The 144,179-nt window shown below is 34.7% G+C and overlaps 10 protein-coding genes and 1 long non-coding RNA gene across 22 annotated transcripts in view; 3 read left to right on the top strand and 8 right to left on the bottom strand.

The window, feature by feature from the left end:
* Window positions 1-18,071: 18,071 nt before the first annotated feature.
* Window positions 18,072-20,661, bottom strand: LOC111887350 (homeobox-leucine zipper protein HAT5). The gene is made up of 3 exons (XM_023883519.3): window positions 20,021-20,661; window positions 19,075-19,463; window positions 18,072-18,729 (listed from the first exon to the last, which is right to left on the bottom strand). The coding sequence occupies exons 1-3, from the start codon at window positions 20,169-20,171 to the stop codon at window positions 18,355-18,357; spliced, it is 915 nt and encodes a 304-aa protein (XP_023739287.1). The 5' UTR covers window positions 20,172-20,661; the 3' UTR covers window positions 18,072-18,354.
* Window positions 20,662-32,349: 11,688 nt separating this feature from the next.
* Window positions 32,350-34,058, top strand: LOC111887351 (uncharacterized). Its single transcript, XR_002848736.3, has 2 exons — window positions 32,350-32,650; window positions 33,190-34,058. It is a non-coding gene; the product is annotated as an uncharacterized LOC111887351 (long non-coding RNA).
* Window positions 34,059-37,533: 3,475 nt separating this feature from the next.
* Window positions 37,534-40,076, top strand: LOC111887341 (hypersensitive-induced reaction 1 protein). Of its 4 annotated transcripts, none has more exons than XM_023883502.3 (6): window positions 37,534-37,691; window positions 38,284-38,523; window positions 38,803-38,923; window positions 39,005-39,096; window positions 39,177-39,273; window positions 39,512-40,076. In XM_023883502.3, the coding sequence occupies exons 2-6, from the start codon at window positions 38,335-38,337 to the stop codon at window positions 39,868-39,870; spliced, it is 858 nt and encodes a 285-aa protein (XP_023739270.1). In that variant the 5' UTR covers window positions 37,534-37,691; window positions 38,284-38,334; the 3' UTR covers window positions 39,871-40,076. The 4 variants fall into 4 exon arrangements, with proteins under 4 accessions (XP_023739270.1, XP_023739272.1, XP_023739271.1 ...); XM_023883504.2 differs by having other exon boundaries at window positions 37,535-37,691; window positions 38,331-38,523; XM_023883503.3 differs by having other exon boundaries at window positions 37,540-37,691; window positions 38,255-38,523.
* A 12,937-nt stretch (window positions 40,077-53,013) lies between these two features.
* Window positions 53,014-53,649, bottom strand: LOC128132236 (secreted RxLR effector protein 161-like). Its single transcript, XM_052768645.1, has one exon. The coding sequence runs from the start codon at window positions 53,647-53,649 to the stop codon at window positions 53,014-53,016; it is 636 nt and encodes a 211-aa protein (XP_052624605.1).
* A 3,405-nt stretch (window positions 53,650-57,054) lies between these two features.
* LOC111887346 (uncharacterized) lies at window positions 57,055-60,859 on the bottom strand. Of its 3 annotated transcripts, none has more exons than XM_023883512.2 (3): window positions 59,520-60,859; window positions 58,889-59,276; window positions 57,055-58,799 (listed from the first exon to the last, which is right to left on the bottom strand). In XM_023883512.2, exons 1-3 carry the CDS (start codon window positions 60,342-60,344, stop codon window positions 58,729-58,731), a joined length of 1,284 nt encoding a protein of 427 aa, XP_023739280.1. In that variant the 5' UTR covers window positions 60,345-60,859; the 3' UTR covers window positions 57,055-58,728. The 3 variants fall into 3 exon arrangements, with proteins under 3 accessions (XP_023739280.1, XP_023739281.1, XP_023739279.1); XM_023883513.3 differs by having other exon boundaries at window positions 58,889-60,091; window positions 60,174-60,306; XM_023883511.2 differs by having other exon boundaries at window positions 58,889-60,859.
* A 135-nt stretch (window positions 60,860-60,994) lies between these two features.
* LOC111887344 (uncharacterized) lies at window positions 60,995-67,674 on the bottom strand. Of its 3 annotated transcripts, none has more exons than XM_023883509.2 (13): window positions 66,221-67,674; window positions 65,942-66,116; window positions 65,330-65,442; window positions 65,105-65,206; window positions 64,925-64,994; window positions 64,470-64,525; window positions 62,499-62,549; window positions 62,279-62,383; window positions 62,152-62,196; window positions 61,951-62,053; window positions 61,676-61,872; window positions 61,424-61,516; window positions 60,995-61,277 (listed from the first exon to the last, which is right to left on the bottom strand). In XM_023883509.2, the coding sequence occupies exons 1-13, from the start codon at window positions 67,466-67,468 to the stop codon at window positions 61,110-61,112; spliced, it is 2,526 nt and encodes an 841-aa protein (XP_023739277.1). In that variant the 5' UTR covers window positions 67,469-67,674; the 3' UTR covers window positions 60,995-61,109. The 3 variants fall into 3 exon arrangements, with proteins under 3 accessions (XP_023739277.1, XP_023739278.1, XP_052624602.1); XM_023883510.2 differs by having other exon boundaries at window positions 61,702-61,872; XM_052768642.1 differs by having other exon boundaries at window positions 65,942-66,050.
* Window positions 67,675-76,155: 8,481 nt separating this feature from the next.
* LOC111887347 (uncharacterized) lies at window positions 76,156-77,889 on the bottom strand. 2 transcript variants are annotated; one of them, XM_023883516.2, is made up of 2 exons: window positions 76,523-77,889; window positions 76,156-76,389 (listed from the first exon to the last, which is right to left on the bottom strand). In XM_023883516.2, the coding sequence occupies exons 1-2, from the start codon at window positions 77,747-77,749 to the stop codon at window positions 76,384-76,386; spliced, it is 1,233 nt and encodes a 410-aa protein (XP_023739284.1). In that variant the 5' UTR covers window positions 77,750-77,889; the 3' UTR covers window positions 76,156-76,383. The 2 variants fall into 2 exon arrangements, with proteins under 2 accessions (XP_023739284.1, XP_023739283.1); XM_023883515.2 differs by having other exon boundaries at window positions 76,156-76,375.
* Window positions 77,890-78,864: 975 nt separating this feature from the next.
* Window positions 78,865-84,062, bottom strand: LOC111887348 (delta-1-pyrroline-5-carboxylate dehydrogenase 12A1, mitochondrial). Its single transcript, XM_023883517.3, has 16 exons — window positions 83,779-84,062; window positions 83,059-83,138; window positions 82,662-82,765; window positions 82,489-82,556; window positions 82,365-82,422; window positions 82,121-82,234; window positions 81,866-81,949; window positions 81,659-81,763; window positions 81,288-81,401; window positions 81,042-81,173; window positions 80,785-80,874; window positions 80,255-80,344; window positions 79,845-80,054; window positions 79,635-79,745; window positions 79,441-79,520; window positions 78,865-79,353 (listed from the first exon to the last, which is right to left on the bottom strand). The coding sequence occupies exons 1-16, from the start codon at window positions 83,865-83,867 to the stop codon at window positions 79,215-79,217; spliced, it is 1,668 nt and encodes a 555-aa protein (XP_023739285.1). The 5' UTR covers window positions 83,868-84,062; the 3' UTR covers window positions 78,865-79,214.
* Window positions 84,063-86,431: 2,369 nt separating this feature from the next.
* On the bottom strand, window positions 86,432-88,948 carry LOC111887349 (ribosomal RNA-processing protein 8). The gene is made up of 9 exons (XM_023883518.3): window positions 88,667-88,948; window positions 88,532-88,593; window positions 88,276-88,327; window positions 88,003-88,117; window positions 87,563-87,657; window positions 87,350-87,456; window positions 86,934-87,048; window positions 86,806-86,850; window positions 86,432-86,626 (listed from the first exon to the last, which is right to left on the bottom strand). The coding sequence occupies exons 1-9, from the start codon at window positions 88,850-88,852 to the stop codon at window positions 86,558-86,560; spliced, it is 846 nt and encodes a 281-aa protein (XP_023739286.1). The 5' UTR covers window positions 88,853-88,948; the 3' UTR covers window positions 86,432-86,557.
* A 5,940-nt stretch (window positions 88,949-94,888) lies between these two features.
* On the bottom strand, window positions 94,889-100,361 carry LOC111887337 (ABC transporter A family member 2). 3 transcript variants are annotated; one of them, XM_023883497.3, is made up of 16 exons: window positions 99,816-100,360; window positions 99,379-99,610; window positions 99,105-99,274; window positions 98,835-99,020; window positions 98,653-98,748; window positions 98,367-98,567; window positions 98,010-98,169; window positions 97,691-97,917; window positions 97,307-97,424; window positions 97,140-97,216; window positions 96,935-97,024; window positions 96,659-96,802; window positions 96,296-96,571; window positions 95,676-95,756; window positions 95,399-95,575; window positions 94,889-95,309 (listed from the first exon to the last, which is right to left on the bottom strand). In XM_023883497.3, exons 1-16 carry the CDS (start codon window positions 100,182-100,184, stop codon window positions 95,037-95,039), a joined length of 2,877 nt encoding a protein of 958 aa, XP_023739265.1. In that variant the 5' UTR covers window positions 100,185-100,360; the 3' UTR covers window positions 94,889-95,036. The 3 variants fall into 3 exon arrangements, with proteins under 3 accessions (XP_023739265.1, XP_023739264.1, XP_042754951.1); XM_023883496.3 differs by having other exon boundaries at window positions 96,296-96,802; window positions 99,816-100,361; XM_042899017.2 differs by having other exon boundaries at window positions 98,835-99,274.
* A 37,591-nt stretch (window positions 100,362-137,952) lies between these two features.
* The window catches only part of LOC111887339 (ABC transporter A family member 7), a 7,119-nt gene continuing 892 nt past the window's right edge, over window positions 137,953-144,179 (top strand). The window contains exons 1-15 of one of the 2 annotated variants that reach the window (XM_023883500.3): window positions 137,953-138,190; window positions 138,283-138,664; window positions 138,771-138,841; window positions 138,956-139,100; window positions 140,318-140,437; window positions 140,523-140,647; window positions 140,833-140,991; window positions 141,335-141,497; window positions 141,586-141,711; window positions 142,052-142,135; window positions 142,236-142,603; window positions 142,749-142,949; window positions 143,238-143,347; window positions 143,566-143,650; window positions 143,900-144,134. In XM_023883500.3, the coding sequence (XP_023739268.1) occupies window positions 138,113-138,190; window positions 138,283-138,664; window positions 138,771-138,841; window positions 138,956-139,100; window positions 140,318-140,437; window positions 140,523-140,647; window positions 140,833-140,991; window positions 141,335-141,497; window positions 141,586-141,711; window positions 142,052-142,135; window positions 142,236-142,603; window positions 142,749-142,949; window positions 143,238-143,347; window positions 143,566-143,650; window positions 143,900-144,134 (2,452 nt within the window). In that variant the 5' untranslated portion in view covers window positions 137,953-138,112. The remainder of the gene's footprint in view (window positions 138,191-138,282; window positions 138,665-138,770; window positions 138,842-138,955; window positions 139,101-140,317; window positions 140,438-140,522; window positions 140,648-140,832; window positions 140,992-141,334; window positions 141,498-141,585; window positions 141,712-142,051; window positions 142,136-142,235; window positions 142,604-142,748; window positions 142,950-143,237; window positions 143,348-143,565; window positions 143,651-143,899; window positions 144,135-144,179) is intronic. The other variant, XM_023883499.3, reaches the window with a different exon arrangement.

The raw sequence follows: 144,179 nt of genomic DNA, 5'->3' as shown, positions 1-144,179 counted from the left end.
TTGGGAAGTGTTTCGCTATGAAGGACCTCGGAGAAGCTGCCTATATTCTCGGGATAAGGATATTGAGAGACAGGAGTAAGAGACTAATTGGACTTAGTCAAAGTACCTACTTGGATAAGGTGTTGAAAAGATTCAGCATGCAGGATTCCAAGAAATGTGACTTACCGATGCAGAGCAATGTCAAACTGAGTAAAGCTCAGAGTCCGAGTATAGAGGTTGAGATAGTTGAGATGAGTCGAATACAATATGCTTCCGCTGTTGGCATGATCATGTGTTTTATGACTTGTACTCGCCTTGATGTGGCCTTTTCTTTGAGCATGGTCGACATATATCAAGGGAATCCTAGCAAGGTTCACTGAACTACGGTAAAGAACATTCTCAAGTATCTGCGGAGGACTAAGGACTGGGTCCTTACCCTCGGTGGGAGTGATGACTTGAGAGTGGTGGGGTATACTGACGCCAGCTTTCAGACCGACAAAGATAATTTCCGCTCTCATTCGGGTTGGGTCTTTACCCTGAATGGAGGAGCAATAACTTGGAAAAGTTCCAAGCAGGAGAAAGTAGCAGATTCAAGTCTCGAATCAGAGTACATAGCAATAAGCGAGGCGGCGAAGGAGGCAATATGGCTGAAGAACTTCATTGGAGACCTTGGAGTTATACCAGCTATAAAGGAGCTGATGGAGATTTTCTGTGACAGCAAGAGTGCAGTTTCCTTAGCCAAGGAACCAAGGGATCATGGCAGATCCAGGCACATCGACAGAAAATACCACTTCATTAGACAATGAATAAAATAAGGACTCCTCGTGGCAAAGAGGGTATCGTCTGATGAGAATCCAGCAGATCCCCTCACGAAAGGACTGAGTAGGGTTAAGCATCTACAATATGCGAGGCACATCGGACTGAAGGACGATATTAGTTTTAATGATTAGATAGCTTTCGAAACTTGTAATAGTTGAAATGTAATTGACATTTGATGCTTAAATAAAAGGTGCTTATTATTTACTAGCATGGTATTATATTGTGTCAATCATTTACTATTGTTTCACTTTGTATGTTTTGACTTCCAGAATAATTCTATTATTCAAACTCCACAGTCGATCATACGTTGAAAGTAGGTATTGAATCAAAACTTTCATGAATTTGGCTTGTTTTTGTTTGTATTGTGTTAGACACAACAAAGTTTGCTGCAACATTCATGAGTGCTTATAAGATTTGAGTATTGGATTCATCCCGCTCTCACTTGTATCACTTCATGGAATTTATCTCGAGTGATTGTGAGACGGTAATATCTTATAAGTCTTCAAACCAAGAGATATGAGTTGTTGACTATGCGTTGGTTGTGCCTTGATAGTACGAAAACGCTTCAATAACTTGATGCTATAAAACATATTGTTGTGTACAATTTGATGAGTAGTTAGTACAAGTATATGAGTCGAAGCTTATCTATTCTTTTTAGTCCTTAGAGGATTAAAAGTGATATCTTGGGCCCCTCGATGATTTTGTTTTGACTTATGTGTCGGGCCTGGTCAGAACTAAATTGATGTGTTCGATTAAGTTCTATGTCAAACAAATCGGAGATCGAGAAACAAACTGCTGGACAATAAGTATGACGTTGCTCCATGTATTTGTCCGACTGATATCTTGCAAACAGATGATTATATAATCACTTATCTAAAATGGAGTGTCTCAGTTCGACAGAGGCTTTTAAGAGCTACGATTGCTAGTTAGTGTTTTAAGTCGTACTTGTAGTTATAGTTTTTAGACTTATCCAAGTGGGAGACTGTTGGATTTAGTGTCTAAGCACATAACTATAATTTCTATGATCTTGACCTGAGAGTAACATGGTTCATTTGGGTTGCATGGCACCGGAACAATTTGTAAGGATGGACTTTTGAGAAGAGGATATTTATGATTTATTAATATATCATAAGTTCTAATATATTAATATGAAATCATATTATTTAATTAGTATTGATCAAGAATTAATTTGGAATTAATTTTGTGATCAAAAGAGACTAATTAAATATATGGGGATTGATTGTATAAATCCTTCATTCTTATAAAGTGGGCTTATGATCCATAGTTCTTTATGTTGGGCTAAACCCATGTAGTGACCCATGGATACTCCATGGAGGTTAAACCCCATGGAGCCTAAGGAATGTGGAAAGTCATGCACATTAGGGTTTGCATGGTGTAACCCTAGTTGTGTCACACTATATAAGAAACCTCATGGCAACCAAAATCGGCACTTAAGTGAGATACAAGAGGGATATATGCAAGACAATCTCTTCTCAAGTACTCCATTGTTGGTAGTGTTGTATGAATCATTTGAGGCATCACACTTGGGGTGTTAGGCTCTTAAAGGCTTAAGGTTTCAAAGCTACAACAAAGGTAAGTCATCTAACTAGATTTTTTTGTAGTGTATATACTCCATAGTATGCTAGTTAGGATGATGCCTTGGAAAATTCAAAGTTTGCATGTATAATAGAGAAAAAATAAATCCAAAGCATCTAGGGTTGCATGTATATCATATGAATGTTAGAATGCTCAAAACCCTTCAATTACTTACTGAGCTCATAAAGCTTACCTGTTATTTGTTGAATTGATTTTCAGGATCAAGTAACATTGATAGGGGTAAGAGAGTTGTTGAGTGATGGAAGGACTAGATATGTTTTTGTAGTTTTTCTTTTTGAAGTAAACACTTTTAATTTCCTAGCTTAGTTCCTAGATATTTTATTTATATTTAGGTAACAACTTGTGAGCAATGTTTTAATATTAAGGTATGCCCGGTGTTTGAATTTTAAACAAATTGAGGTATAACTTATGTAACACACACTCTTATATATATATATATATATATATATATATATATATATATATGTGTGTGTGTGTGTGTGTGTGTGTGTGTGTGTGTGTGAATAATATATAGAATAATGATGCATTATTTCAATGAAAATATTTTGGAGGACAAAGTTTCTGAAGTGGGGCGTATTAAATGTTTTCTCGGTATTTTTAAGACTTTTATGAGTTCTTTCAAAATCATGTGCATCCATGCATTGGGTAGGTTTTAAAACTGGTGTGGTATGGACACTTATGACGATTTATATATTTACTATGATGAAACAATGATGTGAACAACTTTCTTGAAGGCTTTCACTAAAAGGTTAGGTCATGCAAACCCTTTATATGGAAAATAGATGAAGGTTCACATGTCTAGGTAACTATCTTGATGCTATTTTCTTATAATATGCTATATTTAACCAACAATGCTTTGTGTTTATGAATGAGTCCCTTTGTTTCTTTAATGTTGTATGTGAATACAATATATGATATGGAAAAAAATTAATATATGTAAATACAATATATGATATGGAAAAATGCCCAAAACCCTAAGTTTATAAAAATATTTAAAGAACATTTAATACTTTCATTAGTTATCCTCAATACTAGGCATCACAAGTCATGGGCTTGTGGTTTGTTTTTCATTAAGGATTTATCTTAGGGTTTGGATGGTCAAATATCAAACCTTAATATGACCATTAAATTTAAGTAATTCCTAAATAGGGTTAGTTTCGCATATACTATAATTTAGGGGACCATTTAGGTTTATATGTGAATGTGGTGAGAATCTTAAATCATACGGTTTGGTCTCTCCTTCATTGGAGATGTATTAGACATGAAGAGTGAAATAAAAATTCAATTCTTAGGGAAAACTTGAATTTGTGTTGATTTTTTGGTTATTGTTTTGATCCTCCAATTTCACTCAAAGAAAACGTATCCCCATCTCATGTGTTTATACATTGATTACATACACCTTCATGGATGTTATTGATAGTTGATAGGGAGATGTTCTGGAAGGATTTTGGAAACCTCTTGATAGCTAATAAGGATATGGAATTGAATAGATAAATTTTGAATTTTTTTATTATTCAATTAAAGGTTTATAGTGGAGATCCACCAACTATAAATAGGGACCCTAACCCTTAGAATTTTTGTGTAACAACGTAAATTTTCAAAACAATTTTTCACTTTTAAAACATACATTTACTCATAAAATATTGTCAAAAACATATTGTATCAAATGTTATCATCACAAAACATCTCCTCAGAATCTCAAACATAAACTCCATAAGTGTGTGTACGAATCATGCCGACGCCTTCCCGCGCTCATCACTGGTACCTAAAATACATATCACAACAACTGTAATCATAAATGCTTAGTGAGTTCCCCAAATTACCACATACAACAAACACGCCACTCGAGGCTATAGTACGACCTTCCGGTCGATGTGTCTTAGTGGGACCCTCCAGTCCTGTAGCTTGTTGGACCCTCTGGTCCGGTCATAGCTCGTTGGGCCCTCCGACCCGGTCTGTATCGTTGGACCCTTCGGTCCGGTCTATAACATCATTCAACATACATATAACACATAGCACATAATCTCATACATAACACATAAGACCCTCTGATCTACACAGTATACCACTCTAGGTAACGTATAGTGAGAAGACCCACCTCGGTGTCTCGGTAAGTGTCTGACTCGGTAGAAATGTGATCTAGCCTCCGCCTAATCACATAAAGTAAATACTCTCATAAATACCAGTGTACTCAACCCTAAAAGTCAACAAGGTCAACGGTCAAACTTTGACCCGACTCGTCGAGTGCACTAGGGCGACTCGACGAGTCTACACGTGTCCACTGACTCTCTTAGTCCCTCTCTTGGCATGTCGAGTACTTCCCCTGACTCGACGAGTTCCACCTGGAATGAATCACGGGGCCACCCCGACTCAACTCGTCGAGTCTCAAGAACAACTCGGCGAGTTCCGCCTAGAACTCTAGTCCCCTGACTCACCGAGTTATTCCCCAACTCGGCAAGTCCACTCACTGAGTGATTTACGGGAAACCTTCATACTACTCGCCGAGTCTGTTCTTCGGACTCGGCGAGTTCATGCCATGCACAAACTCCATATAACTCCTGAGGTCAGATCTGTTCCATATATTCATAGATCTGGCCTCCCCAAACATGATAATCACGTAAAGTTTGGACCTTGGCACCCATATAACATATAAATGGTCCAAAATGGTGATTTAGCCCCAAAAATGACATCCCAAACTCATGGCTCCCAAAATGACTCATAAAGCTCCAAGGGTTAAGGCCTCTGGACCTCTTTGGGTCCAGATCCAGAATAAAAACTCGCGAAGGGACCCAATGCTCCACTTAATCACCCTAAAAAAGGGTTAGAAAACCCTAACACTAAGAATCAACACCAAAACTGAAGAAGGTCCGAGAAAAATACCTCAATACAAACTCTATGAACTCAAAAACCACCAAATCGCACAGCCTTCAGCCTCCTCTTGCCTTGGTCACTTCCCTCTTGCAAAAACACCCACAAAAAGGATCAAGAATGGCCTCTCCTTCCTCACAAACGCTCTAGATCTCTTAGGGTTTCTCACTGGGGGTTGGTGGCCGCAAACGACGGCCCTAAGACCCTTTAAATAGATCTCAAACCATGAAAATTAGGGTTTCATTAAACAGCGTGGAATCGCCGAGTCCACTCATGAACTCGCCGAGTCCAGCTGTGAACTCGCATACGAAACCGCGACCATACTCGACGAGTTTATACGCCAACTCGCCGAGTCTCCCCACAACACCCAAAAAGATAAAAGAACAAAATATAATACCTGGGAACCCGGATGTTACAATTCTCCCCACTAGACTCAGACTTCGCCCTCAAAGTCTCACTCTACAAACAACTCTGGATGTTGCTCCCGCATCTCACGCTCCGATTCCCAAGTTAACTCTGACCCTTTCCGATGCTGCCACTGGACCTGTACCAGAGGCACCTCCTTGTTCCTCAAAACCTTGATCTTTCGATCTCTAATTGCCAATGGTCTCTCAACATAATTCAGGATTGCATCCACCTGAATATCTTCTAATGGCACCATTGCCGACTCGTCGGCTATACACTTTCGCAGCTGCGACACGTGGAAAGTGTCATGAATCTGACCCAACTCTACCGGCAACTCCAAACAATTGGCTACTCTTCCTACCCTCGCGATCACCCTGAAAGGACCAATATATCGGGTCCCTAACTTGCCCCTCTTCCTGAATCGGATCACTCATTTCCAAGGAGAGACCTTCAAGAGCACGAAGTCGCCAACCTGAAACTCGAGCTCGGACCGACGTTTGTCCGCATAACTCTTCTGAAGACTATAAGCGGTCAACAATATCTGTCTGACCTGCTGGATCTGCTCTGTCGTTTGAAGCACAATCTCGGTATTACCCATCACACGCTGCCCTACCTCTCCCCAGCAAATAGGGGTCCGACACCTCCTCCCATCCAACAGCTCAAAGGGCGGCATGCCAATGCTCGAATGATGGCTGTTGTTGTAAGAAAACTCTGCCAAGGGCAAATACGTGTCCTAACTCCCACCGAAATCCAACACACATGCTCGGAGCATGTCCTCGAGCGTCTGGATCGTCCGCTTACTCTGCCCGTCAGTCTGCTGGTGGTATGTGGTACTAAAATGCAGTTTTGTACCCAATTCCTCATGAAACTTCTTCCAAAATCTGGAAGTGAAACGTACATCTCGATCTGAGACAATCGAGATCGGCACTCCGTGCCGCGATACCACCTCTCTCACGTATATCTCTGCCAACCTCTCCGCGGAAGAGCTCTCACTGATGGCCAGAAAGTGAGCACTCTTCGTCAATCTGTCCACAATCACCCAAATTGCATCAACACCCCTCGCAGTCCTCGGCAATTTGGTGATAAAGTCCATGGTAATCCGTTCCCATTTCCACTCGGGAATCTCTAATGGCTGCAGCTTGCCATGCAGACGCTGGTGCTCGGCCTTCACTCTGCGACAGGTCAAGCACCTCTCTACAAACCATGCAACATGCCTCTTCATACAGGGACACCAATATTCCTTTTTCAAATCCAAATACATCTTAGTGGCCCCGGGATGGATCGAGAATTTCGATTGATGAGCCTCTTCCATCAAAATGGTACGCGTTCCGCCCACGGACGGTACCTATATCCGACCCTGAAATGTCATATACCCCCGGCTATCGGCAACGAATTCCGATACCAGCCCGACAACTCGCTCTCTCTTCTGGCTTTCTGACTTCACAACCTCAGCCTGGGCCCCACGAATAGCATCAAACACCAGGGTCATCACTGTCAATCTCAAACAAACATCTCGCATTGGGGCACCCTCCGCCCTACGGCTCAGTGTATCGGCTACAACATTAGCCTTGCCCGGGTGGTACAGGATCTCACAATCATAATCCTTGACCACGTCCAACCACCTCCTCTGGCGCATATTCAGGTTGGGCTGATCCATCAAATACTTCAAGCTCTTATGGTCCGTGTATATCGTACATCGAACCCCATACAGATAATGTCGCCAGATCTTAAGAGCGAACACTACCGCTCCCAGTTCCAGATCATGAGTAAGATATCTCGACTCATGAGGCTTAAGCTGCCTCGATGCATATGCTATCACATGTCCCCTCTGCATAAGTACCGCTCCCAATCCAGATATCGATGCATCAAAATATACCATAAAATCCTCCATCCCTTTCGGAAGGGCTAACACTGGGGCTTCGCATAATTTCTGGCGAAGTGTCTAGAACGAGGTCTGCTGCTCCGGACCCCAAGAAAACGCAACACGCTTTCGGGTCAACTTGGTGAGTGGCACGGTGATCTTGGAGAAATCCTTAATAAATCTCCGATAATAACCGTCCAAACCCAGAAAACTCCTGATCTCGGTGGGTGATCTCGGCACCTCCCACCTCATGATCACCTCAATCTTGGCCGGATCGACCAATATCCCATTCTGGTTAACGAGATGCTCCAAAAACTGAACCCCTCATAGCCAGAACTCACATTTGGAGAACTTGGCATAAATCCTCTCCGATCTCAGAACTCCGAGGATCTCCCTCAAGTGCTCCTTATGCTGCTCTCTGGATCTCGAATACACTAATATGTTGTCGATGAACACGATCACTGAGCGATCCAACATTGGTCTGCACACCCTATTCATGAGATCCATGAACACCGCCGGTGCGTTGGTGAGTCCGAAAGGCATCACCACGAACTCGTAATGCCCATAACGACTCCAGAATGTTGTCTTCTGGACGTCCTCCTCCCGCACCCTCACCTGATGATACCCATACCTCAAATCGATCTTGGAGAACCAAGATGCTCCCTACAACTGATCGAACAAATTATCGATCCTCGGCAATGGGTAACGGTTCTTAAGCGTTAGCTTATTCAACTCACGATAATCAATGCACATCCGGTGCGAACCATCCTTCTTCTTGACAAAAAGAATAGGCGCCCCCCATGGAGAACTACTTGACCTGATAAAACCCTTCCCCAGCAGCTCCTGAAGCTGCGAGGATAACTCCTGCATCTCCAGAGGTGCAAGGGGATAAGGCGCCTTGGCGATAGGCGCAGCTCCCGGAACCAATTCAATACCGAACTTTACCTGCCTCTCTGGAGGCACACCCGACAACTCCTCTGGAAACACATCCGGAAACTCACGCACTATCGGAACCTCATCAACCGACATCCGTTCTCGCCTAACTTTTCATTGTTTCGCTACTAACAACAAGATCTTCGATTCTTGTTTAGATTATTTCGGCTAAAAACCGCTCGATCTCAAATCGAGTATTCGGGCTGCATACTGCCCAGTCGAAACTTCAAAAAATCATAACTTCCTCATACGAAGTCAGATTTGGGCGTTCTATATATATTCGGAAACCCCGTTTCAACTACTACAACATTATCCAATGATATCAAGTTTATTTTACACTTAAATTTTGACGCTCATTTTATTCTTAATTCATTAAATTATAATAATTAAGAAAACACACATAAATCACATAATTCACATAATTCACAAATAATCAAGGTTCTAAATGGCGTGAAGCGTGGCGTGGCGGCAAGGCAAAGCCTCAAGCTTAACGAGCCATGGCGAGCCACGGCGTTTTTCAAGGCGTGATGTAAGGCGGCGATTTTGTATTAATTTAAAATTATATTACCACATAAATATAAATTTATATTAAATATAACTACTTATTAGAAGTGTTAGATCAATAACTAATAACAAAAAGTTAACAAAAACCACAATACTTGTATCTCCGATTTGAAAAGACATAACGAAGCGAAAAAACTGTGTCTCAAACGAAAAAACACACGCCATAACACGCCATATCACGCCTTGCCACGCGTTACGCCTAACAACAACGTTATGAAGCTTTTCGTAACGGCGAAGCCACGCCTCACGCCATGGCGCGCCTTTTAGAACACTACAAATAATACATTTTTATTATTTCAAATTGGGGTTACAAAGGTTAACCTAGACTATTACATTGCTAAAAATGGCAAGCCCAGAAACACGGGCGTTACAGTCCGATAGTCAAGCAAGCAACCACTCTGAAAGCCGCCATCTGGGCAGCCAAGAATGTTGAGACCCAAATAAAAGAAAAGGGTCTGGAGAGAGCTGAATTTGGAGAGAAAAGGAAACATGAAGGATCTTCAATAATCAACAACGAAAGCAAATTCTCGAAATCTGGGGCAAAAGATGAAGCTAAGTGGTGTGAGAAGTGTAAAAAGAAACACTTCGGGAAATGTAGCGAGGAGATGACTTGCTACAAATGTGGGAAGACGGGGCATTACGCCAACAAGTGTGCACCTATCAAGAAGGTGTGCTACAAATGTAACGAAGAAAGTCATACCTCTAAAGATTGCCCAAAGAAAAACACACCTCCACAACCAAGGGCATTCCACATGCTCCTCGACGAAGCAGAAAACGATGGGAGGATTAAAAGATGAAGACTTCATATCAATATATAAAGTCTGTATCAGGAAGTGTAGCCTATTAGTGGCATAGTATAGGGTGAACTTGAACCTTTGTGTAATCGTTTCAATAAATAATATAAACCCTAGTTTTGTTATCTGATGTGTTGAATGATTATATGATTTATGTATGGTGACTTGGTTGACTGCGAGACAATACTTGGGACGAGTATGAATAGGTGTGAATGGTAGTAGAGATCTATACTACCGGAAGCACAGGACTCGCACTTGGATCAGGGAAAGTCACAAGGTTACCAAGAAGCTGGTAATTGATTCCGTTTTATTCAAGTATGTCATTACCCTTGTTTCGGTAATGGCTAGTAGGATGATGGTTATTCCGACCCTAGTGGTCATATTAAATTGAGTCCGACTTCGATGAGTTGGTTACATGGTCCAGAGGACCAAGTTCGATGTAACATCTGACTTAAGTCAGAAGATTGGAATCATTTTACAAGCCCTATTTCGTTGATGATTCTGGGACGTAATCATCCTAAGGGGTAATAATTGTAACGCCCGTGGATCAGGGCTAGTCAATTTAGAGACGATAAGCATCAAAAATGACTTTTTGATGGAAGATTATTTATAAGGAGTAATCTTAACTAAGTTGTAGTATATGTTACAAGGATTCCGTACATATGAAGAATGCTGAAATCCGAGTTATAACGAAGAAGTTATGACCTGTCGGAGTTTCGCGACAGAACCGACACGACACAACGCGACGTAAATAGTGAATTTACGTTAGAGTGATATTTGGCCTTAGCGATCTAAATGAAAGTCGTAGAGTTTGTTAAACCAAGAGTGTGCATAAAAAGAACGTCCAAATCTGAATTCGTATGAAGAAGTTATGATTTTTCTAAATTCCGACTTAGCATTATGCAGCCTGAAACTCGAATTCGAGATCGAGTGATTTCTAGCCGAAACAATCTAAACGAGAATCGAAGATCTCGTTGATAGTAGTTCAACGGTAAAAAGACAGACGAAAACGGACGTCGGATGAAGAAGTTATGAATTTTTAACGGACATTTCCTGTCCCGGCCTGTTAAAAATATAATAATAAAAATAAAGTCAAAATTAGCCGACGGAGTCTAAATGAAAGTTGTAGAGATTAGTCACACCTACGTGTGGATATAAAGAACGTCAAAAATGGAGCTCGTATGCGAAAGTTACACAATTTTGAAGTTTGGTATGTCGGTGTACGCTAAGCATAATGGAGTACGCCCATCATACCCATATGCATGAACCGAAATGGGCCACGTCGACTTGACCCAAAACTCGAGTACCTGGGATCGTAAGCAATGACGTCTTCGGCCTGATCTGAAGTGTACGCCAAGCGTAATGCTTAGTACGCCCAGCGTAATCCCAGTTTTAGCACCCTATAAATAGATTTTGAGGGCTACCGAGTTTTGGTGCTCCATTCTTCCCTTTCTCTCTCGTTTTGCATCGTTTGCGTACAAGAAATATCCCGAAGCCCCGATATGATTCCCGAGACCCGAAGCAAGTCTCGAAGCCCCGAAGATCCCGAGAAGTGAAATTCCGGAGCCAAAGCTCTACCCGCAAGAATCCGGTTTTTGTAAAGATCTCCCGGTTTCACCGAAGAATACTACTTCTACAAGCCGTAGTGTTGTCCGATCATCTTATGATCATGTGAGTGTATAGTCACTTTCTTCTTACACATAAATACGAAGTATTTGCTATGAAGTACGTGCTATGTGTTTATATATTGTTTGTCTATTTGAGATGGGCATATAATTGATGTTTTATACAGGTGTTAAATGATTTAAACTGTGTAAGTATTTGTATCTAAGAAAATGTTGGGTAGAACATTGGTAGATGGGATAGTTGGTGACTATAGGGTTAGCGCCTATTTTATAAACCTTGGCGACGATGTGACTGCGCGCCTATTTGATGAACCTTGGCGACTATGGAGTTAGCACACGTTGAGTAAACCTTGGCGACTATGGAGTTAGCGCACGTTGAGTAAACCTTGGCGACTATGGAGTTAGCGCTTTTTAAGTGAACCTTGGTGACTATGGAGTTAGCGCCTGATAGCTATGGATTTAGTACCTGATAGATAAACTTTGACAGCAATGGACTTCGTGCCAATCCTTAGGAATGAATGAATGAAGGATAGTTGGTTCTTAGGGTAAAACCTTAAGAAATAAAGAAGATAATGGGGATGGGTAATTGGGTTGATTATTTGATGATTAAATATAATAATTATATTATTGTGGGTTGAAAACCCTATATGCTCACATGGCTCCCAAGCCTGACCCACTCAGTTTTCTTTGCATTACAGGTAAGGGAACAAGGGTATAAGTTGGGGGACTTGACGAGAGATTTTGAATTATAGATCGGTAGTTATAAATAATTGTTGTAAGGTCTATTTTATATTGTTTATGCTTTTGGTCCGTATCGGAACATAACATCCCGAGATTTTGTTATTTAATGAAAATACCTTACTTTAAGAAATGTTTTGATAAATTTTATTTTATCATATTTTATTTTAGGAACAAATTCCGCAACAGTTTTCTTTAAATGATTACTCTGATTTTAAAAACAAAGCATAAACAAATCGGTCTTTTCTGGCCGTGAAATTGTGGATGTCACATCGACCCAACTCGTCGAGTTCCTCTATGAACTCATCGAGTTCTTCAGTCAGTTAGCCATTCTTAATACATTAAGTCACCATTCTTCAAACCAGGGACCTATCTTCTGGATCTAAGCTGGAAATATGTCTAGAAGCGTAAAGTTTCCAACTTTACCCGTTAATAACCTCTTCCCAAGGCAAAAACTCATACCCTAACCCAAAATGATTTAGATCCGAATTCAAAAGCCATCAAAACTTCAAGATAGACCATGAGGTCATAGATCTGGACTCTAGGGATAGTTTGGTCACGTAAAGCTCTCATCTATACTCACATGCATGACCTAATGGGGGTTAAAAGACCAAAAAGATGGTCTAGAAGTTGCATGGGACTTCCATGGCCATAAAGTTGGCACCTTTATGCCATGAAGTCTCCTCAAGACCCTAGATCTAAAGGGTTTGCCAAAATGGCATGTCCAAATCCCGACCATCAACATACTTGGACCAAAACATGAAGCAAAACATCCTAAGACTAGATCTAAGCATATCACGGACAAGGTTGAAGCTTTATACCTCAAATGAATCAGAAATGAAGCCCAACTTTTGGATCTAGTCTCCTCCTACACATTCTTGCTCTTCCTTCAAGCTTTATCTTCTTCAAATTCACCAAGAATGAACAAGATTAGCTTACAATCACCAAAAATGGCTTAGGGTTTCGAGATTACGGTATTGGTCAGTGGAGGCTAGAGATAAGGCCAACACCTTGGGTTAAGGTGTTTAAATAGAGTGCAAACCCCATAAATTAGGGTTTCACCTCTGCCAGCCTACTCGTCGAGTTGAGGCCTTCCAATTCGTCGAGTAGGTCACTTAAACTAGGCGGCCCTTATCATCTCTACTCGACGAGTTTGGGGTTTCCAACTCGTCAAGTTGCTCTTATAAATTGAATAATTAATAAATTAAATACATACCAGGAACCAGGCATTACACCTTGCCCCTGTCCTCTGAAGTACCTGAAACTAAAACAATTATATTGTAAGCAAAAGTTTAGTGAGTTTCCCCAAAGTACCACATACAACCACACAACTAACATCATCTGTATATGAGCCTTTAGCCTGACTGGATCACTCATAGCGCCCATAGCCTATCTGGACCGCTCTCCATGCCTTCGGCCTGACTGGACCGCCTCTCGGGCCTTCAGTCAACCCAGACAACCCCGTGTGTCTTGCCCTTCTGCACAAAGTAGGATTGCCTCAACCCAACCAACCATGACATTTCAACAGATACAATAACAATCAATAACAAACAAGTACAGGTTATCATACAGATCTACTAATCTAACACATACTCAATGAACAGAGGTAATCATACAGATCTACCAATCTAGCACATACTCAGTGAACACAGGTAATCATATAGAGCTACCAATCTAACATATAAACAACATAACATCAATCCAATATACCATGATACATAATCCTATGGCCCAACATTGGTGCCTTCGACCCACAAGTACAATGAGGAAAACTCACCTCACAGTCTGAAAGATAGCAGAAATGAATGCTACTCCAAATGCCAACTCTACATGTCACATATACAAAAAAATAGTGACCTAATCTCAAACTACTGCTCAAAATACTGAAAATTCGCTTAAATCAAACTTGGTCAAATTCCTAGTTAAAGTTAAGGTCAAAAAGTCAAAAGATGTCAACACAGACTGAGTACACTAACGTACTCAGTCACTACACTTAATGTAGTATATCCTTTCCTAGTTACCAGGATCCAGCATGGTACATTCAATGTACTACCACGTACACCCAACATACCCAACCAGTTCCATTTTCCTTCATTAAGTGCTTATTCCATTAATATCTCACGTCTAAAGCTCAATTCTAGTCCCAATAATATTCTAAGTCATAAAGTTTCCAAATTTATGACTTTCCATGGGTTGAAGGGGTCCACATACCAAAACCCTAACTTAATACACAAACCAAAGCATCATAACTCTTGCATGGAGGGAAGAAAGGGACCAAGATCACATTCTTATGACTTAAAGCACCCAAAAACGTTTGAAAGGAAAACTCATTTGGATTAGAGTAAGCCATACTCATGAATATGAATATTACGAGACTAAAATGCTCATAAAACCCAAAACTATGTAGATCTAACAAATGCATCATTAAGGTTCAAGTTTTCTACCTTGTGGAGTTGAGAAAAGCAATGTAGGCTCTGGATCCACAAGTTGGAGCTTCAACAATCAACAAGCTTGGACTTATCTTTCATCCAAAATGCACCCAAAATACATAAAAAGGCTCAAGATTTGTTCTAAGGGGCTAGGGTTTCAATTTAGAGGCTCAAGATTTGTTCTAAGGGGCTAGGGTTTCAATTTAGAGGCTCAAGAGGGTGGTGGCTGATGTTAGGAAGGACCCTAAGGGGTTAGAGTTTTTAAATAGGGATCAAAACCACGAAATTAGGGTTTTAACACTGTGGTGGTACGCTTAGTGTACAATAAATTACGTGTAGCATAACACCTTAAAAACGCGTCCCCTTCAACCTAGTACCCCCAACGTACAAGCTAGTGTACGTGTTACGTACTGCTTGACTCCCGTTTTTTAGCATAACTTCAAAAAACCATAACTTTTTCGTTTCAACTCCGTTTTTGATGATCTTTATATCCACGGAAAGGTATAGAAGAGATTTATAGTTATATCTTTATGCTTATGACTAAAAAATCTTGAACTAAAATCCTTAATTTATGTAGGAATCCCGAAACATAACCTTACCTACTTTACCCCTTGGCTTCCATCGAACAATCCAAGGTTTAAATCACTTGTCCAACATCATACACCTCCAATAGAGTCTAAACTCCATTACATTGAAGCCAAAGGCCTCCATTTGATCAATTTATTGTCCACAATCCTGAAATAAGAACTTCACAAAATAGGATGTTATACTGCCAATGAAGTCGTGTACCATAGAAAATTCTTCTTTCCTACACTTCAACATATGTTTAAAGTACTTAAATTTGTTAACTTATTGATAACACACAATAAAGATAGTGATTCACATATCTACATGTTATGTTGGGCCAGTGTAAGGGTCCTTCCCTTGAACCTGCAAGTAGAATGTCCCCTTGTCCATGATCATTCATTGTGTTCAACATCAACCATGCATTACATCACTTTATTGCTTTTATACTACATAAATGTCAATTACACACAAATAAATGGTGAAAATAAAATCACCAACATTTAGCTGGAAAAGATAAGTTTTTTTTATTATTATTCCAATATGTATCAATAAGGAGGCCAGAGTACATAAGTTGATTTTTTTTTGTAGATGTTATGTTGCTGAGTTGCTCATATTAAAGTTTCTGGTAAGAAAAATTGAATTTTGGCATCAGAAAAAAGTATAACTTAGTTAACAAGTAAAATCCCATACAGACTCGCTAATCTTTCTTTTTGTACTCGTAGACTTTCAAATCTAAAAAATAGGAATACCCATAAGGGTAAAATTTGAATCTTCATTCTACTATCAGCAAGAACCCCAGAAAGGTTGGGAAATTAAGACCCTATTACCTTTGCTTAATAATTGTTGTATTGATGAATTGTTATGACTAAAATGAAATTATATGAATAATTATTGATGTATTGATCAATACTTGTTATCATTGATTCTTTATATGTGCTGCTAATATCAAATTATATGTGTTAATGTTGATTACACATATAAATGCTTGGGAAATTAAGAAAATAACGCATATATGTCTTTCCCTTATAAGTATACTTGACAATATTCATAGGATCGTACTTCCTGTCAACCATGTTCTTCCTAGAAATAACAATGTACTTCACCCTTTTTATCATTAAATCCAATAATTTTCCCTCCATTTTCAAAAAACAAATTTACTTTTCAAAGAATGATAAATATTGATTAAAGCAGAAAAAACAATTACATGTATATGTGTGTGAAATATAGAGAGTACAAGTTTGTAAAGAATTATACTTAACATTGCTATTCTTAAATTGGCCTCTTAACTTAATGTTGTATGGCCTGAGTGACCATTACCTGTAACAATCATACAAAAAAGCATTTAAAAACATATGTTATGTTCAGATCTATAAACTACAAAAACATGACCATAGAAAACACAACAGAACATACACACATAGTAACATGCACATGTGGCTACCAACAGGCATTATCACCCCCTTTTGCTACAGAAGCAGACAATCCAAACTAAAATATCACAACAACATGAAGTAGTCCAGATGAAATTTATTTATGATATCAACATCATCTTTTTCTAAAGGTAAAAAATGATGAAAATAAACTTATGTATGTGTGTCAAAAGTATGTCTTTCATTTTATGAATCAGAACAATACGACATATAAATTAGTTTGAAATAGCTAAACATCTTTAGAGTAGCGGGATTGAAACATAGCTATACATCACTTGTGAAAATCCGATAACACTGATATTTCATTAAAACATAATTGTACAAAATTTGTGAAGATCATATTACACATATGTTGAATATGTTACTGGATTCGTTCAAGTACTTAAAAATAAAAAAATAAAAACTCACAACATATCACCAGAAAAAGAACTCTAAATTGAATTGTTGAAATTTCAAATATATAAGTGAGAAGTGAAGGGGATCATAACCATATATGAGTAATCTACCAGATGAAAGAAAAGGATTTGATTGGTTGATAAAGGAAACAACCAATTAAACTTCCTGTTGCATATTGTCTTCGTCACAACGAGATAGGCCATAACACTCTCTTAACAAGAAGGGGGATGGTGTCCATCTTGTTATGACTAGGTTATGAGGTGTCACATCAGCAATAATACCACTTCTCGTTGCCCATACCGGATGCTCTTAGGGTTAAAGCTACATTCCAGCCTCAGGCTACTTCATGAATCCCGGTGCTCATCATCCATTTTCGATCGATTACCCACTGATAGGCAACTCAAATGTAGGGAAATTTAGGGTTTGTAGTGGAGATCTAGATACCAACTTGGATCGTGATATCACTTTCCGAACTGATATTTCTACCCTATGTCTGGGTTACAATAAATTCAGTCTAGGATAATCCAAGTGGACACTTACGATTCTAGGCACAGAAATCGCAAGCCAATATGCTAGAGGAATCTGTGAAAGTATGATGAAAAACGAGAGCTTAAGTTCGTAATCCACTTCTAAAGAGGAAGAGTTGTTTATATATTAAACGAGATTAGGGTTTCATTAAGGTTGGGCCGTCTTTAGTTGCTTTGGAAGCAAGTCATGATAATCCGGATTTAATGAGGATTTAAGGTTACCAAAACTAACGAGTTTCGTTAATTTTACCATAATCACCCTCAAGAAATTGAATTTTCCACTATGTTCCCATAATCACCCTAGCCAGGGGCTCTGCCCCTTGGACCCCGCTAGGGGCGCTGCCCCTTTGGAAACCCCGGACCCAGGGGCACTGCCCCCAGACCCTCGACTAGTCGTCGAACCGCGCATGTACAACCCCGTACATATATTAGAGTACAAATTATGAAGGCCTTTAGCTCATATTTTAGTTTCATACTTAAAATGATATGGTGACACTAAAATCACCAACATCAAATAAATAAGAAAATATAGATTCTTCATATACCGTTTTCCAAAAAAGTTGACTATAGTAACATCTTTTTACAAATAATATTAGTACGAAGCAATTTACTTACAATGAAAATGCAAAAACATCTGGCACTTATTTATAAAAGGTAAAACCAGACAACACAAACTTTAAAAATATAGAAGACAACAGACAAAAACAAACCAACACCAATTCTCCTCGATTCGGGCGATTATTTCCCTTCCAGAGTTACTGGAACCTCAATAACAACCGAATTATGCCCCCACTGAGTTGATTCAGTAAGACCAAAAACCAAATGCTTGATCATCTCCGGCAAGCCCAAGATAATAAGAGTTCACCGCATGTGGGTCCACATTCTCGATCTTTGGCGATGTGTAACCGTCCATTGATGGTAGAAACATCTTCCCAAAGTTATCATTTTCTTCATCCAACGACCCGTCACTTTGTTCTTGTTCAAATACATAAGATGAATCGCCTCTTTCAAACACCACGTTTAAATCTCCTTCGGGCCCGCACGTCAGGTTCAGGTTCTTCGATAAATCTTCCTCAAGTACCAGTTCACACAGTTGTGGCTCACACGGGCTTTTAGTACTCGATGCATCCGAGGTTCCTTTCTCTTGAATCATCAGCTTATCACTTAATTCACCGACCTATAAACAAAATTCGACTCGGGTTGTGAGCATTGCATTCTTTTGCCAACTATTTGTGTATCTCATTTACATCTCACATGATCATGTTTTTACGATATGACAATGTGGGTCAGCTTAGGGTTGCTAGAAAAATAATGTTTTTGCATGAACTCAGAAATCATGAAAATGATGTTTCTGAAGAAAAAAAAAGTGTTTTTCTACCGGCAACCCTGATGAATATCATGTGAGATGTAAATCTTAAACACAGCCGTGATAATCCAGGTTGAAATTGAAACTTCTGCAGAACCATTTGTACTACATACGCCTTGTGGCTAAAATTATGTAATTGATGTTTTAGTTTATTACCTTGGATTTTAGTTTTTCCTTCTCTTTAAGAAGATTCTCATAGTTGGCTTTGAGTTTATTGTAGCTTTCCTGCAAATCATCGTAGTCTTTCTCTAGTTGTTTAGTCTTCCAACGTGCACGTCGGTTTTGAAACCAGATGGCAACCTGCCTGGGCTGCAAACCGAGTTCTTTGGCTAGCTGAATCTTTCGGTCTGGCTCCAGTTTGTTATCTAATTCAAAACTTTTCTCCAAGAACCGTACTTGGTCAACCGTGAGCCGTCTTTTCTTCTCAGGCTGCTGAAAGTATTCATCGTATTCATCATCTCCATTGTCTTCATGATCAAATGACTGAAAAAATTGCCCACCGGATCCATTCCCTCTATCTTCAAAGCTAACCATTGATCGAGAACCTGAAAGGAAACATCGAAAATATGATCGATAGAAACCTTCCAAGATTTTTATATCGTCGGATACTTTCAAATCTAGAAATCCAATTTATCTAAATCATGATTTTTTTTCTATATGAAGATCAGGAAAAATCGACAAAGCTAACGGTCAAATTAAATATTCATCACAAAAGTCAACCATCAAGATTCAAGATTTTTGCTTCTTGCAAGTCAAACCACATTTAATTCATCTTGGGACACGAAAATTTTGTCGATTTTTGTCAATAGAGAGCAAACAAACATTAATCTTCTGAAAAACAGGGTACATAGAGCATCTGATCAGGTTATAGACAGATTAATTGTACGAAAAGGTCAAATAGAAATGATTAATCAACAGGGAATTCAATTGTGGCGTGGAAATATCATGAAGATAAGAACTTTGAGAAGTGGGACACAAGAAATCATTATGAAACAATCAAACACCTTTTCAATTATATTTTCCAACACACAATTGGATCTGCAAGTAGGCAACATGAATGAAGTGAATATAAAAAAAGTCAACATGGATACAATTATCTTACCCTGGAAAGGAGACGATCGGGAGGCGAAGAAGGAATCAACAGGGTTAAGAGAAGAAGAACAATGAACCCTTTTGTTTGTCAGCAGAACAGAGCCACCACTTTCAGCTTCACCACCGGAAGCACCACCGTAGAGATAGCTTCGAGCGGCCATGGCTTCAACACCAAAAGAACACCCACTAGAACTTAGGAATTACCACTCAATCAACCATAAATTTTTGTGGGATTTCAAAATCAGATAGCAGGTCCGATTTTCTTTTAATCTTGGGTTAATAAAAAACTTGATATTATCGAATTCTGTAGAAGGGTTTTGTTTAAATCTTGTGGCGGAAAAAGCTGGTGATGATGATCTCGGTGATATGGGAGGTATGGGAACACCTGGTGCTCACACCCATCACAGCCAAAACTCGCCGACGTGAAGCCAGAAACCGATTATAAAAAGATGAACAGAAAGATTATAAAAAAAAATTAGTGAGAAAGGAAGCAGATTTTGAAAGAGGATTCGTTTTCCTATGGTATAAAGATTGAGATTGTGGTAATGGAAGGAGTTGAAAATATAGAGGAAGAAGGGGAAGAACAGTTGAGCCTGAGGTGGGATTCCTTTTGGTTGGATGAGACTATGGGAGTGTGGAAGGGCAGTGAATGTCGTTTTTTATAGCATACTCCCCCACCCTGCGGATCTTATAATGTATTAAATATTATTAAATGAAAATTTTAAAGTAAACCATGTCGGTTTTATATCTCATCTATAGGATTATCAAGTTAGGAGTAAATCATCAAACATCAATGATAAGAAGGTTTACAAAATATCATGATTGATTTTCGTGGTTCAAATATATCATTGAGGATAACTATAAAATTATTGTATAGTTGTTTTTGTTGTTTTAATTTTTTATGTGGTTATTCATTCGGTGTCGAAAGCTTACTAGAAAAGAATATGAAATGGTTTGAGACGGTGGGTTTGACCGACATGGATTTGATTGAGAACCACTTGATGACGGGTTTGGCCGGAAGCCTTGCCATCTTCACCGTAACCCTTTCTGGTATCAGAAGTCGATTTTTAAAATCATGTATTTCTCGCTCAAATCAATTTAAGATTATCATATGAAGTTGATTTCAGACGATTGAAGGATTAAACATGCAAACAATCTCATAATGTTGGGGGATATATGAGTATCGTGATAGTGGATAACCGGATTTCTTATGGATCGTGTATGTTTACTTTTCGAACCGATATTATTTTCACTTATGGATCGTGTAGGTTTACAAATAGTCAAAGAATTCTGAGTTCATTTAAAAAGAAAAAAAGTTAAAGAAAAGGTTCTGTCTACGACTCAAAAGATGAGTCGTATATATACATAACAAATTATGGTTTAATCTTCTAAATTAGTTAGACAAATCTCAAAATTAATGATATAATTAATGGTTTCCAAAACTAACAAGATTTGACAATCTTACTATAATCACCCACTAGATTAGGGACCATCGTCAGGGGCTCTGCCTCTACGACCCTACAAGGGGCTGTCGTACCGGCTTATAATTCGATTTTATATATGTATGTACTTCGTATTCACCAAACATATAATATAAAATACAAACAATAAGCCCATTGGCTTACATGATAGTTTCAATCACATAAAATCAGATAACACTAAAATCATCAACACAGATTATTCATGTATTAACTACAAAGAATGAGAAAATATAATTGTATCTTTAGATTTAAATATTAACATTACATTTTCAAATAAAAAATGATAATATACTTTTCCAAAAAATAGTAACGCTAAAATTGATTAGTAGACACTAAAAAACATTAAGGAGGACATATTTTGTGAATAACTTTTAGAATGTTTTAGTTATTATTATTTCTTAAATTGAGTTAAATAACAAAATTTTGAGATACAAATTTCAAAATTTTATTTTAAAACAAAATACTTGTAATTCAAAAGTTATTTAAAACTTTTAAAAGCATTTTAAGTCTTTTTATGTTTCATTTTAAGCATTGATTTGGATATCATTTTATATAATTTTATATTTTTGAAATTTACATGATTTTATAAAAACACTTCTATATAAATAAAACTTACATGATGTGTTTTAGGTTTATTCGGTTCTTGAATAGTTCGTTTTGGGTTACCTGAATAACTGCTTAATTGGTTCTAAAGGAACTAAACCCGAATAAGCTATACATTGTTTTTTTTAATTACTTTCAGCATGTTTGCAAAATTTTATGACAACTTTGAATTGTCATGGTGTCTTCATTATATTTCTAATTTGCTTGATTTTTTTCCAATATGTAGTTCACAAATTAAAACTGTTTATATGTTATTTTTGGTTATATATATTCAATGAGATACAAACTCCTAAACACGGGATATTGAAGCTGAGTTTTTTTGTTTGAACATGTTTGCAAAATTTTAGGCCAAATTTGAATTGTCTTAACGTTTTCGTTATTTATCCGATTTGACCGACTTTTTTTCGGATTGTAGTGCACAATTTAAAATATTGTTTACATAGTTTACATGCATTGTTGATTGTATATTCAATGAGATACATGCTCCTAAAAAGAGGGTATTAAAGTTGTTTTTTAAACTAATATTTACTTTATCCGACTCTTTTCGGTTTTATTTGGTTCTTTTTTGTTTTATTTGGTCCTTAATCGAATCAAACTAATTAATATTTAGTTCTTTTTTTTTAAACTAATATTTGGTTCTTTTTTGTTTTATTCGGTTTATTCGGGTATCAATCGAATCAAACTAATTAATATCCGAAGCGAACCGGACCCGTATTGGTTTAATTGTTCCGATTTTCGGTTTCTCCGATCAGTCTTATTCCGTTTTCGGTTTATTCAGATCCGATGTGATTTTGTCTTGTTCTAAACCGAATAACATCCCTAGTCCAAACGCTCATCCTCATCGTACTTAAATATTTCAGTTTTCAACTACTAACTATAAGTATCAACCAAAACATATTCTAATATTAAAACGGGTATATACGATTCTATATAGATTCTTTTTGTAGTGGACAATTAAAGCAAGTGTTAGCCAACTCCAATATCAACTCCTGTTCTTAAAAGCAATGAAAAGAGAATTAAAGTTTGCTAGATGAAAAGTATAATATGTATAGATAAATTGTAATATCAACATGGTTTATGTTAAGAAATATGAATTTAACGGTATTTTTTAAAGTCAATATAGTATTTTTAAAATGTATATAAATTCATCCAAACTACAGGGATGATCTATTTAGGTGTCTTGGGGTAGTCTCTTGTACCCCTCAAATTTTCAAGCATAGTGGAATTCTTATGAGAATTTTTTTTGTATAGTGCAATTTTTTTAGTATGCTACCCCGAAAATTTATGTATGTTACCTATAATATTTCGTTTCGGCTCCAACACTACCAAACTATATATTTATAATCATAATCTAGGTTTTAATTTGTTGTATAAAGCTTATATAGCATACATATTAAATTGTCCTTTTACTTATAACAAGGCTTTTAAAATTTTGCTTTATTTTTATAGTTTTAAAAGATATTATATATTATTTTCTCAATTTATATAACAGACACAAATTATTTATACAAGTTTATCGATTAAAAATATTATATATAATATTAATCTACGTGTGGCTTATGAACACTTGAACAGTGTCGCACAAAGCCGACTAAGGATGGTTGACTTCTGGCTTAGGTTTAACGATGTTTAGGTTTGCACATTCCCCAATTGTGTATGTCTTCTCTCCATGCGTGTCTTCATTGATTTGGGTTATCTTCTACTTACACAAATTATTTTCGTCTACCCCTATCTCGGTTGAGATTTTTTTGAAGCCCTAACACAAATGTTGTGTATACTAGATGAGGCTAAAGATGAGATTTTAACCAATTTAATGGACCTGTTTGAAGAACGAATAGAGACAGGATTTGATCATGGTTTACATAATTTCATCATCACATCGAAGGTTGTCACCCAACTCAAAATGATTCTCTATGATTATATACATCCTCAAAGAACATTGGAGAAGCATCCGCTTTTGCCATCGGTTTCAAAATGAAATATAATTACATGTTTCATCTCAAAAACAACTTGTATAAATTTAAAAAATAAAATATAACATCTTTGCATTTTATTAAAATATGCTTCAACGCCATGAGAAATATAAATAAATGAGGGTGAAACATTTTAGTAATAGATAATAAATTTGCAATATAGTTTTCATGAAATTGTAGATTATATTGATATGGTATATTTTCATGAAATTGTTTTGATATGGGCCATGCCGTTTGTTTCATATATAAATTGGGCTCTTGAAAAACAATCATGTATGAAATTGAAAATTATATATGATATTAGTCTATCAGTATAACTCTGATACAAGTAAGAAATATGTGGCCACATTAACTATACCCAAGATTGGATTGAATTAAGTCATTATATATACTTTTAATTTTTATGAGCAGGAACTTCATAAGCCGATCGGGATTGATCGGCACCGTCTAAAAGTGAGGCTCGTCGTCTCCATCTTCCAAATAGACGAACATTTTACTCATATTCAGTGTTGTAAAATCTCAACTAGACCCTGATTAATCCCATATTTGTCCATAGGCACTATCCGACCAAATAAAAGACGTCTAACGATTAATCTTTGCCTGCTAGCATTCCACTGGACTGTTTAGAAAGAGTCTGTGGTCGTTATTCATACTCGCCTGACTAACTAGATCAACAACAACATCGAGGCCTCTCATCTGTTTATCACACATCAACTATCTACCCATGTTCTACCCAACATATTAGTAGATAAAAATATATATTTTTATACATAGTTTAAAACCTGTATATCATTCTCATTCAATACACATTCCAAAACAACATATGAGACACATACACATAACACGTATTTCATAGAGAATAAATCATATCTATGAGATAGAAGAAAGTGAATATACATTCACACATATAACAACAAAATATACACATAACACGTATTTCGTATAATATATTTCATAATTATGCATTAGAAGAAGGTAACTACACACTCACTTGATCAGAAGATGATCAGACAACACTACGACTTGTAGAAGTAGTATTCTTCGGTAGATCTGGAAGATCTTTACAAAAATTGGCTTCTCGCGGGCAGAGCTTCGGCTCGGGAATTTCACTTCTCGGGATCTTCGAGGCTTCGGGACTTGCTTCGGGGCTCGGGAATGATACCGGGGCTTTGGGATATTTATGGCATGCAAAACGGGGTAAAAACACGAGAGAAAGAAAGAATGGAGCAAAAGATCTCGTCTACCCTCGCATGCCTTTTATAGAGGCTGAAGCCTCGCATTACGCTGGGCGTAATGCTCTACGCGGGGCGTGCTGCGAAACGTCACTGCATGCGTCATCGGAGCTCTTGAGTGCGAGGCAGTGCATGCATCGGGGTACGATGGGCGTACTCAACTACACTGGGCGTAGTTCGGATCAGATCAATGACTCATTCAGATATTATCCGAATTAAAGATTAATTAATAAATATTAATCATTTAAAAACTTCGGAAATTCATATCTTCTTCATACGAACTCCGTTTTCGACGTTCTTTATATCCACGCGTAAGTGAGACTATGCTCTACAACTTTCGTTTAGACTCCATCGGCTAATTTTGAAATCATTTTTATTATTTATTTTTAGTAGGTCGAGACAAGAAAACTCCGTTATAAATTCATAACTTCTTCATCTGACGTCCGTTTTCGTCTGTCTTTTCACCAATGCACTACTATCAACGAGACCTTCGATTCTCATTTAGATTGTTTCGACTAAAAACCACTCGGTCTCAAATCGAGTATTCGGGTTGCATACTACTAAGTCGAAACATCAGAAAATCATAACTTCCTCATACGAAGTCAGATTTTGACGATATTTTTATGCACGCTCTCGGTTTAACGAACTCTACGACTTTCATTTAGATCGCTAAGGCTAAATATCGCTCTAAGGTAAATTTCACTTTTTACGTCATTCAGCGTTTGTTGATTCTGTCGTGAAACTTCGACAGGTCATAACTTCTTCGTTATAACTCGGATTTCGGCATTCTTTATATATTCAGAAACCCCGTTTCAACTACTACAACATTATCCATAGATATTGGCTTTATCTAACATTTTATTTTGACGCTTATTTTCATACTTAATTCAATTAAGTCACACAGTTAAGCACAAAACACATAATACTCAAATAATACACTTCTATTATTTCAAAACGGGTTACAAAGGTTAACCTAGACTATTATATCAATATTAATGACAAGCCCAGAAGCACAGGCGTTACTATATATATATATATATATATATATATATATATATATATATATATATATATATATATATATACACACACACACACACATATATATATATGTGTGTGTGTGTGTGTGTGTGTGAGGTGGAATTTTCGGCATAGGCTTCTCAAGGGACAGTTGTCAAAAATTGTAACCCTATGGGTCATTTTATAGTTGTTCAGGCCATCAAATCACTGAGGGGCCCAAATAAATCGTTCCATACATGGAACTATGTTTTACAACATCAAATTACGGATGTGTTTACGTAATACCAATGTATAACACGCTTGTAATAACTTATGTATCTTCATTTGAAGAATATATAATATTATCGTCTTATATTTACTCGTGATTAAACCCATGAATTAATCTCTAAGCATGAGTTTAACTAATACTTGTAATCCCATTTATGCACTCATAGGTAACAACAACAATATATATTCCATGTCCAATCCTTATGGATAATCTACCATTATCCATGACAGTCTTAAATCTTTGCCTACTCACTAAAAGCATGAATAACTTTGGTACTTTGAATAAATCAATACTCAGGAAGTAAACATGGAAAACCAAACACAAGAACAAATAATTGAAGAATGTAGTACACATACTCATAAACAAATCTCTAGTATTCAATCACCAAAAACAATTACAACTTATCTTGTTATATTGCTTCAAAACTATCAAATAACTATTAAAACTAATATTATATGAAACATCTCAAAAATACGGTCCAAAATTTTTATTTTTAAATCATTAAACAAACCATAATTATCAACTCGTTTCTTCCATGAACATAAGTTGTTTTTCTCAAAACAGAGTATTAATTTAAAACATGTTCAATCTATCAGAGTAAAACATCTAGGCTAAACTTCTTGGTGTGTGCAATGTAGTCATCCCGAGCTCTTCCCTCCGCTACCGGAAGTACCTAAAACCAAAACTAGAAACCGTAAGCATGAAGCTTAGTGAGTTCCCCATTACTACCACATACCATACACATAATTACGTACTGCCCCCCCCCCCCGGTCCGCTGCATCGGGACTTTCCCGGCATCGGACTTGCTCCCGCATCGTGTCCCGCCCGACATCAGGCCTTGAGCCCCGCTCGGTATACAGATTTGTCTCTCTTAGGCCCTGCCTGTCTCTGGGCCTCGCCTGATATACATATACAATCATATAAATATACTGTACTCTAATGTACTCCTGATCTAAGGTCTCGTCTAACTTGGGCCCCGCCCCTGGTCTGCTACTGTTGAGTCATGGAACCCTGTCCACACTCCTGCTGATGGTGAGATATGGGATCCCACCCACACTCACTTCTCTCCTATCACGAGCCTCGCCCCTACTTTTCTAATATTGAGATATGGAAACCCGTCCATACTCAGCTAGTGATGAGATACGGGACCTCGCACACACTCACCTCCCTAACAGACACATACAAGTATCACAAAGACAACAAGTATAATCTAACATGCACATATAAATCTTCCTTGGGCTTGCCCCGACATCGGACCCTATTCCGGACATACAACCATATAAACATACTTCGGGCTTTCCCCGGCATCGGACCTTGGTCCGGAACCTATCGTAGCGACACATGCAAGAATCACAAAGACCTCTAGCATACTAACATTCCTCGGGCCTCGCCCGACATTGGATCGTGATCCGAAACATATAACATACAATGCCTAGGGCGAACCCCCGAGTCTTCCTACTATACCCAAACATAATGGGCCGGAATTGTGGCCTTAGACCTATGCACCCAGTGAAGAGACTCACCTTGCACTACTAAAGTCGTGCCGATACTTCTCTGCTGCAAACTGGCAATTCCTCGAACTGTTGCTCCTTCGGCTCCCCGAACTATCAGTAACAACATGACACTTAGTCCCAGAATGTCCTCAAAGTCAAACTAGGTCAACCTTGGACTAAGTCAAAGTCAACTGTCAAATTCAACGCTACGAGTTGACTCAACTCGCCAAGTTGCTCCATCAACTCACTGAGTTCCAGTAATCAGAATCCTGAAATCGTGATCCAACTCGTCGACTCACCCCCTACTCGTTGAGTTCCCTGACTACTCATGGTCGCGATATATCGAATCAACTCATCAAGTCAGCCCTCAGACTCGTTGATTCCCTTCCTGGACTCTTCGAGTCCCTCATTCTGTTTGGACCATATTAATAGATTAAGCCCCTACACTTTAGATCCAGACCCCAAACTTCGTCTACATGCTGGAAATGACCCCTTAAGGGTAAAGTTTCCAACTATACCCACTCCCAATCCTTGTTAATGGGTTTAGCCAAAACCTTAGCCCCCTTTAAGAGATAAATCTATGACCAAAACCCATATTACTCCAATCCACAGCAGGGGAATCAAGATCCAGGCCCTAGTCACCCAATAATCACGTAAAGTCCTGAACTTTACTTCCATGCATGGCCCTTTGGGGGTTAAAAGGCCATACTAGCATCCTTAGAGTTTGCATGGGACTCTAATGGCATAAATTTTGCACCTTTATGCCTTCACAACCCTCAATGACTTCAGATATCATCAACTTGGGACATCCTTAACCCATGAATCATACTTCTTGGAAAAAAAACCCCATAAAAGGGGACCATAAAGAGATATAAGAAACTACAAGGCAAGTTAGGAGCTTGATTACCAAAAAGTGATGAGATTAGAATGAAATCACTGGATCCAAAACCTTCTCCTTGAACCTTCAAGCTTCCTCTTCTTCTTCTATCCTTCAAGAACACATAAAACACTCAAGGGTGGCTCACACACTCTCAAAAGGCTCTAGGGTTTCGTGGTTAAGTTCTGGACACTGGGGGTTGGGAATGGAACCAAGAGGAGGAGAATAAGATGTTTAAATAGGGCACCAAGTCCCAGATTTAGGGTTTCCCAACCCTGACCAACTCGTCGAGTTGGTCCTCCAACTCGCCGAGTAGGTCACTTAACCCGCGGGCCAAAATATGCTCCTACTTGTCGAGTCATCCCACTTACTCAACAAGTTTCCTTCTGATCTTGAGGTTTTCCTTTCCTTTCTAGGTCTTTTGAATTCTGGGTGTTACAAATCTCCCCCACTTAAACTAGACTTCGTCCTCGAAGTCCGCTTCGGCTAACTACCCCACAACCTCTCACGACATTCCTAATCTTTATATACCTTGTCTTCTCGGTCCACTCCTTGAAGGTATCATCTTGAGAACAATCCAATCACTACAACCCTCGAGTACAACGCTCTTACTCCACCGGTAATCCTTCTAGTACTTCCCAAGCACTTAGACCTGATATCCAAGGGATAATTGGATCGGGCCCTTACGTTCCTAGAAGCCCACAATCGTGTGACAAAAGGGGCTTCACAAAAATGGCCATAACTTTCGCTACGAGGCTCCGTACTCAACGGGTCAATAATTCAATCTTTGTGTTGGGTTTACCACGTACTCAATGGGACAATGATTCAATCTTTGTGGTTTTTGATTGTTTTTCTAAGATGATGCACTTTATTCCTTGCAAAAACACGACTGATGCAGTTAATGTGGCTCAGTTATTCTTTCGATACGTCTACCTTTCGCATGGATTGTCGTCTTCTATTGTTTCAGATCAAGATATTAGGTTTTTGAGTCATTTTTGGCGCAGCTTGTGGAAAATGGTGAACACTCAGCTCAATTTTGTTAGTGCATATAATCCTCAAACGGATGGCCAAATAGAAGTTGTCAATCGATAACTCGATAATCTTTTGTAGTGTTTAGCCGGGTGATCATGTGAAGGCATGGGATCAGAAGCTTTGACAAGCTAAGTTTTCTCATAATCATGCTATCAACCGAAGTACATGATTTATCCAATTCCAGGTGGTCTATTCTGTTCAGCCATGGGAACCACTTGATTTGATGTCGCTGCCTGTTTTAGGGTTCTTCCAAAGAAAGTGTGGGATTTTGTTGAAGGACTGCATGGTGTTCATAAGGTTGTTCATGAAAACTTGGTCCGAGCTAACTCCAAGTACAAGCAACATGCAAATAAAAAACGCAGACAAGTTGATTTTGAAGCAGGTGACTTTGTTTGGGTTGTCTTGACTAAAGATTGTTTTTTGGTTGGTGAGTACAACAAGGTTTTAGTCAAGAAGATTGGACTAGTGGAGATTGTGGAGAAAATAAATTCCAATGCTTACCGTCTGCAGTTGCCAAGCCACATTCGCTGTTCTGATGTTTTCAATGTAAAACATTTGGTTCCTTATTATGGGGATTCTTCAGATGATGACCATGGTGCACACTCGGAGTCGAATTTTGTCTACCCAGGAGGGGATGATGTGGGCCCTAGTGTGGAGGATTAGGCACTTGCGTTCCTAGAGGCCCACGATTGTGTGACAAAAGGGGTTTCACGGAAATGACCATAACTTTGGCTACGGATCTCCGTTTTGGGCCTACGACCAGTCAAATCGAAGTTTGATATACATCAAACATTATAAAAGGAGATTTATATCAGCTTATTACTCTAAAGTCTGCCATAAACATTCTGTGAATTAGAATCCCTTTTGATTGAGCAATGTATGATTTGGGCATGATAGTTTTTAAGGATGTTGCACAGTATCTGTTTGACAAAATGGTTGAAACAAAATATATGTTTATTAACCTTCTAATGTGTCTATATACGTCTTTTGAGTCTCTTTGACACTTAAGTTAGTTATTACCTCTTGATGTCGTTGCTTTTTTACTTATGAGTCTACCTTGAAACTTTCATAATTTGCAAAATGGAGGATTCCGGAGAAGTGGTGAAAACAAAAGTCAGAATGATGGTAACGGTGTGGTTTATAAGAGACTATGATAAAATGATTTTTGATTTTCTAAAAATGGAATTTGAAGTTGCACGTGCTTCACAAACTCAAGGTTGGTTTATTTACAATATTATTATTTTTCATAGCCACATATTTAGTTATGTTAAAATGATTGGTTGTGTTTATAAGAAGTTTGTGTAGATAGAGAATAGTGGAATGCTGGTTTATTGGAAACAACGAGGAACAAATATGCTTTCTGTCTTTTTTATTGCATATTTGAACTTTCTTTGATAATGGGGGTATTTTGGTCTTTTAAAAGAGGAAGTGGAATTGAATTCCTTTAAATGTTATAATGTGGTCTTTAATTCTCATACAATCATTTAACTTATTAGATATTGTTGTTAATGTTATATTATATCCAAGATACTAATATCAAATGTGGAGCCAATACGGAGCATGAACTCAATAGCATATGTTTAAAAAATGGTGAAATATATTTTTCAGCGGATCTTGATTTATTAAACTTTCTTTTTGAAATATAGAAGCTATTGGGAAGTCTTGGCCTCTTGGGGGTATGTTTTCCAGGACTTAGGAAGCCTAAAATAGATAAGATAAAAAAAAACTATGAATTGGTGTTACTCCAATTAAGGGACCTTTGTGTTAAGGACCACATTTCCTAATTTATTTTAATAGGAATGTGAAGAGGTTCGTCATTACTTAATGACTATTTTTAATAACCTAAATGGGGCGGAGGTTCTTAATATGTATGAATCAATTTAGAAAGATACAATGGTTTCATCAATGATCTTTCAAGTTTAATGACCAAAGAAATAAGGATCAGAAGTACATGTCCACAAGTTAATTTATTTTCAGTGAATGTGTTTCCATTTTTGTATATATCGACAATTGGCATCTATAATTTATCCAATGTTCATTGTAACTTGTCGGATAGTTTTAATTTTTTTAAGATAGTACAGACTTTGAGCTCATGTTAAGTTTCTAACAACAATGTGAAAACTAATAGAGTAAGTGAAAAATTAGAACTACGTTTAGATGTAAAATACCGAAGTTTTTATGTTTTTCAAGATCGATTCTATAATAATAAATAATTATATAGTTACGGACAAAACATTCAAGCTTTCAAAAAACAACATTTTGTGAATGTATTATTAATTATAACACCTACACTAGATTATAACCTAGTATAATAATAACAAAGACAAGGAAACAAAAATAAATAAATTACATGTTTAGAAACACTTTTGCCTGTGTTCATTTTCATTCAAAATCTAAAAACACACGGCCTCACTTTCTCAATTTCCATTTTTGATCCCGCGACACCGTACGGCCATACCCGCGACTCCCTACCGCCGACGTCGTCTTCACACCATTTCTACCTCCGACCACCGGCGTCTTCACCATTCATACCTCCAACCGCCGTCCTCTTCGCCTATTATACCTCCGACCGCCTCCGTCTTCAGTGTTCCTACCTCCGACCATCGTCATCATCACCATTCCTACCTGCTATCGTCATCAGCTCCATTTCAGTACATCAAGGTAAATACACGGATCTTTCTACACCTCTCACTAGATTCTTGAATTTGCTGATGTTTGCCCTCTTCGTCAAATTCTTTTTGAAAGAATGTGAGATCTGTCGATTTTAGTATGTTATAAGTTATAACTTTAATTCATTTTCTAGTACAATTATTTGTTGGGTTTGTTAGAAATTGTCACGAAGATAGTTGGGATAATGGGATTGCATCTAAGCAAGTTTCCTTTGATTTACTTAATTATTTTAGCTAAAATGAAACTCCATTTATTAACATCAAAAGTTAATTAAAATTAGTCACCCACCAAGATCGTATACATAGGGATTGCCCTTTACTATTTATCAAATCTAGGCCATATAATGATAGTAGATGTTATAAAAAAAACCTTACTTCCGGTGGAAGATTGTTATCCTTCTAGCATTGGATGACATAAATTTATTTGATATATTCCTAATAGTTAAAAAAAAATATAGAGTTAGTTAATTTCTCCCATACAATTGATCTCATATGTAATCTATATATTAAATCATTTCTATATTTATGCAGGAAGTAGGGTTTTGGTTGAGAGGATTGGGGAATTAATTATGTGATGATGATGATGTTAGGATTTATAAGTGGCAACGAGAGAGTGTTTTGGGGAGGATTGTTGGTTATATTTGGGTCGACTTTCTTTGGTGGGTTTCTTTATATCAAAACTAGTCCCTCATTCGGATATTATCTTTGCAATACAAAATGACAGGTATGGTATGGCTACCATGTCATGTTTTTTGTTTAAAAACAATTAAATCCCAAGGTTCGGTTTCTGATGATGCAACACAACAGGCATTATTGCTTCTTGGTGCCTTTGACACTTCCGGTGCTTCTGGTTGCTGTATACTTGTACTGGCTTAGCATGAAAATGTTTAAGCATGCATGACTACTGACCTACTCTAATTTCCCATCATACTGCGTTACTAATGTCAATGAAACAAAATCAACAGTTTTTTTTTTTTGTGGTCACCAAAAAAGGATAAGAGTAAATTGCAAAAATTGTCTAAGAGTAGGTTTATTTTAAATGTTTGGATGTTGCAGCTGAAATCCAAAATAATTGATGTATATGGATGTAGTCAATAATTTAGTAAACAAACAACATTAGTTAAGATAAGGCCATGGTCATGTGCCTTGCACATGTTTGCTATTTAGGGACCAGACAAGACATTGCCAGAAATAGTAGGCACTAGGCAGGCAGGGTTTAAACGTTTAAACTTGAGAAGTCATCTACGGAAGTATCTGAAAATTACTGTTTGCATGACAATTGGTTGATAAATAGTTTGGGCTTTTGTCAATATAATAGAATGATACTGCTTTAAAGGATTGGCGGATACCAATATTTTGAATGCACAATCTATATATTAGCCCTGTAATGTTAAATTAAAGGGACGTTTGACGCTTGCTTGTTTGTACGTAGATACACAAAGATGTATTGTGTTAAAAACTCATTCCCAACCCCAAACCCGACTTGTTGCAATCCAAATTGAAACACAATTGCATGTAACTAATGCTAAAGATGGCAAAACAAAGCAAAATGAGTTGGCTTATGTTATGTGAGTCCAAATAATAAAAGCCATGTTATCATAATAAAACAAAGGTGTTTGGGATTACTTAGGCTAATAGGAGTGGACAACCGTTATTATGACGTGACATCCTAAAAACGGTTAGAACACCGTCCCAACTTTGTCTTATCAAGTGTGGTGTTATGACCCAATCAAATCATTTTTTTTTCTTTTTCTCACTATTTATCTCCTTTTAACACTATGTAATAATATGAGAACATCATCTTCATGTTATAACATGACCGTTGTCCACACTTAATAGTTTTAATCAACTACATTTTTTTGATAAAGATCTTTATTAGCTTATGTGGTGATGAAATTAAGTTTTCTTTTGAGTAAATTACACGAATGGTCCTTATAGTTGGGGTAATTTGCACGTTTGATCCTTAACTTATTTTTTTAACACCATAGGTCCTTACAATTTGTTTTTGTTGTGTGCTTGGTCTATGTTTTACCTAAAAATATTATTTTGTCATTGATTTTTTAATTTATTTAAATAAAGTAAGGTAATGTGAAGTGGAGGTGGGGTTGGGGTTGGGGTGTGTTTATTTAAATAAATTAAAAAATCAATGACCAAATAGTCTTTTTATGTAAGACAGGGACCAAGCGCGCAACAAAAACAAACATGAGGGATCTTTCAAGTTAAAAAAATAAGTTAAGGACCAAACATGCAAATTACCCCAAACCATAGGGACCATTCATGTAAGTTGATAAATTAGTGCCGACAAAAAACTATAAGTTGATAAACTTTTTTTTAAAAAGTATTTGGATTGATTTATATACATTAAATGACAAAGAAAGATATGTTTGAAGAAAAATCAAAGGCGTGAACTCATATCCGAGAACGGAAGGTTGAAGAAGATTTTTATAAAGATGATAGGTTTATTTAATGGGGAGCGTTTATAGTCTTTTTATTTAAATAAGTTATAAATTGTTTTCAAAAAGCAAGAATCGTGTAACTTCTTAAAAACTCATTTTTAGAGGTATTAAAAAACTATTTTGAAAAACATTTTTATTTTACCAAATAGTTTTGTACACTTTTTGATTTTTGAAAAACTAATAAGTTATTTTCAAAACTGAATCCCAAACACCACTAAATTGTAATTCTACTTATTCATTTTCCATTTTTGACATGTCAATGATAAAATTATAATTTTGATATATCCATATAGATGAGGCGTTTAAAAGTTAATATAGAGTCGCTATTTCAGTTGTCTTATGCTAGAAATGTGTAAATGCAAACTTCGTGACACCAACCAAGGCATTAGACAATTGAAATAGGAAAATAATATAAAATCCATTCTAATTAAGAATGAATTCTAAAAAAAAAAAAAAAACCATTGCTGGTTTTTTCAACATGGACACAGAAAGAGAAGATAATATGATTTAAAAAAATGGTCCTATAACTATAAAACTAGGTTCTATATCAACATGTGTCCAATGATCCAAGTTCCAACCCCAAATAACTCAATTAAACAGAATTTTAAATCGATAATTTCTAAAGCAAATGGCTTAAAACACACATAAATTAAATAAAACATTACCGGTGAATATAACTTATTCCCTTTACATCATTTCGTCCTCTTTTTGTAATCCCTGTCTTTTAGACGAATACTGTTTTTTAATCAATAAATTGTGCATCGAGGCCTTGACAGCTTCAGCAGCTGCTGAAAAAACATCCTTATCAATACACAAACTTCCCTGCAACTTTTCCAATATTTTAATGATTTCATCTTCTTCAACAGATCCCGACTTGCATTTGTTTATACCAGACAAATTATCCATAAGAAATCTAATGTTAATGAAGTATCTAAGCTTGTGGGTATGAGATCTTCTACACTAATAGACACCACTTGTTCAAGAAATAGCAATGTACTTTCATTTAGTGTTAGCAGCTCATGAACTAGATATAGCAATGTCTTTCTTATTTTTAGATATAGCGCTAGATGCACGAAATAGCAACCTACTTTATTTACTTTTTTTTATTATAGCACCCTCCTAGTTTCTTGCGTTGGAATTTTAAGCTTTTTCAAAGTAGGGTGTTGTTATACTTCTTAGTAGCTCTAAGGGAAATAAGTAGAAGTGTCAGGTATGTAATAAAAGATTAGAGAAGGGGCAATTTGATAACTCTCCTAGTTGGCTCGGTTTAGCTTATCTTAAATATAAGTTTAGGTTTGTCGGTCATCTATCTTTGACATATTGAGTAGAAGTCGCCCTTTTGGGGAGACTTGGCCTCTCGAAAGCCAAGAAACCCTTGTAATCATCTCTTTTGATTCAATCATATAGAAATTAGTCTATAAATTCAATCAAAGTAGGATCATTTATAGCAATAATAAATGCTTTGTATTTGGATTATATTGCAATACCTGCATAGATTTTTCAAAGTAAGATGTTATAATAGAAAAAAATGAAAGTAGTATATGTTGTAATAAACAGATAAATGAATGTAAGTTATCACTTCTTGCATTAATAAACTTTTATATGGAACACCTTAAGCTATATATAGATTGAATATGACATTCAAGGCTGTAGGTACTTACCCTTAAAACAAAAATAGTTTTAGTAGAAAGGTTGCAACTCAACAGCAATATTCCTGGGCCTGGCAACCTGCATTTTAGAATTAAAACATCAGAGTTTTCCTTTTTAAAAACATATCTTTGAAGGACAATTTTACCCTTGAAGAACTACAAAGATCGATGAATTATCAGGGGTCTACACAAAGATCTGTAACTGCAAAATGATCGTTTTATGTTCCATTTGTCTGTCGATGTCCCACCTATAAGCAACCAGTATAATTTCAAACAATACGTTTAAAATATCATATTTGTAATTTAATTGTTAAACAAGAACAAAATATATTTCTAATCCAACTTCACATGTAAATTGATGAAGAAGCAATCAGGATGTAAAATACCATAACCGAACCAAGCTACACTACAAGAATGTCCGATTTATTAGAGTGACAAAAAAAATTAACAAATTATTAAATTATTGACTGTTTTTTTTTTCGGTATCATATTTTTTTCCATTAATTTAATTATCATAACGGCAAATCTTGCCAAGAGGACTGTTTGTGTTTGGTGTGGGCCGTTTTCGGTTGCCAAAAAATTCAATCTTTGAGGGCTTGGGATAAATAAATGGGATTTATTAGAAACGTAGGGCCACTTTATGTTGTTGATCTAGAAATCAAAGTGTGTACTTGAATTGGACAAGTCAATAAATACGAGGACCACTTTTATAAAATATCACTGAAGTGGACAAGTGGACATAGTTTTCGATTTCTTCGTCGTCCACTAAAAACTAAAAAGCCAGCTGCATCTGATGTTCTGATGTTTGTTTGTACTTTGTGAAATTTGTATCTCTCCTAATCTTGCTTCTATAAATTTGTCGTTCGTTACCCGAAACCGTTCCCTGTTTTTTGCTACCACCTTCCATCTTTTCAACGTCTCTCTCCCGGTATGACCTTCTTCTTGATGTATACAAATTATAGACGTATGTTTGCACCCATGAGCATGCGGGGTTTCTGTTTTGATATTTTCGAAAGGGTTTCTTGATTTTCTTGTCGCTGAACCTTTTAATGCCATTAGTTCTTTTGACTTTGGTAATTTAGAATTTGTGTTGCTGGAAGTTATCAAGAATATTACTGGAAATATGTAGTGATTGCTTCGAAATTACTTGTTTATTGGGCTTAATTGATAACATAATTTGGATTAAGGAAAACCGGTTCGGGTTTGTTTGTATATATATATATATATATATATATATATATATATATATATATATATATATATATATATATATATATATATATATATATATATATATATATATATATATATATATATCCCCATCAAGATTCCTTTTCATTGATTTGTTTCTTTGTTTGCCACAGTTATGTATTTTCCCATTAGATTAATGGCTTGGTTTTAAGTGTTTGGATGAGTTTAAATGATCATTCTTGAGTCGTTATCATTTCAAATCTTTTTTAGGTCTTAAATTGAGAAATCTTGTATTCGTAGCTAAGGTGTTTGTGGAAATTTCTCTGCAGTAGAGGCTGCAAAAGCGTCTTTCTTAATTATAGTGGCTTTGGTGTAGGATCATGGGAAACCTACTGTGTTTGGTTCAAGTAGACCAATCTACTGTTGCTATCAAGGAATCATTTGGGAAATTTGATGATGTTTTGGAGCCTGGATGTCATTGTGTTCCTTGGATATTTGGAAAACAACTAGCTGGTCATCTTTCTCTTAGAGTTCAGCAGTTGGATGTAAAGTGTGAGACCAAAACAAAGGTCTTATTCCCCCTCTTCAATTACCATAATTCCCCTTATTTTAAAACCATTCAAAATCTTGATATGCTCATGCCTTCACTTATATTTCCTTCTGGGCATTGGGCTTTTATGCCAGCTATCTAGTGGGCCACTGTATACCTCATTTACATGTCACATGATGCTAACAGTGTGGGCCAGTTCAGTGGTTGCTTGAAGAATAACCTTTTTGTGGAATATATTCGGATCTTGGTTGATTCCCATTTGTGTAACTGAAATAGTGTCCTTGTTTTCCTTTTTCAGGATAATGTTTTTGTGAATGTTGTGGCTTCGATACAATACCGTGCTCTTGCTGATAAGGCAAGTGATGCCTTCTATAAACTCAGCAACACAAAGTCCCAAATCCAGGCTTATGTTTTTGATGGTACATACCTTCATCAAATTTCAGATAATATATTTTTATATTGTTGTGATTGATTTAATATGGCATGTTCTTGACTTGTAGTCATAAGAGCTTTTGTACCAAAGCACAATTTGGATGATACTTTTGAACAAAAGAATGAAATTGCCAAGGCTGTTGAGCAAGAACTCGAAAAGGTTTTTAATTTATATATATAAAATTATCAGTTTTTCATATTTTAATATTGATGAATCGGAATCCTGATTCTTGAATGCAGGCTATGTCTGCGTATGGATACGAGATAGTTCAAACATTGATTGTTGATATAGAACCAGATGAGCATGTAAAGAAAGCAATGAATGAGATCAACGCAGGTAAATTTTTGAACCATAATATATTTGTTGAATGTGTAATGATGTCTATCTCAAAAAAGTATTGTATACATAACGTCTGTTTCTTTTCTAGACTAAATAAACCATTTCATTCTTACATTTCAAAAAACAAATTTCACAATATCCAATATTCCACGTGTAACGTCATTTTGTCAGATACCTTTTTACCATTATTTATCCAGACAACACTTTATTCAGACATACAGTACTTTATCTGCAGCTGCAAGATTTAGGATGGCAGCTACTGAAAAAGCAGAAGCGGAGAAAATTCTTCAAATCAAGAGAGCCGAGGGGGAGGCGGAGTCAAAATATTTGTCGGGATTGGGTATAGCCCGTCAACGGCAGGCGATTGTGGACGGTTTGAGAGACAGTGTGTTAGGGTTCTCGGTGAATGTTCCAGGAACGACTGCAAAAGATGTTATGGACATGGTTTTAGTGACTCAGTATTTTGACACAATGAAGGACATTGGTGCATCTTCCAAATCATCGGCTGTGTTTATCCCTCATGGACCGGGTGCGGTTCGTGAGGTCGCTAATCAGATACGTGATGGACTTCTTCAGGGTTCCGCCACCACCTAATGATTTCGAACTTTATCGTGCAAGTATATGTATATGGTTTTGTTTCTTGCATTCGTTTGCCTATAGTTTATATGTTTGTTTTGGTTGAGTCTTCATGAAAAAAACAAAATAAATATCGGTCATGGGGTTTGCTTGTTGGGATGTTCGGGAATGGGGTTCATCTTTTTACGAAAATACGAAATAAAAATGCAAGATTTTTGTGTGTATTCATCTAGAAGTTTAATGAGTACACCATGGTGTCATTAATTTGTTCTAATACATCCCTTGCTTGAACCCAAGTCAGGTAGATTTGTAATTTAAGCAATACGCTTATGCTCACGTTAGTTGGTTCCAAGGTGGTGTAGAGTTTCAATTCCAATATAGATTGGGTTTTTATGAGATTTGGGCAGTTGTGTCGGCCACCTAATGGTTTGTAGATTGGGCTCTTTATGGGTTTTAGACAATTGTTTCAACCAGCTAATGAGCCGTTGTTTACCTTATCTACATCTTATACAAGGTTATAGGCGCACAACTAATGTCTGAGAGTTCAAATTCCAATGTGGACGGGTTCCCTTATGAGCATTGGTACCTGCTTTTCATGTCACATGATATCATTAGGACAAACATCAACACATATAGATACAAATTACCATTTTCATATTGTCATTTGGAAGGTTTACAACTTTGTTTTAATATTAACTATACGATTACATAGGCAGACATCATTCATATCAATTTCTCTTGAGCTCGACTTTTTAGCTTTTTTGGATCCTTTTTATCTTGAGAATTCTTTTTCTTCTTCGCCTTTCCACCCTTACCACCAACCTTGTTGCGGTTCTTCGTTTTCTTCTAATCTTTAGCCTTTTTCGTGCCTTTTTCTCAGCCCCCATTCTCACTGCCCTCGTGTTTCTCTTTCTTTTCATGTTTTTCCTTTTCGGTTGCCTTGCCATTTTCCCTTCTCTCCCATTCCTTGATTCTATACGATAAATTTTTATGTTTTTTTTTTTTTTTTTTTTTTTTGCTATTTTTGTTTTCTAAACATGCTAAAATCCAAAAAGAATAAAACTAATATATGAGAAATGAATTACTAACATGGGAATCTTTGTGATTTTATTAAGGATGTTCAACCTTTTAAAGTCAAATGTCTTGACTAATTTTGACGTTGATAGAAAGTCAACCATAAAAGTTGTGGCCTTGGATATGTCTATACCCCACAAATGTCGCATTACCATTTAAAAGATCATGGCCTACGATAATGATGTGAGCCATTATATTCAAGATGTGGAGAAAACATTGTATGGTTGTTACTTGTTATATATGCCGCGTTAATAAGTTTGAGATTGATTTCTAACATTTTAAATTGAGGGTCTTAAAAAAAATAATCATAAAATGGTTTCTTTCTGTGACCACAAGATATGATTAAAATTGAACAAATATTTTAAGATAAATAATAAGACTTCTATGATAAATGTTCATGAGACTATTGGTTGTACAGAATTAGTTGTTCATCAATAAATTTTGAACATGTCATCTTTCTGCAGATCTTCATGTTAATTCTAATAAAACAATTTAAAGACTTTTCAGTCAAGTTGACCCGATGAAAATTTAAAAGAGAGATGATATATAACTAATCATTACATGTAAATCGACATATCATCCGTTCTACCTATGTTTTTTAATTCATCAGAACCAATTTCTCTTTCAATACACTATCCGTTAAAATTTCATATTTAAATAGAGATTCAAAGAAAAATTTAGACGTGGATTGTATTATTACATCCACATATTTGGAATTGGTAGATCGTTCACTTGATTTTAAGTTATTGATGTAAATAACTTTCTTGGTTCACCCACAAATTTGAAATAATTAAAAGTCAAAAATATTGGTTTTGTTTGTTTAAAGAGTTGGATTCACAGTCTCCAAAAAGAAACTGACTGAAGAATGACCAATGTCTTTGCATGATTTCCTGCCAAATTTCCATTGTCGGTGACTGATTGAGTTATCAGGTCTTTAGCTATAATACCAGTTTGGAGATGTAGAGTGCATGTTCGGATAAACTAAAGTAAACTTGGGAACATGAGGGTTGGGGTAGTACTCTTGACAGTAGCGAGTCTTGAAAGTAAAACCATAGTTCACTATTTTAAATGAAAACAATAAAAATGAAAAAATAAAAAATAGGCTTTGAAAATCTTGATTTATACATGTATTTCTTTTGAAAAAACCATAGGTCATAGTTTTTATTTATATATAATCGTTTATATATATATATATATATATATATATATATATATATATATATATATATATATATATATATATAGGGTTAGGTTATTTTGTTTTTACTAAATATTATGTGCCAGAATGCACAGATCTGGACCATCGGATGGAATATAATCAAGTCATGATTTGAGGGACTATGATAGTAGAATATGATAGCATTTACCATATAATCACAAAAATTTCAGCATAAAGGCATTTTAGTCAATTAACCTATATTAAAAAAGGAAATTTTCGGATTTTTAGGGATGATTAATTCCTTTATTTATTAAAAATCTGAATACTTTAAATTAATTCAAATTTAAAAATCCGATTTTATTCTGTCAGAATGATAGAATGTCAACCATAAACTAGTAAATATATTTTCCGATTTTATTCTGTCAGAATAATAGAATGTCACATATAAACTAGTAAATACATTCTGAAAGAATACACAAATCAAATTTTGAACTAAATAACATAACAAATAATTACATTGTATGATTGTGATTCATTGAATAATAACAACATTCTGAAAAAAAAAAAATAAAAAAAAAACATCAAAATCTAACAAAAACACTAATCTATTCTGAAAGAATATTATTTTTAAGCAACACTTTATACATTGTAGCATAACACATTCTGGTTTTAATACACTCTTGTTCTATATGTTTTCTTCCTTCTCCACATCAATGTTAGCCTCTTTAAAACCTGAATCCACAAAGAAAAGATAATCAAGTTTCAAAAATTAAACAATTCAATGCATTCAAATAGAATACAACAATAAAAATTCTGATAGAATTAACTATTCTTGCAAAATGGTTTTGAATATTCTTTACCTTCTTCATTCTGAAAGAATATAATAGTATTCTTCAAGCCATTCTTCCGACCATTCTTATCACAAATGCAACAAAAACTAATTAATACATATTCTGGCAGAGTAGATTCTGTTAGAATATACTCTCGTTCTATATGTTTTTTTTCCTTTTTCACATCAATGGCAACATCTTCAAGACCTAAATCCACAAAGAAAACAATAATTAACTTTCAAATATTAAAAAATCCAGTGCATTCTAAGAGAATAAAAACAATAAATTTTGATAAAATGTAGTAGACATTAAAGAATTATAATTTATTCTAATAGAATGTAATCCTCAAATCAATTGATCAAGAACCAAAGTGTATGAAGATAAAAATTTAATTACTATCTACAACCATTAAAATGTACCTTTGATAAAAATTATATTCTATGAGAATGTCATGAAATCAAATTCTAGGCACTTACATTCTGTGAGAATCTGCCATGAAAATAAGTTCTAGGCATTCTTCAATCATTCTTGAATGTTGAATAATCGTATCCTGCATCAGAAAATAAGAATTAACAATTTGTGCTGAAAATTTGGCCCGAACAGCCCCCTATTCAAGGGACTGTATATCAGCAGTATGAGTCGAATCAGAATGATTCCAAAGCCTAAGTTGTAACTAGCATTGAGTAGAATATGCAGGAAAAAAATCCAGCTAATTTGGAGCTAGTGTGAAAGAGATATGACAATTCAAAGATAGACAAAATTTTGAACCAAGTAAAAGTGCTTAAAATATAAGTTTCAAAAATAATATATAAGAAAAAAAATCACAGTACCATTCTCTGTACCATAGAGTGCGATACTCATGGCTATCTTCCAAGCCCTAAATCCTGATCCACCAAATTGTTTGGAACCCGCTATATAAAGGATGAGAATGATCGAATGAAGGATCTGAAGAAGACGAATTAGATAATTTGACATGATTTGAGATGAAATAAAAAATGACTGAATGGGAAAGTAGGTTGATCAGGATGAAGATGATGATGATAACAAGAACAATGAGATTGTCACGAAATTAGGTTAAAATGAATAATTGAGCGATGTAATTCAATCCATCTAAACGATTGATGAACTTTTCATTGTTATTGAAGTACTGATACTAACTTGTAACTAAATTCCTCTTTAAACAATCCAAACAACTTTACATAACATTTTAGGAATCAATCAGGAAATATTATAGACAATAATCAAGTGATGAACTATTTTCATTATATAACAGGAGACAGAGACATTATGACTCTAGACACTAACGGAAAATAGAGGAGTAAATAACAAAAACTTACTCGATTATCGACAAATGTAAATTAGGGCTTTTGTTGAATGCTCTGATCATGCCCTTCTACAAAACGTTCCAATAAATCATTCTACTTTTCCGTCGGTGGCCACATGTTTTCATTGATATGTTTAATACAGAAGAAGCGATCAGGAAAAAAAAAAAAAAAAAAAAAGCGATCGACTACTTCTATATGTGGTGTGCGTCGACGGGAAGAAGAAAGAAGAAATCAAGGTCTTGATCGGTTGTGTTGTGGGGTGTCGGTGATTCATCTTGGTAATTCCTTGCATATAAGACACGGTGCAAGAGAGAGACTAGGTCAAAAAAAATTGATTTTATTTCCTTAATTGCAAAATTTCAATTAAATGATTCCTTAATTAAAAAGTACAAAATGTCCAGAATACTCTTAAATGATTTATTTAATTATTTATTATTTCTTAAATTCTCATTGGTGCATTTATGCACACAATACTTGTTAAAAACATTTGAACCTAGCTCTCTCTCTCTCTCTCTATCTCTCTCTCTCTCTCTCTCTCTCTCTATATATATATATATATATATATATATATATATATATATATATATATATATATATATATATATATATATATATATATATATATATAAGAAAAGAGTAAGTTAAAGTTTTGGTCCCTGTGGTTTGGTTAGATTCGTATTTTCATTCCATCTTTAAAATTTTGACAAGATGCATCCCTCTGGTTTAAAGAAATTGCACTATATATCATTAGTCCCTTAAAAATTAAAGACCATTTTACCATGGTCGACGGCGTGTATACCTCCGATGAGTGTTGTTTCGTTCAAAAAGCTCACTATTTGAAAAAAGAGAAAACGCAGGTCAAATCCCAATAATCGAAACAAACGAATTTCACGCAACTATAGTGAGTTTTACTTTAAAAATTTTACATTTATTCACATTTTAATTTACGTTTCTTACGTTTATTCACGTTATCGATGCTTATTTACGTTATCTACGTCATTTTTCATTCATCTATGTTTATTTATGTTGTTTAAGTTTATACAAGTCTTTTTAAACTTAGATTACGTTTATATGTATGTTACTCGTAATATTTACGTTAAATTTACATCTATATGTACATATCATTAACAAGTAACAATATCAATCATCATATTATAAAAATATACACATAACTCATTTTATGTTAATTTACTACGTAAAATGATTATAAAATGTATATACGTATTTTGTACATAAAAAGATCATATATATATATATATATATATATATATATATATATATATATATATATATATATATATATATATATATATATATATATTAGGTATAGAGCCATTTACATAGACTTCATTTTGATTAAAAAACACAATTTTCTTTCACTATTAGTTTCTTCCTATTGCTTTGGAACTCATATTATTTTTTATTTTGGAATTCATCCCCAACATCTATGTATTTCGAATGTGTTTTTTATTAGACCTCTAGTAGAAGCTCTATAATTTCCTCCGACACCTATATATATATATATATATATATATATATATATATATATATATATATATATATATATATATATATATTTCAAAATGGTCATTTATACTTATATATGTCGAATGAATGTAAAAAGAAATATTATAATTGTTAGTATAATAGTTGCTTTGTTTTATCTATGATTAAATTGTTGTTTATTTGGTTGATTTCATATTGGGTGAAATTTGGTTTTAGTCAAACCGTAGCCGTTATGCAGCCCGATTTTTGCTAGAAAAGTTTTGTGGTTTTACACTTAAGTTATTAAACTTTATAACTAAAGTTTTGAACACACATTTGTAGAATTATAAAACCTAGGATTCTATGTGAGTTTAATAATCATCAACTAAAAACACAAACTTAGTAAAAAACCTCTGTAATAACCGTTCATCTTTGAGAGAGTAGAAAGTTGTGTATAGATCTATATGGGTTGACACCCCTGCCTATGGTTGCTAGCTACAACCTCCGTCTGATGAGTCGAAACGGGCGATAACTTCTTATTCTTTTGCCTATTTACGGCATTTATGAAGCGTTTGTGAGACTTAAAGCACAACCTTTTTTTAGTGCCTCGCAGGGGCTGATTGAAAGTCACATAGTTTTGTTATAAACTCGACATAGCCCCAAAATTCACTATAAAAAGCAATTGTATAATATTGAAACAGGATTTATACATGGTAGAATACTAGTACGAGTTGAAATAGGATTTGTATGTAGTATAAGATTATACACTTAGATCATTAGTTAAGTGTCAGTGTATTATTTAAGTAAAATAAACACTTAATAATATATAATACAAAATTATGTTGATTTTAAACTTATGTATCATAAGTAAATTAATATTCATACTTGTATGAGATTATAATTACAATCACACCTATGTCACGTCGACATTTTTCATTATTATTTTATACTTTGAGCTATAAAAGTAATTTTTCATATAATATGATATTCGTTCATTTTTATATAAAATTTCACTTTTAACAATATACACGGAGTCAAAACTGTCAAAACCTGTGAGACTCACCAACAATTTTGTTGACGTATTTAAATGTGTGTATTCTCAGGGACTTAGAAGTTTATGGCATTCATAATTTGGAAAATCTCTTTCCTAGTCTTTTTCTTGGCCTATATGTTCAACATGTTCATGCATTTATATTATTTTGAGTTACGTTTTGTTGAACTAGTATCTGGAATGTCGTATTTTCGTAGTCTAAAGTGATGTAACTTTTAAAGCTAGACTAATGGAAGTATGTAATAATGTTTAAAGTTTTGTACTATTAATTATGCGTATGTTAACTGTGATCCAACGTTGGCATCGCAACCTCGACATTTCTACCGCCGACCGGAGTGCGACAGATTGGTATAAGTAACGACTATAGTAGACTAAGTATTTTCCTAGGAAAACACGGCTATAGTCTAGGGTTTATTCTTTTAGGTTTAGGATATTCCTTAACCTATAAAATAAATAAAATACATAATCACAACATCAAAATATAGAGTTTTATATAACTCAAAACCGCGATGAGAACATATATATATAAGAACTAAAAATAACTTAAATTCAAGATTTTAAATCAAATACTCAACTAGGTTTTATAGTACATAGGTCACACCAGAACTAAATGTAGTTGGTAAATTAAAAGCTTGGAAATTTAAGAAACATATTATATAATCACACATCAAAACACAACGCATGATCACAGCTCTAAAATTTTATGATTTATATGTGAATTAAATAGTAACAAACTTAAAGTTATTTTTCTTTTTGTGATGGATGAACTTTGGATGCTGAATGAACCTCCGACAGAGGAGTCTGTAATTCCCCTTGTACTCAGTGATCCATATTTTCCCGACATACCCATGGAGGACAACCCAATTCCCTTGGACGGAGACGCACCACTACCTTCAAAAAGTAGTGGGCCAGAAGACGATCCCGAGAAGGATTTGGAAGAAGACATGGAAGAGGATCCTGAGGAGGAGCAAGAGGAAGACATGGAATCTGAGGAGCACGAATCTTTGGGCGATGCGGAGCCAATCAACGATGAGGAATCAAAGGCGACACCACCATCCACCCCCAGCCTACCACATAGTGGGAAACATCTTCGCACAATGAAGACCGCTTAAAATTCTATCCCCATCCAGAGGGAGACTACGAAGAAACTAAGTAAGAGACTTTCTCTGACCTAATAATCTAAAAATGTTTGTCACCAAGATCATGTGAGTGGTGGTGATTAGGAAGAAAAACTCCAATGAATAGATAAAATATTCTTGAAATATTCATGTCGGTTATATGCATTTAAAGTATGTTATTGTAAAAATATGGTTTCTATTTTATTTATTTATGTTACTGAAATAATTATGGTTTTTTATTTATTCTTTATGTATTTATTACGATAAAATATATTTTGTTTATTGAATAGTGTTGTAAAGGATTGTAAATCATATACATTCTATGAGACATTCCTATTATTAACAATTAAATACATTCCTTTCTCTCGTCTTTTTATGCGTACCAAACATTAAATACATTCCTTTCTCTCGTCTTTGTATGCGTACCAAACAAGATAGATTAATAATTCATTTCATTCCAGAGAAATAATCAGACATCAAAATGGAATTGTAGTGGTTTATGCATACTAAACAATATAGATTAATAACTCATTTCACTCTGGTGGAATAACCCAACATCAAAATGAAATCATAGTGGTTCATTCCATTAACACGTCTATTCTATTACTTCATTTATTTCCATCCAACCAAACAACCGTAAATCTTTTAGCATATAATATAATAGGCTAGAAATCCACGAACAACATTCTACATTCTGGAAATCCCTAACCAAAGAATTGCAACATGAAATGAAATGTTCCGCTTCAGTAGAAAGAATTTGGTAGTATTTAGATTTTAAAAAATATATTCACTTATAATAGTAACTAGGAAAATGGCCATGTTGCGCTATGGGTTTGTTTGTTTGATATATGCTTGTTACAGGTGGTTAAGACTTAATAGGTTTTATATTTAACTTTGGTGTGGAAGTTTGAGTACATGTATAGTAACATTAAATTCGTATAGTGTTTAAAATTGTATAAGTTGTGAGTTTTGTGTTTTTGTGCAGATTATCTAGTAGTGAAGGAAAGGTAAAGAATCATTGTTGTTGTGTGTAGCAGTGTGGTTCAATTTAATAACAAAACAGTGAGTATTAAAAGTAGCATTTTAAATTTTTTTGGAAGATTGTCAGAAAAGGTTTGTCTTACTTATGTTGCAGCTGATTCGGTTTTATAAACAATATATCATAAGTTTAAGGGTTTTATGCGCAAAAGTTATACAAAGTTTAACAAAAAGTGGAGTGACTGCTACAAGGTTTTTGTGTCAGGTCATGACCGTGGATAGCACTGCCGTTTTGACGCTTGCTTAGGTTCAGCTTCATCTGTTGGTCAGTAAAAAAGATGTTAGTATGTTGTTTACCTGCATGTTTCATGTGATAGTGTTTACCTGCATCGTCATAGGAAAGCATTCTTGTACTTTTTGATGCATAGGTTTTCGAAGATGATTCTGGAAAGTGTGGTGTTGGTGTATTTGGAACTGTTGACTATTGAAGGGGAGTTTCCTCCTCGATATCAACTGTTGTGAAGCGAATGTTGCCCGCACTTGAGTTTTTGGTCATTTGTAATACCCATTTTTTTTGTAAACCTTTTCAATCTTGGATGAAGGGTGGTAAGGTTTTTCTATGAGTATGTCCATATTGTTGTATAGCTTTTTCAGATGTTATCGAAGTGAGTTTTTCGACCGTGTTGTTGGATAAGTTTGCGGTTATTGAGTCTGTGGTATTTGTCAACGTTGTTGAAAGTTTGTACCTGTTTTCATGTAGATGCAATTATTGTAATTTAATTTGTACCATTGTTAGTCATGTTTTGGAGGACAACTTACATGAAGATTGGGGTTGTCACCAACCAGTCGTTACCCTTTTTAAAGCTGCTTGTCTTACATAGGGGGCATAGAATTTGGTACCAGTTGTTTGTAAAACTGATGTTAACCGCAGATGCTTTTACGGTAAAGGTTTTGTCCTATTGTAGGATGTTAATTAGATATTGAAAGTAACATTTTCTTGGGTTCATTTTGAGTATGTAAATGTAAGTTGGTATATCTTACCAATAGTTCTGAATATGGTTTTTCGTTTATGTCATGTAACGGTGTTGGAGGGCCTTTACACGCAGAACGGGACGTACAATTTCGCATAAACCTATAATTTTTGTTTTTTTAGTGTATACATATAGTAAATTATGTTCCAAAGCAACTGTCTCTAATACCTGTCAAGTAGGGCAGCTGTTTCTCGAATTGATGGGTTGATATACACATGACTTGCACTTGTTGTTCCTACTTTTAGTGGGTTGATATACACATGACTTGCACTTGTTGTTCCTACTTTTAGTGCACCTATAAGTGACATACATAACAAACGTCAATACTTTCTACATTAATTTTTGTGAATGTATATATTTTACAATGTCTTATTTCCTCCATACCTGCAACTGTCATGATCTTTGCATTTGTCACAGCAAGAACTGTTGGAGCAGGTGTGGCCTCAATAAGGTTGCGGTCAAATTTTTCCAGTACATTGGTACATTCTTTCCATAGACCAATAGCAATTTCTTCGTCACTGTTTTTCGTTTGTTGTTAGTGTGTTGGTAATATGTAATATAAATGTTGAATTAGTTACAACTTACGATTCGGTTGTGAGTATGAGAAGTGTGTAAGGTTCCTTGTTTTTTGTCGTGAGTTCTCTGAATTTGACAAACACACCTAAGAAATCTATATCGGGATTACCTGGTACATTAGTAAATAGAAATTGTTTTGTGCCATTTATTATTGTAGTTGTGTATATATTGTTATACCTGGCGCTTGTTTTACATAGTCTGGTATTTGGCTTTTGGATATAAAGTGAAACGAAGTTGTAGGTATTATTCCTGTATCTGGAATTCGGCAGATTGAGGAGGCATTGCCAACACTAATATATATTTCTTTGCCTATCCAATTTTGATATTCGTCCGGTTCGACACACGCATAGTCAGAGATAGTGTAACAGTTTGAAATAGTCAATATGGATTTTATGTGTCCTTGATCTTTTTTCTGTCCCAGAATCTGATTGGTATCTCCCTGTTTTGATGTAGGGCAGTAAAAATAATATTATTATATACAAGAATGTGGAAATTTATAAGAAAGCTTAGATACTTACATGCTTGTCGACTGCTAGGAACCAGGTTTCATATGATCGAATTTGTGGAGTCCATGTGCGTAAAATGCGAACCTGCAATGCTCCTCCTGAACATCCATATTCCAATGTAGAAATAGTTGTAGAATCCTCAGACATGGGTCTATGAGTAGAGTTAAAGAAAGAGTTAGACTGTAAGGTGCAAAAGCTAGCAATCCAATAATTAGATAATAGTTTAACATATTATGTAATAATTTGTTATAAAGTAAATAATGTAATGTCATAAATTCGTATGTGTAGCCAGGCTGTTGTGAACATCAGAAATTTCTACTTTGTGTAACAAATCTTTGAAAACAACGTTTTTCGTTAAGTTGTTTGCTGTGTTTGTGTCATTTTTTATGAGAACTTTGATGGACTTGGGAGATGTGGCTCGAGATAGAGCAACATACAGTTGACCATGTGTGAAAACAGGTTGGGACAAGTAAACACCAATTTTTTTAGTGATTGGCCTTGGCTCTTGTTTATTGTCATGGCGTAACAAACTTTAATGAGGTATTGCTTCCGAAACAAGGTGAAAGGTGTGTCAGTATTCTTGTGTATGAATTTTATGCGTGGTATATAGATACGTTTCCCAATGGAAGTTCCTGTGATAATTATTGCCTCAATTACTGTTGGTAACAACTGTGAGACTATCAGACGTGTACCATTACATAATCCCTCCCTTTGGTTTATGTTTCTTATTAGCATGATTGGTGTGTTTACTTTCAGTAAAAGTTTGTGTGGAGGGATTCCTGAAAAGTGTAATTCGTTTAGGTACTCAGGAGGATAGAAGGCTTCTAATTCTGAGGATTGGTTACCATTAGTTTCTAAAGTATCGACACTTTTGTAGATTCTAAAGTTACCCGTAGTCATTTTCAAAATAAGATCATTTATTTCATTTGTTGTGTTGTTTTTTGGACAGACAATGGCTCTGACAGATAGGTCAATGGGAGAGGGGTCCGATAGAATTTCGTCGCCATATACAAAGTTTATTAAATCTTGCAAAGAATTTTCTCCTGGAGGTATCAAAAGTGAGTCGGGTATTTGGATCCACTTTGTATCTACCGCATTAACTGTATTTGGTTTTCCTAAAAGTCCATCTCCAACAGCAAGCAACCATGATGCAAATGCGGATGTTGAGAGTTCAAATGTAGGATTGTTGTTGTTGTTGTTGTCCGATAACCGCATGTTATGGTTAAGTTTCCAAACCTGAAAACACGGCCATAAATGTGAGTTCGGTAAAGTGAGTGCAATGATCTGCGATCTGGTGCTTTTTGGGCATACGGGAAGGGTCTGACGAAAGTCACCTCCTAATAACATGGACATGCCACCAAACGGGTGCGTGTTGCACTCAAAAATGTCTCTCAACGACCGATCGAGACATTCAAAGCAACATCTATCGCTCATTGGAGCCTCGTCTCATATAATAATAGAAGTCTGTTTCAGTAGGTCTGCGAGTGATGTTCTCTTTTTTATGTCACATGTCGAGATTTCCGAAAGATTGATCGGTAACTTAAATCTAGAATGAGCCGTTCTACCTGAAGGTAATAGTAAGGATGTTATTCCTGAAGTAGCAACTGCAAAAACGATCTTACCAATTGATCTAAAGTAAGAAATTAGGGTCGTCCACAAGAAAGTTTTTCCAGTTCCACCGTGTGGCCATAAATGAAGAGTAAGGTTTGCTTTTTATTCCTATCTGCGCATACAACTGTGTTAGTTTTAAACAAATAGAAAAGAAGACAATAGGTTGTAAACAGGAGAAAAATGAACTGGGGAGATATGCTATGCAATGACTGGAATTGGAAAATAGAATATCAAAATCATTGTACTACATCAGCTTATATAGCTGTTATTCATAACTGAAAATTAACTAGAAAATAACTATCCACTAACTCCTAATTAAACTTATTCAATTCAAAAATAAAAACTGACAAAACCATAACTACTTTTATTGCTCATTAGTGGATTCCTTAAAGCATATTTTCAACACTCCTCCTTGCTTTAAGGACTACACACTCCAATCCTTTGCCTTAAAACTTCAAACTTGCTGACCGGAAGTGGTTTGGTGAAGATGTCTGCTAGCTGGTCTTCAGACTTGCAGTAGACTAGAGAGACTTCACCCTTTTGCTGCACTTCTCTCAAAAAATAGAGCTTAATGTTGAAATGCTTTGTCTTCCCGTGAAATACCGGATTATTGGAGATTGCAATAGCTGCTTGATTGTCAACAAAAACATCAATGCTAAATTTTTGTTCTTCTTGCAAATCACACATAATCTTTTTCAACCATAAAACTTGATTTGTGGCTGATGTAGCTGCTATGAATTCTGCTTCTGCAGTAGATTGTGCTACAATTTGCTGCTTCTTTGAACACCATGAGAAAATACTTGAGCCCAAACTGAAACAGTAGCCCGATGTGCTTCTCATATCATCAATTGATCTTCCCCAATCACTATCTGAGAAACCATGCAACTTGAATCTTTGATTTTTCTCAAACTTGACTCCAAAATTGATGGTACCTTTGATGTACCTTAATATTCGTTTTGCTGCCCTAAAATGTATCACACTTGCACAGTGCATAAATCGCGATAAAAGACTAACAGCAAAGAGAATGTCAAGCCTTGTCGCTGTGAGATACATCAAACAACCGATTAGGCTCCTGAAATAAATTTCATCAACTTTATCTGCACCATCTTCTTTGCTAAACTTTTATTTCTCATTCATTGGGGTGCTCACTGCTTTGCAATCTTCCATTTGAAATTTTTTCAAAATTTCATTTGCGTATTTCTTTTGACAGATGAACACCATATTTTTGTCTTGTTTGATCTCCATGCCAAGAAAATATGACATGAGACCCAAATCTGTCATTTCAAAAACCTGCATCATCTCTTTTTTAAACTCATCTATGAGCCTCTTGTTATTTCCTGTCACGAGCAAATCATCAACATAAAGAGAGACAATAAGAATATCATTCTCTTTATGTTTCACATAAAGAGTAGCTTCAGATAAGCTTTTAACAAAACCGAGATCCAGCAAGTAAGTATCTATCCGGCTATACCAAGCTCTCGGAGCTTATTTCAAACCATAGAGAGCCTTTTTTAGTAGATAGACTTTATCTTCTTTGTCTTGAATCTTGAAACCTTCTGGTTGCTCTACAAATATCTCCTCCTGTAGTACAATATTTAGGAAGGCTGACTTCACATCTAGTTGAAACACTTTCCAACCTTTTTGTGCATATATGGCTAGTAACAATCTGATTGTATCTAACCTTGCAACAGGAGCAAAAGTATCAGAATAGTCAACACCATAAATTTGAGCATACCCTTTAACAACGAGTCGAGCCTTGAATTTGTTGATGGTGTTATCAGCATTGAGCTTTGTTTTAAACACCCATTTAACACCAATGACTTTTCTTCAACCAACTCCCACGTTTTATTTTTTTCTATCATAGACAACTCCTCCAACATTGCTTTCTTCCATTTTGGATCATTCAGGGCTTCTTCAGGATTAGATGGTTCATTAATTGCAACATTACACCTTGCATAGACATCTGTAAGTAACCTTGTACCTCTTACGGGAGAATCATCAATTGACTCGTCTTCCAAGGCATCATCTATCGGTTCATCCTCTGATTCTTCTGTTGCATTGTCACCAAAAGAAACATCTTTTTTTTCCTTTTTCTTGTTCCAGTCCCATTGCTCGTCTTCATTGAAATGTACATCTCTGCTTATTGTCATCTTTTTTGTTTGAGGATAGTACACTTTGTAACCTTTAGAAACTGAACCATAACCTACAAAGATGCCCGGGATGGCCTTTTTATCCATCTTGTCACGCTTAACCTGAGGAATGTGAACATAACATACACACCCAAAAACTTTAAGAAAGCTTAGTGAAGGCTTATAACCAAACCATGCTTCAAAAGGAGTTTTACTTTCCAAAGCAAGTGTTGGTAACCGGTTTTGTAGGAACACGACTGTGTTAGCAGCCTCTGCCCAAAAATATTTTGGCAGCTCCTTATCGTGCAACATACTTCTGGCCATGTCCAATATGGATCTGTTTCTTCTTTCGCTAACTCCATTTTGCTGTGGAGAATATGGAACTGTGAGCTGATGTTCAATGCCGGCTTCCTCGCAGAACATATTGAATTTTTCTGATGAATACTCCTTTCCATTATCAGACATCAACACTTGAATTTTGCAATCACTTTGGTTTTCAACCATTTTTTTGAATTTCCAGAAAACATCAGTCACTTCTGACTTGAACTTCATGAAGTAAATCCAACACATTCTTGTAAAATCATCAATGAAAATAATGTAATAAACATTACCTTGCAATGATGGTGTTCTTTGAGGTCCTACAATATCAGTATGTATGAGTTGAAGTTTTTTTGATGCCCACCAAGATGATTTATGGAATGGAATCCTCCTTTGTTTTCCGTATTGACACGCTGAACAATTTGAAAGTTGATCATCTAACTTTGGAAAACCTCTCACCATTTCATCCTTTTGCATTTGTAGCATTCTTTGAAGATGACAGTGCCCAAGCTTCTTGTGCCATATGTCAGTGTTGCTAACTTTATTGTAAAAGGCCATTTGCTCTTCTTCTTTTGGATCATAAGCCATGCTTCTTCCTTTCATTTTGACCTTCATCAATTCTTTTCCATTTGGATAATACTCACGACAACAAAAATCTTCAAAGTATGTCTTAAATCCTTTTTCTAGCAGCTGGGGAACACTTATTAAATTCTGATCAATTTCTGGTACATACATGACATCTGAGATTGTTTTTGTACCTGAAGTGGTTATAATTGCAACCGTTCCAATTCCTTTGATTGGAACGTATTCACCATTGCCTACTTTCACTCTCCTGGACTTCGAAGGCAATACCTCTTTAAAGAGGCTGATGTCATTACACATGTGGTTTGTACACCCGCTGTCAATTAGCCAACTTTCAGGAGAAATTGTTGTTAAATAACAAGATGCAACAAACATATGGTCTTCTTCATCTTGAGTAGCTTTATGGACTTCTTCATGCTTTTGAGTATTGCTTCTACATATAACAGCTTCGTGACCGACCTGATTACATTTGTTGCACTTTGCATCTGGCCTTTTCCAACATCTGAATGGAGGATGACCCATTTTACCACAATGCTTACAAGGTGGATAATTCTTTTTTGGAGTCTGAACTTTGGTTTGATTCTGATTGTTGACAGAATCTTCAACAACAGAAGTTGATGAGGCCTTTTTGTCACTCTTCTTCTTTTGCTTTCGTTCATCTCGATGCTTGGCCGGTAGAGCACCTTCAACAACATGCTCATGTCTCATAAGCCTACGTTGCTCTTGTGCCTGTAATGAGTTTAACAATTCTGCCAAAGTAATTTCTGACAGGTCCCTTGTATTCTCCAAAGTGGTTATTGAAGCTTCATATCTCTCAGGAACAGTAACGAGAATTTTTTCAAAGATTCTTGAATCTGAAAACTTAGAGTCAAGCAACCGTACCTTGTTTCCAATATCCAGTAATCTGTCTGAATACTCCTTGATAGTCTCCGATTCTTTCATTCTCTGCATCTCAAATTCTCTGATCAAGTTGAGAGCCTGCATGCCTCGAATTCTTTCATCTCCTTCATATTCCTCCTTCAGATAATCCCACACTTCTTTTCCAGTTTTGAGGCACATAATTCTTGTGAAAATGGTTGTAGAGACTGCAGCAAACAGAGTTGCTTTCGCCTTTGACTTCCTTGATGTCTTCTCTTTGTGAACTTTGATTTGAGCCATGGTAGGATTTTCTGGAAGTTGAGGAACAACATAGTCCTCTTCTACAGCTTCCCAAAGATCCATGGCTTCAAGATAAGATGTCATTCTTGCAGCCCATAGCTGGTAATTATCACCATTGAACACTGGAATAGTGAATTGTGAAACACTACTTTCTACCATTTGTCCTCACAGATCCCTCAAGAAATAAGCTCTGCTACCAATTTGTTAGTTTTAAACAAATAGAAAAGAAGACAATAGGTTGTAAACAGGAGAAAAATGAACAGAGGAGATATGCTATGCAATGACTGGAATTGGAAAATAGAATATCAAAATCATTGTACTACATCAGCTTATATAGCTGTTATTCATAACTGAAAATTAACTAGAGCATAACTATCCACTAACTCCTAATTAAACTTATTCAATTCAAAAATAAAAACTGACAAAACCATAACTACTTTTATTGCTCATTAGTGGATTCCTTAAAGCATATTTTCAACAAACTGCATTATAAATGTGTAGCTGCTCTGAATTGAGGACAGAATACATTTGTTGATGCTGATTTTGTAGAAGTTCCTTGTCGTAACAGGTTTCCTCTAAAAGTAGCCGATTTTCCAAAAGAGCGACTACAGCTTCCGATGATAATGGTAAGTGGAAGTCTGCAACTGACTTTGATGGCGTGCATGATCTAAGTATTTTTTCCGACTCAAATAACAATTGTTGTTATAAGTGAAAGTCAGTAATGTGCATTGGTATAACAGAAACATTGGCACTTATGTTGTATAGTAAAGTCATCACTCATTTTTCGCCAATCGATTTCTCACAATGCAAGCGGATTGCTCACCTCACAAAATAAAAGCAAGTGACAAAAGAGGGAGCGCAACTGTGAAGATGTTGCCCACTGTGATGCCTCGGTGAATGCCGTCATCCATTCTTTGTCTTCACCGATCAGACCCAATGCGTGACATGCACTTCGATAATTTGGGTACACACGATCAAAAACAGTGCGAACAGCCTCGTAAGATATACAACCTTTTTGATGAAAAAGTAGAAAACGCAGGTAAAACAGTTCACCGGCAGATGGGTGTACGAACACAAGTCTGCTGATGGTTTTTGACATACTCCGATGCCTCAACACCCACCATTTTGCAGTTTTATCCCACCAAAATTTAGATGGATAATCTATGTAGGTTAAATCTAAACCTCCAGTTTCATTTTCACTGTTACTCTGATTTTCATTATCACGAACGACGGTATCTTTGTTATGATTGAACCAACCAAGAAGCGGTGATATTGCGAACCCGGGATTCCGTACAACATCCTTCAGAGGAATGTCTTCCTTAAAATATGCAGTTTGCCTATTTTCTAAGTGGACTGGAAGTATCATCACCGGTGGGTCATGTTCATGAATCGGGAAGTCAAGAATGCGCCATGCCGCTTCGTGGGGACAGATGTACCGCCCGTCTAAGAAGCTTCGAATCTCATCAGTAACAGGAGTTTCTACAGCAATCGGACATTCTTTGTTAGAATCAGTCTTCTGAAGACTAAATCGCACCCGGTCTACCCCTTTAGAAAATGTATTTGAAAAGGTATTTGATCATCATGTTCCATCCACAGTACTCCACGTTTATGTGTGTGCATTGAAACGACAACATAGTCTTTTGTTATATGGAACAATGAAACCATTATCTATCTGGACACCACTACGAAGAGTGTGACGTGAAGACGAATTTCTCTTGTAATGGGCATAACCTTGTTTGTCAAACGTCGTGGGATGAACAAAGGGTTTCGGATACCGCTTTGTACAACGCCCATCTTTCATGCGCGGAGACTTCATATTTAACAAACCACAAGGACCATGTATCATAGAAGTTGTAACTGTCTGATATAGTAAAGGTTCAGAACACGGATTCGGAAGTTCAGCACTTATAAAGTTGTCAACAGTAGTTGGATCTCGAATTTTATCTTAATCGGACACCCATAGCAATGTATGACAATGAGGTAAACCTCTCTTCTGAAATTCAATTGTATACAAATCTGAAAAAGGCAAAAATTAGTTAAATATAGCAATAAAAAAGGAGAAAGTTAAAAAAAAATCGTAAAATATGAATAACAATAAAACTCACGTGCAATGACAGTTTCAAAAGTCTTATCCTCCTTCAAAAAAGTGATAAATGATTTCACCTTCATACGGAAAACCCGAGCAATGATGTCAGCTCTACTATGAGTATCATGTTGATGTTGAAAATCCATATAACGCCTGATTTCGGGCCAATTAACATTACATGTAAATGTGATGAAGTATTGTGGATTTCCATACACCCTACAAATGGAAAGTGCATCTTGATAGTGACTGTACATGTAACGCGGACCACCAGTGAAAGACGGAGGCAAAAGGACTCTTTTACCAACTGATCGACTCTCCGTGTCTCCGTTAGAAATGGCGTCATAAATTCCACTGACATATTCAGATCTTAACTGATCTTGGTGACTTTGAAAATAGTCTAGACGGCTCTGCTCAATACATGTATAAGCATCCACCAAATATTGTTGGAACAAACGACATGAATTAAGCACCAACGAATAAATATTAGAGCGCGCATGAATATGATAAGCATAGTACATATTTACTGTTAGATTTCTTGCATTAGAACCGGTTTCGTTACACAATTTCATACGCAGGGACCAACCATCCTCTCCAAATCGAAATAGTAAAGGATATTGTAATGCCATATAAGTTGGGTGGAGCTTGCTAACCTGCTGTGGATGTCCAGATTTCGAATACACAATGATGTCATACTTGTTGGCCGCAGAATCATCACCACAAACAATGCAACCAAGTGTCACAGACGATGGAGGTTCATTACGATCAGGTACGTTATTAAAAAGACACACAGCATACGAATCCAATTGAGCAGCATCAACAATTTCTTTAGCGGTCTTGAAAGTGCGTACGTATTCATTATGAAGTGTCAATTCTCGAATCAAGGTTGCAATAACACGTTCATCTAATGCCGGTTTTGATGGATCATCAAAAGCACGCAGCCTGTTTGACAATTCATGTTCAGTGTCAACAATGTAAAGCTGTAAAAAACGTGGACCTTTACCATCTTCAGGACACAGTGACCCTATCCAATGTGATATTTGGCCGGAAACCTTAAAAACAGAAGGACCAGATCCTTTGTTAATCTCTTTGTCCACAACAGCAGCAAGAGATGTCATTGAAAACATGATATTATAAGCCCTAATACTTTGAATGAAAGTCGCATCACCATACAAAACAGCTATTGCAGGTGGTGGAGAAAGAGGATAAGGCAATATAACGGAGCCTGATTTACAACAATGGTTATAACATGGATGATTAGAACGGGATAACGACAAAACTCTCTTAGCATACCAAAAAAAACGCACCACAAAATTCGCAAACACATGAGCAATTTCCACAGTCATCATAGGAAGTGAGGAAAGCAAAAGACGGGAAGAAAGAGCAGAAAGTAGTCGAGATTTACGTGACCCAGAGACAGCACCTCCAATAGAAGATTCCCCAGGTTCAAACAGAGTACGCTTACAAGCTTTGGGCATTATCGGTATGCAACATAAAATAATTCTCAATTCGGAAGAACAGAAAGCGAAGTAAGAAAAGCATACATAAAGTAAAATATGAGTTTAATCCCTAAATCGAACAACTTACGAAAAAAAGAAGAAGAGAAATCAAGATAAACAACCAGTCAACGGTAGATACGAAGCAGGTGGAGGCAAGGGTGACGTGAAAACACCCAAAAGTTGAGGTCAAATGGAGGACATGGGTAGGCAGTGAACAAAGAAAAGTGATTGGAGAATATTGTCGGCAAAACGTCCGGAACATAACACGTACAAATGGAAGTCAGAGAATTTGCAAAAAAGACCTCCAATATAGTCCAGCAATAGGGCGTGAAAGTACAAGGACCGGAGGAGACAAAACCCAAATAACCTGTGGGCAATTTCTAGTAAGCAGAAAATATAGTGAACGAAGGAGAGAAAGTAGACGATATCCGTGGCTAATTTGTTATAACCATAAAATTGACTATTCCTAAACCAAATGTGCTTTAATATTATATATAATTATTGCTTTGTATTTAAATAACAGCAAGTATAATTTTGTAATAAGAAAAGTAGATTCCTATTACTTGCATTTAACACTTCATTTGGACCAAATAAAAAGAAGTCGCCTCACTCATTGCAATAGCCAATAGTGAAGTAAAAGATATAAAATTATATTTATTAGTTTTGAACTTGAAATCCAACAAGCTACAAAATTTTAGTAGATGATAATAGATACAACAAAAACATAAAGATTGAAGCTGTTACTTATTCTTCATCCACATTGAAGTTGAACCCACCAATCCGATGTCGCCTTTTCTCAAAAACAGCTTTGAAAGATTCACATTCTGCCCGGATACGTTCTTGGAATACATTTTGACTTGTTGACTCAACACCTCCCTTTATGCAGTCTTCCTCTGATAATGGGTTTGATTTCTGCAACAATCAATATCAATAACTGATTTATTTATTACATTTAGCATTATCAATGAGAAATTACAAATTTTGAGGGTTTCAATTGATGAATTGTCTAATATATATACCCTCCAGCAAGATCCATATGAACAACAACAATAACCTACCGAGTTGTAACCTGAACCAGGCCCAATAAGTAATGATGCTGTGGTTGCTTTTCCTTTTCTTGTTGCGCTTATTGAGAACCCAACATTTCCACCCTGACACAAACAACAAAAAGTCAAAGGTGTCTGTCGTTTCTTTTGACTTGATACACTTAATTCAATTGCAAAAAGAACAACTTATATGTCCACATTTATTTATTTATTTCCTTGTATTTTATGAAATATCTTTTAAGCAACATTTATTAAAATACACACCTGATCACCCCAGCGTACAGATTTACCTTCCTTACTATATCCATATGCTTGAATTAAGCCTGAAAGAGCACCACCATTTTGTGTTGCTTCTTCTTCATGGGACTCATTTCCATCCATATCATTTGACCATTTACTTCTACTCAAATGTTTCACTTCTGGTGTATCATTATGCTGCTTCTTCTTCTTCACATCATCATCTAAGCAATTCACAAAACCATATGTGTTTATTGTCTCCTTTCAACCAAATGTCTTGTATTATAATTATGCATACATACCAATACCATGAGGTGTTAAATCATCCACCTGCTCTTTCATATTCTCATGTGGACTTTTACCATCTATAGCATCATCATCTTCATCTTCCATATCCATGTCCACCTGTCAGTTTCAAATATTCATACGGATTCAGATTCCACCAAAAGACGTGAATGCCCTTAGCAAAACCAAACACTACCTACACTCATTGCTAAGCTTACCTCTTGAATCCCACCTTCATCAAAACCATCTCCATGGAGTAAACACTGCAAAGTAAAATATCAAATCAACTTTTCAATAATTTTTTATATTATTCGATGATCCATCCATAGATGTGTTAAAACAAACCTTGACATCCATTTTCAAGTACAATGATGGAGCTTCTTCCCATTGTGTAGCCATCTTCTGTATATCATCCAGGCTAAAGTTATGCACATTCCTAGCCGCACAACCCTATCACAAATCACAAACCAGTCTTCCTTATAATAATCATATTTGTGTTTTTATTATGTTCAATGTTTTAGTATTTAGAATTAGAAAGGCTTGTTTATGTGATATTTAAACTCACTGCTGGATCCTTGTATGAGGCTTCCACTATGTATACTTCATAACCCGATCTCTGCAACAAAAAACAGGAAACAAATGAATAACAGCAGATATATACTCCTCACAAATCTGCAATGCTTATAATTTTCATGTCACAAATAATGCAAATGGTCTCCATCCTTAATAAAAGTAAATGCCATAAATTTCTTGCAATCTTTTACCACCAAACGTGTCACTTAGTCACAAAACAATCAGGGAACCTGGTTAACTTTTGGTGAAAAAGCAAGAGATTGTAATATTCAGTGGTCTTGTTTTGCAATTTTACAAGTGCAATGGTCACTTTCCAGAGTGGGGACTGGAGCATGCAATGTTAAAACAGTATAAGAGTTGATTTATATATAAATAAATAAAAAAAGATCAATTTTGTATATAGGCCCACTGTCATCACCTTTACAGAAAGATTCCATGACTGAACAGATACAGTGTGCATGATAGTTGCCACATTTACATAGGTAACAACAAAGTATGCTTGTGCATACAACTATATAAAATTCCAGCTTGCCATCAAAACATAAATAATAATAAGGTTCAGACTCCACTCTCCAGATTCTGTTATTTCTTATTAAATTGTTACTCATGCATTCTATTTATATGTTTTAGGAAAACTGTATATTTATGAAACCATAATTGCTATCACTAAGCTTAAAGCTTACATATTCCATGTATGCATCTGAGGGAAGATGGAGCAACAGAATAGCATGAAGTAGTTTGAAAGAATATTATTATGATTATTGTCTAATACAACTCCATTGCATAGAATGTGTGTGATTGTAACATCCAGTCTTGTCCCATGTAACAAACACAACCTTATAGTTCACAGGAGTTTAGTTTGTGGAAACAATAAGGACAACACAGCTAATTAAACATAACAACACAAATGACAAATCTCTACCCCAAAAAAAAAGAACAGAAGTGATAAATTCCATATAAAAGTCAAACCACTGATGTATGAATTACAAAGAATGCCGTATCATCAAAATATTATTTCAGGTAGTAGTGAAAATAAAAGATAAGGAAAAGATATACGTGTTGATAAATCCAACTATCCAAGGGCAAAAAAAGCCTCTATAACAAACTTGAAACACCTGACATAATTATACAATTCAAAACAAAATAGTACAATTCCAGCTACTTTGCTTGTATTTGGCACAAACCCTAATTTTATTTTGAATTGTCGATGTGTGTCCCAGCCTCCCAGGTACTGATACAGGAGTTTGCTTGAAAATAAAATTATTAATATAAAATATATACAGCAACTTGATTCACAAATTTAAACCCCTTTAAGACTCTTAAATTGCTTGGCTCTGAATGGATAACAGGCTTAAAAGTTTGGTCAAAAATAAAAATGCTAAATGCAAGAAATAGCAATGTACGTCTGTTTATTTGTTTATTATATCATCCTACTTTCTTTTCATTCTATTGTAACATTATACTTCCAATTTTTTTCTTATTAAAACCTTGTATTTTGAAATTTCTACCTCACGATAGCATTGTACTTCCATCTTTTTCTTCTTAGGACATTGTACATTAACAGAACTACCATGAAAATTAATTAGTATTTGGATGACTTCGCTATAATAGGGTAGAAAACTCAAAGTAAAATGTTGTAATTGGAGTAAATAAAAAAAAAAACAAATAAATGAAAATATGTTGTTTTTTTTCCAATTAACCCAAAAATAAAATGCCTAGCTTGCCAATAAGGTTCACAAAATAGATAAATATAGGATGTTCTCCAATGAATCCATAACATCAACATATTTTCATAACGATTTCCAAGTTTGCATATCTAAAATGATGAATCCCCTCACATACTTCCCAATAACTTATAAAGACAACTACCTTGATACTTAAAACACATTATGGTATCATTAAAACCTGCAAATAAAAAAAGCATCCCTACAGAGAGAAGGTAAGTATGAGTATGAGAGTATACCTTAGCAGTTGCCCAAAACTGAGCAAAATCAGCTACCCGCAGATTGCGGTCATCCACTAAGACGAGGAACACATGACATACCAGCAACAAATAAGTCAATTGGCTCAAAAAAAATAAAACAAACTGCATCGCTGGTTAGTGTAAATTGAGCCCCACTTATTCTACAATCACTCTTACCCATCAAAAGCTAGTCTAATCAATACCATTCTTTTTATTTTTTAAAGCAGACCATTCATTACCAAGATTAGCCAGCACTAGACTTCTAAAATGCAAGCATTTCAGTACTACACCACATAGAATTTTATACCACAAAAAGCAAGTGGATTAAGGGGAAAACGAGAATACTACTCGCAATGCTAAAGGATTGACATCAGATAACAAGATATTAAGATAAAGACAGAATATAAACCCTTGTATACTAATAGTTTGGAACTTGTGTCCCAAATAAACCATACCAATTATGAACGAGTAAACCCCTTCATCAAGGGTCTTCTTAAATGCCTTCAGCATGCTTGCTCGATAAGCCTATGCAAAGATATATACCAATGTTATGTTAGAATCAATAGAACACTTTCCACAAGGCAAAGTACCAAACAAACTTCAATTTTGGTCGTTATATAAGTAATTAAAATTACCTCCTCCATTTCAGGTTCATAACAATACTCCATCACAGTCTTCATTACTTGTCTCTTGCCTCTAAGAGAACCAGAAGACTTTGAAAACTCACTATCTTCAGCCTATAAAATAGGTACAATACTTAAAATCAGAATGTCGGGTCACTAAAGTTTCTTAAATATAGTATAGACTATAGAGATATATAAAATATACTAGAAACAAAAGAAAAGAAGCCAACTATAAACCTTTTCAACTTCAGTCATGAAGTACTCATCCATTGAATGAATCCGTGGTGCTTCCCCACCATTTTCAACCTCAATATCACGCAGCACCTTTGCCAAGTAGCTCTTTCCACTACCTGCAAACATTGATGTAGGCCATGAGTCTTAATTGCCAAATGCAGACATCAACACAAACAATACTAGTACTAGTTATAAAAAGATGTAAACTTGATATTAAGTGTGATTTTTGTACTCCATATGGTTCATTTATTTGAGTATTATAGCATCCTACTTTCATTTCTTTCTATCACAATTCACAGCATTGTACTTTCAGTTTTCTTTTTATCAAGGTAGTGAATGGCATTGTACTTTCAACTTTTTTTTATTAGGACATTACACTTGAAAAAATCCACCCGGTTATAGCAATGAATACTGCTTTTTATTTGGATGACATCATGTGAAGCCAGAAGGCAGACAAAAATCACCGCCTAAATTAGGTAAAAGGAAGAAAGGAATTTCACATCAAAATCCACCACTAACCCAAAGAGAGAGAAAAAGAACATGGTCATTTCAGTTTGTTAAAATTAAACTTTATTAGAGACAACTGAAAGACTTGTTTATGATCAAGAAAACTACCTGGAAGTCCACGTAGGATTATCACCAAGTGATCAGGACGAGATACTCGGTGTGGCTGCTTAAATATGCGAGAAGCATCAATAATATTTGGCTTCTCTGAAGATATATGCTGCAATGGAAAAGGTTGAACATCTCTCAGATGTTTTTCAGATGAAGATTGTCGGGTGTAAAATTCCTAGGAATCACAATGTTGGTTATCAGTGAAAGGAAGGAATGTCACAGTAACATCTGATAGGAAAACACAGACTTAATAAAAAAGAAAAACTTCCTTAGTCGTACCTCAACAGAAGAAAGAGTTGAAGGATGGTGACCTGCGTTATTGGCATAATAAACTTGTGTAGATGATTGGTGTTCAGGAATTGCAGAACGTGATGATGATGATGAAGATAACGAGTCTGCTGAAGAACTAACACCAATAGGAAACAAAGAGGGCTTTTGTACTGGTGGTGAAGTGAATGGCTCAAAGAAATGATTCCGTGGTGGGTCTATGGGTAGTGGTGGTGGAGGGGAAACAGGAAGAGGAGGTTGGCCACGATAAGCATAAGGAACCTCCACTGGACCAAAGTTTGTCCCAAAAGAACTAGGTGTATTAACATAAGTAGGTTGTGGCAACTTAATCTGAGTTGTTCGCTGCAAATTGTGATGATTCTCTTGTAAAGTTCCAGTAGCTGGATCATGCAATTTTTGATTCAGTTCACTTCTCTGCAAAACAGAATGATATGGAGCTGCTCCTCTATGGTGATCCTGTGTTTGTTCATCTCTTTGATCAAAATGAACATTAGTCTTCGCATACACTACTCCATGATCTTCCCTGCTACTTGGAAAGTCACTCATCTCACGTTTCCGTTTGAATCCCATGTCATCCCTAACTTCACGAGTTTCTCCAAATTTCTCATGTGCATATATATTGCCATTTTCACCATTGGATTCCGAAGTTGAATTTGCGCCTACTTTAGGAAGACCACCATTGACAGCATTGCCATGATCATGAATCAACTTCAATATTCTCTCATTGTCAGATGAGGACTTTGATGTATCTGCAATTTCACCACCCATAAAGGATCCTCTAGGACCCTTGTTATTATCAATGGGTTCAATTTTCATTCTCTTAATTCCGCCATTATCATAGCCATCATATCCATAACCAGCAGAGCCAACACCACCCATATGATGATTACTATAATTTCCATTAACCATAGGAGGATCGACGACGGCATTATACGGACTCATATCTAAGCTAGGGTTACTACCATACCACGTAGGTCGTCTACCTACATGCCCATTAATAGAATTATAATCATGGTTATAACTTAACGAACTCTGATGATTCGGGAATGGATGGGGGTGATCAAAACGGGGTCGTTGATGATAGTAATCGTTTTGGGGTTGTGAGTAATGGAATCTGGGGTTTTCGATGAATGGGGGAGGAGGGCAAAAAGGGAAGTGAGATGTTGAGCAGATTGGGCAGATGTTGGCGTTGTTACCTGGTACTAGTGGCAGAGGCGGAGGACGCCATGAATGATCCATCGGCTTACAGAAAATTATGAGTGATTGGTACGGCAACGATGAAAATCCCTGGGTTCCAGGAAACAGAAGAACAGCAAAAGGATGCCTATTTGACGACAGGTTGTGATGGCATTAATCGAGCACAAACTTACCCTTCTCTTGTCAAATTAATTCTGGAGAAACACCATTAGTCTTGCTTTTAGGTTTTTGGGTTTAATCGGTCGCTATGTTAAGTTTTGTGCTATCAAGACCTATTAAAAAGAAAGAGTAATTAAATATTCTTTTATATTTTATTCTATTAAATTTTTTATCTATGTTATTCTATTAAATTTTTTATTTATGTTAAATGTAACATGACACGTTTAGTAAAATTAATAATATGTTAATATATTTTTATTATTTAATATGGATAGGACGATGAATTGAAACAAAACATAAAAAGATATTTATTCTATTATAGAAATATATATTAATAGCAAATTAGGAGGCCATTAAATTTTTTATTCAAATTAAATATAATATGACACGGTTCACATCTAATGAAATTAATAATATTTTAATATATTTATCAGTATTTAATTGGAGATGATGAATAAAAATAAAATGTAAAAAGATCTTTAATTTATTAAAGATAAAATATACTAATACCAACTTAGTAGGTCATTAAAACTTTTACTTGTATGTGGATTAATGAAGCCATCCAACAACCACATATACCTATGTCATGTTTGAGTGTATGTAACAATTTACACCAAGCTCATTTTTATGTTCATTAATGTCTAATAATTGACAATTTTTTGTCATAAATACTTTTTATCATGTTAGCTAACCAAGGCCATGGTAGAAGCTTACATGACCATTAAAATCCTTTAATTATGTTCACATGTCTTCATTTGGAGATTATACGCTTGCTTTAATTCTTGAGTGTAAATGCACGCCATCATCATAGAAATAGGGTATTTGAAATATCAAAAGGGTTACAAAGTTGATTAATGCACCTAAGCAAACAATATCTTGGGTAATCGCATTTATTTTGTAAATATTGGTGTTCAAAGAGTAAGTTTCCTAGACTCCATAATTAATTTTTTACAAAAGAAATTCAGTTTGTAAAATGTTCAATTTATATAGGAGATACGGTTGACGATTGACTTCATCAAAAGAAGATTGTAACGACTCATTTTCTTTTATACACAAGCCTTTTCTCTAGGTTGAACGAAATGAACGTTGAGCTTCATGAGATCTACATGTACAATAAATAAGATGTTGAGTTCGTTACCATGCTAGATAAGTGTAAGGACATCATCCTCAATATTTTACTTGGTGATGAAAACTTATGAAAATCAAGTATGTATGATGAAATTAGAGCACAAGTGTACCATGCTAACGAAATGGCAAAGTCATAAAAACGTTGAGAATGTGGTAAAAATGAAATACATAATGTATGATCCAAGCACCCGGTGGAACAAGATGGTACCAAAGGTTAATGATATATTTGAGTCACCCTCACAACTTAAAATTTGTTCACAAATTATGTTGTGTTGAATGATTATGAGATTTACTTTGAGAAATTTGGCAACACTAGGGTTGTTGCAAGATGTTGAAAGATGAATGATGCCAACATATGCTTTTTAGTTTGTATGTAGCTTGGAAGTAAAAAAAATCATTTCAAATAAAGGGTTATTGATACTCATGTATCATGTATGTAATAAATGATTTAAAATTGGTTCTATTGTTTCTCTAGCTAATGAGAGCTGATAAATCCACTTCCACTTTTTATCCATCCACTTATGTATGTAAATTTTCTTTTATACCCTTAAACCACCATCACAAAAAACAAAGTGATTCCTTAATATGATTTTTCTCCTTATTTTAATTTTTTAACCTATTTTTTATTTGATTTGTATAATTGGACCCCACGTCCCGATTTTCTGATCCAACATTTAATTTTTAAATTTTACATTATTTGTATATTTTGTTATATATATATATATATATATATATATATATATATATATATATATATATATATATATATATATATATATATATATATATGTATTATAAGTTGTCATCATGGTTAAAAATAGTAAGCTATGGCCGTTATTTTATTTATGAACATGAACACATAAACAAAATAATTTTCATGTTCGTTGGTTAAAAAAACTACTTTGTCATGTTTTTTTTATTAAGATGCAAAACGGTAAATGAATGGATGTAAATGAATGAACATGAACAAAAATAAACGTACATTACCATCAAAATGAAGAACCCTACACAATTACATATATCCGTGTTCGTTTATTTGTTTGGTTAAACTTAAACAAACGAACATGAACAAGTCTTGTTTATATTCTTTCGGTTCGTTTACAGTCCTAATGTATCTAAGCAAGTATCATGCTCACAAATAAAATAATGAGCATATATCAGAGACATGCTATTTAAATTATGGTCCATGACCGCTATTTTATGACCGTAATACCAACTTAAATTATATATATATATATATATATATATATATATATATATATATATATATATATATATATATATATATATATATATATATATATAATTTTTTACCGATTTTGATATACGGAAGTTGTTGGTGTAGACGTCTACATGTTTTCTTCATTTATTTTTTGCCTTAAAATTTTAAATAATTTTGTTATATATATATATATATATATATATATATATATATATATATATATATATATATATATATATATATATATATATATATTATTCTATTCAAATTAATTATTGTGTTATTGTATATATAAATGTGGGTCAAATCATTTTTGGTAAATTAAGAAAAGTGATTATTGTGGTTAAAGAAATTAAAAAAGAAAAAGAAAAAGTTTTCCATTTAATAAATAGGTAATATTCACTTTCTTAATTTATCAAAAATTTACTAATTAGAAAACACAAGTTTAATTAATAAAAAGTTTTGAATTTTCAGAGATATTTGATTTTCTTAATTTTTAATTTTGATTTTTAATTAATTAGATTATAATTCTAAGATAATTCTGTTAGAATGATATTTCTATGAGAATGTCAGATTATCTATTCTGACAAAATAAATGTTTTGAATGAATGAATATTTTGAAGACAAACAATAATTTTGAACCATCAATTTAAAAATACATGATTATTATATACATTCATAGACATTGAATGTAAATATAGATTCATACATATTCTTATAAAGTAATAGTCTTGTACATTTTAATACAATTACAAATATTCTAACAAAGTGTCATAAAAAATAAATAAAAATATTAAAAAACATAGAATTCTTAAATATAGAATTCTTGAACGAATGCACTTGATCATTTTATTATGGACTATTCTGCTAGAATATAACGATGAATAATGCTTTCTTTTGTGAAGACCATTGAGCATTGTTCATCTTCATCTCACATGCCATCATCCAACGTTTACACCCTTGATCAGCATGTCTCCTTCACACATTCTATGAGAATAACTGCTATGAAATTGAGCATTTTATAAGAATAACTACCATGAAATCGTATGACAATCCTTAAAACCAAATTCCCAAATTACAAGCAAAAACTTCCAAAATGATAAATATATTTGTTTTAAATAATAAAATAGCAATGTATCTAATTTGACAATTAGGCCTTATGAAGAATGCTTGTTAGTTATTATTATAATTCAAATCAAAACTCATAATCTATTTTTAAAATGCAAAATCCCGAATACACCTTACTGTAATTTAAATGAATATTTTATGTTGTAAAAGTTGCAATTTGCAAACAACCACTCAATTGAATATTCGAATGAATATAACAATTAATTAATGTTCCTAAATTTCTATCAAGTAATAATAGAAGAAATAAAATAAAGAGGAAATACTAACTTGATTCCAAATCACAAACTGAATAAAAAGGTTATGTAATCGGCCGGCATAACTATAGGAAAGATGATGGCTGTTACAGATCCATTCCAAAAAAGAATGACGGTGGCATGGAGAAGCGGCAGACGGTGGAAAGGAAGGAAGAAAAAACGGCATAACTATAGGCAATACGATGGCTATCGTGATTTATGGTTAGGTTGAAGAAAACGGGATGGATCAGTGATAAAGAGTAGTAACGGTTTGAAAGGATTTAAAGGAAAGCAATCTAATATTTTAGAGATTAATTAAATTTTTATTTAATTAACAAAATTAATTAATAGGTAAGATTACATATCCTTATGTAAGTTTTTGAAATGATTGGCCTACATTGATGTATACAATAACACAATAATTACTTTGAATACCTGAACCTAGCTCTCTCTCTCTCTCTCTCTCTCTATATATATATATATATATATATATATATATATATATATATATATATATATATATATATATATATATATAGAGAGAGAGAGAGAGAGAGAGCTAGGTTCAAATGTTTTTAGCAAGTATTGTGTGCCTAAATGCACCAATGAGAATTCAAGAAATAATAAACAATTAAATAAATCATTTAAGGGTATTTTAGACCTTTTATACTTTTAATTAAGGAAATCATTTAATTGAATCTTGCAAATAAGGGAATAGAATAAGTATATTTGACCTAGCCTCTCTCTTAAATCCTGTCTAATAAAACCTCCAGAATCCTCAAACCCTTTTCACTCCTAGTTCACCAACCGGAAGATGCGATTGAAAAATTCTTCAATGGCGAAAGATGCGAAGGAAGGCAGTCAACGGTTCTTCGTTCCTCTCCCGTCGTCGGCAGCAAAGAAGATCGGTGCCTGTTGTGGAGTCTGCAAAAGGAGGTGAAAACAAAGGCAATAGGGGATTTTAGGTCATCAACGACACCACCAAGAAACTGAATTGGTATGCTCTTGTACTAATCATAACATGTTTTTTTAGTTGTATCTCCAGTTCTTAACCACCAAGAAACTGAATTGATAAGACTCTCACTAATTTTTGTTGAAGAAATTGAAGAAGCACACCAAGTGTTCGATAAAATGCATAGTTGAAATCTAGGTTTTTTTTACTGGTTCTGGTCATGTTATTTGGTGTAAAAATACACCATTTGTTAATTGTTAGTAAGAATTTCAATTGGAATTCAGATACTTGTGTAAATGAATTTCAATGTCTGCCACATTATATTAGAATAGTTAATTGTTTATATGCATTATGGTAGAATTTTGGTTAATTGTTTATATATATTTTGATAGAATTTCAATGTCTGCGACATTCTATTAGAATGGTTGTATTGTGTACTTCAGAATTTATAGTATGTTTTTAGTTTACAGCTTAAATGAATCATTCTTGCAGAATGTCTTTTAGAATGATGTTAGTAACAATCATCAATTTGATGCCTATTATTCGCAAAAGATTTTTAAAAGAATGTTATTTAAGTGCATTTTGTAATGTTTTCTGTCAGAATTTATTTATATAAATGTATTCTGTTAGAATGTCTTTACGAATGTTTGTTAACTAGTATATTTGTTTAACGGGTAATACTAACGAGTAATGTATCTTATTCTTTCAGAATTGCATAGAGAAAGAATTCAATATTGATTATACAAGAAAAATATTTGGAATCGAGTTCAACAACAAGTATATATACGAAAATCAAGTGGATTATACGGACCACTGAAGAAGATCAAGTGTATTTGTTCAATAATTGTATATTCAAGAATGTTATTTTTTAAGAATTTTATTCATCTTTGATGATATTCTTTTAGAATATGTATAACTATTTTAAAATTAGTCTGTAATAATATGAATGAATTTGTTTTTTATTTCTCAAATCAAATACCTGCATTGGAAATATATTCTGCAAGAATAAAATCGAAAATATATTTACTAGTTTATGGTTGACATTCTGTCATTCTAACAAAATAACATTCTATTAGAATAAAATTCTGAAAAAGCATCGTTCTAACAAAAAATATTCTGACAGAATAAAATTGGTAAAAAATTGAAATTGAATTAATTAAAAAATTCAGATTTTTTTAAATTAGGATAATTAATCATCCCTAAAAATCCGAAAGTTTCCTTTTATAAATGTAGTTAATTGTCCAAAATACCCTTTTGCTTAAAATTGTGTGATTATATGCTACATGTTACCCCATTGTAATATCATACACTCTCAAATCATGTCCATTGATTAATTTCATCCATTGGTCCAGATTTGTGCATTCTGACACACAATACTTAGTAAAAATAAAATAACCTAAACATATATATATATATATATATATATATATATATATATATATATATATAATCAAAATTAAAATAAAACAAAAATTAAATCTATCTACTCTAATAAATGAAGATCCATTTAGCCACATGTCAATCTCTTATAAGTTTTGGCATTAACTATTATTTAAAATTAAATTTTAAAATAAGGAAGGAAAAAAACATATTTATTGCAATTTATGATTAAATTTATTATATTTAATACTTACGTATATAACTATATGTATTATGTGGCTTTTAAATTTTAAAAATTAAGAAAAAAATTCTAGAAATTGACATGTGGATATTATTTATTTTAAAAATACCACAAAATAACCAGTTGGTATCACACTTAGTTCAAATAAAGTAAAACAATTAAGGGTCGGCTTGGAAAAAAGGGACGTCGGTTTCCAAGTATATATATACAAATCAAAATTAAAATAGGCTACAAAATTTATATAGGGCGTGTTTGGCAAAAATAACTGTTAGCTGGAAGCGGGTAGCGGTTAGCTGGCAGCGGGTAGCTGGTAGCGTGTAGCAAATAGCTGGTAGCGGGAAGCTGTAGCTTTTATTTGTTATATAAATATTTGGCAAAAGTAACTGAAAGCTTTTGAAATTTATAAAATTACATAAAAGGACAATTGATTATAAATAAATAGATATATAAATATATTTTTAAGGGTAATTCTGGAAATTAATTTCAAAAACTCATGAGCGTTTTGTTAAACGCTACATGAAGTAGCTTTTAGAATTGGAGCGTTTTTTTAAAACTAAAAGTTAAACGTTCGTACTGCCAAATGAAGTTTTTTGTTTAAACTAGAACGTTTTATCAAAAGCTAAAAGCTAAAAGCTCCCAAACGATTTCAAAAGCTTCGTGTCAAAAAAGCCCATAAGGGGTACATAATGTTAATGGATCATAATGGTTTTGACGACGGTGACTATATAAGGGTAAAATTGGAAAACTTTAAATTTACTAAGTGGATGGATAAAAAGGATAAGTGGATTTATCAGTTCCCGAAATTAATTGGCAAACACTACATGACTGAAATTGAAAATAAGCCTTAGATTAAACTTAGGTGGATGATTGCATATATCAAACAAAAGTTTAGGTGTGATGTGTCTATAGGCCAATGTCCTTGTGCAAAAAATTAGGCCAAATAGTTGATAGAAGGAAAGTTAACTTAACATTATCCAAGGATATAAGATTATGCCCATGAGTTGTTAAGATTAAACCGTTGGTATACTTATAAGGTTGGTGTAATAGTCAACCTAGATGGAAAGAAATGGGTAGAAGAGTAATTGGTTTGGATGGATGTTTTCCAATAAGGAAAGGGAAGAGTGAAATGTTGACAACAATAGGTAGAAATGCAAATAACCAAGCTATTGGATGTGGAAAACAAGCAAAAGTGGATCTGGTTTCTAGAATTTTTAAATGACGATTTAGGCCTTGATGGTGGCAAAAACTTGGTAGTGATCTCATACCAACATAAGGTAATTGTTATGATTAGGGGTGTCAAAAAAACCCGAACCCGATGAACCCGACCCAACTCGAACGCGAATAAGGTAATTAGGGTCGGGTTTAATATGGTTATAACTCTTAATCGGGTTATTCGGGTTGACCCGAAACCCGAATAACCCGATTAAGAATTTATTACCAAATTTTTTTTACTGCGTTGAATGACATTAATTCAAGATCCTATGAGATTTTACAACTAATACATATTTCTTATTTAAACAAACCAGATAGTAAAATTACTATGTATAGAGATGTATAAAATGACATAACTTTCCTCTCTTCTTAATGCAGTATGGTTGTGTTGTAACAGTTTTACGAATTTTATTTACTGTTTACATTACTACTATGGTAAAAGAAACTCCAAAAATTCATATCGTATACCAACTTTACAATTTAAGTCCCTATACATGTGGATTATGTATTAAAATAGCACAACATAAATTCATCTTACATTTCAACCTCAACCCGACTAACCCGACCCTACAAACCCGAAACCCGATTAACCCGTACCTTATAAGGGTTGGGTTTCGGGTGAATATTTTTTCTAAAAAAACCCGACTAACCCGACCCGTTTAACCCGAAAGCCGATCGGGTTAACCCGATTAACAGCCCTAGTTATGATACTGAAAATGGAATAAATGAAATTCTAAAGGAGGGTTGTACTAATAAATCATGAAGCTTTCTTTTAGACAGGAAAAATATTAACACCTTTTTTGTTAAATAATCATGCTTTTTGCCGAAACTTATGCCAATACAATTTCAAGCACTCCGCTAGTCTTCAATTCAAGGGTCGATGTCAGGATAACAAACTATTATAATGCTAAAAAAACATGGGGGAACTAAAAAGTATATTTATCAAAAAGGTAACAAATTACTTAAAATGTTCAGAAAATATCAGGATGACCTCCTGTAGCAGGTTTTAATAGGTCAAATTTTGGGTTCATATCAGAATTTGTTAACTATTTAGAATGTCCAACAAAGAAAGGCTAGGAAAGAACAATGAAGGTTTCAATTTTGAAAAATCCTCGATACAAATCTAGAAATTTGACAAAAAAATCGATTGTGTTCTCCATTTTACATTCTGTGACTCTAAACTCTCATCAAAATTCACTAATACAAACAAAAAAGTTGTATGGCCAAAACACAAAATAGCTCCATCTGACGCTTATACCCTCCTGTTTGTTGTGATGATACTTGCTTCAGAAACCTAATGATTCATATCTGCAAATTGGTTATCATAATACAAGAAACATCAAACCTAACCATAAATGGATTAAAAAGTGCATTGCTTTACGAGAATATGATTTTTGAATGAAAAGAATAGTTTCAATGCAAGAAAATTAATATTACGCACCTTCAACATCAATTTACTCAAATTTGCCAACTTGCAACAAATCCTTGCTTCAGAGGCCAAAGAATTCACAACCAGCTCTATTGATTTCACCTCCTCACAAAACTCCGGGTGCAATACCAATGAAGAGAAATGTTCATCAAGAACAAACCCAAAGCACTTGGTAACATTTTCAAGTGAAGGAACCGAATCAAAAACCTTAAGCCAATGTACAGATGAAGCTTTAGGAATTGAAGAAGAAGATGCTTGTGGGAACTTTTGATATTTCGTCAACCATTTCTTCAAATAACGCACAAAACCCATAATCTCTGAACCATTTAAGTTACCAATACAAGCTGAGAATATTACATCATCAAGATTTGGGGATGAAAGAAGATAATGCAAGCACAATTCACTGGTTGTAAACTCATCATGAGCCATCATGAGTAAAATAGCAGCATCTTTTGCCAAGTTGAATGTCTTTTCAGCAAGGGTTTTGTCTTTTGCCATTTCAATGGCGGACAAAGCTTCGGTCTCCCATTCTTTCCTTATGAAAGCCATGGTGACATAAGCATCTTTAGGTGGAGAAAGGAAGAACTTCAAAACGGAAAGGATGTCAGAAAATTGAAGATCAGAGACATGCTTGACACACAAACAAACCAAATCAGACCTCTTTTTCTCAATCAAATTATGAACTAACTTCCTAGAACACGAACCCTCAATAAGACCACCAACGATTAGAGTTTCTAATATCTCCCAAATTTCGAATGCAAAACAAGCCTCCAATACTAAACCTACAACAGCTTCACCCATTAAAAAACCTATTTTTTGTATAAGCGCCTTAGTATAACCCTCGCCCTTCTGTTCAATCGCTACTGAAACTACAAGCGCCTTAGTATAACTCTCGTCCTTCTGTTCAACCACTACTGAAATTCCGAGTTTCTCGCTGTTCTTCTTCAGATACGAAGTCAACATGCTAAGGAACTCAACCTTAGTGAACGACTTAAGGTTTTTTAGCTTAATTTTCAACTTCTTATAGAAGTTTTGCCCTAACTCTATAATCTCCGTATCCGTTTGAGAAATTTTCCATCCCTCAACACGTTTAACGAACGAAGCGTCATTCGATTGTTGGGTTTGAGGTTTCAAGTTGAGAAGAATAGGGTCTGGATTAAGAACTATCGGGTATTGTGAATCTGAAGGTAGCTGTTCGTGTGCAGCTGACGCTTTGGTAATTAGTTCGAGCATAGACATCGTGAATAAAGGTCGTAGAGACACAAACCTTGAGACAAAGAAGGGTTTATGGACGGCGGAGCTGCGACGAGTCGGCGAGTGTGGAGAAGGTTTTGAAGCCTACGACGTAAAGTAATGCTGCTTTGGGCTGTGCGAGTGGAGACTTTGTGTGAAGAAGCAAAGCAAGTAAGCAAACGTTAACGTTAACGTGAATAATGGGCAGGGCTCCAGTTGGGCCTTAGGAGTTAGGTTAGGGCTACGATTTAGTTTACGTCCATATTATTTTTTATTTTATTTTTATCATGTATTCAATTCAGTATTTACATCTTATCTGTTATCATTTAGTCAATTTATGTAGATAAATTGAGAGAAAAAAACCATTATGTTGCAGAATTGATAAAAACTGATAACAAATTGAAACATATATAATATTTTATTTGATAATTTTTAATTTTGATGTTAAATTGGCTTTCATTATTTACTAACATTGATCGTTAATATATTCTTATATTTTATCTTTATCAAAAATATTTGAAGTCGTCAACTAATTTTTGTAAATTTAATTGATATGCAGAAGATTTAAAATAATAATTACCGCCATATAAAGATTTAGTAATATTAATTCTCACCATTATACTATTTGAATAACCATTAGAATGGTTTTTTTATTACTATCTTAACGGTCATTAGAGATGAGAATTATAAACAATGTATTAGGTTCACTTTAGGCACCATGTTCTTTGTTTCAAAAACATTGTGATTTATCTTTTCCATGTTGATTGTTAGACCGGAATCTTTTCCATGTTGGTTGTTAGATCGGTTGATAGTAGACAAACAACCATGATAATATGAATACTTTTTACCTGATAGAATGTATATGAGATGCTTGACTAATAGTTTCACGTGATGTGATGCAAGGAGAGAATATATTGTATTGATCCAACAACCAATTATACGTACTTTTAAAATCTCATGTGCATGGGTTTGGGTTTGTTGCTTGATTATGGATTCTGATATTATAATTGATTTAAACCAAAATCAACATATATACTATAAGCTCCCAGCTAGTTTTCTCATACATATGCATAAACGGAGACTGATTATAGAAAATAGCACAACAAAGTCGTCTGGTCATGTAATCAAAATCAACAATGAGAATATAGATAGAAAGAGGTTGGGTGATGTTTTATTATTAGGGTGCCTTCATGTTTGCATACTACTACCATGTCCATGATACAATCCCAAATTCCCAATACTTTAGACGTCTGCAAAAGACTCTTATATATATATATATATATATATATATATAAATATATATATATATATATATATATATATATATATATATATATATATATATATATATATATATATATATATATATATATATATCTGATGCCTTGAAAACTACCTACTTTTACAAGTCAAGGTGTGGTCAACTTGGGTCATCACTGAATGCAATGCACAGGGGTATTGATGTCTTTTCTCAAGTGGAGGGTGGGATTTGCCATTTATGTGGGACCGGACCAACATCGTATATGACCTCTCTGTGACACGACCACACAAGTTTTATAGCTTCAGGAGTCCCTATCCCTGCTCCTCTTGGATCTCCAGCTGGCCCAAACCTGATGATGAACACAACACACATTGTTTTGTTTTTTGTTTTGTTTGATAAAAGGAAAGGAAATTCCATTTATTTCTACTCTACTCACCAGTGATTCTGTGGTGCCCCTGTTGTCCTTGCTCTAAGTCCAGCATAAGTGGTTCCATTCACTGTTTTCCCAATCACCTCCTGGAAACCAAGTTCAACAACTCATCATCAGAATCAGATTAAAAACAACATTGCCATATAAAAAATAAAATATATATATATATATATATAATAAAAACAATTTCAGAATGAAACCTGAATAAACAATGGATCATTTGAAACGACAGCAGCTGTTAAATGTGCATGCATCTTTTCAAGGACATCCAACACCAGTGGGAGTTGACTGTCTTTGTACTCTGTGATAACCTGACAAAAAAAACCAAGTGATAACGTCTTTTTAACAAACGAGAGAGATGAAGAAAAAGCAATGTTTGTCTCAATCCAATGCATGTACAACAATATTACCTGAAATGGTCCAAATATTTCTTTTGTAACGAGGTCGTAATATTCAGGCTTGAGTATTTGTTCGATAGGAACAAACACAGCTGTTGGTTTTATAGCACCATATACGGAAGGAATAGAATGGTTTTGCAACTCTTCACCACCAAACAGTAACTTTGATCCAGGAATCTCAAGCAATTTCTTCATGTGATCTAGCATAGCTTCCGTTGTGAACTGCAAACATCACAATTTTTGTAGTGGTTACTTTTCAATATATATATATATATATATATATATATATATATATATATATATATATATATATATATATATATATATATATATATATATATATATATATATATATATAAAATAGTTTAGATACAGATGTATAACTTTCTTTTTTTGCTATTACAGATTAAGCACACACTTACAGTAAGAACTGGACCAATGGTCAAGTCTTCAAGCTTCCTCCTTGCAGCAAGGTCAGTCAATTGACGCAAGAGTGATGTTTTGCTCCAATTCTACAAATAATCAGTATAAAATAAAACTCATATTTTGAATTCTAACACTAAATATGATATGAATAATGTTCACAAATTACCCTTTCTTTTTTAAAGATTGATGCAACAACTTCTAGTTAATTTGTATTATTTACTCATGACTAAGATTGTCTTTTAGATTTGGGTTAAATGCAAAAGATAGCAATTTTCCTATTACAAAATTGTACTCTTAAAAAATCTACCCAAATAAAAGTTCCAAGAAAAATAAAAATAAAAGTACGATTCTATAATTGGGTAGATAACAGATTTTTCATGTACAGTTTCTTGATAAGATTTTTTTTAAAGTAGAATGCTGTAACAGAAATAAATCAAAATAGGAAGCTATGCATCTTATTTCAGGACAAAAGAGATAATTCTTATGGAAAGATACAGTAATAAAACAGAAGCATGTGGCAGCTAACCTCATGCATGAAAAGCATCGACTGTGCTGAACACTTTTGACCACTGCATGCATATGCATCTTGATCACAAACCCATGAAACATAATCCACCTGCCAATCAACAAAAATACTACAGTTATGAACTAATTTTGACATATTTTTATTATAATGAAGTATACTGTGAATTTTAGCACAAATAAAACAACTGATAAACACCCAAAACAAGGGTCACCTCCTTTTGACAGTAGAATGCAGACTTAAAATAGATGTTTATGTACCTCATGAACATCAGGGCCAAGGATTTTCCAGTCAAATCCTGCATCTTCCAACTTGATTCTACCATTTAGGTCATCAGCCAACTTGTTTGCTATTCTTGAGCTACCAGTGAAGAGTGTCATCCGTGGTTTCGCCTGAATATGGTGTCACAAACTTATATAAAATTACAAGGCCAAAACACATTACTAGACAAAAAAAATGGAAGATCTGCTACTTATAACAGTGAAGGTGCACTATAAAAAAACAACCTCTAGCAGTAGCTTGTTCATTGTCTTTCCATCAGAATTGATGAAATCAACATCATCCAACGGCATCCCACAGTCATGGAGTAACCGAAGCATTTGTTCCATAACAATGCATACCTACAAAAATGCTACAATATATCAGGAAAAAAACATACATAATGACATTCATTAAACATTTAACATGTTCATAAAAAGGTATTAGATAAAACTCAGAAAAGGCTTTTCGGTTAACTTAGACTTGCATACAAACTAAGCCCTCATAAAACAATAAAAGAGTTTATAAATATCAAGAAAGGGTGCTAAAAAGCGACAAGTCACATTCCAAAACATAAGTCAACTTATCTAAATTATATGTCATAAATGATAGGACCCACCTTGCTATCAACCTTAAGAACAGGCTTGTTGCCCATATAAAGTGCACCCATCAATTGGAGTAGAGGAATCTCTAAAGGGAAATTAAAAGGTGTAATGATTGCCACCTGAAAGAGATAATATTGTGATTTTACATTTTCAAAGCCCATGTATTAGAGATTCTATAAAATGAATAAATAAATAAATAAATATGTGAAATAAAATCTTACAGGTCCATAAGGCCAGCGGAAACCATGACTTTGTTGACCAAGATGATTCCCAGGAACTCCAAAGGACCTTGCTAGGAAACGTACCTGTTAATGTTAAACATGGAGATTTGGAATCAATTCAGGAAGATTGTATGTGTCATGACTGAAAATACATGAATGCAGTTGATAAAACACTGACAGAAATGGGTGATTTTACATTAACCATTTACATCTCCAGAAGAATTTCAAACCCTAGAATAGATAACCATCATGTACCTGATCACCAGAGAAGTTCTCTAGAAACTTCCCTGTAACATAAACTTCACCAAGAGCCTGCTGATAACTCTTAGGTGCAACCCTCTGTATTAACTTAGCAAAGAAATCAGAAACCTGAATAGATAGGGAAAAAAAATGCAAAACCATTATAAATTATAAACTAATTAAGCTTTTTACAAGTCAGATAGAAAAACTGAATGGGCAAATATCGATGCACTTTGTTTTCTCAATATAAATGTTGTACCTCAGGAAGGGCAAGCATATGGCCTGCTTTTGCAGATATGTCCCCATACAAAAGGTATCTGTAAAGAAAATATAATCAGATAAGTGTTAAATAGACATTGATAATCAGAAGAGAGGGTGCAAACCTTTCTGGGGATTTAAATGGGTTGTGCATGCCATGCTTTGGACACTTGGACAAGCTCTCTACAAAAGGCTGCATATTTTATTAACTAATAAGTCAAAATATACCTTTTGATAAGATCAACTAAAGGGCATATAAAGAAAAAGTACATTTACATCCAAGAATCAAGATACATACCTGGATTCCACTTTCATCTACTTCTGAGACTTTGATAAATGATTCTCCATTTAAGGGGTCCACGATTGTATTCCAGTTAGCAGATTTAATCCATTTGCCCTGGACTGGAAGAAACATGACAAACCATGTAAACCATTTGACAACTTATGTCTGACTGAAACTACACAGTTAACAATAATAAGAAAGACAATCAAAACTACTTGCTCAAGAAATAGTTTAACAGCATCATGCCACACAAAATATTTACTCTAATTAACACCACAAATGCTTCATTATAATTTTCAAAACTAATTATATCAAAACTAATGTTTTTAAATCATTACACTTGTTGTTTCATGGCATATAAAACTTTAAACCGAAACCTACAAGATATGATACTCAAAAATGAAGTGTTTACCCAAGTTTTGTACTTCAGCAGGCTGAGAACCAGAAATCTCTTCAGCTTTCAAGGTTGTAAATCCCAGTGAATGAATGAGTCTGCATAACAACTAATACGTATTGAACATTCTTAACACAAAAAGAGAAAATACAGTCAAATAGCTAGGAATGGTTAAAACAAAATATATGTTACTCTTTGAAACTACAGTACAATGTTCCAAGTGGACCAAAAGCAAGCACAGAAGTAGAGTTCGAAAGTAATTTAACTTAAAAAATAAATAAATTGTATGCACTTTTTCTCAGAAAAGCGCTTTCATAATATCCAAAAGTTATCCCATGATAAATAATAAAATCAATGGACGATAATACTTCAAAAAAGCTTTAATTCAGAAAAGAAAAGGTGCAGAACAACGAAGCCCTCAAGTAATCCACAAACGCTTTACCTTATAACGTTAAATCATAATCCTGCCATGTGTATCCAGACATATACTATAGTACTCAATTTAAGCCCTAATTTGCCAATCATATACATCTACGTGATGATCGAACTACAACTGAAAATGCCGTCCACGAAACAATACAGATTCAACTATCGAATCACATTGATAGGAAAAAAAAAAAGCAGAACACAATCGAACTATTAAAATCAAAAAATCCATAGAAAAAAAAAGGAGAGAGAGAAAAAAACGTATTCATCGCATGCAACAATCATTGAAATAAAATTAAATGTCGACGTTACCTCGAGAATCTGAGTGAAGAAAAATAATCTGAAGCTGTTTTACGAGAAACATTTGGGTTGATTCCTTTGCAGAGTCGAAGTAAAGACATTTTCTTTTTGACTTGACGATCTGTTTGTGTAAACTCGAAACCCTTTCTGCTCGCAAAAACTCGAGTGAGAGAGTGATTTGTAGGAGCAGCGAGAGGGTTTTGGTAATGGAAAGTGCATAATTAATGATGACGATGCGTATCGGGTAAATCAATGCTGAAAATAGTGGCTAATTTGAGTCACGATGATATGTCATACTGTCATGTTTGGACACATTACAAGCATCGACAAGATCCTTTTCTCGTGCTATAGTAGTCTTCCACATATTGCTTAACACGTACGAGACTTGAATTGATTGTTTTTTATTTTAACATTTTGAAACCCGTATATTATACGGGTTGATTAAAACAAAATGTTAAATAGAAACGATTAAATGAGAAGTTTATTTGAATTTGAAATTTGAAATAAATAAAAATTATGAGAAAAAAAAATGCAAAAAATAAATAATTTAAAATTATTATTTAGTTATTAGACCCGTATACTAAACAGGTTAATTATAACAAAACGTTAAATACAAAAGTTTAAATTGTAAATTTATTTAAAATTGAAATTGAAATTTAAAATTTAAAATTTAAAATTAATATATTATGGTAGGTTTAATTTATGGAAACTAATTAATAATATATTAGACAATCAATTGAATGAGAGAAGGACATGTGGCAAATTGAATGAGAGAAGGACATGTGGCAAATTTATGGAAACTAATTAATAATGAAATAAATGACAGGTGGAAAATAAATATATCTCTAAATTATGACAAAATGACATGTGGCAATTTGAATGAGAGAAGGACATGTGGCAAAATCATTTTTATTTATTAGGGTAGATTTTATGCTTTATTATAAAAAATTTAGACACAGTCCTAGGATGTGTTTGTCAAAAGTAACCGTTAGCCGGAAGCAGTTAGCGGGTAGTTGGTAACGGGTAGCGTGTAACTGGTAGTGGGAAGTTGTAGCTTTTATTTGTTATATGTGTGTTTGGCAAAAGTAGCTGTAAGCTTTTGAAATATATAAAATTACATAAAAGGACAACTGATTAAAAATAAATAAATATATAAATATATTTTTAAGGTAATTATGGAAATTGATTTCAAAAGCTCAGTAGCGTTTTATTAAACGCTACATTAAGTAGCTTTTAGATTTGGAGCGTTTGTTTAAACTAAAAGCTAAACGCTCGTATTGTCAAACGTAGTTTTTTGTTTAAACTAGAGCGTTTTGTCAAAAGCTAAAAGCTAGAAGCTCTCAAACGCTTCCAAAAGCTTCATGTCAAACACACCCCTACACAGTTTTCTATAAAATAAGATTGTTTTGACGTTTTTTACAAGTGATGTATCATAAAGTTACACGTGGTGTTCACAAACACAAACAATTGTTTGTTTAATACTACGGTGTGTGTTTGGTCCGCCACATTTAGCTGATAAGCTAGCTTATTTTTTTAGCTTTTTTATGTTGTGGTGTTTGGTAAGTCAAAAAGTAACTTATAAGCTAGCTTTTTGAAAAACTACTTAGACTAGCTTTTTAGGAGCTTTTTAAAAAAATTTCAAAGACACCTCTTAATTAATTATAGAAACACATACTTCTACATGTCCTTTTATGTAATTTTATATACTTCAGCTAGTTTTATCAAACATTATTTTTTATCAGCTAGCTTTTCAGCTATCAGTTAGCTTTTCAGTTAGTACGCCAAACATAACCTAAGTATTAAATATTTGTATGTATAATAAAATTTCATCTTTTGCTATATTTTATGACATCAAGGTAACTTTTAGACTAAAAATACAATTATGTGATATTGTTTTACCAAAATATGTAATATTTTAGAGCAGATGGTGAAACTTGAAAGAACTATCCTATAAAAGATTTTATTTTAGACATTATTTTATTTTATTTTTTCTTTTTTATATCTATAATTTTATTTTTCCTGTTAGAAAGTCTTCATATTTTCATTTTTTTAAATTAACCATTTAACAGGTTACTAGGCCAGTTCACGATTATTATTTGTTGAGTTTGCGCTCTGTGTTTTTTAGTGGCATGATACGTTGGCATTATCTAAAAACTTATTGAATATAATTTTTGAAAAAAAAATGATATAGGTATTTTATGGGAGTTATTTATCGGTATCATGCCACATAAACAACACATGGTGCAAACTCAACAAATAATAATTTGAACTAACCTAGTAACTTATTGACTATAATTTTTGAAAAAAAAAATGATATTGCCATTTTATGGTAGTTATTTATCGGTATTCATGTTTCTTTTTTGAAATATACTATATTCGGGTTTTTAATTTCAAATGCTCTATTTTGAGTTTTTCAAGGGATGTCAAATGTTTGTTTTGGGTGGTAAAGTTCGACAAATTCCAAAACACAAATGTTCACTTTCGTATATCAAGTTTGGTTTTATGTTGTAAAACTAGAAAAAGAAAAAAGGCTTTCATAGCATCTTTTTTTAAGAACATAACAAGATCTCTTTAAGAATTTTTGCAGCATGTTCAATGAAGAACACAAATATTAAAAGAAAAAACAAACATAACTAAAAGACTGAGTTGCAGATGGGCAAGCAAGAGACAAATACTTGTGAAATTCTAAGATTAAAATAGGATTCGAGTATATATATTTTAACAAGGAGGAAATACTAAGAACAAAATCCCATATGTTTAAATCCCTCGGTCAAAGGATTTTGTAGCAAGGTCAGCGACGCTTGTACAAGCATGGCTTCAGTTCAGGCCAATTAATCCCCTTGCTCACCTTGTTCTTTGGCTGCAAAATGTTTCAAAATAAGAACAAGACTTAATCCACTAAGCTATAATATAAGTGTTCCTTATGACTTATAAGCTATATATGTAAGTCCTATTGCAATCATTTACTTTTTTTTTTTAAAAAAAAAGGTACAATGGCAAATAAAGAATATCAGGCAAACAAAGCTGTCGAACTCGAACCTTTTTCTTGAAGTATAAAAGTATGAACATTTTATTTGAGAAATCCTGCAAAAATCAAATGGACACACATATTAACATGGACACGTGACAATAAAATACTAAAAGGTATCAAGAGAAGAAGAACAAACCTTTGATACAGAAGTAAACCCTAGTTCACACACCGCTTCACAAAACGTATCCGGGTCGGCTCCTCCGTTGTTTGGATCAAATCTACTCTTCACCTCTGCTATCAAAAGCCAACCACTGACAGACAAAATTATTACTTATTAAAAAAAATATATATATATATATATATATATATATATATATATATATATATATATATATATATTTTTTAATAAGTAATAATTTTGTCTGTCAGCAACAACCCCAGGGCTGGCCCACACTGTCCTGTCCCGAAAGCACCATGTCAGATGTAAATCAGGTACAGAGTAACAGTGGTAGTGGGCCATTGCCCAAAATGAGCCCAATCCATTTTGAAATTGTAACTCGGGATCTATTTTAGTGAAACAGGTAAGGATTATAAAAAGGTATTATGAGGTACCTTGGTTTAAGTACTCTGTGTGCTTCTTGAAGATAATTTGGGAAATTGGTTCCCATTAGTGAAAGGCAGAAAACAGCAACATCCACTGATGAAGTCTCAAGGGGTGTCTGCAAGGAAACATACATAATACATGTGTTCTTAAATCTTGTCATTTAAACTTCTTTATAATCTATGAAATTTACAGAGCTTTGAAGCATTTTTGATGAGACTTACATTGGACATGTCACAAGCGATCACTGAAGGATCCTTTGAGACAAGGTCTATTGAAAAGACCTTATTCTTTACACCTTTTGCAAGACGAGCATCCCCTGTTGTACATATAACACTTGTAGATTATTAGCTTAAAACTACACTTAAATGAATCAAACATTTGACATTTAATATAGGGTTAAATTAAATGCAAGAAATATCAATGTATTTTCATTTATTTATTTATTTCCCCTTACCTTACATCCTTGTAAGCTTTGGGTTTTGTTGTTTCATTTATTTGTTTATTATGGCATTCTACTTTCATTTATTCCTATTAAAGCGTTGTACTTTGAAATTTCTACCCAACTGTTGCAATGTCATCCAAATTCAAAACAATTTTCACTGCTATGATTGGATAGCATAGTCTATCAAAAATGTAAATGCAATGTGACAGATGTACATACCACAGCCAAAATCAGCGACAACTAAGGAAGAGGGGTGATCCTTTAGCCACTTCATGATGATATTAACTGGCTGTTCAGGCCAACGTGACATTTGTTCTTGATATCCTGTATGATACTGATCCAGTGAGTTGAATATTAGTTGCATTATTTAGACACAAATAGTAATATTTTCACTAGATGTGTTTTTCTGTATTTTGCTCTTTCATGATTCAATCTAGCAAGAAAGGCTGTAAGAAGTAAGAACATTCTCTAATCTGGGACAAAATATCTTACCATGTTAAACAATGAAGGGTCTTCTTTAAAGTAGTTGAGGGCTTCATCTCCACTGCATACATATCAATTATCAGATACAGCAATTGATAATTCATATAAATATGATCCATGCTACAAAAACCTAATCAACAAGATAAACGTTCTGAACACAGACAAAGGGTTTTATTCTAAGCATACGATAAAAGATTAGTTGAAATGCAAATCATGCCATAGTAAAACTAAAAGGGATAAAACGAAGGGGAATTTTAGGGCTTACGAGCAGGTATAAAGCTTCTCATTAATCATACGAAAATGGCCTCCTGCTAATTTAGCTTTCATCTGAAATACAAAAATTAATAATCATATTCCATCTGGTACAATACATAGAAACAGTTCACGAGATAGTGGGCACCTTTTCCAGAAAAGATAATGGTTTCGGTAAAGTTTTAGCTACAGTGCAGGTTGGAGGCGGTTGTTTGACACTCGAACTGGCAGCGGCGGTGGCGGTGGCTGTCTGCTTTTTTGAGGGGGTTTCAGTTTTCCGGTGGTTGTTTCTCCTCTTACGCTTTCGATTGCGACCGCCAGCCTCTTGATTCATTGTTCTCACTACTGAGTACGACGGAGTTGGTTAGTGATTGTATCTTCGGGTGGCACTGTTGGTGTTAACCTACCATAAGACCCAAGGGAGAGAAACCATATATAGTAAGATTATACAGGGGTATCAAATGTAAAACATCTAGAGTATGGGGTCTTATTACAATTTATAAAAATAGAGTTATAGAGCCAAGAAGAGAAGAGAAGAGAAGACCGAATAGAAAGAAAGCATCGAGTACAAATAATAAGGAGCATCGTACAACACCAACTTATAGTTTTCAAGTATATAACATTAGTTTATCTGTGCAAAGCAGCTGGACAAATAGTTCTTTATGTAAACATGTTCAAAAGAATACACATTGAATCGGTAGATTGAATATGAAAAAATTGAAGGAGAACTTTGTTTTGTATGTGTTTCATCCGTTGGGTTGTAAGTGATGGAGATGAACAAAAAAGGGTTGCCACTTTGCTTCCCAAAACAAATCGGTAACAACCGGTAAGAAGATGGGACGAAGATGAATATAAAAAAGAAACCATGTGTTTGTTTTCCAAAACAACTTGAATTTGTATGAACTATGAAGATAAAAAACAAACAATTCTTTTTTAAATTCTTTGAGGATGAAAGCATCTTATTGGAGCTCTCAATCCATATGGCTATGCTACCAATTGAAGGAAGTGTGATATACCTTTTTGACAATTGACAAACATCACACCATCGGGTGAGAGGGGTGTGGCAAGCAAAACCACCACACTCATCTCTCTCTCTCAATACAACTTTTAATTGTTGCATATTTATTTAAAAAATACTAATATATAAAAATTGGAGGAAGTCGAGGGACAATCATATTTTCAAGAAGAATAGAGGAAAAATAACATGAGGTTGAGTTGACATAATAAAAACTAGGTGTAAAATCCGTGTAATTAAAAAAATTAAATAAAGTTAAACATTAAGTATTTTTTAAATAAAATTTTGAAATAAGGAAAGAAAAAGCGAATTAATTATAATTAATATCATATTTATTACATTTAATATTTTGGATATATAAGGATTATGTGATTTTTTAATTTTAAAAATTAGAAAAACTAAGAAATTGAAATGTGGATATTATTTAATTTAAAATATATGATAAAATGACAAGTGTCAAAACTCATGAGAGATTGACATGTGACAAAATGGATCTTCATTTATTATAGTTGATATGTGATTAACACTGAAATGATAGATTAAAATTTATTAAAAATGATACACTTAAGTTTAATAAAAAGAAAAAAAAGAATTTAGATGGTGTTTGGTACAGAGAATTAAAAGTTGAGAAAATGAATTGATTATTTTCTCATGTTTGGTTAATATACATAATAAGGAATTGGTTGGGAAATAAATCATTTCCTTTTCCATCAAAACAAATCTTATTATTAAGAAATAAAATAAGAGAAAAGGAAAAAAAATTGTGCACATCGACAATCTTAAAAAAAGAGGCGGGGAATTGATAGCCTACTTACTTTGAACCTTACAAAGAGCATCTTAGAGTAACTCCCACAATCATGTCCAAAAGAAGATAGAGCCACATGAAAGTCATTTAATTAGTTTCACCAGGCACAATGTTTGGATGGAAGGAGTAATCATGTTACAACTTACCCTAGTAGATTATAATAATGGCAAGAATGACACCAAACCAGTCAGGTTTGTGATCATCAACACATCATCTCCATACAACGTGATTTTTTGAAGAACAACAATGCATAAGTTTAGGACCATAGCGTCAACCATCCATGGTTTAGTCAAGTTCCATACAATGTCGGGGGGTCAGGACAATACCGACAAAGAAAAGAATGAAGCAAACAAAGCAAGACCAAAACAGGAACATAAATAGCGATTGTAATAACTCTACATCCCTGAAAGAAATCAAAAAACCTACAGTCAAAGGAAATAGGGACAAATGTCATGAAGTGGGTGACAAGAACGAAAAGTACAATATAATAAGGCTAAAAGAAAGAAGCAGTCTAAAAGAAGCGGTAGGGGCACTGGCCGAAGCGGCAACGTGGCAAGTGCAGGAATAGGACGGTTCAGTGGTTGTGAAACAGTTCGTGTGGACAATAACGGTAACGAAAAGTAGTGATAAAAAACCGCTAGGCCGACCAAATGAAAGCGGAATGAGGTAATGGGAATATGAACTAAAGAAGAATCCCGGCCAATCAGTCCAAAATATGACAAAGATAACAAAATAAATGAAAGCACAAATGAATGCGGACCAAACAAGAAAATCAGGAAATGCAACATCTTGACCAAGGCTACCCGCTTAGCCAAAGAATACAATTATTCAATAAGTGTAGCTCGGTCAACCGACTACACCAATATGTTGGTCGAACGTAACATCTTGACCAAAGCTATCCGTTTAGTCAAAAAAATATATATATAATTATTCTATAAATGCATATAAATGCAGGTCGGTCAGCCGATTACACCAATGAGTTTGTCAAACACAACATCTTGACCAAGGCTACCCGTTTAGCCAAAGAATACAATTATTCTATAAAATGTATGCAAAATGTTAATGTCAAACAATAGGTTAAGGTGATTGACATGTTCAACAAAAATCATTTTTGTGTCCGGTCATTTTTTAAGATGACCGAAGATGAAAAGTTTTGTTACATGGAAATGATTGTGGATGACTTAATAGTATGATTAGGTTATTTTAATTTATCTTTTTTAGTTGTTATGGATATTAAATTTGATTTTTTGTGCATCTATTTGGACATATTACACGTAGTTTTTAAATAGTGTGATTTTCATATTTCTTTATGTTTGATCTGTTTGTAACTTCGCCTTTTATATTAAAATTATGTTTTTCAATACAAGATGTGTATAAAAAATATTAATTGACGGTTACATAAACTATCTAGCAACAAGTAATGCTAAAGTGAAAAATGATAAACATAAAATATGTATATTTTGACAAATTATGGCAAAGTATATCATAATTTTATATAAAAAACATTTTATTTGAAATGAATAAACATGTTAAAAAAAACTCATTTACATCCTATTGCTTAATCCAACCAAAGAAGTAAAATTATTATTTGAAACATCTATCTAGTAATTCTCTAATCTATTAAAAGTGAAATCAGTTATCTTTCACCATCATCATTTTTTTTCTACGTTTCCATTCTCTATGGTAATTCTATTTTTCTATAATAAACGGTCCCACCTACCTTTTTTCAATCCCATTTTTTAGGACCGATCATTTTTCGGGTCTAATCCAACCTTTTATTTTTATTTCATTTTTATTTTTTTTACTATTTGGTCACGTATTCTCCAAAACTAACTTTACATTTTATAAAATTGAAATGCATACAAAAAAATTAAGCATAAAAGTTCCGAAAGCTATTTGAATTAAATTTTAACTTAGGTGCTGTTTGATTTTCTAAAACAAAAATTCATGAAGTCTGCGGACCACCTCTGCAACCCTCTGCAGTAGAAGATGTGGACCAAAAGGCTGCAAACTGTAATAAAAAGCATGTTTGTTTTTTTAACATCTGCATACTGCTGCAAATATTAAAAAATTAAAATAAACTAATTTTATAAACCGAAAATAACTTTTTAATACGTAAAATTTAATAACGTATAATATTTCGGTAAAAATTAATGATATTTTAGTAAAAAGAATGATATTTCAACAAAAAAAACAAATATATTTTAGTAAAAAATAATGATATTTCATCAAGAAATTATCATTATTGAATATAAAACTTCTTTATCCTGCTTTTGGTCTGTGCCACTAGCTTTATCATCATGCATTAAAATGACTTTTATGGCTTTTTATTGACAAACATAGGTCAACACATTAAAAAATCGATATAAAGGGTATAATTTTGATTCTATAACTAAATGAATAAAACTAATATATTTAAAGTAGATTGATTAATTTTTTTCATGACCTCTCAACAAGAACACAGTAATAACAAATAATAAGAACATAGTAAATGCAAGAAATTGAAGAAGAATAAGGAAAACAGAGTAAAGTAAGAGATAGGAAAAAAGAATTTGAGAAGAAGATTGTTCAAGAAGAACATTGTAAATCATAGGACCCAATCCAAAATCGTAAGAATAACCACTTCAGTGTAATCGTATATATAAAGTGTTTTTTAATAAGGAAATCATTATCTTCTAAAATTTTGGGACCCTAAGATATCATCTTAGAGATTTTCAGCTATTCATCTGGAAAAAAAGAAAGATATTAGCTATATTAATTCAAAACTTCAAGTTAATTGATTTTCTTATTTAATCAGTTTTAAAATTCAAACAATTATCTCAAATTGATTCGTTTTATGTGAGATATATTGGGAGATAAATTATGAAAATAATATTGATTTTAAATTTTACTCTTTAATATTTTGTTGATTTAGTGGGATTAGATTAGATTTTATAGGTTAATAACTTAATTATTGATATGCTTGTTTAATAAGTTTTTTTAAAAAAAATAAAAAATAAAATATAAACGGGTTTGAATTTTGAAATCAAAAGCTATAAATAAGGTAGTTAAATTAGGAACAATATTAATTAGAGAAACTGATATCATGTATATAAATAAAATGATATGTTTCAATTGATAAAATAATTACCATATTTAAAGATTCTATAATTATTATAGATTTTATAATTAAATGTAATTATATTTTAAATTTTATTTGTGGAAAATGATGTCAACAATTTGATCTAAGGATGGAAAACATATGATTAAACATAATCAAGGGCTCTGATTGCTTTATTGATGAATTAAAGGTTCTCTTTTAATAATATTTAGAGATAATGGTAATATAATAATGATTATTATTATAATTATTTTTTGTGTTTATATCGATTAGAATGGACCGAATGATACCCTAGAGCAAACTATTTATGTCGTATGCTTTAAGTTTTTTTTTTTAAAATTATATTCATATTTATTTTAATACATTTGAAATGTTGATATCTATTGTTTGAATTTAACCAAGAACTGAGCCAAATAAACCAAACCATTTAAATCGAACCTTATTTGGTTTGGTTTCACTTAATATTTTGCTATGTCAAAAAACGATAGCGAACCGAACAAACTGGTAACCCGACAATCAATAAAACCAACCAAACATCACCCTTAATAACAAACCTTTTTATATATTTTTCTAAAAATTTGGTGATCATGTTTTTTATGGCAATCAGGTGATTTAACTTATTGAAATATTATATCTTAGGAAAAAATTAACTTGCAAGTTGATTCTTTCCGAGTTGGCATAGGTTCATATCATATATGACATATCGTGTGATATTTCGTTGATATGCATATATTTTTAAAATAAAATTTAAATATAAAACTAATTGAAGTGAGCTTTGCACTCATGGCAAAAATGCAATTTTTGGAAATAAAAAATAGGATCATCCAATGTTTTAAAAAACTGGTTTGATCCAGACGATTGAACTGGTTGGATTGGGAATCGGGAGAGGAAACGGTTCAACTATCACCGGTTTATGTTGATTTCTGATCTGGATTGAACCGGCCGGTTTTTAGAAAAACCCGGTTGAACCGGTCAAAATAAACCAGTTGAACCGGTTAAACCAAATAAAAATACATGGAAAAAATCATTTACATAATAAACTTTGTTAATTTTTTTCAAATCTATTTAGTTTTTACTAAATAAAAATATATGGTAAATGTTATAAAGTTTTTTGATGTGTTTGTATTCATCTAAAACTTATGGTTATGTGTTATTTTAATATATTTGGATTGATCTCCAACTTATTTTTATATGTATTTTTAATATTTGAACTACAAACATCAAATTCATGAATTATATATGTATGTAAAGAAAAATCGGAAAAAAAAGATGAAAATTATAGAAACCGGTTAACCCGACGGTTGAACCGAAAACCGATCACCATACCGGTTCAACTAAAAAACCGATTTTTAAAACATCGGGGATCATCCAAGGCAAAGAAGACGATTGTATCTTATAAAGAAGCACATAATAGAACTCCTTTTGCGATAATGTGATTATGTAAGTAATGTTGGTAAAGGAAAATATATTTTGTATGAAAGATATGGTGTGATAATATGTAAATACATGTAAAACAATTTATACATACTATATTGAACAAATAAACAAAAGTTGTCGAACCCCCTCCTCCCCTATATGATCCTTTAACATAAATCACATCAAGATGTTGTACCAATTTCATTAGGATTAATAACGATTCCATGGACCGGCCCAGATCGGCCCAAAAAGTTTCTTCGAGAGGTATGTGAATGTGAAGAAGAAAGGGCATCGGGTAATTGGACATGAGATGGTATCGATGTTTCATTTGAGTGCCCTGAAATGCAGAGTGCACCCGCATCGTCTTGCCCCCAATAAACTTCCACCATAACTCCATGTGGATTCTCTGTTGAAACAGTTTCTGGAATTCCTATGTATCTTGCTCCAACCGGTATCTATATAAGAGATCATCATGATATTTACTCTATTCAGGGATTACATGGGATTAATATTTAAATTTAATATATATGTCGAAGACACTTACTTGAAGAGAGGTTCCTGAGGTCAAAGTCAATGTGGTGAATCTACCTTCAGCTGCAGCACTTTCGAATTCTGCCTGTTTTGCGATGTTGAGGAACACTTCTTCAAGAGTCGCAAGACTCAGTTGTATGTCCGATATACCAAATTCCTCCTCTCTATTTTCTAGCTCCTCAAAGAAATTCTAATGAGAAAAACCATGCACATAATCTCAATTAGAACATAATTTCTTCACATATGTTATTAAGTTATAAAAAACTAATCACTAAAATGAAAAGTCTTACAGTTAATAAGCCCTCCTTGTGATGTGGGATAACAAAAGTCAGGAACGACTTGTTTTCCTCTTTTGGAACCACGTCTAAACGCTGTAAAAACAATCCCAACATCATTCTACTTTCAACTTTTTTAAAGCATTGCACTTGGAAAAAGCTACTCAATAATGGCAATAAGGGTTAGATGCAAGAAATAGCAACATGTTTTTATTTATTTGTGTTCTATTACAACATTCTATTTTCACATTTAAGGCATTGTATTTGTTTTCTACCTAATTATAGCATTTGGGGTTTAATGCAAGCAAATAGCAACATACTTTGATTTATTTGTAACATTCTTTCTATTACAACATTGTATTTTCAAACTTTTCTTATAAAGGCATTGTATTTTAAAAAACCTACCCAATTATTTTTTCTTATTTGCACATTATACATTGACAAATTTTATAAAACTGAAAATTGCTTTGTATTTGGATGATATTGTTATAATTGGGTAAAATTTTCAAAAGTACAATGCTTTAATAGGAAGAAATGTAAGTATGATGCTATAATAAACAAATCAGTAGTTATTTCTTGCATTTAACACTATATAAAACAATTAAACTTGAGAAAAGTTGCATGATGTAACGTACATCTTTAAAGAACAGCTTCACATCCTCATGATGTGTCACGTTATCATTGGTCGCCAAGAAGCTTACATTAGCAATGTAACCAGTACCAAATCTTGACTTCAACCTGATTGAATTTCCAATGCAACGAAGCTTACCTTTTGTCATGATTCCAATTCGATCACTTAAAATATCAGCTTCTTCCATTGAATGTGTTGTTAGAATAACGGCTCTCCCTTTTTTTGCATTCTCAATAATGTCCCAAACGTGTCTTCGAGTTATGGGGTCCATACCAGTAGTCTGAAGAAATAAATAAAGTTCAGACCAAAATGAAAAGATGGTTAACGATTGTGGAAAAAAAATAAAATAAAATAAAATTTTGTTTACCGGTTCGTCTAAGATGACCAATTTTGGTTCACCAATTAGAGCTATTGCAACACTGAGGCGACGTTTCATTCCTCCACTGTAGCTTCGAGATCTTACTCTGGCTGCCTCCGTGAGTCTCACTTCTGCCAATGATTTTTGCACAACCTGTATACCAGTGGAAAATGACCATTTTACCCTTTGACTGAATTTAACATGGACTTGAATGAATATAATATTTAACCATAATATCATGGAAGTGCTGTCTTAGTAAACGATGTGTAGTTTTTTAGGGCGCACCGTTTTAAGTGAAGCAGGGGGGAGACCCTTGATACTGGCAAAAAGATAGAGGTGTTCTTGACCAGACAGTGCATCCCAAAGAATATCAAACTGCAAAACAGATCCATACACACACAAATTCTTACTTTCTGAATTCTCATCCTTAATAATAATTAATTACTTCAAATGAAAATACCGATATAAAAATTAAAAAGAAAGTAGTCACCTGGGGGCAAACACCTATCATTTTCTGGATATTTGACATGCCAACAGAGCTTCGGATGGAATGTCCATATATGAGAGCTGTTAATCATAAGACATTTAAAACTAATGTAATCTCATTAAAAAGAAAAACTGCAACAGGTAAACATCAACACAAAAAGAACAGAATACCATCTCCTTCGGTGACTGGTGTAATTCCTGTTAAGCAATTGATTGCAGTAGTTTTTCCAGCTCCATTTGGTCCTAGAAGACAAAAAAGCTGATCCTTTGGAAAGTTCACCCATAACCCCTGAAAATAACTTAATACTTAAAGCACCTTATTCACAGACAAAACACTTGTACAAGAGCATGGCGACCATTAAGACTGTGTTTCTTATACAGGACAGCGGACAAGCTTTTGAAGGCTATTTTCGATGATGAAAATGAGAAGGGCATTCAAGTCTTTTCACATACAAGAGATCGAAAACAAGTCATGTCCCACCTTGTTGGTGTCCCATTGACATGAGTTCCAGTCTCAGTGCATATCAAACAGAGCCTAAACAGTTAGGTTTGTACCTTGAGTGCATGATAAGGTGCACTTCTCTTGCATTTAAAGCAACCAATGTTAGTTCTTCCAGGATATATTTTCACAAGCCCATGTATCTGAACTGCAAGATTTGGATCAACAGCACCTTCTCTATGTTGTTGCTTCACAGTGTTTTCCTCTTGGAGTACATCTTCATCATCTGGAGTCGTATGTTCTGATGTTGGAACAGACCGCATGCAACTACAAATCGATCCCTCTTAAGAAAAAACACAGATTAAATACTTTTAGTAAAATTAATAGACATTGCAAGTGTAGAAAGAATATATAGTTACAGGTTCATTCATTTACCTCTCACCCTGTCTCCACCTTTCCCTGACCAGTATCCAGGGTTCAGAAAGTAGAAAGTTGGTTTTCTTACACCCGATGAGTTGGGGAAGATATTATCAAAGTATATTGCAAGGGCAACCCACAGAATAAATGTTAATACAAGCCAAATATAGATATCACTCTGCAAAACATACAAAATATGAAATGGGTCAACTTCAAATGGAAAGAGTATGGATGAGTTTGTTACACGGGACAGGATGGGACTAAACAAACTTTCAAGGGTTATTTTTTATGATGAGGATGAGGAGGGCATTCTCGTCTTTTGCACAGTGGAGATATCGAGAGTGAAAGAGTAGTGATTATCAAATAAGTAGATACCATATTTATTAGACAGTCATTGTCATTTGGTGCACACTCTCCTATACGGCTCCAGCTGATACCAGGGTCTTCAGGAGTGGAAGTTGCATCAGAAAGCAATTGAAGGGCTTTAGCAAGAAGATTAGGTGGGAAGAAAGACCAGATGGTCCTGTATGTGTTAGAGAAGCTGTCACTATAGGGAAATCCAAATACGGTAACCACCTGCATAAAGAAAAAAGTTAAATCTTAAATCCGAAAAATGATAGAGGGAGTAGTGTTTGGTAAATGAAATTAATAATGAAGTTACCTGTGTCAGAAAGCCAACTATATACACGGAGAAACCAACAGTTGTAGATGAAGTTGATTTTGTGATGAATGATGAAAACATGAACGCAAAACCGATCTGTCAGCAAAAGCTAGAAAATGTTAATCCACCAACATATGGAATGGAATTTGTTTTATATAACTTGGAAAAGGAAAGACTTTTACCATGTTTAATTGGAAGAGAAAGAACACAAGAAACACAACTTCAAAGCTGTTGTTCATGAAGAAATCAAACCGAAACATCATTCCAAAGAGAACTGTGAAAAGAGAGGAAAATAGGGTGATGATTCCCTCCCATGTAAGCCATGATAACCAATAAGCCGTGTCATAAAGGCCCATCATAGACATTGCCTGTAAGGTAAACACCCAGAATTTGAGATATAACTTCATATATGTAAACAGAACTGAACATAAAAAAATAGAAAATCTAAATACCTGGCGAAGCTTGAGTTCTTTCTCAACGATCAAAGAACTAATCTGTAGCACAAAACCAAACATGGCAATGGCCAAGAAGAAACTTGGTCCTACTGTGCCCACAGAAGAGAATGTTTCCACTACCGGATGTGCAAATTCCTTCAAATTGACAACCCAACTGAAACCAGGATCTGCAACATTTTTTGAAATGTTCGCTCAGTTATTTGCAAAAGTGAAGAAGAGATGACAGTCCATAAGTACAAGAAAGGGATTAACAAAAAATAATGTTCTATACCTCCTATTAATGACCTTGCAATTTCGCGTTCAACAGCAATTTGGAGTGGTATTTGGAATTTGAATGTTGGATCTTCAAAATCACCTCGTTTTCCAGCGGGTGTAGAGTTTGTCTGTAAACCGTAACTAATTACAGTAGCATTTCTCTCTAGAAAATGCAGAGCTCCGGGACATTTCATAGGATTAGCAACGAACCATGCATCCACGTCATTTTTTGATCGAAAAGATTTGACCTATTCACAAGATCATGAATGCCATTTCAATGAGAACAAATGCCATTCTATTCTATGATTCTATCTTTGTTGAAGATAAAAATGCCTATGTTGTAGTGACGATCTTTAAATCCTAGAAAGTTTCTTACTGAAAACCTGTACAGAATAACTCTGACCAAATAATTACTTGAAACAAAGTAAAATTTTGAAAATCAATGATGATTACCTTGGTAGAAGGAATGGGCCTACCAGGATTATTAGCCCTAATTTGATCAACAATCGATCCTATCCTGTCACTATCACTGCCGCTCCAAACAAAGTCAAAACACGGAAGCTTAGTGTAATACTTATCCTCACACGGAGGGATCGGGGGATCGATTAGCGGCTCAGGATCTCGTACAGCCTTGAAGGCAGTGGAAGAGCCGAATCGAGCTTCAATTGCTTTTTGTATAATGAAAAGCAAAAAAATGAAGAATATTGATGAAAATAACTGAAGGAATGTGGCTCTCTTGTTCCGCCATGCGAGCAGCAAGTTCTTCGTGAACAAAGCTTTGTATTGTTGAAGCAATAGCTTAAATCCCTTCTGCAATTCCATTTTCACTCTTGCTGTGTATGTTATTGTGTGTATACTAATCTATCGTATATGTATGTGTGTATCTATGTTGGAGAATTGTGAGATGTTAGATGTAGAAGAGAAGCGCGGGGTTTTGTTATAATCTCAGAGCAGTTTTTTACTTTTTTTTTTGAAGAGTGAATAGGGTGTAACATGTGAAAAATGAATGCCACTGGTTTATATAGAAATTACCATATGTGCCATTGTCAACGGGAAGTCTGATTATAGTTTACAGCAATTACAACTTACCCCCACCAACTATCTTAATAGCCACCAGAACCCGAACCATACATCTTGTCATATTTATTATTTTTATTTTGTCGTTCATTTACACAACTTGATAGATAAATAAACCATGATGACTAGTAAAATCACAAAGTAATAATAACACAAAAGGGTTTTCTATAAGTATCTTTTTTTTTTTTTTTTTTTTTTCCAATTCCACATTTGATTTTTTTTTTTGTTTTTTTTTTCTATGTTGTTTTTTTTGTTGTTTTTATTCATTTTTAATTATTATTATTAATAATATATATATATATATATATATATATATATATATATATATTAATAAAATAGTAGTTCTTTTGTCATATATCACCATATTATACATCTTAATTAATATGTTGCCACTTGTCAATCTATTAGTTCTCCATTTTAAATTTATTTGACTCCTTATTAATATGATGTTATTTGTCAATATATTTATTCTCTATTTTAAAATTTAAAATTTCTATTATAGTTTTCATTAATTCACAGATAAAAAATGTCTAACATATATTAAAAATTAATTTTACATATTTATTTGAATCAACGATTATAATTTCACGTAACTACTAAAAATACCTCTTAAATTAATAATTTATTTAAAATAACTGATTAATAATTTTGAGTTTTTACTACAAGAGTTTAATTAATTTTATAACCGTGGTTCTCACGGGTTTTAAACTAGTATATATATATATATATATATATATATATATATATATATATATATATATATATATATATATATATATTAGGAATAGTAAACAGTAACCTTTTGGTCAATTTCGGCCCTTCTACTTAAGTATATTAAAAATTTCGATTCTTCTACTTATTAATATTTTGCCTTCTTTTTCAGTGGTCCTTATAGGCCATTTTTAAAATTGGAACTACACACGTAATAGCTTTATATGTACTTCACCGCCCGTATAATCCAATCAGATTAGGATCAGTGTCATTAGTCGATTTTCTTTTGTATCTCTCTTTATAGATTCCAGTTTCTTGAATGTGTTACACTCACTTTCGTCTTTCAATCCCAGGTATTCTTCTTCCTCTATCGGTGGTGGTCCTTACATTTTCATTAACTCCATTGAAGCCTCTACTTCTTTTCTCCATCGTCCCTAAGTCCGGAGTTCGGCCACCACTGTTCGCACCTCCAGCGTCGCCAAAAAGAAGGAAAAATTGTGCGACGATTGTGGTTTGACTATCTGATCCCCAATTTTAATTTCCACCTCCCTCTTCTGAACTGTCTGTTGACCACGGTTTTTGGTGGAATTCTGCCACCTAATGACCGCCAACTTAAAGAATTGTTGTCGAATAACTACACCTACTAATATTAACTTACAGGTATGTGCTCAGTTCTTTTCATCTGGTTACTTTAATTATGGCGTGGTTAGTCCACCGTGTGACATCCTCATTTTCACGACCAAAAAAAGACCGATTTTGTTTATGCTTTATAAAAATCAGAGTACCTTTTTAATAAAAATGTTGCGGAATTTATTCCCAGTAAAACATTATAAATACGTTATCAAAGCATTTCCATAGAAAAGTATTTTTACTCATTTTAAAACATTTGGGATTTCATCGTCAATACAGAAGCATAAACATAAACAGAACTTACATTCATTATCACTAGTGATTTACATCTCCTTAATCTCTCAGTGTAATGTAACTTCATATCGACACTAGTGATACAAATAAACTGAGTGGGTCAGGTTGGGAAACCTGGTGAAGACATAGGGTTTTCAACCCACAATAATATAATTAATTTGTTTCTTCACATAATACATATCAAACAATTAACCCGATTACCCATCCTCGTTTTCTTCATTTGATATTCCCTAAAGTATTACCTTAAGGTGTAACACCCAGAGTCAGGAAGGCCAAGAAAGGAAAGGAAACCCTAAGTTTAAGGGACGACTCGTCGAGCCCAAGGAGGAACTCGGCGAGTCCGAGCGGGATCCGAGTCGAGGAGTAAGTGACCGACTCGGCGAGTCGGCCAAGGAGACTCGACGAGTCTGGTCTGAACGAGGAAAACCCTAAATCCGGGACTTGGAGCCTATTTAAACGTCTCATTCTCTTCCCTAGGGTTCCTTTACTGCCTCTCTCACCCTAAACGACAAACCCTAAGCCCCATTGTTGCTCATTCAAGCTTCCAAGCCATTTTTGGGTGATTTGAAGGAAGAAGAAAGAGGGGAATCAATGAAGCTTCAAGGATTGGCCTTATATCTGAAGTTTGGGGAACCTTTATGAGTTATTGAAGGTATTAAGTCGTTTCCCTCCTTTAGATCTATTATAGTTGTGAGTTTTGGGGGCTTTTTAGCCATGATTAGTTATCCATTTGAGTTAGAAGCCAGATCTGAAGTTGCTACTTCGGATCTAAGCATATTTTGGACTTGTGAAGCATAAAGTATCTGCCCTTGAGTTGATTATGGAGCCTCTTTGCCTTAAACCCTAGTTTATGGTGTATTTAGCCTAGATCTCCTTCTCTACACGTAAAGTTTGCAACTTTACGTGAGGAATAGGCTTGGGAAGGGTAGATCTACAGTTTGGAGTCCATGCATGACTCAAAAGTCCTCTGCATGTATGAAGATCTTAATGGACTCGGCGAGTCCTTTGAGTGGACTCGGCGAGTAGCATGAAGATTAGGAGGAACTCGACGAGTGGGATGAACAACTCGTCAAGTCGGATGAAGTTGGGCAGGAACTCGGCGAGTTTGAAGAACAACTCGGCGAGTCTGTTGAAGGTTGTCTTGGACTCGGCGAGTCAGGTCGCGAAACCCCAACCCTTCGAGCTGAGACTCGAATCAGTGAGTCGAATGGAGACTCGGTGAGTCGGACAGGTCAGGACTCGGAAATCGGTAGACTCGGCGAGTCATGGACCAACTCGGCGAGTCGAGTCGCGAATGAAAGGACTTTGAACTTATGAACTCGGCGAGTCAGTAGGTTGACTCGGCGAGTAGGGTTGACCTGGGAGGTTGACTTTGACCAGGACTTTGACTTTGACCAGAGTTGACTTGGTTGTCTTTCGGGGGTCAGTTAGACTAAGTGTTGCATTAATATTGGTAGCTCGGGGAGCTAGTGGAGCAGGAGTTCAAAGAGTTGCCGGACAGCAGCTAGTGGGATCATCAGCGAGTTCAGCCAGTACATGTGAGTTTCCCTTTTGTGTGAATGGGTCTACGACCACAATGTCGGCCCATGTAGTTATGAGTAGAAGACCCAGGGGTTAGCCATAGGCACAGTATGCTAGTATGATATTCAGGACGAGGTCCAGTGATAGCTGCGGATGCCCAAGGAATGGTTTATGTGATAGTTTATACTTGTTGTCTGTGTGATACTTTTATGTGCCTGGTAGGGGTTGAGTGTGGGCGAGGTCCCGCATCTCACCAATAGCAGAGTGTGGATGGTGTTCCACAGCACATTAGCAGCAGATCAGGGGCGAGGCCCAAGTTAGGGAAAGAGTGAGTGTGGGCTGGGCCCGTATCTCACTATTAGTAGGAGCATGGATGGGGTTCCATGACTCATCAGTAGCAGGATAAGGGCGAGGCCCAGGATAGGCGAGGCCTTTGGACAAGATCCGTTAGTATGTGTTTAGCTTATGTGTTGTGATATGTTTATGTGCTATTATATGTTAGTGGGCGAGGCCTAAGTGAAACAGATCTGTATCCAAGCGGGGCTCGAAGCCAGACGGGGCCTGGAGCGGTGGGGCCGTTGTAGCGGGAGAGGCCCAATATGTACAGTATGTGGTTATGCATGGTATGTGGTAGGGTGGGGAACTCACTAAGCTTCGTGCTTACGGTTTTCAGTTTTGGTTTCAGGTACTTCCGGTAGCGGAGGGAAGAGTTTGGGGTGATCGCATGGCACACACCATAGATTAGACAGCCTGGGAATGTTTTACTCTGATAACGAACATGTGTTTTGGAAATTAATACTCTGATTATGTCTTGGTTTGATGATCTCACTTTAAGTAATGTTTTATTAAAAGAATTTTTTAGTCTTGAATTTTTGGATGTTACATAAGGTTCATCTCCTATATTGTATTTACCTCTCATCTCTTTACATCGCATTTCCTTATAGGTTCGTTCCTAAGGACTTTTCCTAAGGATCATCGCCTACATCACACATACAATAATGGTTCGGGGATTATTCCCTCAATACGCACCTAGTATGGGTTGGAGTATCATTGCATGAATACGTAGTTACAACATCGCCTGAACTCGTAATTAATAGTAAGGGTTAGAGTATCATCACATGAATGCGTAGTTACAACATCGCCTGAATTCGTAATTCATAGTAAGGGATAGAGTATCATCACATGAATACGTAGTTACAACATCGTCTGAACTCGTAATTCATCACCTACAGGTTATGAGCCTGCTGGTGTTTCCACGGGGTTGTTTATAATAGTTTGTGGTCGCCGTCTATACTCCGGTAGATGACTACATCTCCAAATTGTCGGACAAGGTTATAATATCTTTCATCCTACATCACTGATTCATCATCACCTATCTATCCTCACCTAATTATCATCACCTTCCTATCACCACCATCTCTCATCGTTTTATTTCATCACACACCAACTATTTCATCTACCCATGTTTTATCCCAACATATTTGTAGATATAAAATAAATATATAGTTTAAATCATTTAAAACATGTATAAAATCATTCATCCAACATAGACAACAAGTATCCAGATAATATGCATACATAACACGTAATCTATTCAAAATACTTCATATCTATGTGTAAGATGAAAGAGATCATGCACTCACTTTAAAAGGTGGTGAATCTGAACTCAGACAGCGCTTCGCTTCTTAAAAATAATTTCCTTCGACGAAACCTAGTATTATTACCACTAGAGTATAATCTATTATTCACCGAGACTAATTAATAGTCTAGCTATTATTACTATTATATAAGCGTTAAACAATACTTATATAACCCATAATAATAACTCAAGTACTTATTATAAGTTTCTAATAACGTTACTATTATTAAATAAACGATATATTAAAAATAGCGTAGGCGTAGCTCACTTACAACGAGTTTTTATAGAAAACCGGGTTTTGCTTGGAGCAGCGTTCCCGAGCCAAAAAGCTCTTCTTCTCGGAGCCGTCGAGCACTCCGGGGCTTCCGCCTCGTGCTAGGGAGGTTCCCTAGGCTTTTCGGGGGGTTTTCGGGGCTAGAGAGAGGTTCTAGAGAGAGAATAAAGAAAAGAAAAAATGGAAAATGTGTGAAGAAAATGAGATTGGGAGAGGTTCTATTTATAGGGTGAAAAATGGCTGAACTTGGTGCCACATGTCACCATCTAGTGGCAAGACTTGGGGAGAAAGCAATGGTCAAGATTGTGTCACATCACCCATTTTCGCACAGCACACTTCCGACTTCTAAAATCTGTAACTTTCACATACGAACTCCGTTTTTGACGTTCTTTATATCCACGCGTAGGTAACAATAATATCTACAACTTTCATTTTGACTCTTTTGGCTAATTCTCGACCGATCTTAAATTTAATAGTACGAGGAGATTATACTATTAAATGTCCGCATAAAATTCGTAACTTCTACATACGGACTCTGTTTTTGTCTGTCTTTTTACCGTTGAGTTCCTATTAATGAGATCTTCATTTCTCATTTAGGTCTCATAGGCCAAAAACCGCTCGATCTAAAATTCGAGTTTCGGGTTGTGTACTGTTAAGCCAAATCTTAGAAAATTCATAACTTCCTCATACGAAGTCAGATTTGGGCGTTCTTTTTTTGTATGTTCTCGGTTTAACGTATACTAAGACTTTTGTTTATATTTCTAAGGCTAAAAAGTCCTCCTTCGTAAATTCACTATTTACTTCTCCCAGTGTCGTGTCGATTTTGCCGTAAAACTTCGACGGACCATAACTTTTTCGTTATAACTCGGATTTCAACGTTCTTTATATGTACGGAACCCTTGAGACGTATTCTACAACTTGGTTAAGATTATTTATTCTAAATAATATTTTGTCAAAAATTCTTTTTCGACGCTTATTATCTTTAAATTGACTAGCCCGGATTTACGGGCGTTACACATCGCCTCAACTGTTGGATACCTTTAATCCTCATCTCCACCGCTTTATTTAGGAGGTCGATGTCGTCGTCGTCCGGTGATGTTCTTCGGAGTTGGAAGATGAAGAGTGGGTTTTAGAGCTGCAAAGACCCGCCACCATCTGCAGACTTTTCACCATCTTAAATCGTATATGGTGAAAGAAAGCCCTAACTATTAATTTCTTTAAATCAGAGGTCAAATAATTAGTACCTGTTGATCTTCAAATCGATTGGTTTTCCTGACTCGACGTGCTTCTAATGTTTAATTGTCGATCTTTTGGTGGTGCTTCTGCTTCACTTTCGGATTTCTAGGTCTTTTTCCACATTTGGGATTTATTTTGACTTCAGATTGTTGCAATTTTCAATGGCTGCTTCAATTGGTTTTGTCAGGTAAACCTTCAACTTTTAATTTCTTTACTATTTTTGGTGATGAAATTACTACAAATTCTCAAGTTTTTGGTGATGAAATCCATTAAACTCTCATGGAAAACAAATGTTCTCTCGGAAAATTTAGATGATGTTTTGGTTTTCTGCTAAACAGAATCATCGATTTTCACGATTTGGGGAAGATGAATCAAATGGAGGTGTATGAATCATGATCGAAATCTACTGCTTGTTGTAGGTAAAGGGTAAGGTTTTTTTTTATCAATGTTTGATCGGGTTTATCATCTTTTTTCCTTCTTTTTTATGGTTTATTTAACATATTTGCATTTTTTTGTGATAAATATTCAATTGTTAGTAGTATCCAGGTCTGCTACTTGACATCAAGTAACTTAAGGTACATGGTCTGCAAACTTTAATGTTATATGTTACTTTTTTAACTAATGGAATGGACATAGAAGGCAAATTCTGACTTTTATGGACAAATAGGTTATATTTCAACTAATTTTATAATTAAATAAAAATACCCTTTTTAATTACCAAAAAATGGAAATGAGTTGATTTTGCATTACATATGGACCAAAATGGTTCCCTTAATCAAAAGGTTGAATTGTTTGATGAAGCTCTATATAGGTTCGGTGCAGTAAGGAGGATGAAACTGGTGTTGCTATGGGTTCTTCAATTACCGGTGGAATGAACTTTCACTTTGTGACCTTTGTATGATTCAAGGTGCAAGAGTTATATACAGGGGTAATATGGTCGCTTTAAGTGTATTTAATGTTGTTTTATTAATAGTTGTCACACCCCAAAACCGAAACGGCGGAAACGTCCTGGGGTGGATGACGTCATGTCAAGTATCACAACACATGCATTATAGTAATCAAAGTACAACAAAACATTGCATTAATAGTAATAGTTTTACATGGTTCACATTACAATGCATTAAAGTAATACAAGTAATAGAATAAATACAGTTTGGTACTAAGCTATCTTCATCAACAGCTCCGGGGATGTACCTGTTTAAAGCTTACCTGAGAATACAAGTTATTTGAAAAGCGAGTATCAGCATTTTTACAAATGCTGGTGAGTTCATAAGCGTTTAGTGACATTTTAATCAAATACTTTATATAAGTGGTAGTTTTCAGGAATACAGTGAAATAGAGTCCTTTCCAGAAAATCCTATATTTTCTAATTAAAAAGCAGTCTTCTACCGAGACTGGTCAGAGTTATGTGGTAAAAAGTAGTTTTCCCTTAAACACTTTCATTATCAAAATACGGGATTTGCTTTTTAAGAAAGTCGGAGAATATCAGGGAAGATAACATATGCCTCAGCAGTGAGGACTGCTGACTAAGGCGAAGAATCATAGACACCAGGAGGGTATCGAATGAACGACATGCCTGGCTCAATCTAACAAAAGCGACACAGACCCCAGATGGTACCAAATGAAAGGTACAGCTAGTAAGGTCTAAAACAGTGAATACATACCCCAGATAGTATCAAATGAAAGATACAGCTAACAAGGTCTAAAAACAGTGTGACTCTAAGAGTGGGTTCCCAGCATACAGTGTAAATTGCTGGTGAATTACCATTACCTTAAGGCCATGAATTATAAGGTAACCTGGGATACTCGTAACCATACTAACCGACACTAAAGTACCTGACGCCCTACAAGCGTCTAGAGAATATGACATTTGTCACCCATTGGCTTGGTAGGCCGCGGACTGTAGCTAGCAGTCAGGGTGCGGGGGTGTTAATCCCGTATAGATCTATACACACAATGTTCACTCTCCCTACAGGAGACTCTGGTTACCAACTAGACGACGGAGAAGGCCGTGTCCCGAAGATGCATCCCAAATAGTGGGTAGTGGGTTTCCAATATGAGTGCTGAACTGGTGGTAGAGACTCTTAACTGAACTGACTAATGTAAACCTATATGTCTATGCTTGTGTACATAATATATAACTAATGATCAAATGACCTTCGGACGGACATCCGATCCCACCAGACCACATCTCAGCGAAGAAAAGGAAATAGGGCGGACAAGCCTTCCTAAGTCCTTCAATCATTATTTATATGCATCTATACAAGCACAGGCATACATCTAACTACGTCTGAGTGTGTAACAGTGGAAGCATATCGTGAAGTATAACCAAATCGTGTAGAATAACCGAATCGTGAAGTATAAGTGTACAGTGTGGAATAGCCGACTTGTGAAGTATAAGCGTACAGTGTGGAATATCCGAGTCACGAAGTATAAGTGTACAGTGTGGAATATCCGAGTCGTGAAGTATAAGCGTACAGTGTGGAATAATCGAATCATGAAGTATAAGCGTTACCAATATAAATGTATCACGAAGTGGAAGCGTTATCGAGTAGGAGTTTAAACTAGGTAAAAACGAAGCAGCGGTATCTAACAAGTAAAAGTAAAAGTATACGACATGAAAGAGAACTTTGATGAAAACCTTGGAAAAACCTTTATCCTTAAGAAAATTACAACCTGGTATTCTTCGGTAAAATAAGTTTGTAAACCTTTAGAATTTCTTTGGAAACATTTCCTAAACCAGTTTAAAAATGAACTTTGATAAAACAGTATAAGTAAGAGCTTGAACAAGTGAAAACATTTTAGAAAACCATTTATAGTATCCTATTCGGTAATACAGTTTACAGTGTGGTAAATCTTTGTGCATGCGGGTTATCAATCACATGTGATTGATATGATAACTGGCATGTTTAACTTGTATTCCCCCCCCCCTATAAAACATGTAAAAACATTTAAAAGGTTCATTCAGGGGTATGAACTCACCTGGTGTAAGTGGATCCGACGAAGGTGCCGGTTGGGTGCTCGGTGTCAAGTAAGGACTTGAACACACTTAATGACCTATTTAACATATGATAACATATGTTCACATACAATTAGTACATTTAATACTAATTAAACATGTATACGCACTCTAAGGAGCGAAAAACTCTTTGGTTAAGTGTTTGGGGTGTCCCGGGTAACATTTAAGGGCTTGAATGACTTAGGAATGGAGTTTACTCTCCAAGAGTAAACTCATCATAAGGTGTTTACGGCCCTGAGACTACTCCCCATGAGTTTATGGCTGTAAACTCATGGTGAGGGTGTTCTAGGGTGTTTAAAAGCTTTATCTTGATCGTGGAATTTTGCTAGCTCCAAAACTAAATTGCATGAGTGGGTTTAGGGCTTCTAAAGGGACCATATGGGATTTTACGGCCCATGAACCACCCCTATGGGAGTTCACGGTCGTGAACTCCTACCCTCTTGGTTTCATGGAAGTTTAAGGCCCTTATTTCAATCCTAGTTATTATTTAAGGCTATAGGGGTGTTTGGGGTTCCAAGAGTGCACTTCTTTGGAGTTTATGGTCCAAATAACCACCCCTTGGGAGTTTACGGCCATAAGCTCTTGGCTTGGCCGTGAACTCTCATATACCCCCTTAAGCTTTGATTTTAAGCCCTTGATTCAACCCTAGCATTTTCTAGTGAAGGTATAAGGCCAATTAGGGGGTTTAAACTCTCATTTGGTGAGGTTTGGGGGTGTTTACGGCCTAAGCATGTGCTTGGGTCGTAAACTCCTTTTTACCCCTCAATTCTTAGTGTTTAATTGTTCTAAACCCGAAATAGCATGTCCCTAATTTATGTCTTAAGCCTAAGGGTGGTTTGGGAGTGTTTTTGGGGCATTTTTGCAAGGGTTTGAGGTGTTTACGGCCTAAGCATGTGCTTGGGCCGTAAACTCTCTTTTATGCCCTAAAACTGATTGTTTTATGCTTCAAACACTCCTAGGCTAAATCCTTAATTGGTTCCTAGGCTCAAAGGGACAAATTTGGGTCATTTTGGCCTCATTTAAGGGGTTTACGGCCTAAGGAGGCTCTTAGGCCGTAAACTCCATTCTAACAGCTTCTAAGGTCGATTTTTGGGGTTAAACCACAATCCATAATGTTTAGAACAAACTAGGGTAAGGGGACTTACGATTGGGAGGCGTTTGGTTGCGGATTTGAGGCGAAATCGGGCTTGTATGAGAGAGAGTTTAGAGAGAGAGAGAGTAAAGGGGTGGAATGAAGTCCATTCCCCCTTATATATGGGTTGGAGTTGGAGCTCAGTGGGATTCTACCCGATACTGTCGTTATACGAGGCTTTTGGTCGCACCCGATTTAGTGGTCGTAATAAAATTTTACTTTTCCCCAAATTGATATGGAAATGTAATTTAAGTGTTTTTATTTCTTTTATCACGACGTTAACGACATATAATATAAATAAATAAAACATTTATTTATTTGGCGACCTCTAATTAACGGAACTTTTATAAAATGAAATATTTCATTAACGGTAACGGGGTAATGTAACAGAATAAACTTTGGGTTGTCACAATAGTGGTTGTGAGAAGGACCAAAAACATTAAAAAAATTGAAATGAGGACCAAATTTGCAAAATAGGTTTTTTATGGACTTAATCCAAAAATACATGACACAGACATAAACTGTAATTTAATATTTTATTTATTTTAATTTGTTTCTTATCAGGCGTCATTATACTTTGAAAGTACATTGCTACATATAAACGAAGGACCAAATGTGCGTTCTATTTCTATTGTTATTTATTATTCGCATAATTGGAGTTTTTCAAAGATGCCAGGGATTAACTATTTCTTATAGTTTGTTGCTAGAAACTCACTTTTTATTTTGTTTTTATTTTTGTTTTTTTAATACTATTTTTTTAAACTTATGCAACTTCTGTAGAGAGATTTTGAAGTGATTGACAAGGGATTTTGAAGAAAAGAGGAAAGGAAGAAAAAAAAAAGGAAATGTTGTACTATTGTAAGTGCTGAAGAGGAAATGCTCAAAAGGTACAAAACGTCGAGATGAGTTTTTAGATTTTTATTAGTTTAAGTTGTATTTGTGGTCCGTAAGATGGTATTTCAGTTATAATCCTTAATTTGAAGTTTTTGTCACATTTATGGTCATTTGTCCGATGTAAAATGAATATTTTTGGAAAATTAGCGATCTTGGGGACCAAAAGTTGGATTCACTTTACCTACACTAGGGGCCAAAAACTTTACACAACTACTTCAAATACCAATCAAATCTATAATAACCTTATAGATTAAGGGACGAAAACGTAATTTTACCAATATACATGTATTGTGGTGAGGTTTAAAAATCATTATTTGTATATTAATGACCCACAACTTTTTAGGATTGTTAAGCAATGTACTTTCAGTGATTTGTTTATTATCACATCCTATTTTTATTCTTATTGTGATTTTGATGTCCTGTTTTCTGTATTCATCATTTTAGATTGGTAAATAGTAGTACAAAGAGGGTCTTAGAATTCAACCTAGATATCGGATGAAAGTCTCCAAAAACCCACAAAATCATACTCATAGGGTTTTATATTTTCCTGACAGTGACACCCGCTCAACTTGCTTTTTGAATAAAAATGGAATTTCTCAAATCTTGAAGTGATTTAAGTTGTAGTTCATGGTGATATGTTATTTGTATGCTCGAAGTTTTATTGCAATGGGAATAAGAAAATAAATGCAAGAATTTGTTACAAATAGAACTAACCAAGCTTCAAATGCTTTTTTTTGATCTTACAGGATGCATTTGAAGGGGGTTGTGTATTACAAGGGAAGAAAGTATACATTTTCATATGTATAGAGTTTAAGTGGTGAATGAAAGTTTTAAAAAAATGTTTTTAGAACTCATTGTTTCATACATAAAGCCTATAACTTTGACTCAACATTGTAACTTTTTTTTTGTGTGTTTTGTAGCATTATGGCTCTTTTTTAGCATTACCTATCAAGAGTATTGTACTTTGAAAAGGTAATCCAATTATATAATTTTATTGTATTTCTAATTTTAGCATTGTACTTTGAAAATATAATCCAATTGTGATTTTACAGTCAGACACTTAGCGACACACAACCACTTACACGCAGCCACACACATCACACAATGGGTGTGCTGTTTTATCTATGTGTTTGTGTTTGTGTGTGTGATTGAAGAAAATATCTTGAATATTCTTTTGTCTATGTCTACTTATTTTAAATGCTTTTTCTTGAAAGTATCTTGCATTCTCCCTGTTTTAAGTATATTCCTATTTTAATCATAAATGATATGTATGTGTTGTGTTACCAGAAGACAAGGTTATAATTTCTCGAGGTTAAATGCAGGGTGATGGAAATTCCAACATATGAAAAACCTCATATCTCGAGTGGCAAAAAATGGTCAAACACATGAAAAACCTCAAAATCTGAGTGATATTTTGATGAACCAATATAGAGGTTCTTTTATTGGAAATTCATGTTAAGGTGAATAATATGAAAGGTAAGTCACTAAAGATCCACATATTGCTTTTATCATTATGTGTTTCAAGTCAATGCTGATTGGCTCCCCTGTTGGCTTACTTATTTTGTGTGAAATTTGTTGTTTTTTGCAGATTACAACGATGGATCGACAGACATTTAGTTGTTTTTCTTTTGCTTATATTAGTTTGGAGAAGGGTAGAAGAATTACACATGTTTCATGGTTTCAAGATCTGGCCCCATGTGACTTAACAATCAATTACAATGATGCCCTAAATACCAATCTACTTTCAATTTACTCATTTTGAATAGCGTTGACTTAACAATCAATTACAATGATGCCCTAAATACCAATCTACTTGTACGTTCGCATATGGAAATGCGAAATCGCAGACGGGCTTAATCCATCTGTGATTTTAAGGGCTAATTTTGTAATTTGAGTTTTTTTGGCTATTTTCTGCAAAGTAATTAGTGTATTTGGCTAAATTTGCAATTTTCTCTTATTATTATTGTTGTTGTTGTTGTTATTATTATTATTATTATTATTATTATTATTATTAAAAATTTCGAATAAAATTTTATAATTCGGACGACATTATAACTTCGGTTGACATTATAAAATTCGAATGACTATATAAAATCGATTTTTAATTATTTTTTATTTTATATTTTAATAATAATAATAATAATAACAATAATAATGATAATAATAATATTATTATTACAAATTTCGTACAAAATTTTATAATTCGGACAACATTATAAATTCGGTTGACGTTATAAAATTCGAGCGGCTATATGAAATCGGTTTTTAATTATTTTTTTATTTTATATTTTAATATTAATATTATTACTATTATTATAAATTTCGAAAAACATTTTATAAATCAGACGACATTATAAATTCGAATGACTATATAAAATCAGTTTTTAGTTCTTTTTTATTTTATATTTTATTATTATTATTATTATTATCTAACAATGTCAAAAAAAAAACAAAAAAAAAATAAACAAAACAATGATGTCAAATCAAATGTCAAAAAATTGATTAGATTGAGTTTAGGGGTGGGTAAATTTGGTTAAGGGAGTACTTATAGCACAATCCAAACACAAAAAGTAAAACAATAATGTCTGTGTATCCTCGTAATGTGATGAATTATATGAATGGAAAAAATTACATATAATAGCGCCTAAGATAACATTTTCTGTAACATGATAATTAAATGTTTTTTTTAACCTTTACATTGTTGGTAAGAAGATAAAAAATCATAAAGGTGGTCTTGATTCAAGAATGGAGATCGCATCTCTTACTTTAAGAAGACTCGTTACGGGCAACGTCATTCGACGTTATTCCAACATGGCCAACGAAAAACAATGTTAGAACGCCCGAAACACCGCCCCTGGGTGGCAGTGTTACGACATTAGTCGTGTTTAGTGGTAACGGGAATGAACAGCTCCAATTTTCTCAACTGATCAAATTTTAGACCATTTAAAAACGGTCACAAAAAAATCTCATATATATCTATTAATAATACACATATTTTATCTCAATTTTACCTATAGAATTCATCAGTTTCTCTCGATTACACATATTTTTCAATTTCCTTATATTTAATGATCTTTCTATTTACAAAAAAATGGATTATTTTGATCCGTCCATTGTAACGCCCCGTTCTAAAAGTACTTATTTATGAATTTTCGAGATCAAGAGTAAGGGCGTTCCAGTCTTGTGTGGGCATTGGGTTTCATTCGAGAAGGTTTCGGACCGGGGTGTGTCGTTAGAAGCACAGGGCTTCTTGCCACCTTTTTGTGGATATAAAGTTCGTTGGAAACGGACTTAGGATGAAGGAGTTATGACATTTTAAAGAAAGTGACATTTATGGCTCTTAATGGACAAAGTTGTCGAAGTAGGCCATGCATGCAATTGGGACACACATGGGTACGCCCAGTGTTGTAGAGCGAATGGTCGCGGGTGCAAGGACGCGTACGCTCAGAGTCCTTAAACCCTAATTTGAGGGTGTGCCACTATATAAATAACATAATGGCTCAAACCATAGCCTCATTATCATCCTCCCCAACCTCAGAGAAACCCTAGAATGCCTCATCCTTCCTTCTTGTGAGATCTTGACCTTGGGAAGCTCATTTTGGTGGTTTAAGCTTGGAAGAGGAAAAGAGGAAGTTGTCAAAGAAGGACTTAGGAAGTTGGAGCTTATAGATATGGAATAACATCATCTTCAGGAGCCCTTTTGAGGTATAAAGTCTCTTGCTTGGCATTTATTTTGTGTAGATCTTGGTGTTATGAGGTCTTGACACCATTTCTTGTCCCAAAAACCCCAAAGTGATGCATGATGCGAGTTGGTTGAGATTAGCTATCCTTTCAGACTTTAGGAGAGGTCTTGAGTGAGAAAAATGAGGTCCCAATGGCTTTGGTTGTCTCATGTGTGATATAAGTAGGTCTTAATGGATTAAGACCTTAGGTTAAGAGATTTATGGACGTCCCAAGTAATAAAGTTTGAGACTTTATGAATCCTAGGCATATCTGATCTATGGATCCGAAGTTTGGGCTTAAGAGCTTAAGCCATTAAGAACTTATGTGGGATTTTAGTTCAGCAAGAGTAAGCCCCGCGTAAATGGATGTACGCCCAGCGTAGTGGGTATGTGTCCCGATTCCAGTCTGCGAGCATCGATGTACGCCCAGCGTACCAAGAGGGGTACACCCAGCGTACTCCCTCTGTTGGGTTTTGATTTTGGGCCTTAAGTGATTGGGGTGTTTATAGGCTAGTGGGGCTTGGGCCGTGACTGAACATTATGGATGGAGTAATTTAGACCCAATAATTATTATGGACCTTGGATCTAGGCCCGTTTGTAAAGGTGGGCCCAATTTAGTAAATTGAGCCAATAATGGGTTTTGCAGGAGGATTTGGTTTTGGGTCTTGGCCTAATAAGAGGATGATGGATTTAATGAGTGTTGTCGGCCCTTGGTCTAGAAAGTCATGATTGGACTCTAACTTGGTGATTATCATGTGATAGTTGGGAGTCCTGGTGAGTCAGCGGTTGGAGATTTGCAGGATTTTGTCCGTTGCAAGGTGAGTTATTCTCACTATATCGACAGGGTCTACGGCACCAAGGCCGCCCCTTTATCGGATGGAATCCGGGTATTGTTTGTTATGTTACTGATATGCTAGATCTGCATCCTGGTATTTAGGATGGTGTTATGTTAGTGACCTGGTTAAGGTCGGTACCCGGTATATAGGGTAATACTATGCTAGTTACCGGTTAGGTCGGAATCCTGGTTAGGATGTTGATATGCTATGTGATCTGTTAGACTGTTTGTCTGGTTAAGGATTTGTTATGTGATTAATTGATTTATGTGCACATGGTTGTTTGACGGGGGTTGGGTTGAGGGGGGTCCTGCTTAGTGTTGTAGGCCAACATACCCAGGGCGGACCGGGTATTCCGAAGGCCCAGTGAGCGGTCCGGATAGGCTGAAGGCCCCAAGAGGGCGGACCAGACATGCCGAGGCTCGGAGAGTGGACCAGGTGGATTGAAGGCCCGGTGCGGGCGGACCAATCACATTGTAGACTCGATGTACATGACTAGAATCGGAGGGTGGACCAGGTGGACTGAAGGCCCGGTGCGGGCGGACCAGTCACACAACAAACCCGATGAGAATGGCTGTTCTATTTGTGATATGATATGCATATGTTATGTGCGGTTGGTATTTTGGGGGTAACTCACTAAGCTTTCGGGCTTACAGTTGTAGTGTTATGTTTCAGGTACTTCAGGAGATCGTGCAAGGTGAAGGCGTGATCGTACCGCTCCTCATGTTTTATGATTTATGTGATATGGTTCTGGGGATGCTCTGATGTTTAAACTATTTTGAAAACGAAATGTACGAGCTTAATGGTTTTTGAACGAAAGAAAATGTTTTAAATTAGGTTGAAATTTTTGGTTGTTACATCCATCCATACAACGATGATAATGATGACGATGATATATTCGTGAGTTTGATGTACCGATATTCTACAGTCATGCTACCGTTAGAGCCAGTTCCACTACGGACAAGACATGCAGAGTCAAACAGAGATTGTGAAGAAGGGTATAGACGTATAGTACTCGATTATTTTGCGAATAACCGTGTCTACCAACCTAGCAATTTCAAAAGAAGATTTCGTTTGCGAAAAAATGTGTTTCAACGGATAGCCAATGCATTGGAAAACCGGTATCGTAAATACACTTTTTAGATAATTGTTTTTTAGATAACACAAATATACTTTTTAGATAATTGTTTTTTAGATAAAATAAGTACACATTTTTTACAAATTAAATATATGTTTAGGTATGAATTTTCCAAATAAGGTATTATGTAAGAGGTAAACAAGATTTTACAGTGTTGCAAAAATGTGTTGCTGCAATCAAGCTTATGGTTATGGGGAAGTCGCCCGATTCCATTGATGAATATATGAGAATGTCGGAGCGAACTGCACGAGAAAGTTTGTATGTAACATCCCAAAAATCTCAATAAACTTTTGACTTTTCAAAAACAACCCAAAACCATAAATGTTTATAAAACCATTGTTTCAAAAGTGCATTTCAGAAATCAGAGTATCCCAAAATCCAAACAACATAAAACCGAAGGATGTGCATGATCATGTATTCACCTTGCCACGATCATATGAAGCACCTGAAACAATAAAATGAAAATGTAAGTCAAAACTTAGTGAGTTCCCCCAAAGTACTACCACATAAACATATAATCAAACAAATATTAGGTCTACAACCTCCTGGTTAGATTACGCCTGGCCCACAACCTTACGGTTGGAATGCCTCGGCCCACAACCTTTCGGTTGGCTTGCCCAATACATAATGGATCCACAACCTCCTGGTTGGATTACCCCTGACCCACAACCTCCTTGTTAGAATGCCCCAGTCTATTGACTAGCAACACAAAGCAGCACAATCTCAACCCCACATACTATGTCGCCATATACATAACCATTAACATATATCTAGCACATATAATCATATAACCAGTCAACATACTAACGGTAACATCTACATTCAGGTATTTTTCCTTTTTTCCCTTAACCTTAAAACTCTTGCATTTTGGTCCCTATCCGAGTACGCTGGGCGTACTGTGTAACATACCCCTCTGGCACGTATCATAATATTGTTCGTTTTAGGGTCCCGACGCGAAAACTTCCCAGGGGGTCACCCATCCTTGGATTGCCGGAAGGAGAACTAAGCATTCCTTATAAAGGATGTGGATACCTTCCATGTCACAACACATTTTAAAGTCATAGGGGCATCAGATCCCATAAGCACTCTGCAATTAAGCGTGTTCGGACGAGAGCAATCCATGGATGGGTGACCCCCTGGGAATTTTTCGTGTCGGGAGCCCAAAGCGGACAATATTGTGATACGTGCCAGGGGATGTTATATACTGGCTCAATATCATGATCGCGGAGGCACCCACATACGTGGGACGTACGTGGAAGTACATAGGGCTTACAACCATCAGGGACAAACCCTAATTTTTAGGGTTTGTGCCTTATTTAAACACCTTAAGTTGCTCTTGGACATTCTTATGACCAGTCTCCACCTCTCCAAAACCTGAGAACGAAACCCTAATTTCCATCTGAGTGTTTTGAGCTTGTAAGTGATCTTTGAGAGTGTTTTTGGTGACCTTGAATGGAGAGGAGCTCTTGGAAGTTGCATTGGTGTGGTTAGAACTTGTGGATCCAGAATCATCACCAGTTTGGAAAGCGTTTGGAGGTATAAAGCTCTTAACTTGATGGTTCATTATGTTTGATCTACTTAGGGATTGTTTTTTTGTGCATTTTATGGTCCCTTAAGTCATACTTGAGAGTATGAGCTAATATAGAAGCTAAGGATGGTAGATCTTAGCATTTTAGAGGTTTCGTGTGCATAAAAATGCAATCTTGATGTGTTATATTGAACCATGCATCAATTAGGGTTCTTATTATGGGTTTTATTGGTCAAAATCAAAGTATTGAGTCCATTAAGACATGCAAAGGAGTAAAGTTGCCAACTTTACGTGTTAAGATAACATTTAGGATCAGATATGAGAAGTAGACTTAGTGGCTTAACCAATTAAGCACTTAATGGCAAGTTGGGCTTGTTGTGGAGTATGTTGAGCGTACCCAGGTCGTACGTAGCGCGTACTAGCCAAAGGAGGCGTACGTTGGGCGTAAATCTGAGTACGTTGGGCGTACTCAGCAGCTGTTGACTTTAGTTGACTTTTGGTCATTTGGGCCATATTTGGACTATTAATGTTTTGGGCCTTGTTGGGCCACTAGTCTTTCTGACTTTTGGTCATTGTTAGGCTTTAGGCCTTCTTGGATTTGGGCCCATAATGAGTGATATCATTTAGGAATTTGGGTCATTTTGGATTTGGGCCCATAATGGATTTAGGTATCATTTAGGAATTTGGGTCATATTGGGTGATACGTGTATTTCTATATATATTTTTATATATCATATCTTAATATTTTAGCCTTAATTATTGTTATTTAGAACTATAAGGTACTTATAATGTTTAAATTTATGTTTTACAGATATAATTGTTATTAGAGCGGAAAAGAAACAAATTTTAATACGTATATATGATTTATACTTAATTTTAATACGTAAATATGCTATTATAAATTTTAATTCGTTCATACGAACTCCGATTTTGACATTCTTTATATCCACGCATAGCTATAGACGAGATCTACAACTTTCGTTTAGACTCCGTCAGCTAATTTTGACTTTATTTTTTGTCCATATTTTTATAAAATTAAATGATTTTGCTAAAATCATAACTCTCTTGTACGGACTCCGTTTTTGACATTCATTTTCTCAAAATTCTTTTTTTAAAGAGTACTACGATTTTATTTTTGATGGCTTTAGCTAAAATTCAATCATTTTCTTCGTAACTTTTTACGTCACATATTCCTTGTGCGCGACTGACTTTTATATTTTATAAAAATCATATATAATTCATACGGAATCAGATTTCTACGAAATTTATATTTTCGGGACCCAGAAGACGTGTATTTTATATATATATATATATATATATATATATATATATATATTCGGCACACTTATTTTTACGATTTACGAGCGATTCAACTGATTTTTTCTATTTTATTATATTAAAATAACCATGAAACACATAATATTCGTATAATTATTCTTTATTACGTCAATTAGCTTACAATTATTTACCCTAGATAATCTTCTATCAAAAAGATTCATTTTTAACGCTCAGTATATCTTAATTGGCTACAATGAATCTGCGGGTGTTACAAAAGCTTAGACCCTGTTTGATATCTATCTGACCGAGTCAGGTCAGATATTTTTGGCTGACTCGGTCAGCTAAAGGTGTTTGATGAAGTAAAATTGGGCGACTGACTCGGAAAGAATTGTCTGATCCAGAAAAAAGGAAGAAATTGGCTGACTGGGGAAGGGAGAAAAGTTTCCAATGGTACCCTTGCCCTACCGAAGGAAGAAATCAACGCATCCATCGTTTCTTCTCCTCCTTCAACATCGACTTCTAATTTTGCTGTAAGGGTTTGCAATTGTGATTCAAGGCAGATGTACACGCTTCTTTCTTTTTCCTCTTCTCACCGGTTCCAATTTTTTGATAATATATGGGTTTCAATTGTACCCTTGCCCTTCTTTTTAGATTCATTTTTCTTTTTGTACCATAATAGTTTCGGTTGTAATCTAATTTCAATTGTACCACATTAGTTTCGATTGTAATCTAATTTGTTATGCACACTTGAAAATTCTTTGTTTGGTAGTTTAGACAAAATTGCCCTTACTGCTTTCATTTGGGCTCAAAGGTGTTTTGTTTTTTTGGTTTTTTTCTGTTAGATTGGTGATTCAAGTTATAATGTGAGTTGTTTCTATCTTTTCTCTGTTTTTGCAAACTAGTTTGTAAATTTCCAACTTTCTATTGAAATTTCTCTGTTTTATATAAGATTTTGTTGTTAAAATAATGTAAACTTGTCATCATATTCCCTTTGAAGTTAAGAAAGGGAATTCCCATTGAAAAAGATAATGGTTAATTTGATGAATTATTTTTTTTGCAACTCTTTTAGTTTATTTTTTGCTTTGCTGAGTTTTTGGATAATGAAGTTAGAGGGGAAAAAGAATTTGAAGGTTTTTATGGATGAGAGAATCTGTTTTTTACAAGAGATGGAGCCATACAATTTTTTCTAAAGGGCAATTCAGTCTTTTTCTTTTTCAATTTCAAGGAAAACAAGATTTTTCAAAGTTCTATGCTCATGAAATGGTCCGTTTGGAATAAAAATGGAAAAAGAGAATGGTTGAATATTTTTTTTATTGTTGATTGTTCTTTTGCTGTTGAATGTTATTCAGATTACATGTGCCTGTATTCATATGAGTTTGTCATTTGTTTTCCTTTTAATATTAGATGTTTTTGCTCCAAGTGTTATGACTAGTTATCAATCCTTTAATGACTGATTATCAATCCTTTAAATTGATTGATAATAATGAATGAGTTGTTTGAATTATTGAAAAACAATGAATTTATTTATAACTTTATAAAAACAATGATTCCTTTTATTTTATTTGGATTTTTAAAGGATTTTTTTGTGTAATTTACATTTAAAGGGTAAAATGGTTATTTTTCGTTAGTCAGGACATTCAGTCAGATGTACAATCAAACAACATGGTTTCTTACTCAGTCAAGATTTCTTACCCAAACAGACCTTTCACAGTCAGCACTTTCTCAGTCAGCAACTATCAAACGAGACCTTAGTGAGTTCCCCCAAAGTACCAACACACAAACATATAACCAAACAGATGTCGGGTCCACAACCTCTTGGTTGGATTACCCCTGACCCACAACCTTATGGTTGGAATGCTCCGACCCACAACCTTTCGGCTGGCTTGCCCAATACGTAACGGGTACACAACCTCGTGGTTGGATTACCCTTAACCTACAACCTCCTGGTTGGAATACCTCGGTCTGTTGACTGGCAGTACAAAGCAACACGATATCAACCATACATACTATGTCGACATATATATATATATATATATATATATATATATATATATATATAACAATTAACATATTTCTAGAACAAACAATCATATAACAAGTCAATAGACTAACAGACAGATATACAGATCCATCCCGTATAAGAACATCCTATATACTAGGATACATAAACTAATGGGCCGACATAGGTGTCATTGACAACAGTGAGGAAAACTTTCCTCCCAGTCTGAACTAATAGTTGAATAGGTCTCAGCTTCGACTATCACCTCTACCCGTCACCTATTCATCAAATAGTGTCCAATCTCAAATACAACTCAAAATACCCAAAATACCCTTAGGTCAAACTTGGTCAAAGTCAAAAATTCGATCGAGCCAACTCAGCTTGAGAACGCATGACGTCCATAATAGAGGCATAACGCTCTCAGACGCATGATGTTCCTGGGGAACGCATAGTGTTCTCCAACCGTTCCCTTTTTCTTCCATTAAAAGCTTAATCTTTAAGCTCTTTTGCTCAAATCCCAGATCTAGCCCTAAACTAACGTCCTTAACCATAAAGTTTCCAACTTTATGGTCTTGCATGACCAAAAGTGTCCGAACACAAAAACCCTCACTATTTAACCCATTAAGACCTTGTAACTCGTGCATGGAAGGAAACTAACAATCAATATTACATTTTTATGCTTCTATATGTTCCAAAATGTCTTAAAGGACAACTTATATTGTCACACCCCCAAACCAAGGATGGCGGAAACGTCCGGGGGTGGAGGACTTCATGTAGAGTATCACAACAACGAGTATAATAGTGCTCAAAGTAAATACAACCATCATAAATATAATTGAAAAAGTTACACCAAAGTATATGTTTACATGATTCAAATCAATTACATTATGATACAAAATGAACTGTTCGACGATTTATCATCCCATCCTCAAAACGTGGTTGATTTCCTGTTTCACTGAATTCCTGAGAATACAAGTAGTTTTTGAAAAGTGTCAACACAAAGGTTGGTGAGTTCATAAGCTTTTGACAGTAAGAGTTTGAAAATCGATCTTTGTAAAGAGATGTATGTTACCAAGAAAAATCCAATATTTTCTTTATAAAAGTTATGTAATGTAGTCTTATAACCGAAGACCAAAATGTATAAGTAACCTCTCTTACTAATAGAAAATGATATGTGTTTAAATTGACATAAACGCGCTTGAATTAAATGAAATTCCCGTAAATTCTTATGTTTGTTAATACTTTATGTATATGTAGTCCTAAATCTCAGGACCGAGAAAATAACAAGTATTGTCCATACTTAAAGTTATAAATGTGGTTTCAAATGATGTGTAGTCATAAATACCAAAACCGAAAGTGTACAGTAATATCTGTACTTATTGAGATAAAAAGTGATTTTAAAATCGACATAAAACCTATTTAAGTTTTATAAAAATCCCGTAAACTTTATGTATTGTTATATCCCTATGTGAGTCGCTATAATCATACTATGACTAAATGAACCTGCCACGACGTTTCTCAGGCATCGTAAAACTGAAATGACATTTGTCACCCGTAGACCTGCAGGTCCCACTGTAGCTAGCAGCAAGGTGTGGGGTGTCAAACCCAATATAGATCTATACACAACTATCACGTTCTCTCTCCAGGAGACTCTGATTATAACTAACAGGAATTTATATCCCGCACTCGGACGTACGGAAAGAGATTGTCTCACAATTTAGGTTAACAAGTTTACGAGTTGTGTGCGTGAGTGTTAAACCTTCCTGTATGAAATGTACCCTTTTTGTACGTGTGTGTTATGTGATGTATCTTAAACTATACCTATTATAGTTTTATCCAAAATGTTTGTAATATATAAGAACTCTTTTATGAAAAAGCGTTAGTGTTATGAAATCCATTAAACTATGCTTATTATAGCTTATATACGCGTTCTAAATGAATGAATAATCTTATCATGAATGACTTATTTTCAGTTTATGATGATAACATTTACAAAGAAACACATTCAATACTTAGAATTTATTATTATACACTTTGCTCAACATAATACAAAGTGTTATGAAAATTATATGATGTTAACTAAATTAGACCTTCCTGCACTGTATTAGAAAAGCCATAGAAAAATCATACGAAGTCAAAAACTAAATCCGTAACTTCTGAGAGTTCCCAAAATGTGTCTAGTTTACTCATAATTTTTATCATGATTTTTAATGATCTTTAAATTGGGTGAAAAGGTCCATAATCACAGACTGGTCCGGATTGGTGTTTGAAATGATAGGCAGTTTTGTAAAATTCACCATAAATTGTAGAAAAATCGTATGGAGATGTGCAAGTAGTCATTTTAAAGCTAAGAACTTGAACTACTTGCACCTAAAACAGTTTTGAAAACAAAAACTTTTAAGTCGTCCAAAACAGTCCGTGAATGGAGTTGAACGTTTCTGATGAAGGCTGTTAGAAAAGTTTAGTTATGTTCCTGGTATTTTAACTTGTATTCCCCCCCTAAAAACTTGAGAAAACATGAAAATGTAGGGGTATGAACTCACCTTAAGTGATTTCAGTAGATGATTGTTGAAGAATGGAGGTGTTTAACTCAAGAACACTTGGAGATGCCTTGAAGATTTTTGAGAATCTAGCATCATAGTTATGGAGTTTGTATAAGCTATCAATGATTTGAGTAGAATGAAGTGTAAAAATCACAAGGAGGATGAATTGCACTTACCAAGAGTGGAAGAACACTTGATGATCAGTCTTGGGATCTTGAATTAGAGAGAAAAGTTGGAGAGAAAAGTTGGAGTTGGATCTTTGGTGGAATGAGAGTGATTGAAAGAAAATGAGGAGAGAGGTTGAGTGACCAGCCCTAAAAACGTGGGGATGGCTTGTGAGAGGGGTAAAAAGTACAAGGAAGTGACAAGGTATGGTGGGGAGGAGTGTGAGTTAATCATGGAGTGGGTATGGGGTTGTTTGTGTCATAAAATGAGGTAAAGTCAACACTCTACCTTTGTACTTTACCTACTCTCTTTTGGATAAGGTTTTATCCTTAAAAATATGATTAAATCATTAATTTAAGGGTCTTTTATGTTAAAATAAAGTTTTGGGTGAAAATCTCATGTTAAAACAATTAAAAATGGGCCTAAAACGCAAATTTGGTTGAAAACCGGGAGAAAAGTGCTTCCCAGCGAGACCTCTCGGTCCTAGGCCGAGGTTCGGTCCCTAGGCCGAGGCTCGGTCCTTGCTGGTGCTGAGCCGCGAAGTGGGTTGCGAACCAGAGGGGGATGCGAAGGGTCCTTTGGCCGAGGGTTCGGTCCGAGCTCAGAAGCGAGGCTCAGAAGCGAGGCTCAGAAGCGAAGGTGGTCAGAAGGGAAGGTTCGGTAGCCATTAGAAGAGAAGAGGTTAAATCCGAAAGGTGCCGAACGTTCGGGTTCGGTTGAGCAGCCTTCGGCTCAGAAGGGTTCGGTTCCTAAGAGGGGTTTCATTTCCTAAGAGGGGTTTCGGTTCCTAAGAGGGGTTTCGGTTCCTTAGGCCCGTTTTTCACGTAGACTTCCGTTTTTGGGCTGTTTTCGCCAAATTCGAGGGTCGGGATGCCCCGAGTGATTATAGAAAGTTGAGAGAGATTTCGAGAGAGATTCCACATACTCAGAGAGATTTGGGAGAGATTTGACATTTTTGGAGAGATTTCACATACAAAGAGATATTTGGGAGAGATTTCACTTTCTTAGAGAGATTTGGGAGAGATTTGACATACTTGGAGAGATTTCACATACAGAGAGATATTTGGGAGAGATTTCATATTCTTAGAGAGATTTGGGAGAGATTTGACATTCTTGGAGAGATTTCTCATACAAAGAGATATGTGGGAGAGATTTCACATTCTTAGAGAGATTTGGAAGAGATTTGACATTCTTGGAGAGATTTCTCAAACAAAGAGATATGTGGGAGAGATTTGACATTCTTAGAGAGGTTTCTCATACAAAGAGAGATTTGGGAGAGGTTTCACGTACTTAGAGAGATTTGGGAGAGGTTTCACGTACTTAGAGAGATTTGGGAGAGATTTCTGATAAGAAGAGATGGAGTGAAAAACGATTGAGAGAGGTTTCATTGGTGACCTTTTTGAGTGTCCGGCTTCGCACTGCAAGGTCAGTAAACCCCGTTAAGCCTTGTTTAAGGATCGTGCATACTCCCGATGAGTATGTAACATTGTTTTATCGGTTTGGCTCTCCACGTACCACCGTTTTAGGTTAAGGAGATCTAGATGTACGCACTTTTCGATTTATGATCTCTCATTAGAATAGAGAGTTGTTTAGAAATTACATAACGTAAACTCTAATACTCACGACAAATTGAGTTGACCGGTTTGACTTGTTGACTTTAGTTGACTTTGACTTGACCGAAAATTGACAGTTGTCACATATATGAATTAGAGTAATCCATACTCATAATAACAAGCTTATAGGACCAAAAGAACACCATTTCATGGCTAAAGAAGATCTAATCAACTTCATCAAGTTTAGAGCTTTATACACCCAAATGATGCCGAAAGGTAATGTGATTCTGGATCCAAAGGGTTCCACTCCTCCAAGATGATCTTCTCTCCTTCCCCATCCTTCAAGGTTACCAAAACACACACACACACACACAAAATGCTCAAAAATGCTCTAAGGTGGATTAGGGTTTGCTTGGGGACAAAATGGGGCTGGAGGCTGATGGGAGGAAGAAGACTTGGGACTTAAGGATGCTTAAATATGGTCCAAACCCTAAAAATTAGGGTTTTAGTCTAGACTGAGAACACATAGCATTCATGATGGACGTATAGCGTCCAGAACGTCATTCATTCGTTCACAATGAACGCATAACGTTCCTCCAGATCAATCATTTTCCTCAAATGTTACAAAGGACTAATTTAGCCAACATTTCTCATATAACACCAAAACTATGACTATGATGATGTGGACTTTTTGAATGTGATAACATGTTGCCTTTAGTCTAAGAACATTTTATGTCGTTGTCTATAGGCTTTGGGATAGGGACTAGTTTGTAAGAAATGTTCAAGATGACAATTACCGTATATGTAATTTAAATTGTTCACGAGTGTTAGTTGAAGTATTGATAAAGAAATACTAATATAGTCAGAAAACTTCAAAGCATACTTGGTATGATTCAAATTTGGGAAAAATGAATAATGAAATAATTACTTGTACATAAAGCAAAGGTAAAGTCTATGTTTTTATAGTTGTTTCTTATTTAAAATATTTCGTTATTTATGTGAACGCACGTAGCACAATACCAAATCCTAGTTTTGATTTTTTTTTTTTAAATTAAAAATCAAATTACGACATTGAAATATTTAAATTTCTATGCAATTTTTTTAAAGAAAAAAAGAAAAAGAAAAAGGCAATGCATCAATGTTGAAAAATATTATACATAATAAAAGTTTTACATAGAACAAGTAAACAACCAATAATTTATGCCACTAACTCTTTTTTTGGATAACAAAACTAATTATTTTAAAAACTAGATCTATAAATTTAGGAGATCATAATATTATTATGTATTACCCGTTAGACTATATTGAAGACTTCGATATTATTTGATGCAAATAAACCAAAAGTATGAAACATGAAAGATATAAACGTGTGTTGATTTTTCGTGCACGTTTTCTCATGTTTTGTCATTTTGCATGTAGTCTACCCCACAATAAAAATCCACTCCCCAGTCCAGAAGAGAGGAAATCTCTCTTAGATCCACACATGTGTATTTCCCATACTCATCCAAAAAGTAAAATATCGGTTGATCTAAATATTGATCGTCCTTCCAATGGGTAAGTCAAAAAGTTCATATGTGATTATTTTTTTGGTAGAAACTCTGACACAACTAAATATGTCAAAAAGAACATTCATAATCAAATCATATCGGTATTTGAAACCTAATAACTCTTTAGGCTACACGGTATCGTGCGGATATCATCGCCGATAGTCCGACATGGACTGCTTTACCGACGGTGAACACCGCCCCTCTCCCATATATTTACCGCCGGTGAAGTACCAGTGGTAAGATACCACCGGTGGTAAAAGTTTGAAAATTGAACGTTGGATATTTTTTCTGCCCATTTGTGACCGTTGCTACCTTATTATTATTATTATTATTATTATTATTATTATTATTATTATTATTTTCATTTTTCCTTCCTTACCACTATATATACAAACATAAACCAAAACATATTCACTCAAAACTAAACCAAAACACTTTTACTCAAACCTATATTACACATTTACATACATTTTCTAAAAAATCATCTCAACAAATGACAAATCCATTAGAAAGTTGTAAGTTGTTGATAACTGTTGGTCAAATTGTTGTAAAATCATGGGAAGTGATTATGGATACGGTACAAGAAGAAGAAGAGGAAGAGGAAATCCAACCTAGGATGCGAAAGATGCTTCTCAGAGATCGTTGGGATGCAAACATCTGTCTAATGACACACTACTTCGATGAAAATTATGTTTACATGGAACACCAGTTTCGACGTCGATTCCGAATGGCAAAACATTTATTTCTTCGTATAGTTGGTGACGTTACTAACATTTCTGAATATATTAGAGAACGCCGAGATGCAAGAGGTATGGATGGGTTTTCAGATTTCATTCAAATTATATTCTATCTGAATTGAATTCAAAATGTTTAATTTGAATTCATTTTATTCGCGAGGAGCTGGATGAGAAGAAACTCTCACGTCCAGTTCTGTAGTAGAGATGGAATTCAAAATAAACCATCAACTATAACCCAAAAGAACCAGATTCCGTAAACAACATAGAGGAAGAATGAAGGGAATATCTTATCGAGGTAATGCTATTTGTTTTGGTAAATACGCTCTTCAGGCACTTGAACCCGCTTGGATCACCTCTAGACAAATAGAAGCAGGTCGACGAGCAATGACACGAAATGCACGTCGCGGTGGAAAAATATGGGTCCGTATATTTCCAGATAAACCAGTTACAGTAAGACCCGCAGAAACACGTATGGGTTCAGGTAAAGGCTCTCCCGAATATTGGGTAGCTGTTGTTAAACCAGGTCGAATACTTTATGAAATGGGTGGAGTAACAGAAAATATAGCCAGAAGGGCTATTTCAATAGCAGCGTCCAAAATGCCTAGCAGTTGCGGTTTTTCAGTTAGCTTACGGTTCTATTCTGATTCATGGGACGAATATTTTCAAATGTTTGAGAGAGTAGCTAGAGACAGTTTCGATGAGTTTTGCAGGTGCTTTATCACTATTTACGGTTTAAGGTATTTGCGTAAACCCACTTTTACTGACGTTCAATCATTATATGCTCATCATGCTAGTGTTAATGGTTTTCCTGGTATGCTTGGAAGTTTGGATTATCTTCATTGGTCTTGGGGTAGTTGTCCTAATGCATGAAAAAGACAATTTATACGGGGTGATAAGGGTCACCCCACAGTCATACTTGAAGCTGTTGCATTACAGGATCTTTGGATTTGTCATGCTTTTTTTGGTGCTCCTGGCTCAAATAACGATATTAATGTTTTAGACATGTCGCCCATATTCGATGGGTTTTGTGATGGGTCCGGTGACATCCCTAATTTCATGGTTAGAAAAGACTAATTTGTTTATGCTTTATTTGAAAATCAGAGTATCATTTTAAAGAAATATGTTTCTGCATTTGTTCCCAAAAATATGATAAAGATATTATCAAAGCATTTCCGAAGAAATGTATTTTAATTATATTAAAAACGTTGGGATGTCATTGTCAATACAATACATAAGCATACACACAAATAATATGAGCCTTACAATATATTGTCACTACCTGTAATACAAGAAACTGAGTGGGCCAGACTTGGGTGCATGGTGATCATATATGGTTTTCAACGCACATCAAATCATTCAACCTGATTACCCGTTCCCGTTATCCTCACTTTCTGTCCCTAAAGCATCTAATTCAAGGGACCTAGTCTAAGGATTACCACCGAGATGGACAACACTTCTTAGGGGATTCCTCAACAATATATGTCAAAAAGGCAACAATGAGGGGGATGGAGTACACCTAGTGAAAACGTAGTTCAAAAACACCTATAGGTTGCGAGCCTGTCATACTTGAAGCTGTTGCGTTACAGGATCTTTGGATTTGTCATGCTTTTTTTGGTGCTCCTAGCTCAAATAACGATATTAATGTTTTAGACATGTCGCCCATATTCGATGGGTTTTGTGATGGGTCCGGTGACATCCCTAATTTCATGGTTAGAAAAGACTAATTTGTTTATGCTTTATTTGAAAACCAGAGTATCCTTTTAAAGAAATATGTTGCTGCATTTGTTCCCAAATATATGATAAAGATATTATCAAAGCATTTCCGAAGAAATGTATTTTAATTATATTAAAAACGCTGGGATGTCATTGTCAATACAATACATAAGCATACACACAAATAATACAAGCCTTACAATATATTGCCACTACCTGTAATACAAGAAACTGAGTGGGCCAGGCTTGGGAGCCTGGTGATCATATATGGTTTTCAACGCACAATAATTAAGTTCATTAATTTCATCAAATCATTCAACCCGATTACCCGTTCCCGTTATCCTCACTTTCTGTCCATAAAGCATCTAATTCAAGGGACCTGGTCTAAGGATTATCATCGGGATGGACAACACTTCTTAGGGGATTCCTCAACAATATATTTCAAAAAGGCAACAATGAGGGGGATGGAGTACACCTGGTGAACATGTAGTTCAAAAACACCTATAGGTTGCGAGCCTGTCAGCGTTCCACTAGACTGTCTAGAATAGCCCGTGGTCGTCATCTATACTCTACTAGATGACTAAATCAGCTTAAAGATCGAGGCATCTCATCATTTATTTCATCATCTATATCATCTACCCCTCTTTACCCATCATAATTATAGGTATAAAATATATATACAGTTTAAATCAAGTAAAACATGTATATTTTGTTCATCCAACATGTATATCAGGAACACAAATAATATGCACACATAACACGTAATTTTCTTAAATACTTCATATATATATATATATATATATATGTGTGTGTGTGTGTGTGTGTGTGTGTGTGTAAGATGAAAGTAACTATGCACTAAATTGTTAAAGTGATGACACGAAATTTGAGCAGCGTTTTGCTTCTAATAATTTTCTTTTCCTTCGACGAAACCTAGTATCACTATTACTAGATTTTATTCTAATATTTATTGCGGCTAACTATTAGTCTATATTCATCATTAACTCAAAGTTTACTTTCATGATCTATCAAGTAAGGAGCAACCATGTAGGATCATATCGGAGGTAGGATCCGTTTGGTATACATAGTATACTGTTTGGAATGTCCACTTTAAACACCTCACTAAATCACAACCTAGACATCATCCCAATAAGTAGATCAATCAGTATAACGACTTTGAATCACTGATAAATCTTGTTTATAGGTTCACAATAACGATAATGAACTTAAACATAATTTATACTTAAAGTAGGGTAAGCATAATTCACTTATAAGGGGGTTTAGCGAGGAATCGGGCTCTGCTCGCGCTGAACTTCTGAGCCAAAAGCTCTTCTTCTCGGAGCCTTTTGGTGCTTCGGGACTTGCCTCTAACACTTAGGAAGTGCTAGGGAATGGAAAAGAGGGTTTGGGGGTAGTGGGAGAGATTGGTAAGAAAAGGTGTGAAGAAATGAGAGATTTGTGCCTCTATTTATAGGTTGGGAAACTGAACAACACAGTGTGTTCTGAGCCCTACACGACGTGTTGGGGTGCCAAGTGTTACCATCTGGTGGCAAGGTGTGGGGAGGAAGCTGTGGCTGAGATGGTGCCACGTGTCACCTACGGAACTTAACCCCAAAATTAATTATCCTCTAAATTCCGTAACTTTCCTATATGAGCTCCGTTTTTGACGCTTTTTATATCCACGCGTAGGTAGCGACGGGATCTATAACTTTCGTTTAGACTTCGTCGACTAGTTTTGACTTTATTTTTAAAGTTATATTTTAACAGGATTAGACAATTAAAGTCCGTTAAAAATTCATAACTTTGTCATCCGACGTCCGTTTTCGGCTGTCTTTATATCGTTGAGCTCCTATTAATGAGATCTTCAATTCTCGTTTAGGTTGTGTCTCCTAAAAATCGATCGATCTAAAATTCGATTTCCATGATGTGCACTGGTAGGCTAAATCTTAAAAAAATCACAACTTTCTCAAACGAAGTCAGATTTGAACGTTCTTTTTATGCATTCTTGGTTTAATGTATACTACGACTTTCATTTTGATTGGTAAGGCTAAAAAATAGTTTATCAAAATTTTACTTTTTACGATACGCGGTGCTGTGCCGGTTTAGTCGTAAAAGTTCGATGAGTCATAACTTCTTCGTTATAAGTCGGATTTCAACGTTCTTTATATCTACGAAATCCTTGTCACGACCACTTCAACTTTATTCATAGATATTTGGTCTATCTATTATTTTATTTTTGATGCATATTTTTATTATTATTTTATTACATCATTATAGACATATATGTAACACATAAATCACATAATACTAAAATAATTCCTCTTCATTACTTCAAAATGGGTTACAATTGTCGACCCTAACTATTACATCATAATATTAATGCTTAGCCAGAAACGCAGACGTTACAGGTCCACACCTAACTGTCCATTTCAAGTAAATGGAACGATGTACGGTTATGAGTATTATCTTGTTGATGATATATACCTTGAATTTGTTGTTTTTGTGAAAATGTTAGCATGTCTAGATGATCCCAAAACGTACCAAGAAAAAGCTAGGAAGGATATCGAACGAGCATTTGGAGTCCTCAAGAAGTGTTGACGCATACTACAACATTCGGCTCGTCCTCGAAGTGTGGAAAAGCTCGCTTGTATTATGTATACGTGTATCATTTTACATAATATGATTTTGGAAAACGAGCACAAAATAATTTGTGAGTTTCAACCAGATGACGATGCATCCTCAAGTGCGCTAATACCGTCTGGTTCCATTCCATGACTTGCAAGAAGAAGGGCAATACATGACAACCGAAAACACCATGAGTTTCACAATGATTTGGCGGAACACATATATCGGGTTAATGAAATTGATTTAAATGAGCCAATTGACAATGATATCGGTGAATATTCAGACTAAAATATATATATTTTTAAGTTAGCTAATTTAATTCGTTTTATGATTGTTAAATCAAATATAATATTTTCAATTTTTGAAATCTTATGTTATTTTAATTAGTATTTATTTTTATGTTTATGTAAATATTTAGATTTTTAAATAATTTTTTTTAGTAGGTAAAAACATCACCACAACCTACCTCGTAGGTAAAAAAATATAAAAACTATAAAAACTTAGGCGACGCTTATATCACGCCCTTTTATCTGTGACAAAAGTTATACCACATTCCTTACCCTTACTCTACAATCTATTTAAATGCAATTTATCATAGGAATCTTACAATGCATGTGGCATGAGATTTCCAAGAGATTTTTCACCATTGAAGTGTGCATATATAAAATATTATTTGTATGTAATATATGATTATTTATCGGTAAACTCGATCGTAATTCTATGTTGAAAATAGTTTAAATATGAAATTATAAAATATTATTTGCACGCATCAGTTGTTGTGTTATGACAATTGGAAAATTGATGATAAGTCACGTTAAACAAATAGAAAGACCAATGTTTTAAAAACCGGTTTGAACCGGCTGGTCGAAGCGGTTGGACTGGGAATCGGTGGTAAGAGCGGTTCAACTATCACCGGTTTTATGTCGATTTTTGAACCGGATTGAACCGGCCGGTTTTTAAAAAAACCCGGTTGAACCGGTCAAAATAAACCGGTTGAACCGGTTAAACCGAAAAAAAAAACACATGAAAAAGAACCATTTACACAATAAACTTTGGTGATTTTTTTTTTCCAAATCTATTTAGTTTTTTATAAATAAAAATATAAGGTAAATGTTATAAAGTTTTTTGATGTGTTTGTATTCATTTAAAATTATATCTTGTTTCAGTATTATACTTTATTTTCTTTTTGACGTATATGGATTGGTGTAAAACACTAAAACTTATAATTATGTGTTATTTTTAATGTATTTGAAATCATCTACAACTTATTTGTATGTGTATTTTTAATGTTTGAACTTGTAAACATCAAATTCATGAATTATATATGTATGTATGTGTAAGAAAATTAGAAAAAACATGAAAAATATAGAAACCGGTTGACTCGGTGGTCGAACCGGTTTAACCGGGAACCGCTCACCATACCGGTTCAACTAAAAAACCGGTTTTTAAAACATTGAGAAAGACGGTAAAATTACATTATTATTTAATTAGGTACGAGACTTATGTATCATATGAGTTTATTTAAAAGAAAAAACTAAATATAAAATTCTAAAAATTTGAAAAGTTTGAATTTATAAGAAAAATATTGAATTATAAAAATTAAAGTGTTTTTTTTTTCTCAAAACTTAAACAAATTTTTTTACATAAATAAATAAAGAAAATTAATAAATCTTTAATTTAGTAATTTTGAATTAAAAGGAAAGTTCATTAAGGAAATTCATATGCATTTATTGTTGCATTTAAATACTATGTGGAATAAAAATTAATTCAAAATAACTAAAAAATGACATTTGACAAATTGAATGAGAGTGTGACAAATGATAAAAAAACTTTTATTTATTAGAATAGATTTTAATATACACTTTCAAGAGGCAAACATCACTTTCCATTTAAAATGAATCATAAGTTATTTATGTTATAAAAGTTAATAAATATTGTTCTTTAATGGTATGATTTGATATATATTATAAATTGAAGCATGAAATTTCATGTATACAATGTATAATATGAATGAATAATATTGCTTTTACTTTATATGGAAAGTTGTTTTTGCATGTTTTTTAAGGGTAAATTATATAAAAGACATTAGATTTATATAAAAATTTGATTTTAACATTTTTGATTAGGTGGGTCTTAGGATCCACCTTCACTCTACTTGCCTTCTCCCTCATCCCAAATTGTTATACACAATGCAAGAAAGGTTGTCCATAATAACATCTTCTAAATGAAACCTTCTTTGTCTTGCTTACACCACTCTTAGATAATGAACCATTTGAGCGACATTGGGTAACTATTACACAAAATCGTGATGCTCCGAGCGAAAAAAAAGAATAAATAAGGGAAAACAAATACAAGTCTATGTAATGGTTCGATTTAACTAAAATGTTTGTCAACTCAAATCATATGTGAAAGTCATATCGGTTTTTTGCCTAGTTAGCAAGTGAAAAACATGAAACACCTTAAGCAAATTGGTTGATTGTTTAAATTTGCAATAAAAATGTAAACTTAGTGAACTTATTGAGAGAAAATAAAACATAATGTAAAAATTGATTTTTTTTGTATAAACTTAATGTTTTTTTTAATACAGTTTTCCATTGTTTTAGATAAATATATTAAAACTTATAATTAAAGTTTTTCTGTTTAAGTATGAGCATTATTTTATTTTATTTTTCTTTTGATAATATAAATATTAAATTTATCACTTCCATAAAAGATCGATGTCGTTTACGGTTAAACCTCCATACATAGATAGTTTTCGGTTTTTATAATTTGTTGTATGAGAAACTGTTTAAACAATGCATAAACAAATAATAGAATAAATAATGAGAGGGTGAGAAGTGTGCCAACTTCTAAGTGTGAAGTTTCATGGTTTTTGCTTGGCAAAATGCGTCATGAAAGACGTAACGAAAGCAAAGGTCGCCTGCTGTGATTTTCCAAGAAGTTGCATGCAAGTTGACTACCTCGTTTATAACAATCCACACAAATAAAACAGTTTTTTTTTTCTTTTTTTTTTTAAAACAAATTAATATTATTATCATATTGTAATAATGTGTATAGTTTAGTTAATCTTAAAATCTTATAATTTTAAAAAAAGTTAAAAAAAAAACTAAACATGATTTCAACATATGTTGAGAAATTTATGAAAGCTTAAATATTTACAACATTTGTTCAATGTTACAATTAATTAAGAGAGATGAAATTAAATTAATATGAAAAGCTTGATTTTATGACAAATAATTACAAGGACCACCTCAAGGTTTTCCTTATCGTTTCTGTTTGACCCCTTTAGTTTAGTTTATCAAGCTTTAAACACTTCTAGTTTATACAACGTCTTTCCCTCTCTATCAAATTGATAAGGATTTTATGTTGTAACCAAAGTAATTAACCACACACTTTGAATGCTCACTCTATATGAATTAATCCGATATCTATTCCCGAAATGTCAATTCTTTTTGCAATTACAACAAAGTAATATGTTTCTTGTCCTTATACATGCCTATTTTTCTTACTTTTCTTATTCCTCAATCCTCCATTATTACCCACACCTCTATCACAACTTCTATATATCTCTTCCGTACTCAACAAAAAAAATTAACACTCACTTATGTTATTCCTATGAATATCCTCTCATAGGATTAAATTGCGAATCCATTCATATGATTAAATTGCGAATACATTCAGATGTAAGTCTTGTATTCCCAATGAACTATTAACCGCTATTATAACCCTGAATACTTAACCATTAGAACTCGCATATTGAATGAATGATATTTATATTATTCATCAACACCATTTTCGATGTGTGGGACCCTTGACCCCACCTAAAAGAAATCAATATTTACAAATTAACATGTTAATTGCAAACCAATTATTTGGGTTTTAATCAATGTTGTATTATTTGATTTAACCGAGTCAAAAACATATTTTATATTTTGATGCTTTTCTTCGTGGTTAATGGCTTAATGCAAAAGGTAATGTCTTGATGTCACTTAACTAAAATAAATTTAATAGTTGGTAGGTCAATGTGCACCCGATCTTCCTAACCACAATACTCGAGCTTGCAAGTGAAATTATGTAGAAGTTACAAAAAATCAACTCATGTTTGGAATTGACATGGTTATTTCTATGATTAAAACAATTAAACAATCTTACTTCACCAAAAATATATATGCAACTCTTTGTTGACCAACAATAAAAAGGTAAACTTCATGATCGTCATCCACGAGTATTCCTAGTTTCCTACTAACCGGCCTCATGGCTAAGATGAAAAACAGAAGTTTCAAAATTATTTATTTATTTTTTTTTTCTTACAACGAATTACGGAGATGATTTTTTCAAATTAAACAAAACATTTATAATATGAATCCCAAAAACGAAAATTATTGTAGTTTGGTGTGTCATGAGTCTCAACTAGAACAAAAATCTTAACTTTCGTTTCACACGGCTTAGACACAATTTGTTATTTGCAAAAGTTAAATTCTAACAAAGTACCGAAAATGTATCAATAAATATATTCAACTACCATTCGTAACTTTTTTTTTTCCAATACCATGTATGATTAAACTTTCAAACTCATTAAATGTGACGTTCCGACCCTTTACTAATCAAAAGCGCGTTATTATAAAGTCAAAGCAAAACTTTTGACGTAATGTAAATACGGGATACTATAGGGGGTGAAATGATAAAAGGGTATGGTTGTCAATTAAACAGAGCGTCAGCACAAGGACAATACCGTCAATTTACTCGCAGTTCGTAAGTTTGCTATAATACATACGAAAGGCATCTGTAGAATAGTCGAAGCAAAAGATCGATTCTCATTCTTCATTAAATTCTTCCCAGAAGTTCTACTTTTGGCGCCAGATTCCAATTTTAACGGTCACGATTTCAACGGTTGTGTGTGCTAGTGTGTGAGAGAGAAAAAGCAGAGAGGGGGAGAGGTGTGTCAATGGCGGATTCAACAAACGGTTCTTCTAGTTTTTGGACTCAGGCTAACGCTTTGTTCAGAAAGAATTTGACCTTTCAGGTTCGTTTTTTTTTGTGTTTATGCATTTTGATCTCATGCCGTTATAAAAAGTTGCTTTTAATTTTGGTTTTCACCATTTCCCTTCAAATCAGAGAAGGAATATCAGGACAAATCTGAGGCTCATATTATTCCCACTCGTCCTCTGTCTGCTACTTGTATTACTGCAAACAATAGTCAACACTGAATTAGATAAACCCTCCAACAAATGTGGTTGCACTTGTATTGATCAAAATGGGGATGGTCAATGCGAGAGAGTATGCGGGATTCAGTACTCAGATTTGGATCAAGTGGCTACGTGTTCCATTCCTAGTCCACCTGAATGGCCTCCATTGTTGCAAGTACCTGATTCACAGTTTCGAGCAGTGAGAACTGATTTTCTTTCATTTGGAGACTTGCCTAATGACTCTTGCAGAAGTACAGGTTCCTGTCCTATCACTGTACTTATGACTGGGAATAACCAATCTCTTGGAGAGAGTATGTCAACTCTATTCCTTTCTTACCCTAATTTATGTCAGTCCATATTCAGTATATATTCACATCCTGATCAACATAATTTTCTGTTTGATGTATATTTTGATAGGTCTGGCTAGAAATATATTCCCAATTTCATCCAATTTTAACTCATCCAATGGCCTGGCTAATGTTGTATTGGTTAGTTACTGCCTGTCATCACATCTTGCAAGTGTGATCATTCAGATTTATGTGATGGGAATTATTAACATCTTTGTTTTGGCCTTTGGGGCATGATTCTTTGGAACATATCAGGGGTCAGCTTCGGAGACTCAGATATTCAACTTTCTTGAGCCTGCTTTCTTCTCGAGTCTTCCACTCTACCATGTTCAATCTCAGTGCAGAGCCAACTCCACTTTTTCTATTTCGATCCCACTGGCGTCCACGATAATGGAGAAAGGTATGAACTATTTTCAAGACTTTTGCTAGCCATACTTGTATTTCTAGTAGCTTGGATATCAGCAAAAGACAAAGATGATTTATTGCTAATAGCTTGATGCAAATGATGCAACACAAAGTACTTGTAACATCATATCTTGCAAGTGTAGATGTAGTGATGCGTAGAGAGTGGGTATATTATAACTAAGAGTGATATGAATTGGGTAAAGTTAACAATATGATTAGATCAAGGATAAAGTACCTAAACACCACCAAGATTACTTAAGTGCAACCATACGAGATCTCTAGGTTCAAAGAGAGCTTTCATGCAATGCTTGTTGGCCTTGTTCTTGTACAAGTCATTGACATGCTCAATCTTTGCTTTGCGTCTTTGACTTGTTCATGAATCTTCTTCATTTCTTTGGCTTAATTTGTTGCCTCAAAGTGGAATTCTCTACCCTTAGGCAGTAGTATTAGATTAGTAGGGGTGCGAGGATTCACTCCATAATTCACTTAAAATGGTGTGCATAATAGCATAAGTTGGAGATTGGTTATAAGCAAACTCAATAAAAGAAAGTTTAATGTCCCAACCTTTCAAGGACTTGCTCACAGTGCTTCTCAGCAAGGTTGTCATAATTCCTTTAAGAAATATATCAACAACAATGCTAGAACTTCCTGTTTTATACTTTGAAACAAAGGCGAATGATTGGAGAAATTCTACACATTTTGCGTGTCTTGAATTCAACTTGTTTTGGCCATTTATATGCTTTAAAGATTGATAAGGAATTATGACAACCTTGCTAGAACTTCCTGTTTTATACTTTGAAACAAAGGCGAATGATTGGAGAAATTCTACACATTTTGCGTGTCTTGAATTCAACTTGTTTTGGCCATTTATATGCTTTAAAGATTGATGATCAGAATGTAGAACAAACTGTTTTGGCTGCAAATCTTGACTCCACTGATCCAGGGCACATACAATAGGATAGAACTCCTTGTCTTATGTACTATAGTTCTTCCTTGTTTCATTTAGAGATCTAGGGCTGCCAAAAATTTATACTCCTCCCTTTAAGTGTTTCGAACCCAAAATAAGAATCTAAATCAAGCCCAAGGTGATCTAGACACATGAGATGGGCAGGTCTTGTATTAGCTGAAAATGACATGGATGCCCCTACATCATATAGACTGATGGCAAGTTTTTCTTGTTATTGTCCAACTGATCTTGTATTTTTAATGTAGATATTAGATGTGTTCAAGGCCAACATTTATGGCGCAACAGCTCTACTGATATTAACAACGAATTGTATGCGGGATACAGGAAGGGAAATTCTGAAGAGAAAATAAATGAGATATTAGCAGGTTGGTTGATCCAAAAATAGTTTGATTTCTTACTAAGTAAATGTCTAAGCTTTGATTTTAATTTTTTATTTTAACATTTTCACAGGCTATGATTTCTTGAATTCAAATGCCAACAATTATAATGTGACAGTTTGGTACAACTCTACCTACAAGAACGATACAGGAAATGGTCCCATTGGAACAGTCCGGGTTCCTCGCTCAATAAATTTGGTACATACACACACACACACTCTATATTTGCAGCATGAATTATAAAAATATTATTTCTTTCCCATTATCAGATGGCATGTAATAGTGGACTCATATTATTGCCTTTCCCAAATAGGAGTTAATAGAACATATTTTCATGAAAACCATAATGCAAATTATAAGATTTCCAATTTATATGCATACAGGTCTCAAATGCTTTCCTACAACTTCTGCTTGGGCCTTCTACACAAATGCTGTTTGATTTCATAAAAGAGACGCCCAAACCTGAAACAGAAATCAGACTGGATTTCTCTTCTCTCCTTGGACCATTATTCTTTACATGGGTCATTTTGCAACTATTCCCTGTAAGTTAGTTTTTAAAATTAAAAATTGTTTAGATTTAATGCCAACAAACAGAGTCTTTCTCTGAAGTTCATATTAGCAACTATTCCCTCTTAGGCTGTGTTTTGTTACACAGGACAAGACTAGACAAGATTTCTAGGGTTATTTTTGATGATGAGGATGGGGAGGGCATTCACGTCTTTTGCACAGACAAGAGATTGAGAACGAGTCCCCATCCCTCCTTTTAATTTTGGGTGGGACATAAAATTGAAATTTTGTCCCATTGACACCAGTCTGAGTCCCGGTTAATGCATGCCAAAACCCAGTAAACAGGGTTTTAAGAATAAATTACTATTCTTGTTGCAGATTGTCCTAACAGCTTTGGTGTATGAGAAGCAACAAAACTTAAGGATCATGATGAAAATGCATGGGCTTGGGGATGGTCCTTATTGGATGATTTCTTATGCATACTTCCTTGCCATATCCTTGGTTTACATGTTCTGTTTTGTGGCCTTTGGCTCAGTTGTAGGTATACTTCCTTGCAAAAACTGAATTGTACTAATATTTTCTTTGTACTACTAAAATTTTCTTAACTAATGCTCTTCAATTCATTTCAGGGTTAAAGTTTTTCACATTGAATGACTACAGCATCCAGTTTGTGTTCTATACCATCTATGTAAACTTACAAATTTCTCTTGCATTTCTGGTAGCTGCTCTCTTCTCCAATGTGAAGACTGCTGCAGGTTTGTTGTCATATTTTTCCATGCATTGCTTAGGTTGCGTTTATTAGACAGGGACATGATTGGATTGGAGAAACTTTCCAGGGCTATTCTCGATGATGAGGATGAGAAGGGCATTCACGTCTTTTGCACATACGAGAGTCCCTATCCCACCTTTGCTTTTTTGAGTGTGGCACAAAATTGCAATTTTTGTTCCATTGACATCAGTCTGAGTCTCCGTCTAATGCATGTGAAACACAATATGTCTTGTTGTGTCATGTGTGACACATGGGGCCATAAGGTTTCTTTTAAGAATGATAGAGATACATGTGGGTTATGACTTGTATTGATATGATTATGACAGTTGTGGGGTACATTACTGTCTTTGCAACCGGTCTCTTGGGAGGATTCTTCTTCCAGTTCTTCCTTCAAGATACATCATTTCCAAGTAAGTAAAGATATAAATAATGTAGTTTTGATCAGATAATATTATTACTGATTTCATGTTATTTGTCTAAATGTTTGTGTATTTTTTTTTTCTTCTGTAGGAGCTTGGATTGTTGTGATGGAGTTATATCCAGGGTTTTCTCTTTATGCTGGATTATACGAGTTTTCACAGTATGCTTTTAATGGAAACTATATGGGGACAGATGGAATGCGTTGGGGGGATTTAAGTGGCAGCAATAATGAGATGAGTCATGTCCTAATAATCATGATTGTGGAATGGGTGGTGGTTTTCTTTTTGGCATACTATATTGACCAGGTTGTAACAGCTGGAAGTGGGGCCCGAAAAAGTCCACTTTTTTTCTTGGAAAAGTTTAAAAAGAAGCCCTTGTCGTCCTTCAGGAAGCCTAGTTTACAAAGGCAGGGTTCAAAAGTATACGTGCAGTTGGAGAAACCTGATGTTGCCCAAGAGGCAAGTAGTAGTCATAATTAGTTTTAGTAATATTTTAAGTAACAAAATGGATAATAGGATATTGATTTGTCAGCGTATGTGTATTAAGTCCTGAGTTTTCTATTATTATGTTCTCTAACCTTTGGTAAATACCACATTGTATCAGAGGGAGAGGGTTGAGCAGTTGGTAGTTGAACAAGACAGGAGCCATGATATTGTCTGTGATAACCTCAAAAAAGTGTATCCAGGAAGGGATGGAAACCCAGAGAAGATTGCAGTTAGAGGGTTGTCACTTGCATTATCTACAGGAGAGTGCTTTGGTATGCTTGGTCCAAATGGTGCTGGCAAAACCTCCTTCATTAATATGGTTAGTGTAAAAACATCTCTTAATTCACAATTGTTTATTTGAATAACAAACAGATAGGTGCATACTGTGTTGTACATACTTTCAGTTTATTTTTTTTTCTTATTAGGACATTGTTGTTTGAAAAATCTACCCAATCATAGCAGTGAAATTTGATTTATATTTGGTTGGCATTGTTATAATTTGGTAGATTTTTTTATTGTATAATGTTGTAACAGGAGGAAATGAAAGTAATAAAAAACTAAAATACGTTGCTATTTCTTGCTTTTAACCCAACTAAGGTGTTGACAGATGATTGGGCTGGTTAAGCCAAGCTCTGGCACAGCATATGTTCGTGGCCTGGATATAAGAAGTGACATGGATGGGATTTATGCCAACATGGGTGTCTGTCCTCAGCATGAGTAAGCATCAAAATCCCAAGTTTTTTGGACTTAATCCAATAAACTATATATATATGAGTGTTTTCTTTTTGACTTGATAGAGAAAGCAAGGAAAATGAGGGTTTTCCCCTTTTACAAGTTCCAAGCATTCTAAATTACTTTTTAAGCATCATTTAATTATTGGGAGGGAGTTTTACTAATTATGTTGGCTTCTTCCTTCTACCATTTTTGTTATATAGCCTGCTGTGGGAAAGCCTAACAGGTAGGGAGCATCTTCTTTTCTATGGAAGGCTTAAGAACCTGAAAGGTACCGCCTTGACACAAGTAAGTTGACATTCTCTTTTGCTACCTTTCTTACATGACAAGGGATATTATTATGTGATGATACGCACAAGAAGGAAGGGCATTCACGTCTTTTACACATACAAGAGATCAAGTGCAAGTCCCTGTCCCACCTTGTTCTGCCCTTTTGGGTGGGACAAAAAACTTTAACTTTTTTTTTTTTAATCGATCGACACCAAATGCGATACAATCTGAAAAACTTATTTGGTTGTGTAAATGTGATTGTTTTAGGCAGTTGAAGAATCTCTAAGAAGTGTGAATCTATTCAATGGTGGGGTTGCAGACAAGCAATCCGGGAAGTACAGTGGAGGCATGAAGAGGAGGCTCAGTGTTGCCATTTCATTGATCGGGGATCCAAAGGTTGTGTACATGGATGAGCCCAGTACCGGACTCGACCCAGCTTCAAGAAACAATCTATGGAATGTGGTCAAGCGGGCCAAACAAAACCGTGCTATTATTCTCACTAGTAATCCTCTAATACACTTTCCAAAGGGCATTCACGTCTTTTCTA

This window comes from Lactuca sativa, chromosome 1, assembly GCF_002870075.4.
Source record: "Lactuca sativa cultivar Salinas chromosome 1, Lsat_Salinas_v11, whole genome shotgun sequence".
NCBI lineage: Eukaryota > Viridiplantae > Streptophyta > Magnoliopsida > Asterales > Asteraceae > Lactuca > Lactuca sativa.
This window is presented reverse-complemented; position numbering and strand designations above follow the sequence as displayed.

What these genes read in the sequence shown, in the direction of transcription:
- LOC111887350 (XM_023883519.3), bottom strand. Translation starts at nt 20,171, where the DNA reads ATGGCCGCTCGAAGCTATCTCTACGGTGGTGCTTCCGGTGGTGAAGCT. An exon ending in CCGATCGTCTCCTTTCCAGG is followed by an intron (nt 19,464 to 20,020) that starts GTAAGATAATTG and finishes GTTTCCTTTCAG; the next exon opens with GTTCTCGATCAATGGTTAGC. An exon ending in AGGAAAAACTAAAATCCAAG is followed by an intron (nt 18,730 to 19,074) that starts GTAATAAACTAA and finishes TTTTGTTTATAG; the next exon opens with GTCGGTGAATTAAGTGATAA.
- LOC111887341 (XM_023883502.3), top strand. Translation starts at nt 38,335, where the DNA reads ATGGGAAACCTACTGTGTTTGGTTCAAGTAGACCAATCTACTGTTGCT. An exon ending in AGTGTGAGACCAAAACAAAG is followed by an intron (nt 38,524 to 38,802) that starts GTCTTATTCCCC and finishes TTCCTTTTTCAG; the next exon opens with GATAATGTTTTTGTGAATGT. An exon ending in CCAGGCTTATGTTTTTGATG is followed by an intron (nt 38,924 to 39,004) that starts GTACATACCTTC and finishes CTTGACTTGTAG; the next exon opens with TCATAAGAGCTTTTGTACCA.
- LOC128132236 (XM_052768645.1), bottom strand. Translation starts at nt 53,649, where the DNA reads ATGTATCTCACAGCGACAAGGCTTGACATTCTCTTTGCTGTTAGTCTT.
- LOC111887346 (XM_023883511.2), bottom strand. Translation starts at nt 60,344, where the DNA reads ATGCCCAAAGCTTGTAAGCGTACTCTGTTTGAACCTGGGGAATCTTCT. An exon ending in TTTTGAAACTGTCATTGCAC is followed by an intron (nt 58,800 to 58,888) that starts GTGAGTTTTATT and finishes TGCCTTTTTCAG; the next exon opens with ATTTGTATACAATTGAATTT.
- LOC111887344 (XM_023883509.2), bottom strand. Translation starts at nt 67,468, where the DNA reads ATGGATCATTCATGGCGTCCTCCGCCTCTGCCACTAGTACCAGGTAAC. An exon ending in GGTTTACTCGTTCATAATTG is followed by an intron (nt 64,526 to 64,924) that starts GTATGGTTTATT and finishes TCCTCGTCTTAG; the next exon opens with TGGATGACCGCAATCTGCGG. An exon ending in CTGGTTCAGGTTACAACTCG is followed by an intron (nt 61,278 to 61,423) that starts GTAGGTTATTGT and finishes TGATTGTTGCAG; the next exon opens with AAATCAAACCCATTATCAGA.
- LOC111887347 (XM_023883515.2), bottom strand. Translation starts at nt 77,749, where the DNA reads ATGTCTATGCTCGAACTAATTACCAAAGCGTCAGCTGCACACGAACAG. An exon ending in TGAGTAAATTGATGTTGAAG is followed by an intron (nt 76,376 to 76,522) that starts GTGCGTAATATT and finishes ATGAATCATTAG; the next exon opens with GTTTCTGAAGCAAGTATCAT.
- LOC111887348 (XM_023883517.3), bottom strand. Translation starts at nt 83,867, where the DNA reads ATGTCTTTACTTCGACTCTGCAAAGGAATCAACCCAAATGTTTCTCGT. An exon ending in TTGGCCCTGATGTTCATGAG is followed by an intron (nt 80,875 to 81,041) that starts GTACATAAACAT and finishes GTTGATTGGCAG; the next exon opens with GTGGATTATGTTTCATGGGT. An exon ending in GGGGCACCACAGAATCACTG is followed by an intron (nt 79,354 to 79,440) that starts GTGAGTAGAGTA and finishes GTTCATCATCAG; the next exon opens with GTTTGGGCCAGCTGGAGATC.
- LOC111887349 (XM_023883518.3), bottom strand. Translation starts at nt 88,852, where the DNA reads ATGAATCAAGAGGCTGGCGGTCGCAATCGAAAGCGTAAGAGGAGAAAC. An exon ending in GAGAAGCTTTATACCTGCTC is followed by an intron (nt 88,328 to 88,531) that starts GTAAGCCCTAAA and finishes ATATGTATGCAG; the next exon opens with TGGAGATGAAGCCCTCAACT. An exon ending in CACAGAGTACTTAAACCAAG is followed by an intron (nt 87,049 to 87,349) that starts GTACCTCATAAT and finishes TTTGTCTGTCAG; the next exon opens with TGGTTGGCTTTTGATAGCAG.
- LOC111887337 (XM_023883496.3), bottom strand. Translation starts at nt 100,184, where the DNA reads ATGGAATTGCAGAAGGGATTTAAGCTATTGCTTCAACAATACAAAGCT. An exon ending in TGCAAGGTCATTAATAGGAG is followed by an intron (nt 99,275 to 99,378) that starts GTATAGAACATT and finishes AAAATGTTGCAG; the next exon opens with ATCCTGGTTTCAGTTGGGTT. An exon ending in ACCAGTCACCGAAGGAGATG is followed by an intron (nt 97,217 to 97,306) that starts GTATTCTGTTCT and finishes TATGATTAACAG; the next exon opens with CTCTCATATATGGACATTCC.